Source organism: Hydra viridissima, unplaced genomic scaffold, assembly GCF_058129835.1.
Source record: "Hydra viridissima isolate aposymbiotic clone 2 unplaced genomic scaffold, HvirCarnegie_v1 scaffold_16, whole genome shotgun sequence".
In the NCBI taxonomy this organism is placed as follows: Eukaryota; Metazoa; Cnidaria; class Hydrozoa; order Anthoathecata; family Hydridae; genus Hydra; species Hydra viridissima.
This window is the reverse complement of record NW_028324315.1, coordinates 3,397,022-3,541,200: the sequence shown is the minus strand read 5'-3', so window position 1 is coordinate 3,541,200 and position 144,179 is coordinate 3,397,022. Positions and strand designations below refer to the sequence as shown.

Below are 144,179 nucleotides of genomic sequence, written 5' to 3'. Positions count from 1 at the left end.
TCTTCATTTTACATCAATTTTGTTATTTGCCAAAAGTGCTTAAGCGAACTCGCGAAAAACGCAAACTGGTCCTCTCCTCCATGGCGCTTAATATTTTAACATGCAACATACGCGGGTTGAACAACCCGACAAAACGCACCAATTTTTTCGGGTTTCTCCAAAATTCCTCCTATGATCTTATCCTCCTTCAGGAAACGGGCTCCGGACCCACCACAGCAAAACAGTGGAGTGACGAATGGTCGGGTGCGTCCATCTGGAACTCGGGTCCCAGCAGCTCGAGTTGTGGGGTGGCTATCCTCTGCAAGTCCAATATTCAACTAAACGAACTAAAAAGGGATAACCATGGTAGAATATTAAGCGCCATAATTTGCTTTGAAAAACACGACATGCATATCATCAACGTATACGCACCGAACATCCCAAGCGACCGTTACGATTTTTTTGACGGACTGCATGACTGTTCACAAAACACAGGACTCCCCATCATATTAGCAGGCGACTTTAATATGGTGGAAAACGTTACGCTAGACACACAAGACTCAAACTATGCAAACTATCACACCACCGGAACAGTACAACTAGACAAATTCAAAAACCGCTACAAACTAACAGACGTATGGCGCGCGAAACACAAGGACAAACGGGCTTACACTTGGACAAACAATAACGTCAAATGCAGACTGGACAGAATTTACTGCCGACATGACGACGCGACAAGAGCGACGCGCACAGACATATTGACAAACACTTTCTCCGATCACGACTTCATGACAACCACGCTCCATTTTAAAACGATAAGGAGAGGACCAGGGTACTGGAAGCTAAATTGTTCCCTTATTGAAATCGAGGAAGTCAAACAAAACATCAAAACTCTAATTCGCGACCTGCGCGCAAAGAAATCATCCTACTCTTCCACTCTGAGTTGGTGGGATGATTTCAAAGCGCTTATTGCGGCGGAACTGCAAAAGAACGCAGCGCAAGCAGGCCAAACCAAAATACGCGAAATCAGGCGCCTTCAACATCACCTTCACCACCTAGAAAAAAATATTTTGGCGAACGCGGATGATATCAGCGACACGCGAGAAAAACTTTTTGATTTGCAGTTCCCTGGCGTAAGCGTGCGCACAAAACAGAAACTGCTAGAAGAGGGCGAAAGGCCGTCAAATTTCCTTGTCAATCTTGAGAAGTCGCAGCAAAAACGTAAGACCATATCCGAAATACGGAAAAGCGACGGATCATTGACAAGTGAGCCTGGTGAAATTCTACACTCCCTCAAAACCTATTATCAAAACCTGTTCACGAAAACAGAACTCTGTAAAAACAGTCAAGACTACGTTCTGGCCCATATCAAGAACGCTCTAAGCGCTGAGGAGAACCAACTACTCAACGAGCGCCTAACAAAACAAGAGCTAAAGGCGGCGCTGAACAGGTTTGAAAACGGAAAGTCACCAGGCTATGACGGTCTTCCGGCCGAGTTCTATAAAACCTTCTGGCAGGATCTGGAAGACGATTTCGAAGAGCTCGCCAACCATATTTTATTCACAGAAAAACAAACCACACCATCCATGAGAAAATCCATCATATCGCTCATTCCAAAACAAGGTGACTTAACAGACCAGAAAAACTGGCGCCCCATTTCCCTCCTTGGCGCGGACTATAAGATAATAACAAAAGCTCTCGCGCTAAGGCTGTCAAAAGTGATGGGAAAAATCATAGAGCCAAACCAAACGTGCGGCATCCCGGGAAGAAACATCTTTTCAAACTTACACCTAGTCCGGGATTTAATAGAATACGCTGAGCTTAAACAAACTCCATGTTTCATCTTGTCCATCGACCAAGAAAAGGCTTTTGATAAAGTCGATCGCTCCTTTCTTATCAAAATTCTAGAAAAATACAATTTAGGCAAGAACTTCATCTCGTTCATAACCACTCTTTACTCTAACGTCTCAGCATCTATCATCAATGGCGGATTCTTATCACCTTTCTTCCATACAGAGCGCGGTGTCAGGCAGGGCGATCCGCTGTCGCTGCTGTTATACGTTTTCGTCGCGGAAACGCTAGCTCTGCTGGTCAGAGCGGATGACGGCATCGAAGGCTACCCTTTGCCTGGCACATCAAAACCTTTAAAAATCCAGCAGTATGCCGACGACTCTCTTCTTTTCGCCAGAAACGGCAAGTCTGTTCAAAATTTCTTCCGGAAGGTAAGTATTTTTCAAAAAGCCAGCGGTTCTATTATAAACGCTTCTAAAACGAGAGGTTTGGCTCTGGGCGGTTTCGAACCCGTTTCCGACGCTAGTCTAAAAGACATAGCTTGGACGAACGGGAACGGAATGAAAATTCTGGGAGTCACCTTTCATGCAAAACTATCGCAAACCATAAACTCAAACTGGACAACAACACTAAACAAGGTTGAAAAAACTTTAAACTTTCTGAGACTCCGCCTGGTATCATTGAGAGGAAAAGCCTTGCTTTATAATGCTTTGGGTCTGTCGAAGGTATGGTTTTTGGCAAACACACTCCCCATGCCTAAATGGGTTGAGACACGCCTACACGCCACCATCTTTGACAACCTTTGGCAAAAACAAAATTACAACCCTGTTAAAAGAAGCACTCTTTTCCTCCCTACCAAAAGCGGAGGTCTTGGTATTCTCTCACCAAAAGACCAATGTCTCGCGCTACACCTAAAAACTCTGTTTCAACTGAGACAGAGATGCGCTGGAGACACACATGACTGCCATCATCTCTATAAATACTGGTTGGCGAGCTCTTTGACAAAATTCACACACATACACCCTGACTGGACCTTTCTCAGACAAAACGACTTTCCAAAACACTGGGACGACAAAACGCCACAATACTACAAAACAACAGTACAATACTTGACCGAACACCCATTCATATTTGACATAACTAACAAAACATGCAAATCCATATACACACAAATAACAAAAAACAAAAAGACGGTTGTGACTGCAGAACGCTACTGGACTGGAGTGACGAAAACAAAACTGCCCTTTACATTAATTTGGAAAAGGAACTTTACTTCGCATGCACACGGAACGACCCAAAACATACTTTACAGATTCTTACACAACAGTCTACCGACAGCGACTTTACTAACGAGAAACTCACGACAAAAATCATTCAAAAACAAAAACTGCACAACATGCGGGCGCGTAGAAGACGCGATTCACATCTTCACCCTTTGTCCTCCCTCGGTTGAAATTTGGGAATATTTCAAACACATTTACAAATCCTTCGTGCCGAGCAGAATAATAAAACCGGCAAATTCTATTTTTCTTCTCGACATTGCGCATTTGTCGGAGAGGCACCCGGTGTCGCGTTTGCTTCTGACGCTCACTCAGATCATAATGGGTGAGATATGGAGCGGACGCTGCCACGCGGTGCTAAGAAAAGGAAAAGTAGATTCACAAAATATTATCCGAAAAATCGTTAATAAAATTAAAGATTTAATAAAGAGAAAGTATGACCATCACGCAGAAAGAAACACCTTAAACATCTTTTGTGATCATTTCTGTCATATGGACATTCTATGTTCCCTTAAAGATGGAAAACTTAAAATCAACATTTAAAATCTCTCAAACGGTAAAATTTAAAACATAAACGCCGTTCATAAAATCTCTTTAATAAATCCTTTTGATCCTATGATCTTATACTAAATCTAACTTAAACCAATATGATATGAGAAATCATATCATATTACTTTATCTATACCTCTTTCTATTCTCTAAAAACTATTTAACATCTCAAACACCATGTCCTTATTTTTGCTACTTTTCTCTCTTTCCCCAATCCTTTCTTTCTCTATATTTTCCTTCTAAAGAGAAAAAAAAAAAAAAAAAAAAAAAAAAAAAAAAAAACATAACAAATTTCCACTCCTCCACCAGACGGAAATATTTATTATCAAAAACGAAAAACTTTGTACAAATAACATTGTAAATAATATTTATGTATATATAAAACGGTAAAAAAAAATGTAAATAATTATATATTGTAAATATATCAAGAAAAAAAAAAAAAAAAAAAAAAAAAAAAAAAAAAAAAAAAAAAAAAAAATGCATCAAAAAAAAAAAAAAAAAAAAATGCATCAAATACTTGCCAATCGTATTTCGTTCATTTCGGGGTTTCGGGAAGGGGAACAATCAAATAAAAAAAAAAAAGCCTAAGATCGAATGATCGCGTACACTTTTCATCATTTAACTGACAGGTAAACTGAAGGAGTTACTACGCTCCACGAATTTAGTTTAACTTAGTTACTTAGTTACTACGATCTTAGTTTAACAACGGTGTAGTGGTTACGCGCAGTCCTACTAAAGTTATTGGTGTCGGCCTAGCGTCAAGGAGCCGTAAAGGTGCTTTTGGTTTGGTTTGTTTCGAATTAAAAAAAAAAAAAAAAAAAAAAATGGAAGAAAAGAGTATCTAAGACAAAACCAAGACAAGTGAGTTTAGAGGAGTTCCATTTAAGTTTTTATCATTTATCAAGAATGCTTTAAGTAACAAAAAGTACTGCGCTACTTATTTTCAATGTTTTCTACCTTATATTTTAAAACTTGAAGCAGTTTAGCCACTACTGTTTTGTACACTTTACTCTCTCAAGTCTTCAAAAATACTTAAAAATAGTTCCTGATTAAAAAAAAAAATAATGCTTAGAAATAAATTTGCATTTTTAGGGGTAGTCACAAGAGACTTTCAGAGTCCGTCTTGAGTTCCTGAAATATCTGTATTAAAATCTGCACTACCACTGCTACTACTCCTACTACTGCTACTCACAAGAGCATCCCAGTGAGCGAGGAAAAGTGAGGAGTTCTTCTCGCTCGTATCGGTGAGTGAAACAGAAGAAGCATCTTTCTGAGAATTTCTTCTTCTAGTTTGTTCACAGCTTTATTTCTTTTACAGTTAAACTGACACAAGGCCAACAAATGAATGGTCAATTAGGGATACTTTTCAATGGACAATCTGTCCACTTCTTTAAAACAATCCTTTAGTTTGATGAAAGATACGTGACAATTTTTTTTTTAAAAAATGGCATGTTCAATGCACTTTGAATCAAACCTTTTGTTTGGCTTTTTCATAACATGGCTTTTCAATGTTTTACAGAGTTTCTGTTAAAATTAACCCAGCCTCAGGTAGCAAGTCTAAGCATTGAAAATAAAATGTCGAAAGTACTGAATTTTGAGTGTACATATGGTTCTGGGGCAAGGTTGGTTAAGGGTTAAGTTAGGTTAGCATCAGACTTGGCTCAATTGTGGCTGTAACTTAATTGTAATTAAATGTATTTTCATGAAGTAATTGTTATTGTATTTTATAAGGTACAGTCACAAGTAATTGTAATAATATGACTTGTAAGTGAATTACAAGTGCAAGTCATTGTAATTCAGTTGCTATTAAAATTTCAAGTAATCGTAATTCAATTACATTTACAATTGAAATTGACCCAAGTCTGCTAGATAATATTTTTAACTTTGTTCTCCATCAATCCTGAGGTTCTATAATTTAAGCAAATACATTTTTAGGCTTGATTTAGGTTGGGCAATATGTAAAATTTTTTAAAAAAACTTTGCATTCTTCCATTCACCACACTCTGTGAGTTTGTGAAAAATCGAGATATGATGTGCAAGGCTTTTCATGATTTTCTTCGTTATCTCTGCCATAAATTCATTAGTTGGCCTGACAATCTACAATTGCTCGATTGCAAAGTTCCCTGCAGTTTTCTGTATGGCTCTGTGGCTATTAGCATGAATAGAAATCAATTTGTTGACATTCCACCTGATTATGATGAAGGCTAGCTAAATCTTCCAGTATGGTGCTATCTCTATCAGTCCCATGGTTATCTGTGGTCCAGGACTGAGAGCGCACTGTTTAAATGTCCTAAGGTATTGGCATGACGCATGGATGCATGAATATATGTATCAATGCATGCATGCATGCATGCATGCATGTATGTATGTATGTATGTATGTATGTATGTATGGAAGTTTGTTTGTATGTATGTATGTATGTATGTATGTATGTATGTATGTATGTATGGAAAATTGTATGTATGGAAGTATGTATGCACGTTTGTGTGTATGCATGCATTACTTTTGCTAACATGATGCTGTCAACTGTAATTTAGGGTCATAAGTTTGTCCTTTTCCATTTGTTGTTTGATGTTTTGAGTGTTTTAGGTCACTTTTTTAAATTGTTTTACCTTTTTGTCAGTAAACATTTAAGGAGTTCATTTCTTCCAATAAAATGCTTTGTTTAATTTATATGTAAACAGAAATATTTCAAAAATATTTCTTGCTACTCAGTTTAAAGTCTTAAATTAGTTTACACCGTCCAAATTTCTAAACTTCAACTTTGTTTTTTAGATTTTAGTTTGTGAGAAATTGCTATTTGAGGCTAATGACAAACAAATCTTCCTAAGCTCTGCTGTTTTGGTGATGGATTAAAGTACCATCGTTACAACAGATGAAAAGAACATTTAAATACAGAGGTTCTCCAAATGTTTTTTGACAGAAAAAATCTGTCGGGGCGCTAGTATTTTGAGTTGATTTTGGATTGTTCAACTTGGCTTTTGATCGCATTATGCATTTGAATCTGCTGCTGCCCAGTGTTATTTTTAAATCTTGGTTAGTTGGGTTATTTCTGAAAGAAGGTTAAAAAACCCAAATGTTTTAGAATGAAATTGTTGCAGTTTTAGTTTCATACAACGAGCCCATGTTTTCATTGTTCAAACTTACAGTTACCCATCGACTTATTCAAATGCCCACAAGTTTTTTCGTTCAAAGGGAGGGAGCCAGCACACAAATTCGTTGAAAAAGTATCGCTTCTCGGCCTAATGGCTAAGATCAAGTGTAGTATCTGTTCTTATCAGTTTAATATCTGGTACGCCGGCATAGTCCGGCTCATATATTAATCTGATTTTTGGCATTTGGTCAAGGGATCGTAGGTTTACCTCGCCCTGACCGCGGGTTGCCTCGGCGTTGCACTACTGCTGAGTGCGGCCCATTAAAAAGAGAAAAAAAAAAAAACGGAACGATGCGGTTAGGGTCCAATCAAAAAACCACAATTGCGAAGATTGGGGCACGTCCGAGGCTCCCCACACAACGGGAAAGGCATACTTACCTGACGGGGAAGTAAACCTGATCAACATGGGGCTTCTTCCAGGGTGAGGCTCTTGCATTGCACTTCGCCTGGGCTGACCCCTGCGATTACCGCTAACGTCGGTAACTCGACCGTACAATTTCTGGTAGTGGGGGCCTGCGTTCGCGCTCGCCCCCTTTAAAGATGCAAAAAAAAAAACCCTCACTCAGCCCTCTATGAGTTACTGGACGTAAACGAGTATTTGAGAAAAGGTATGTTTTATGTGTATTTATATGTTATGTATATATCCTCGAGTGAAGATTTGTCAGTGAGAAGGTAAACAAAGCCTCCTAAAAGTGTAAACACATTTTATTTCGTTCAAAAGTTCTTTGTTGTTGTTTTGTTTTTTTTCTTATAAAATCAATGAAAATCTAGTCGCAACCAGTAAGCGTGATCGAACGGCTGCAACACCAGAAATCATTCAATGAATGGCTGTAATAAAAAAACAATAATGGTAATAATTGTTGAAAGAAAAAAAAATAGTCGCAATAATAAAAATATGATAATAATAGTAAGATTGAAAATAATAACAATCGTAATAATGGTAATAAAAGATGATGATAGCAATAACAGACTAATAATAATACCAACAGCAATGATAATAACGATAATAACAATAGTAATAATCATAAAAAATAAGTAATGGCAATAACAAACTAACAGTAATGATAGTAACAACAATAGTAACAATTTCCATCCATTTTTGTATATTTCATATTGGATTCTGGTATATTTTTTGACTTGTAGTTTATGACTTGAAAACAGCTATTATTGCATGTTTTGATAAGTTGCAGCAAGTCTACAAATCAACTTCGCGTAAGTTTCCAATGCCTTAACAATAATCTTTGAACAGGTGTGTAGCTATGAAATTAGCCTTTGGTATTGTTTAGATTGCCGTTTTGGAACGATTGCAACATAGCCTGAATGTTTGGCAACACACCGCTGCTCGCGATTGTAACACCAAACAACAGCTTGTTTAACTTCTTCGTCGTTGCGAACAGCTAGCTGCAAACGACGAGGAATGATCCTGGCTCTCTGGTTATCGCGTGCAGCATTACCAGCTAGCTGTAAGATTTTCGGCGGAGAGGTTTTCAAAAACTCCAGCTAAGTAGATGGTGCGCCTAAACCGATGAGATTAGACACGACCAATAGGAAACTGAAGAAAGCCACTCTTAGCCTTAGCTTTTCCTCCTTTTCCACGTGCTAACATTTTGTTTTCTACTGAAAACAGACTGACAGACTAGAGATCTCGTGCGGCTTTTTGTTAAACAGAAAAGAGTTTTTTAACCAATAGTAAAAAAGAAATAAACAATGCTCAAATGACGTAATCTTTTAAAAACCAATAGAAGTGCGTAGAACGGAAAAGTTATCAAGTTGGAAACCACAAATCTACTTTAAATTAAATCCAGTTGCAATGCAATGAAAACAAAGAAGAAAAAACTTTCACTGCTAAGCTCGTCGAAATGATCTGACGCACCAAAAGCCGGAGGAAAACAAGCGCCAAAGGTGGCAAAAAAAGGCGAGAAGCGCGCTGGTAAGAAAGGCGGAAAAGTCGCTGGAACTGGTGACAAGAAGCGCAAGAGAAAGAGACGAGAGTCTTATGCCACACAAATTTTAAAAACATTATACGCATTAGAAAATGGGTTCAAATGAAAATATCTGTTGCAATCGTTATATTTTATGGAGCAAACATCGCCGAGAACAAATTAGCTGCTGAAATAAAATACTCGAGTTGTTCTAATCCGTCTTAGTCTATGAACAACTGAAAACCTATTTGTTTTTTGTTGTTGTTGTTTTTTTGTTTGACTTGTTTTTTTTCTTCATTTTTTTTTTTTTTTTCTTTTTTAGAAACGAAAACTATAAGAACTCTATTCCTGCAAAAAAAAAAAAAAAAAAAAAATTTTAGCAAATTACTATTGGCTCCTAGTATTGTTTGTTTGTCACCATGTTTGTGTGCGTCAAGAATGTATAAATTGCATTCAGAATTGTCAATCAAACCAGAGTCCGATTTTTCTTTTTCATTTCTTCGTTGATGATTATAGAAAGACAAACAGCAGCACATTTCTTCCTTCCAGGCGTTGTATACTTATTTAATTATATTCTTATTGGCGCTTACAAGACAGTTAATGTAGTCTTTTGTGGTAAATTTTAAAACTATTAAGCATTAATTGGATAGTTACGAAATAACGAATGTTGTTAATGCTGGTAAGAAAATACTAATAACGAGGAAGTGGATGCAATGTGCTACCGTTAGTACTAACCATAATTTGATCACAAATGGAAAAGAAAGAAAAGAAAACAAAAAACTGTTTGAATAATTTCTTTTGAATAACGAATGTTTTTCTTTAGGAAGGTTGCAGAAAATAAAAGATTGAGAGAGCTTAACTACTTCTTGATTAGAATATGACCATTTTATGTGCAACTGAGGCAGAACATGGTTTTTAAAAATCATTATTCAGATTTAATCATTAGATCTTGCTAAAATTTTTGTTTTTTTTGTCATTAAATGCAAAAAATCTAACTTCTGCTTTTTTTTAAAAAAGAATCACACAAAGGCTTGGGCACTAGTATGAAACCGCAAGCTCTAAGATATCTAAAAGCATGCACTATCTTCCGACCATTCGCTGGGCACGGAAAAAACACATACTACATTTTAGTCACTGTGTATTAAGGTATGCATCAAATACTTGCCAATCGTATTTCGTTCATTTCGGGGTTTCGGGAAGGGGAACAATCAAATAAAAAAAAAAAAGCCTAAGATCGAATGATCGCGTACACTTTTCATCATTTAACTGACAGGTAAACTGAAGGAGTTACTACGCTCCACGAATTTAGTTTAACTTAGTTACTTAGTTACTACGATCTTAGTTTAACAACGGTGTAGTGGTTACGCGCAGTCCTACTAAAGTTATTGGTGTCGGCCTAGCGTCAAGGAGCCGTAAAGGTGCTTTTGGTTTGGTTTGTTTCGAATTAAAAAAAAAAAAAAAAAAAAAAATGGAAGAAAAGAGTATCTAAGACAAAACCAAGACAAGTGAGTTTAGAGGAGTTCCATTTAAGTTTTTATCATTTATCAAGAATGCTTTAAGTAACAAAAAGTACTGCGCTACTTATTTTCAATGTTTTCTACCTTATATTTTAAAACTTGAAGCAGTTTAGCCACTACTGTTTTGTACACTTTACTCTCTCAAGTCTTCAAAAATACTTAAAAATAGTTCCTGATTAAAAAAAAAAATAATGCTTAGAAATAAATTTGCATTTTTAGGGGTAGTCACAAGAGACTTTCAGAGTCCGTCTTGAGTTCCTGAAATATCTGTATTAAAATCTGCACTACCACTGCTACTACTCCTACTACTGCTACTCACAAGAGCATCCCAGTGAGCGAGGAAAAGTGAGGAGTTCTTCTCGCTCGTATCGGTGAGTGAAACAGAAGAAGCATCTTTCTGAGAATTTCTTCTTCTAGTTTGTTCACAGCTTTATTTCTTTTACAGTTAAACTGACACAAGGCCAACAAATGAATGGTCAATTAGGGATACTTTTCAATGGACAATCTGTCCACTTCTTTAAAACAATCCTTTAGTTTGATGAAAGATACGTGACAATTTTTTTTTTAAAAAATGGCATGTTCAATGCACTTTGAATCAAACCTTTTGTTTGGCTTTTTCATAACATGGCTTTTCAATGTTTTACAGAGTTTCTGTTAAAATTAACCCAGCCTCAGGTAGCAAGTCTAAGCATTGAAAATAAAATGTCGAAAGTACTGAATTTTGAGTGTACATATGGTTCTGGGGCAAGGTTGGTTAAGGGTTAAGTTAGGTTAGCATCAGACTTGGCTCAATTGTGGCTGTAACTTAATTGTAATTAAATGTATTTTCATGAAGTAATTGTTATTGTATTTTATAAGGTACAGTCACAAGTAATTGTAATAATATGACTTGTAAGTGAATTACAAGTGCAAGTCATTGTAATTCAGTTGCTATTAAAATTTCAAGTAATCGTAATTCAATTACATTTACAATTGAAATTGACCCAAGTCTGCTAGATAATATTTTTAACTTTGTTCTCCATCAATCCTGAGGTTCTATAATTTAAGCAAATACATTTTTAGGCTTGATTTAGGTTGGGCAATATGTAAAATTTTTTAAAAAAACTTTGCATTCTTCCATTCACCACACTCTGTGAGTTTGTGAAAAATCGAGATATGATGTGCAAGGCTTTTCATGATTTTCTTCGTTATCTCTGCCATAAATTCATTAGTTGGCCTGACAATCTACAATTGCTCGATTGCAAAGTTCCCTGCAGTTTTCTGTATGGCTCTGTGGCTATTAGCATGAATAGAAATCAATTTGTTGACATTCCACCTGATTATGATGAAGGCTAGCTAAATCTTCCAGTATGGTGCTATCTCTATCAGTCCCATGGTTATCTGTGGTCCAGGACTGAGAGCGCACTGTTTAAATGTCCTAAGGTATTGGCATGACGCATGGATGCATGAATATATGTATCAATGCATGCATGCATGCATGCATGCATGTATGTATGTATGTATGTATGTATGTATGTATGTATGGAAGTTTGTTTGTATGTATGTATGTATGTATGTATGTATGTATGTATGTATGTATGGAAAATTGTATGTATGGAAGTATGTATGCACGTTTGTGTGTATGCATGCATTACTTTTGCTAACATGATGCTGTCAACTGTAATTTAGGGTCATAAGTTTGTCCTTTTCCATTTGTTGTTTGATGTTTTGAGTGTTTTAGGTCACTTTTTTAAATTGTTTTACCTTTTTGTCAGTAAACATTTAAGGAGTTCATTTCTTCCAATAAAATGCTTTGTTTAATTTATATGTAAACAGAAATATTTCAAAAATATTTCTTGCTACTCAGTTTAAAGTCTTAAATTAGTTTACACCGTCCAAATTTCTAAACTTCAACTTTGTTTTTTAGATTTTAGTTTGTGAGAAATTGCTATTTGAGGCTAATGACAAACAAATCTTCCTAAGCTCTGCTGTTTTGGTGATGGATTAAAGTACCATCGTTACAACAGATGAAAAGAACATTTAAATACAGAGGTTCTCCAAATGTTTTTTGACAGAAAAAATCTGTCGGGGCGCTAGTATTTTGAGTTGATTTTGGATTGTTCAACTTGGCTTTTGATCGCATTATGCATTTGAATCTGCTGCTGCCCAGTGTTATTTTTAAATCTTGGTTAGTTGGGTTATTTCTGAAAGAAGGTTAAAAAACCCAAATGTTTTAGAATGAAATTGTTGCAGTTTTAGTTTCATACAACGAGCCCATGTTTTCATTGTTCAAACTTACAGTTACCCATCGACTTATTCAAATGCCCACAAGTTTTTTCGTTCAAAGGGAGGGAGCCAGCACACAAATTCGTTGAAAAAGTATCGCTTCTCGGCCTAATGGCTAAGATCAAGTGTAGTATCTGTTCTTATCAGTTTAATATCTGGTACGCCGGCATAGTCCGGCTCATATATTAATCTGATTTTTGGCATTTGGTCAAGGGATCGTAGGTTTACCTCGCCCTGACCGCGGGTTGCCTCGGCGTTGCACTACTGCTGAGTGCGGCCCATTAAAAAGAGAAAAAAAAAAAAACGGAACGATGCGGTTAGGGTCCAATCAAAAAACCACAATTGCGAAGATTGGGGCACGTCCGAGGCTCCCCACACAACGGGAAAGGCATACTTACCTGACGGGGAAGTAAACCTGATCAACATTGGTCTTTTTTTCTTCTCCTCAGGCTGAAGATCACAGCAGTGAATTACTTATTAGCGACCATCAAGAAAAATCATCTCGAGAATGTCATCATACGCCGAAGCTACAAAGAAACATCAAGCCTCGCGAATGGAAAAAGTAGTCGACATCAACATATTTATGGACCCTTCTGAATCTCAAAACCGCAAATACATTGAAACTCGTGCGAAGGAAATTAATGATGAGATCCACCGAATAATTGGCAGAGGAAAGGTTTCGAGCCTTACCCACAGAAGCAAAGGCCACTGGATCATAGAGTTCTATCAGACGATCGACGCTGATGCTTTTATAAATTCAGATCTGAAAATTAGTAACCATAACAGGACCATATCGAAAAAAAGAAGAACCGAAATAGGATTTTTGATTACGTTTAAGTGTGATCCGCTAATCAACGATGAAGAGCTACTCGAAGCACTAGACCCATTCGTAGATGAAATATACACCATTACATACACAACCTACGACTTCGACAAAAGCCTTAGAGATGGCAGGAGACTTTTTCGAGTTAAACTCAAAGTACCGTTAAAAGACCTACCGCACTTCATAGAAATTGGGGGCGTGCGAATCGCGATGCACTTCGCTGGGAAATCTTTCCTGTGCGGAGTGTGCCAAAACTCGCATCCCCCAAATGTCAGATGTATCGAATCGAAGAAAAACGAACCTCAGATGAGTAAAAATATAGAATCAGCCGCCTTTAAGAAAAGCGACCAACATACGAGTAATAATATAGAATCAGTGATAGAAGAACCCGACTCATCTGAGGAAAATGATAACATCAATGAATCCAATAAATCCGAAACCCTAATCGACAGTACATTAGAACCTGAAAATATTACATTGAGCGCACCTATTAACACCGAAACAAATATCACTAAAATTGTGCCTACCATAGAGGAAATCATAGATGAGTTGGTTCATAGAACATTGACATCTGAGAATAGGGAACAAATTATTGAAGAAACAAATAAACTATCGAATTATAATTATAGATTATATCAAATAAAACTAAAAAATGCCATAACCAAAATGAAAGAGAGAAAAAGAAACGAAGAAAGAGAAAAACAAAAAGAAAAACATCAAAGCGAAATGCACAAAAAAGGGAAAAACGAAAGCTACGAAAAAACTACAAATAAAAGGAGCGGACCGCCTCCGACTCCAGCGGAAAAAAACACCAAGAGAAGTAACACTTCCTAATAAAAGAAAAATAATAACACTAAACATTTAATTTTAGTTAAACTTATTTCAATTTTTATTTTTTAAACGCTATATTGTAATTACATTATTTTCTATGTAACCAAAAGATGAAATTAAAACACGCGAACAACACTCCATATAAGGCAATAAATTCTCAATGAAATTCGAATTCTAAAAAATAAGCAAATTTGAGACGCTTTTTTGAAGTAATCAACTCTGCTCTCCTTTTGAAACTTTTAAACTTTTTCATTTCTTTTTTTGCATACTTTTTCTTTTGTTTTCTTTTTTCTGGCCTTTTTTATTTTTTATCTTATTTTTTGAGGCCACTTTTTGTTCGCGTCATGGTAGCCACGAGATTATTTTATTTTTTATTTCTGTAAACGGAAAACTCGTGTATATCATGACTAGGGTCCGCAAGGCAACTAGCTGGAGGACCCGAAATAAAAATCATAATATCTGATCAACATTGGTCTTTTTTTCTTCTCCTCAGGCTGAAGATCACAGCAGTGAATTACTTATTAGCGACCATCAAGAAAAATCATCTCGAGAATGTCATCATACGCCGAAGCTACAAAGAAACATCAAGCCTCGCGAATGGAAAAAGTAGTCGACATCAACATATTTATGGACCCTTCTGAATCTCAAAACCGCAAATACATTGAAACTCGTGCGAAGGAAATTAATGATGAGATCCACCGAATAATTGGCAGAGGAAAGGTTTCGAGCCTTACCCACAGAAGCAAAGGCCACTGGATCATAGAGTTCTATCAGACGATCGACGCTGATGCTTTTATAAATTCAGATCTGAAAATTAGTAACCATAACAGGACCATATCGAAAAAAAGAAGAACCGAAATAGGATTTTTGATTACGTTTAAGTGTGATCCGCTAATCAACGATGAAGAGCTACTCGAAGCACTAGACCCATTCGTAGATGAAATATACACCATTACATACACAACCTACGACTTCGACAAAAGCCTTAGAGATGGCAGGAGACTTTTTCGAGTTAAACTCAAAGTACCGTTAAAAGACCTACCGCACTTCATAGAAATTGGGGGCGTGCGAATCGCGATGCACTTCGCTGGGAAATCTTTCCTGTGCGGAGTGTGCCAAAACTCGCATCCCCCAAATGTCAGATGTATCGAATCGAAGAAAAACGAACCTCAGATGAGTAAAAATATAGAATCAGCCGCCTTTAAGAAAAGCGACCAACATACGAGTAATAATATAGAATCAGTGATAGAAGAACCCGACTCATCTGAGGAAAATGATAACATCAATGAATCCAATAAATCCGAAACCCTAATCGACAGTACATTAGAACCTGAAAATATTACATTGAGCGCACCTATTAACACCGAAACAAATATCACTAAAATTGTGCCTACCATAGAGGAAATCATAGATGAGTTGGTTCATAGAACATTGACATCTGAGAATAGGGAACAAATTATTGAAGAAACAAATAAACTATCGAATTATAATTATAGATTATATCAAATAAAACTAAAAAATGCCATAACCAAAATGAAAGAGAGAAAAAGAAACGAAGAAAGAGAAAAACAAAAAGAAAAACATCAAAGCGAAATGCACAAAAAAGGGAAAAACGAAAGCTACGAAAAAACTACAAATAAAAGGAGCGGACCGCCTCCGACTCCAGCGGAAAAAAACACCAAGAGAAGTAACACTTCCTAATAAAAGAAAAATAATAACACTAAACATTTAATTTTAGTTAAACTTATTTCAATTTTTATTTTTTAAACGCTATATTGTAATTACATTATTTTCTATGTAACCAAAAGATGAAATTAAAACACGCGAACAACACTCCATATAAGGCAATAAATTCTCAATGAAATTCGAATTCTAAAAAATAAGCAAATTTGAGACGCTTTTTTGAAGTAATCAACTCTGCTCTCCTTTTGAAACTTTTAAACTTTTTCATTTCTTTTTTTGCATACTTTTTCTTTTGTTTTCTTTTTTCTGGCCTTTTTTATTTTTTATCTTATTTTTTGAGGCCACTTTTTGTTCGCGTCATGGTAGCCACGAGATTATTTTATTTTTTATTTCTGTAAACGGAAAACTCGTGTATATCATGACTAGGGTCCGCAAGGCAACTAGCTGGAGGACCCGAAATAAAAATCATAATATCTGATCAACATGGGGCTTCTTCCAGGGTGAGGCTCTTGCATTGCACTTCGCCTGGGCTGACCCCTGCGATTACCGCTAACGTCGGTAACTCGACCGTACAATTTCTGGTAGTGGGGGCCTGCGTTCGCGCTCGCCCCCTTTAAAGATGCAAAAAAAAAAACCCTCACTCAGCCCTCTATGAGTTACTGGACGTAAACGAGTATTTGAGAAAAGGTATGTTTTATGTGTATTTATATGTTATGTATATATCCTCGAGTGAAGATTTGTCAGTGAGAAGGTAAACAAAGCCTCCTAAAAGTGTAAACACATTTTATTTCGTTCAAAAGTTCTTTGTTGTTGTTTTGTTTTTTTTCTTATAAAATCAATGAAAATCTAGTCGCAACCAGTAAGCGTGATCGAACGGCTGCAACACCAGAAATCATTCAATGAATGGCTGTAATAAAAAAACAATAATGGTAATAATTGTTGAAAGAAAAAAAAATAGTCGCAATAATAAAAATATGATAATAATAGTAAGATTGAAAATAATAACAATCGTAATAATGGTAATAAAAGATGATGATAGCAATAACAGACTAATAATAATACCAACAGCAATGATAATAACGATAATAACAATAGTAATAATCATAAAAAATAAGTAATGGCAATAACAAACTAACAGTAATGATAGTAACAACAATAGTAACAATTTCCATCCATTTTTGTATATTTCATATTGGATTCTGGTATATTTTTTGACTTGTAGTTTATGACTTGAAAACAGCTATTATTGCATGTTTTGATAAGTTGCAGCAAGTCTACAAATCAACTTCGCGTAAGTTTCCAATGCCTTAACAATAATCTTTGAACAGGTGTGTAGCTATGAAATTAGCCTTTGGTATTGTTTAGATTGCCGTTTTGGAACGATTGCAACATAGCCTGAATGTTTGGCAACACACCGCTGCTCGCGATTGTAACACCAAACAACAGCTTGTTTAACTTCTTCGTCGTTGCGAACAGCTAGCTGCAAACGACGAGGAATGATCCTGGCTCTCTGGTTATCGCGTGCAGCATTACCAGCTAGCTGTAAGATTTTCGGCGGAGAGGTTTTCAAAAACTCCAGCTAAGTAGATGGTGCGCCTAAACCGATGAGATTAGACACGACCAATAGGAAACTGAAGAAAGCCACTCTTAGCCTTAGCTTTTCCTCCTTTTCCACGTGCTAACATTTTGTTTTCTACTGAAAACAGACTGACAGACTAGAGATCTCGTGCGGCTTTTTGTTAAACAGAAAAGAGTTTTTTAACCAATAGTAAAAAAGAAATAAACAATGCTCAAATGACGTAATCTTTTAAAAACCAATAGAAGTGCGTAGAACGGAAAAGTTATCAAGTTGGAAACCACAAATCTACTTTAAATTAAATCCAGTTGCAATGCAATGAAAACAAAGAAGAAAAAACTTTCACTGCTAAGCTCGTCGAAATGATCTGACGCACCAAAAGCCGGAGGAAAACAAGCGCCAAAGGTGGCAAAAAAAGGCGAGAAGCGCGCTGGTAAGAAAGGCGGAAAAGTCGCTGGAACTGGTGACAAGAAGCGCAAGAGAAAGAGACGAGAGTCTTATGCCACACAAATTTTAAAAACATTATACGCATTAGAAAATGGGTTCAAATGAAAATATCTGTTGCAATCGTTATATTTTATGGAGCAAACATCGCCGAGAACAAATTAGCTGCTGAAATAAAATACTCGAGTTGTTCTAATCCGTCTTAGTCTATGAACAACTGAAAACCTATTTGTTTTTTGTTGTTGTTGTTTTTTTGTTTGACTTGTTTTTTTTCTTCATTTTTTTTTTTTTTTTCTTTTTTAGAAACGAAAACTATAAGAACTCTATTCCTGCAAAAAAAAAAAAAAAAAAAAAATTTTAGCAAATTACTATTGGCTCCTAGTATTGTTTGTTTGTCACCATGTTTGTGTGCGTCAAGAATGTATAAATTGCATTCAGAATTGTCAATCAAACCAGAGTCCGATTTTTCTTTTTCATTTCTTCGTTGATGATTATAGAAAGACAAACAGCAGCACATTTCTTCCTTCCAGGCGTTGTATACTTATTTAATTATATTCTTATTGGCGCTTACAAGACAGTTAATGTAGTCTTTTGTGGTAAATTTTAAAACTATTAAGCATTAATTGGATAGTTACGAAATAACGAATGTTGTTAATGCTGGTAAGAAAATACTAATAACGAGGAAGTGGATGCAATGTGCTACCGTTAGTACTAACCATAATTTGATCACAAATGGAAAAGAAAGAAAAGAAAACAAAAAACTGTTTGAATAATTTCTTTTGAATAACGAATGTTTTTCTTTAGGAAGGTTGCAGAAAATAAAAGATTGAGAGAGCTTAACTACTTCTTGATTAGAATATGACCATTTTATGTGCAACTGAGGCAGAACATGGTTTTTAAAAATCATTATTCAGATTTAATCATTAGATCTTGCTAAAATTTTTGTTTTTTTTGTCATTAAATGCAAAAAATCTAACTTCTGCTTTTTTTTAAAAAAGAATCACACAAAGGCTTGGGCACTAGTATGAAACCGCAAGCTCTAAGATATCTAAAAGCATGCACTATCTTCCGACCATTCGCTGGGCACGGAAAAAACACATACTACATTTTAGTCACTGTGTATTAAGGTATGCATCAAACGGAAAAAACACATACTACAATTTAGTCACTGTGTATTAAGGTATCGCATCGAGAATTATAGTGAATAGTGAAAACAGTTATTTTTATAACTATCTGGCTTACTTTGTTACTTGGCGTGTGGATATTTAGTTTTTGGCTTACTTATTTGGTTGGCTTTATTTACTTTATGGCTTCTGCAAGTATGGAAGTTGATATCGAAAAGACTCTTATCAAACCTCCCATCAGCTACGCAAGTGCTGTTGGCTCAAACGCTGTTTCTTCTCAACCCAAACTAAACAAGGTTAATCTTGGTGTTTTCAACACAAGAACTTCGTACAACGAAAATGCATCAGTTCTTGTTTGTTGCTATGGAGACCTTAACTGCAACATCCAAGACTTTATCATAGCTTTAAAAGCCAAAAACCTTCTTTCTTCTGTGTGGGGTATTACAAGGCACTTCTCACACCGCCAATTTGAGTTTGCCCTACACTGTAGTAATGATCTTACATATTTTCTTACAAGTGAAATTGTCATCAAAGGAGTTTCTCTTAAGTTCAAGCAGAAATACATCCCTAAGGTCCATGTATTGGTACAAAACATACCAATTGGAATCCTTAGGAACGGCTGCACGAGCGCTTTGTCTGCATTAGCAACTCACCTCGCAAAAGGAAGAGGAAATGTCGACTCCTTTTACTATCAAAAAGTTAAGGTGGAGGGCGAGGAAATATGCACCGGAAATGTCATAATAATTATATCAAATTGGAATAATCCAAACATAAACCCCTTGCCCAGATATGAGAACGTGGACGGTTTGACCCTGCGATATAAACACAGAGGTCAACCAGAAATGAAAACAACATCGGAATACATTGAAAAGACAAATGATACAAAAGTTTCCACCCCACCAACTCTCGAAATTCAACAAGTTCCAACAAAACGGGTGGAAGCCGAAGTTCCAGTCATTCCTCCCCCTACAGAGGCGGAATCCGAAAATGCTGAAACCAGTGATTTCCGACCTTCCTTCACGCGAAAGCGGCAGAGAGGAAGAAGGGAAAAGACGAACCCAAAGAAATCTATTCAAAGAAATACAACTCTACCTGCAGTAATTGACAGTGACATTGATTTTAATATTGAGGACGAGTCCAAAAATGCTAACTTTAAAAATCAAACCAGCGTTGCAGATCAAAATGTCGAAGAAGATGCTGACCTGAGTTTTGACGAAGAGGATATCACCACTTCAAGATGTGTGGAAGAAACTCAGTGAGTCCTTTTCCTTTTCTACTCCTTTTACTATTTTTTTTAACTCATGATCTTAATCTGCTATATCCTTTCTTCTCTTCTAAGTATTTTTTATCAGCTTTAGTTATGCCTTTCCAAAATATGAGTAATAATTTAAAACTTTGTTTAAAATGTCATATGAACTTTTCTTCATTTTACATCAATTTTGTTATTTGCCAAAAGTGCTTAAGCGAACTTGCGAAAAACGCAAACTGGTCCTCTCCTCCATGGCGCTTAATATTTTAACATGCAACATACGCGGGTTGAACAACCCGACAAAACGCACCAATTTTTTCGGGTTTCTCCAAAATTCCTCCTATGATCTTATCCTCCTTCAGGAAACGGGCTCCGGACCCACCACAGCAAAACAGTGGAGTGACGAATGGTCGGGTGCGTCCATCTGGAACTCGGGTCCCAGCAGCTCGAGTTGTGGGGTGGCTATCCTCTGCAAGTCCAATATTCAACTAAACGAACTAAAAAGGGATAACCATGGTAGAATATTAAGCGCCATAATTTGCTTTGAAAAACACGACATGCATATCATCAACGTATACGCACCGAACATCCCAAGCGACCGTTACGATTTTTTTGACGGACTGCATGACTATTCACAAAACACAGGACTCCCCATCATATTAGCAGGCGACTTTAATATGGTGGAAAACGTTACGCTAGACACACAAGACTCAAACTATGCAAACTATCACACCACCGGAACAGTACAACTAGACAACTTCAAAAACCGCTACAAACTAACAGACGTATGGCGCGCGAAACACAAGGACAAACGGGCTTACACTTGGACAAACAATAACGTCAAATGCAGACTGGACAGAATTTACTGCCGACATGACGACGCGACAAGAGCGACGCGCACAGACATATTGACAAACACTTTCTCCGATCACGACTTCATGACAACCACGCTCCATTTTAAAACGGTAAGGAGAGGACCAGGGTACTGGAAGCTAAATTGTTCCCTTATTGAAATCGAGGAAGTCAAACAAAACATCAAAACTCTAATTCGCGACCTGCGCGCAAAGAAATCATCCTACTCTTCCACTCTGAGTTGGTGGGATGATTTCAAAGCGCTTATTGCGGCGGAACTGCAAAAGAACGCAGCGCAAGCAGGCCAAACCAAAATACGCGAAATCAGGCGCCTTCAACATCACCTTCACCACCTAGAAAAAAATATTTTGGCGAACGCGGATGATATCAGCGACACGCGAGAAAAACTTTTTGATTTGCAGTTCCCTGGCGTAAGCGTGCGCACAAAACAGAAACTGCTAGAAGAGGGCGAAAGGCCGTCAAATTTCCTTGTCAATCTTGAGAAGTCGCAGCAAAAACGTAAGACCATATCCGAAATACGGAAAAGCGACGGATCATTGACAAGTGAGCCTGGTGAAATTCTACACTCCCTCAAAACCTATTATCAAAACCTGTTCACGAAAACAGAACTCTGTAAAAACAGTCAAGACTACGTTCTGGCCCATATCAAGAACGCTCTAAGCGCTGAGGAGAACCAACTACTCAACGAGCGCCTAACAAAACAAGAGCTAAAGGCGGCGCTGAACAGGTTTGAAAACGGAAAGTCACCAGGCTATGACGGTCTTCCGGCCGAGTTCTATAAAACCTTCTGGCAGGATCTGGAAGACGATTTCGAAGAGCTCGCCAACCATATTTTATTCACAGAAAAACAAACCACACCATCCATGAGAAAATCCATCATATCGCTCATTCCAAAACAAGGTGACTTAACAGACCAGAAAAACTGGCGCCCCATTTCCCTCCTTGGCGCGGACTATAAGATAATAACAAAAGCTCTCGCGCTAAGGCTGTCAAAAGTGATGGGAAAAATCATAGAGCCAAACCAAACGTGCGGCATCCCGGGAAGAAACATCTTTTCAAACTTACACCTAGTCCGGGATTTAATAGAATACGCTGAGCTTAAACAAACTCCATGTTTCATCTTGTCCATCGACCAAGAAAAGGCTTTTGATAAAGTCGATCGCTCCTTTCTTATCAAAATTCTAGAAAAATACAATTTAGGCAAGAACTTCATCTCGTTCATAACCACTCTTTACTCTAACGTCTCAGCATCTATCATCAATGGCGGATTCTTATCACCGTTCTTCCATACAGAGCGCGGTGTCAGGCAGGGCGATCCGCTGTCGCTGCTGTTATACGTTTTCGTCGCGGAAACGCTAGCTCTGCTGGTCAGAGCGGATGACGGCATCGAGGGCTATCCTTTGCCTGGCACATCAAAACCTTTAAAAATCCAGCAGTATGCCGACGACTCTCTTCTTTTCGCCAGAAACGGCAAGTCTGTTCAAAATTTCTTCCGGAAGGTAAGTATCTTTCAAAAAGCCAGCGGTTCTATTATAAACGCTTCTAAAACGAGAGGTTTGGCTCTGGGCGGTTTCGAACCCGTTTCCGACGCTAGTCTAAAAGACATAGCTTGGACGAACGGGAACGGAATGAAAATTCTGGGAGTCACCTTTCATGCAAAACTATCGCAAACCATAAACTCAAACTGGACAACAACACTAAACAAGGTTGAAAAAACTTTAAATTTTCTGAGACTCCGCCTGGTATCATTGAGAGGAAAAGCCTTGCTTTATAATGCTTTGGGTCTGTCGAAGGTATGGTTTTTGGCAAACACACTCCCCATGCCTAAATGGGTTGAGACACGCCTACACGCCACCATCTTTGACAACCTTTGGCAAAAACAAAATTACAACCCTGTTAAAAGAAGCACTCTTTTCCTCCCTACCAAAAGCGGAGGTCTTGGTATACTCTCACCAAAAGACCAATGTCTCGCGCTACACCTAAAAACTCTGTTTCAACTGAGACAGAGATGCGCTGGAGACACACATGACTGCCATCATCTCTATAAATACTGGTTGGCGAGCTCTTTGACAAAATTCACACACATACACCCTGACTGGACCTTTCTCAGACAAAACGACTTTCCAAAACACTGGGACGACAAAACGCCACAATACTACAAAACAACAGTACAATACTTGACCGAACACCCATTCATATTTGACATAACTAACAAAACATGCAAATCCATATACACACAAATAACAAAAAACAAAAAGACGGTTGTGACTGCAGAACGCTACTGGACTGGAGTGACGAAAACAAAACTGCCCTTTACATTAATTTGGAAAAGGAACTTTACTTCGCATGCACACGGTACGACCCAAAACATACTTTACAGATTCTTACACAACAGTCTACCGACAGCGACTTTACTAACGAGAAACTCACGACAAAAATCATTCAAAAACAAAAACTGCACAACATGCGGGCGCGTAGAAGACGCGATTCACATCTTCACCCTTTGTCCTCCCTCGGTTGAAATTTGGGAATATTTCAAACACATTTACAAATCCTTCGTGCCGAGCAGAATAATAAAACCGGCAAATTCTATTTTTCTTCTCGACATTGCGCATTTGTCGGAGAGGCACCCGGTGTCGCGTTTGCTTCTGACGCTCACTCAGATCATAATGGGTGAGATATGGAGCGGACGCTGCCACGCGGTGCTAAGAAAAGGAAAAGTAGATTCACAAAATATTATCCGAAAAATCGTTAATAAAATTAAAGATTTAATAAAGAGAAAGTATGACCATCACGCAGAAAGAAACACCTTAAACATCTTTTGTGATCATTTCTGTCATATGGACATTCTATGTTCCCTTAAAGATGGAAAACTTAAAATCAACATTTAAAATCTCTCAAACGGTAAAATTTAAAACATAAACGCCGTTCATAAAATCTCTTTAATAAATCCTTTTGATCCTATGATCTTATACTAAATCTAACTTAAACCAATATGATATGAGAAATCATATCATATTACTTTATCTATACCTCTTTCTATTCTCTAAAAACTATTTAACATCTCAAACACCATGTCCTTATTTTTGCTACTTTTCTCTCTTTCCCCAATCCTTTCTTTCTCTATATTTTCCTTCTAAAGAGAAAAAAAAAAAAAAAAAAAAAAAAAAAAAAACATAACAAATTTCCACTCCTCCACCAGACGGAAATATTTATTATCAAAAACGAAAAACTTTGTACAAATAACATTGTAAATAATATTTATGTATATATAAAACGGTAAAAAAAAATGTAAATAATTATATATTGTAAATATATCAAGAAAAAAAAAAAAAAAAAAAAAAAAATGCATCAAATACTTGCCAATCGTATTTCGTTCATTTCGGGGTTTCGGGAAGGGGAACAATCAAATAAAAAAAAAAAAGCCTAAGATCGAATGATCGCGTACACTTTTCATCATTTAACTGACAGGTAAACTGAAGGAGTTACTACGCTCCACGAATTTAGTTTAACTTAGTTACTTAGTTACTACGATCTTAGTTTAACAACGGTGTAGTGGTTACGCGCAGTCCTACTAAAGTTATTGGTGTCGGCCTAGCGTCAAGGAGCCGTAAAGGTGCTTTTGGTTTGGTTTGTTTCGAATTAAAAAAAAAAAAAAAAAAAAAAATGGAAGAAAAGAGTATCTAAGACAAAACCAAGACAAGTGAGTTTAGAGGAGTTCCATTTAAGTTTTTATCATTTATCAAGAATGCTTTAAGTAACAAAAAGTACTGCGCTACTTATTTTCAATGTTTTCTACCTTATATTTTAAAACTTGAAGCAGTTTAGCCACTACTGTTTTGTACACTTTACTCTCTCAAGTCTTCAAAAATACTTAAAAATAGTTCCTGATTAAAAAAAAAAATAATGCTTAGAAATAAATTTGCATTTTTAGGGGTAGTCACAAGAGACTTTCAGAGTCCGTCTTGAGTTCCTGAAATATCTGTATTAAAATCTGCACTACCACTGCTACTACTCCTACTACTGCTACTCACAAGAGCATCCCAGTGAGCGAGGAAAAGTGAGGAGTTCTTCTCGCTCGTATCGGTGAGTGAAACAGAAGAAGCATCTTTCTGAGAATTTCTTCTTCTAGTTTGTTCACAGCTTTATTTCTTTTACAGTTAAACTGACACAAGGCCAACAAATGAATGGTCAATTAGGGATACTTTTCAATGGACAATCTGTCCACTTCTTTAAAACAATCCTTTAGTTTGATGAAAGATACGTGACAATTTTTTTTTTAAAAAATGGCATGTTCAATGCACTTTGAATCAAACCTTTTGTTTGGCTTTTTCATAACATGGCTTTTCAATGTTTTACAGAGTTTCTGTTAAAATTAACCCAGCCTCAGGTAGCAAGTCTAAGCATTGAAAATAAAATGTCGAAAGTACTGAATTTTGAGTGTACATATGGTTCTGGGGCAAGGTTGGTTAAGGGTTAAGTTAGGTTAGCATCAGACTTGGCTCAATTGTGGCTGTAACTTAATTGTAATTAAATGTATTTTCATGAAGTAATTGTTATTGTATTTTATAAGGTACAGTCACAAGTAATTGTAATAATATGACTTGTAAGTGAATTACAAGTGCAAGTCATTGTAATTCAGTTGCTATTAAAATTTCAAGTAATCGTAATTCAATTACATTTACAATTGAAATTGACCCAAGTCTGCTAGATAATATTTTTAACTTTGTTCTCCATCAATCCTGAGGTTCTATAATTTAAGCAAATACATTTTTAGGCTTGATTTAGGTTGGGCAATATGTAAAATTTTTTAAAAAAACTTTGCATTCTTCCATTCACCACACTCTGTGAGTTTGTGAAAAATCGAGATATGATGTGCAAGGCTTTTCATGATTTTCTTCGTTATCTCTGCCATAAATTCATTAGTTGGCCTGACAATCTACAATTGCTCGATTGCAAAGTTCCCTGCAGTTTTCTGTATGGCTCTGTGGCTATTAGCATGAATAGAAATCAATTTGTTGACATTCCACCTGATTATGATGAAGGCTAGCTAAATCTTCCAGTATGGTGCTATCTCTATCAGTCCCATGGTTATCTGTGGTCCAGGACTGAGAGCGCACTGTTTAAATGTCCTAAGGTATTGGCATGACGCATGGATGCATGAATATATGTATCAATGCATGCATGCATGCATGCATGCATGTATGTATGTATGTATGTATGTATGTATGTATGGAAGTTTGTTTGTATGTATGTATGTATGTATGTATGTATGTATGTATGTATGTATGTATGGAAAATTGTATGTATGGAAGTATGTATGCACGTTTGTGTGTATGCATGCATTACTTTTGCTAACATGATGCTGTCAACTGTAATTTAGGGTCATAAGTTTGTCCTTTTCCATTTGTTGTTTGATGTTTTGAGTGTTTTAGGTCACTTTTTTAAATTGTTTTACCTTTTTGTCAGTAAACATTTAAGGAGTTCATTTCTTCCAATAAAATGCTTTGTTTAATTTATATGTAAACAGAAATATTTCAAAAATATTTCTTGCTACTCAGTTTAAAGTCTTAAATTAGTTTACACCGTCCAAATTTCTAAACTTCAACTTTGTTTTTTAGATTTTAGTTTGTGAGAAATTGCTATTTGAGGCTAATGACAAACAAATCTTCCTAAGCTCTGCTGTTTTGGTGATGGATTAAAGTACCATCGTTACAACAGATGAAAAGAACATTTAAATACAGAGGTTCTCCAAATGTTTTTTGACAGAAAAAATCTGTCGGGGCGCTAGTATTTTGAGTTGATTTTGGATTGTTCAACTTGGCTTTTGATCGCATTATGCATTTGAATCTGCTGCTGCCCAGTGTTATTTTTAAATCTTGGTTAGTTGGGTTATTTCTGAAAGAAGGTTAAAAAACCCAAATGTTTTAGAATGAAATTGTTGCAGTTTTAGTTTCATACAACGAGCCCATGTTTTCATTGTTCAAACTTACAGTTACCCATCGACTTATTCAAATGCCCACAAGTTTTTTCGTTCAAAGGGAGGGAGCCAGCACACAAATTCGTTGAAAAAGTATCGCTTCTCGGCCTAATGGCTAAGATCAAGTGTAGTATCTGTTCTTATCAGTTTAATATCTGGTACGCCGGCATAGTCCGGCTCATATATTAATCTGATTTTTGGCATTTGGTCAAGGGATCGTAGGTTTACCTCGCCCTGACCGCGGGTTGCCTCGGCGTTGCACTACTGCTGAGTGCGGCCCATTAAAAAGAGAAAAAAAAAAAAACGGAACGATGCGGTTAGGGTCCAATCAAAAAACCACAATTGCGAAGATTGGGGCACGTCCGAGGCTCCCCACACAACGGGAAAGGCATACTTACCTGACGGGGAAGTAAACCTGATCAACATGGGGCTTCTTCCAGGGTGAGGCTCTTGCATTGCACTTCGCCTGGGCTGACCCCTGCGATTACCGCTAACGTCGGTAACTCGACCGTACAATTTCTGGTAGTGGGGGCCTGCGTTCGCGCTCGCCCCCTTTAAAGATGCAAAAAAAAAAACCCTCACTCAGCCCTCTATGAGTTACTGGACGTAAACGAGTATTTGAGAAAAGGTATGTTTTATGTGTATTTATATGTTATGTATATATCCTCGAGTGAAGATTTGTCAGTGAGAAGGTAAACAAAGCCTCCTAAAAGTGTAAACACATTTTATTTCGTTCAAAAGTTCTTTGTTGTTGTTTTGTTTTTTTTCTTATAAAATCAATGAAAATCTAGTCGCAACCAGTAAGCGTGATCGAACGGCTGCAACACCAGAAATCATTCAATGAATGGCTGTAATAAAAAAACAATAATGGTAATAATTGTTGAAAGAAAAAAAAATAGTCGCAATAATAAAAATATGATAATAATAGTAAGATTGAAAATAATAACAATCGTAATAATGGTAATAAAAGATGATGATAGCAATAACAGACTAATAATAATACCAACAGCAATGATAATAACGATAATAACAATAGTAATAATCATAAAAAATAAGTAATGGCAATAACAAACTAACAGTAATGATAGTAACAACAATAGTAACAATTTCCATCCATTTTTGTATATTTCATATTGGATTCTGGTATATTTTTTGACTTGTAGTTTATGACTTGAAAACAGCTATTATTGCATGTTTTGATAAGTTGCAGCAAGTCTACAAATCAACTTCGCGTAAGTTTCCAATGCCTTAACAATAATCTTTGAACAGGTGTGTAGCTATGAAATTAGCCTTTGGTATTGTTTAGATTGCCGTTTTGGAACGATTGCAACATAGCCTGAATGTTTGGCAACACACCGCTGCTCGCGATTGTAACACCAAACAACAGCTTGTTTAACTTCTTCGTCGTTGCGAACAGCTAGCTGCAAACGACGAGGAATGATCCTGGCTCTCTGGTTATCGCGTGCAGCATTACCAGCTAGCTGTAAGATTTTCGGCGGAGAGGTTTTCAAAAACTCCAGCTAAGTAGATGGTGCGCCTAAACCGATGAGATTAGACACGACCAATAGGAAACTGAAGAAAGCCACTCTTAGCCTTAGCTTTTCCTCCTTTTCCACGTGCTAACATTTTGTTTTCTACTGAAAACAGACTGACAGACTAGAGATCTCGTGCGGCTTTTTGTTAAACAGAAAAGAGTTTTTTAACCAATAGTAAAAAAGAAATAAACAATGCTCAAATGACGTAATCTTTTAAAAACCAATAGAAGTGCGTAGAACGGAAAAGTTATCAAGTTGGAAACCACAAATCTACTTTAAATTAAATCCAGTTGCAATGCAATGAAAACAAAGAAGAAAAAACTTTCACTGCTAAGCTCGTCGAAATGATCTGACGCACCAAAAGCCGGAGGAAAACAAGCGCCAAAGGTGGCAAAAAAAGGCGAGAAGCGCGCTGGTAAGAAAGGCGGAAAAGTCGCTGGAACTGGTGACAAGAAGCGCAAGAGAAAGAGACGAGAGTCTTATGCCACACAAATTTTAAAAACATTATACGCATTAGAAAATGGGTTCAAATGAAAATATCTGTTGCAATCGTTATATTTTATGGAGCAAACATCGCCGAGAACAAATTAGCTGCTGAAATAAAATACTCGAGTTGTTCTAATCCGTCTTAGTCTATGAACAACTGAAAACCTATTTGTTTTTTGTTGTTGTTGTTTTTTTGTTTGACTTGTTTTTTTTCTTCATTTTTTTTTTTTTTTTCTTTTTTAGAAACGAAAACTATAAGAACTCTATTCCTGCAAAAAAAAAAAAAAAAAAAAAATTTTAGCAAATTACTATTGGCTCCTAGTATTGTTTGTTTGTCACCATGTTTGTGTGCGTCAAGAATGTATAAATTGCATTCAGAATTGTCAATCAAACCAGAGTCCGATTTTTCTTTTTCATTTCTTCGTTGATGATTATAGAAAGACAAACAGCAGCACATTTCTTCCTTCCAGGCGTTGTATACTTATTTAATTATATTCTTATTGGCGCTTACAAGACAGTTAATGTAGTCTTTTGTGGTAAATTTTAAAACTATTAAGCATTAATTGGATAGTTACGAAATAACGAATGTTGTTAATGCTGGTAAGAAAATACTAATAACGAGGAAGTGGATGCAATGTGCTACCGTTAGTACTAACCATAATTTGATCACAAATGGAAAAGAAAGAAAAGAAAACAAAAAACTGTTTGAATAATTTCTTTTGAATAACGAATGTTTTTCTTTAGGAAGGTTGCAGAAAATAAAAGATTGAGAGAGCTTAACTACTTCTTGATTAGAATATGACCATTTTATGTGCAACTGAGGCAGAACATGGTTTTTAAAAATCATTATTCAGATTTAATCATTAGATCTTGCTAAAATTTTTGTTTTTTTTGTCATTAAATGCAAAAAATCTAACTTCTGCTTTTTTTTAAAAAAGAATCACACAAAGGCTTGGGCACTAGTATGAAACCGCAAGCTCTAAGATATCTAAAAGCATGCACTATCTTCCGACCATTCGCTGGGCACGGAAAAAACACATACTACATTTTAGTCACTGTGTATTAAGGTATGCATCAAATACTTGCCAATCGTATTTCGTTCATTTCGGGGTTTCGGGAAGGGGAACAATCAAATAAAAAAAAAAAAGCCTAAGATCGAATGATCGCGTACACTTTTCATCATTTAACTGACAGGTAAACTGAAGGAGTTACTACGCTCCACGAATTTAGTTTAACTTAGTTACTTAGTTACTACGATCTTAGTTTAACAACGGTGTAGTGGTTACGCGCAGTCCTACTAAAGTTATTGGTGTCGGCCTAGCGTCAAGGAGCCGTAAAGGTGCTTTTGGTTTGGTTTGTTTCGAATTAAAAAAAAAAAAAAAAAAAAAAATGGAAGAAAAGAGTATCTAAGACAAAACCAAGACAAGTGAGTTTAGAGGAGTTCCATTTAAGTTTTTATCATTTATCAAGAATGCTTTAAGTAACAAAAAGTACTGCGCTACTTATTTTCAATGTTTTCTACCTTATATTTTAAAACTTGAAGCAGTTTAGCCACTACTGTTTTGTACACTTTACTCTCTCAAGTCTTCAAAAATACTTAAAAATAGTTCCTGATTAAAAAAAAAAATAATGCTTAGAAATAAATTTGCATTTTTAGGGGTAGTCACAAGAGACTTTCAGAGTCCGTCTTGAGTTCCTGAAATATCTGTATTAAAATCTGCACTACCACTGCTACTACTCCTACTACTGCTACTCACAAGAGCATCCCAGTGAGCGAGGAAAAGTGAGGAGTTCTTCTCGCTCGTATCGGTGAGTGAAACAGAAGAAGCATCTTTCTGAGAATTTCTTCTTCTAGTTTGTTCACAGCTTTATTTCTTTTACAGTTAAACTGACACAAGGCCAACAAATGAATGGTCAATTAGGGATACTTTTCAATGGACAATCTGTCCACTTCTTTAAAACAATCCTTTAGTTTGATGAAAGATACGTGACAATTTTTTTTTTAAAAAATGGCATGTTCAATGCACTTTGAATCAAACCTTTTGTTTGGCTTTTTCATAACATGGCTTTTCAATGTTTTACAGAGTTTCTGTTAAAATTAACCCAGCCTCAGGTAGCAAGTCTAAGCATTGAAAATAAAATGTCGAAAGTACTGAATTTTGAGTGTACATATGGTTCTGGGGCAAGGTTGGTTAAGGGTTAAGTTAGGTTAGCATCAGACTTGGCTCAATTGTGGCTGTAACTTAATTGTAATTAAATGTATTTTCATGAAGTAATTGTTATTGTATTTTATAAGGTACAGTCACAAGTAATTGTAATAATATGACTTGTAAGTGAATTACAAGTGCAAGTCATTGTAATTCAGTTGCTATTAAAATTTCAAGTAATCGTAATTCAATTACATTTACAATTGAAATTGACCCAAGTCTGCTAGATAATATTTTTAACTTTGTTCTCCATCAATCCTGAGGTTCTATAATTTAAGCAAATACATTTTTAGGCTTGATTTAGGTTGGGCAATATGTAAAATTTTTTAAAAAAACTTTGCATTCTTCCATTCACCACACTCTGTGAGTTTGTGAAAAATCGAGATATGATGTGCAAGGCTTTTCATGATTTTCTTCGTTATCTCTGCCATAAATTCATTAGTTGGCCTGACAATCTACAATTGCTCGATTGCAAAGTTCCCTGCAGTTTTCTGTATGGCTCTGTGGCTATTAGCATGAATAGAAATCAATTTGTTGACATTCCACCTGATTATGATGAAGGCTAGCTAAATCTTCCAGTATGGTGCTATCTCTATCAGTCCCATGGTTATCTGTGGTCCAGGACTGAGAGCGCACTGTTTAAATGTCCTAAGGTATTGGCATGACGCATGGATGCATGAATATATGTATCAATGCATGCATGCATGCATGCATGCATGTATGTATGTATGTATGTATGTATGTATGTATGGAAGTTTGTTTGTATGTATGTATGTATGTATGTATGTATGTATGTATGTATGTATGTATGGAAAATTGTATGTATGGAAGTATGTATGCACGTTTGTGTGTATGCATGCATTACTTTTGCTAACATGATGCTGTCAACTGTAATTTAGGGTCATAAGTTTGTCCTTTTCCATTTGTTGTTTGATGTTTTGAGTGTTTTAGGTCACTTTTTTAAATTGTTTTACCTTTTTGTCAGTAAACATTTAAGGAGTTCATTTCTTCCAATAAAATGCTTTGTTTAATTTATATGTAAACAGAAATATTTCAAAAATATTTCTTGCTACTCAGTTTAAAGTCTTAAATTAGTTTACACCGTCCAAATTTCTAAACTTCAACTTTGTTTTTTAGATTTTAGTTTGTGAGAAATTGCTATTTGAGGCTAATGACAAACAAATCTTCCTAAGCTCTGCTGTTTTGGTGATGGATTAAAGTACCATCGTTACAACAGATGAAAAGAACATTTAAATACAGAGGTTCTCCAAATGTTTTTTGACAGAAAAAATCTGTCGGGGCGCTAGTATTTTGAGTTGATTTTGGATTGTTCAACTTGGCTTTTGATCGCATTATGCATTTGAATCTGCTGCTGCCCAGTGTTATTTTTAAATCTTGGTTAGTTGGGTTATTTCTGAAAGAAGGTTAAAAAACCCAAATGTTTTAGAATGAAATTGTTGCAGTTTTAGTTTCATACAACGAGCCCATGTTTTCATTGTTCAAACTTACAGTTACCCATCGACTTATTCAAATGCCCACAAGTTTTTTCGTTCAAAGGGAGGGAGCCAGCACACAAATTCGTTGAAAAAGTATCGCTTCTCGGCCTAATGGCTAAGATCAAGTGTAGTATCTGTTCTTATCAGTTTAATATCTGGTACGCCGGCATAGTCCGGCTCATATATTAATCTGATTTTTGGCATTTGGTCAAGGGATCGTAGGTTTACCTCGCCCTGACCGCGGGTTGCCTCGGCGTTGCACTACTGCTGAGTGCGGCCCATTAAAAAGAGAAAAAAAAAAAAACGGAACGATGCGGTTAGGGTCCAATCAAAAAACCACAATTGCGAAGATTGGGGCACGTCCGAGGCTCCCCACACAACGGGAAAGGCATACTTACCTGACGGGGAAGTAAACCTGATCAACATTGGTCTTTTTTTCTTCTCCTCAGGCTGAAGATCACAGCAGTGAATTACAAATTAGCGACCATCAAAAAAACTCATCCCGAGAATGTCTTCATACGCCGAAGCTACAAAGAAACATCAAGCCTCGCGAATGGAAAAAGTAGTCGACATCAACATACATATGGACCCTTCTGAATCTCAAAACCGCAAATACATTGAAACTCGTGCGAAGGAAATTAATGATGAGATCCACCGAATAATTGGCAGAGGAAAGGTTTCGAGCCTTACCCATAGAAGCAAAGGCCACTGGATCATAGAGTTCTATCAGACGATCGACGCTGATGCTTTTATAAATTCAGATCTGAAAATTAGTAACCATAACAGGACCATATCGAAAAAAAGAAGAACCGAAATAGGATTTTTGATTACGTTTAAGTGTGATCCGCTAATCAACGATGAAGAGCTACTCGAAGCTCTAGACCCTTTCGTAGATGAAATATACACCATTACACATACAACCTACGACTTCGACAAAAGCCTTAGAGATGGCAGGAGACTTTTTCGAGTTAAACTCAAAGTACCGTTAAAAGACCTACCGCACTTCATAGAAATTGGGGGCGTGCGAATAGCGATGCACTTCGCTGGGAAATCTTTCCTGTGCGGAGTGTGCCAAAACTCGCATCCCCCAAATGTCAGATGTATCGAATCGAAGAAAAACGAACCTCAGATGAGTAAAAATATAGAATCAGTCGCCTTGAAGAAAAGCGACCAACATACGAGTAATAATATAGAATCAGTGATAGAAGAACCCGACTCATCTGAGGAAAATGATAACATCAATGAATCCACTGAATCCGAAAACCTAATCGACAGTACATTAGAACCTGAAAATATTACATTGAGCGCACCTATTAACACCGAAACAAATATCACTAAAATAGTGCCTACCATAGAGGAAATCATAGATGAGTTGGTTCATAGAACACTGACATCTGAGAATACGGAACAAATTTTTGATGAAACAAATAAACTATCGAATTATAATTATAGATTATATCAAATAAAACTAAAAGATGCCATAACCAAAATGAAAGAGAGAAAAAGAAAAGAAGAAAGAGAAAAACAAAAAAAAAAACATCAAAGCGAAATGCACAAAAAAGGGAAAAACGAAAGCTACGAAAAAACTACAAATAAAAGGAGCGGACCGCCTCCGACTCCCGCGGAAAAAAACATCAAGAGAAGTATAATTTCCTAATAAAAGAAAAATAATAACACTAAACATTTAACTTTAGTTAAATTTATTTCAATTTTTATCTTTTAAACGCTATATTGTAATTACATTATTTTCTATGTAACCAAAGGATGAAATTAAAACACGCGAACAACACTCCATATAAGGCAATAAATTCTCAATGAAATTCGAATTCTAAAAAATAAGCAAATTTGAGACGCTTTTTTTAAGTAATCAACTCTGCTCTCCTTTTGAAACTTTAAAACTTTTTCATTTCTTTTTTTTTGCATACTTTTTCTTTTGGTCCTTTTTTCTGGCCTTTTTTATTTTCTATTTTATTTTTGAGGCCACTTTTTGTTCGCGTCATGGTAGCCACGAGATTATTTATTTTTCATTTTTTTAATCTTGTTAACGGAAACTCGTGTATATCATGACTAGGGTCCGCAAGGCAACTAGCTGGAGGACCCGAAATAAAAAATCATAATATCTGATCAACATGGGGCTTCTTCCAGGGTGAGGCTCTTGCATTGCACTTCGCCTGGGCTGACCCCTGCGATTACCGCTAACGTCGGTAACTCGACCGTACAATTTCTGGTAGTGGGGGCCTGCGTTCGCGCTCGCCCCCTTTAAAGATGCAAAAAAAAAAACCCTCACTCAGCCCTCTATGAGTTACTGGACGTAAACGAGTATTTGAGAAAAGGTATGTTTTATGTGTATTTATATGTTATGTATATATCCTCGAGTGAAGATTTGTCAGTGAGAAGGTAAACAAAGCCTCCTAAAAGTGTAAACACATTTTATTTCGTTCAAAAGTTCTTTGTTGTTGTTTTGTTTTTTTTCTTATAAAATCAATGAAAATCTAGTCGCAACCAGTAAGCGTGATCGAACGGCTGCAACACCAGAAATCATTCAATGAATGGCTGTAATAAAAAAACAATAATGGTAATAATTGTTGAAAGAAAAAAAAATAGTCGCAATAATAAAAATATGATAATAATAGTAAGATTGAAAATAATAACAATCGTAATAATGGTAATAAAAGATGATGATAGCAATAACAGACTAATAATAATACCAACAGCAATGATAATAACGATAATAACAATAGTAATAATCATAAAAAATAAGTAATGGCAATAACAAACTAACAGTAATGATAGTAACAACAATAGTAACAATTTCCATCCATTTTTGTATATTTCATATTGGATTCTGGTATATTTTTTGACTTGTAGTTTATGACTTGAAAACAGCTATTATTGCATGTTTTGATAAGTTGCAGCAAGTCTACAAATCAACTTCGCGTAAGTTTCCAATGCCTTAACAATAATCTTTGAACAGGTGTGTAGCTATGAAATTAGCCTTTGGTATTGTTTAGATTGCCGTTTTGGAACGATTGCAACATAGCCTGAATGTTTGGCAACACACCGCTGCTCGCGATTGTAACACCAAACAACAGCTTGTTTAACTTCTTCGTCGTTGCGAACAGCTAGCTGCAAACGACGAGGAATGATCCTGGCTCTCTGGTTATCGCGTGCAGCATTACCAGCTAGCTGTAAGATTTTCGGCGGAGAGGTTTTCAAAAACTCCAGCTAAGTAGATGGTGCGCCTAAACCGATGAGATTAGACACGACCAATAGGAAACTGAAGAAAGCCACTCTTAGCCTTAGCTTTTCCTCCTTTTCCACGTGCTAACATTTTGTTTTCTACTGAAAACAGACTGACAGACTAGAGATCTCGTGCGGCTTTTTGTTAAACAGAAAAGAGTTTTTTAACCAATAGTAAAAAAGAAATAAACAATGCTCAAATGACGTAATCTTTTAAAAACCAATAGAAGTGCGTAGAACGGAAAAGTTATCAAGTTGGAAACCACAAATCTACTTTAAATTAAATCCAGTTGCAATGCAATGAAAACAAAGAAGAAAAAACTTTCACTGCTAAGCTCGTCGAAATGATCTGACGCACCAAAAGCCGGAGGAAAACAAGCGCCAAAGGTGGCAAAAAAAGGCGAGAAGCGCGCTGGTAAGAAAGGCGGAAAAGTCGCTGGAACTGGTGACAAGAAGCGCAAGAGAAAGAGACGAGAGTCTTATGCCACACAAATTTTAAAAACATTATACGCATTAGAAAATGGGTTCAAATGAAAATATCTGTTGCAATCGTTATATTTTATGGAGCAAACATCGCCGAGAACAAATTAGCTGCTGAAATAAAATACTCGAGTTGTTCTAATCCGTCTTAGTCTATGAACAACTGAAAACCTATTTGTTTTTTGTTGTTGTTGTTTTTTTGTTTGACTTGTTTTTTTTCTTCATTTTTTTTTTTTTTTTCTTTTTTAGAAACGAAAACTATAAGAACTCTATTCCTGCAAAAAAAAAAAAAAAAAAAAAATTTTAGCAAATTACTATTGGCTCCTAGTATTGTTTGTTTGTCACCATGTTTGTGTGCGTCAAGAATGTATAAATTGCATTCAGAATTGTCAATCAAACCAGAGTCCGATTTTTCTTTTTCATTTCTTCGTTGATGATTATAGAAAGACAAACAGCAGCACATTTCTTCCTTCCAGGCGTTGTATACTTATTTAATTATATTCTTATTGGCGCTTACAAGACAGTTAATGTAGTCTTTTGTGGTAAATTTTAAAACTATTAAGCATTAATTGGATAGTTACGAAATAACGAATGTTGTTAATGCTGGTAAGAAAATACTAATAACGAGGAAGTGGATGCAATGTGCTACCGTTAGTACTAACCATAATTTGATCACAAATGGAAAAGAAAGAAAAGAAAACAAAAAACTGTTTGAATAATTTCTTTTGAATAACGAATGTTTTTCTTTAGGAAGGTTGCAGAAAATAAAAGATTGAGAGAGCTTAACTACTTCTTGATTAGAATATGACCATTTTATGTGCAACTGAGGCAGAACATGGTTTTTAAAAATCATTATTCAGATTTAATCATTAGATCTTGCTAAAATTTTTGTTTTTTTTGTCATTAAATGCAAAAAATCTAACTTCTGCTTTTTTTTAAAAAAGAATCACACAAAGGCTTGGGCACTAGTATGAAACCGCAAGCTCTAAGATATCTAAAAGCATGCACTATCTTCCGACCATTCGCTGGGCACGGAAAAAACACATACTACATTTTAGTCACTGTGTATTAAGGTATGCATCAAATACTTGCCAATCGTATTTCGTTCATTTCGGGGTTTCGGGAAGGGGAACAATCAAATAAAAAAAAAAAAGCCTAAGATCGAATGATCGCGTACACTTTTCATCATTTAACTGACAGGTAAACTGAAGGAGTTACTACGCTCCACGAATTTAGTTTAACTTAGTTACTTAGTTACTACGATCTTAGTTTAACAACGGTGTAGTGGTTACGCGCAGTCCTACTAAAGTTATTGGTGTCGGCCTAGCGTCAAGGAGCCGTAAAGGTGCTTTTGGTTTGGTTTGTTTCGAATTAAAAAAAAAAAAAAAAAAAAAAATGGAAGAAAAGAGTATCTAAGACAAAACCAAGACAAGTGAGTTTAGAGGAGTTCCATTTAAGTTTTTATCATTTATCAAGAATGCTTTAAGTAACAAAAAGTACTGCGCTACTTATTTTCAATGTTTTCTACCTTATATTTTAAAACTTGAAGCAGTTTAGCCACTACTGTTTTGTACACTTTACTCTCTCAAGTCTTCAAAAATACTTAAAAATAGTTCCTGATTAAAAAAAAAAATAATGCTTAGAAATAAATTTGCATTTTTAGGGGTAGTCACAAGAGACTTTCAGAGTCCGTCTTGAGTTCCTGAAATATCTGTATTAAAATCTGCACTACCACTGCTACTACTCCTACTACTGCTACTCACAAGAGCATCCCAGTGAGCGAGGAAAAGTGAGGAGTTCTTCTCGCTCGTATCGGTGAGTGAAACAGAAGAAGCATCTTTCTGAGAATTTCTTCTTCTAGTTTGTTCACAGCTTTATTTCTTTTACAGTTAAACTGACACAAGGCCAACAAATGAATGGTCAATTAGGGATACTTTTCAATGGACAATCTGTCCACTTCTTTAAAACAATCCTTTAGTTTGATGAAAGATACGTGACAATTTTTTTTTTAAAAAATGGCATGTTCAATGCACTTTGAATCAAACCTTTTGTTTGGCTTTTTCATAACATGGCTTTTCAATGTTTTACAGAGTTTCTGTTAAAATTAACCCAGCCTCAGGTAGCAAGTCTAAGCATTGAAAATAAAATGTCGAAAGTACTGAATTTTGAGTGTACATATGGTTCTGGGGCAAGGTTGGTTAAGGGTTAAGTTAGGTTAGCATCAGACTTGGCTCAATTGTGGCTGTAACTTAATTGTAATTAAATGTATTTTCATGAAGTAATTGTTATTGTATTTTATAAGGTACAGTCACAAGTAATTGTAATAATATGACTTGTAAGTGAATTACAAGTGCAAGTCATTGTAATTCAGTTGCTATTAAAATTTCAAGTAATCGTAATTCAATTACATTTACAATTGAAATTGACCCAAGTCTGCTAGATAATATTTTTAACTTTGTTCTCCATCAATCCTGAGGTTCTATAATTTAAGCAAATACATTTTTAGGCTTGATTTAGGTTGGGCAATATGTAAAATTTTTTAAAAAAACTTTGCATTCTTCCATTCACCACACTCTGTGAGTTTGTGAAAAATCGAGATATGATGTGCAAGGCTTTTCATGATTTTCTTCGTTATCTCTGCCATAAATTCATTAGTTGGCCTGACAATCTACAATTGCTCGATTGCAAAGTTCCCTGCAGTTTTCTGTATGGCTCTGTGGCTATTAGCATGAATAGAAATCAATTTGTTGACATTCCACCTGATTATGATGAAGGCTAGCTAAATCTTCCAGTATGGTGCTATCTCTATCAGTCCCATGGTTATCTGTGGTCCAGGACTGAGAGCGCACTGTTTAAATGTCCTAAGGTATTGGCATGACGCATGGATGCATGAATATATGTATCAATGCATGCATGCATGCATGCATGCATGTATGTATGTATGTATGTATGTATGTATGTATGGAAGTTTGTTTGTATGTATGTATGTATGTATGTATGTATGTATGTATGTATGTATGGAAAATTGTATGTATGGAAGTATGTATGCACGTTTGTGTGTATGCATGCATTACTTTTGCTAACATGATGCTGTCAACTGTAATTTAGGGTCATAAGTTTGTCCTTTTCCATTTGTTGTTTGATGTTTTGAGTGTTTTAGGTCACTTTTTTAAATTGTTTTACCTTTTTGTCAGTAAACATTTAAGGAGTTCATTTCTTCCAATAAAATGCTTTGTTTAATTTATATGTAAACAGAAATATTTCAAAAATATTTCTTGCTACTCAGTTTAAAGTCTTAAATTAGTTTACACCGTCCAAATTTCTAAACTTCAACTTTGTTTTTTAGATTTTAGTTTGTGAGAAATTGCTATTTGAGGCTAATGACAAACAAATCTTCCTAAGCTCTGCTGTTTTGGTGATGGATTAAAGTACCATCGTTACAACAGATGAAAAGAACATTTAAATACAGAGGTTCTCCAAATGTTTTTTGACAGAAAAAATCTGTCGGGGCGCTAGTATTTTGAGTTGATTTTGGATTGTTCAACTTGGCTTTTGATCGCATTATGCATTTGAATCTGCTGCTGCCCAGTGTTATTTTTAAATCTTGGTTAGTTGGGTTATTTCTGAAAGAAGGTTAAAAAACCCAAATGTTTTAGAATGAAATTGTTGCAGTTTTAGTTTCATACAACGAGCCCATGTTTTCATTGTTCAAACTTACAGTTACCCATCGACTTATTCAAATGCCCACAAGTTTTTTCGTTCAAAGGGAGGGAGCCAGCACACAAATTCGTTGAAAAAGTATCGCTTCTCGGCCTAATGGCTAAGATCAAGTGTAGTATCTTTTGGTGAATTTTTAGCTCAATAGATTATTTAGTTATTCTACAAAGCTTCTTCGCCACTCTTAAAGAAAATCGACGTTTGTCATCGGCTGCTCCGTAACAAGAGTACAGACTTTGACGAACTTTTTTCGTTTTGTTTTTAAACTTTTTTTGCTTTTTTTTTTTTTACTTTTATTCTCCTGCAACATGGCATCCTACGCAAAAACCGTCGGAAGCAAGACTGAAAGACAGGAACGAATCATCGACCTCAACATCCACATGGACCCGAAAGAACACTTCAACCGAAGTTATCAAGAAATGCGAGCGAAAGAACTCGAACAGAAGATTGCGAAAGTTGTCGGACCGAATAAGCTGATCAGCCTCACCTACGCCAACCGAGGAAATTGGATCGCTGAACTCCGTACGAAAACCGATGCCCAGTTGCTTGCAGACTCGGAACTTACCATCTCCGGCTGCAACCGAAAAGTCACATCGAAAGTCCGAAGCGAAATCGGCTTCCTTATTACCATCAAGTGTGACCCTCTAGTTGAAGACGATGAAATACTAGAGCAAATTAAACCCTTCGCAGCTGAAGTGTACTCCATCACACACACCAGCTACCGATTCAACCCTATCCTGAAAGATGGGAGACGACTCTTCCGAATTCGTCCATCGGTAAAACTCAATGAAATACCACACCACATTGAGATCGAAGGGGTCAAAATCGCACTCTACTTTGCAGGGAAATCTTTTCTCTGTGAAAAATGTGGTGCTTCACATCCTCCACAACAAAGATGTGTTCAACAAACTCCTCAAACTTCTAATACTACACCTGAAGCGATCACCGTTGCAAAAGCTAGCAACGCTAAAAAACCTTCTGCGAAACCAACTGAGAAAGAAATCGAAATGAAGCAGACGGTAGAACAAGAAAAGTTCGTGAAAGAAATCCGAGTCCTCGTTGACGAAGAGAGTCAAAGCATCACCGCTCTTGAAACCACCAACATCGAGACGGAAAGAATGGTTCAGAAACTAATGGACCTGGATGCTGAAATCAACGAGGCAGGTAGCTCCAGAAGAAAAGAAGAGAAAGACACACGAGAAGAGGGGTGGAAAACTGTGGACGTAAAAACAATTAAAAAGGTCACGGACGATAACGAATCCCGTACCGAAAAAGCCACTGCCAAACGAATGGCGCCCCCACCGACGCCTCAGAAAAAAGACATTAAGAAAGTTCAAAGGTAAACTTCCTCCTTTTACTTTTTATTTTTTGGGAGACTTACCTTTGTTTATTTCTTCGCTATTTTGTGGTTATAAAATTGCGTGATTGTAAATCTTTAAGCACACACACTCATCTCATAAAGCGTCAAAACATTCACAAATTCATATTTCATTAAATGGCCGTTTATTTCGCTTCTTTTCTTTTTCTCCATCTTTTTCACTTCTCTTACTTTTTATTTTCTCGTTTCTGTTCTACTAGAAAATTCTCACCACGCTTTCTCATCAATTATTCATTACGAACCATCTGTGCTATGTCGCAATCATACCATGCGCACATTCCAAAATCGAATTCGAAGTTCCTTAAAAACTTTGGATTTCGAGAGCAAAATTTGTTTAAAATACTCTGTAAGAATGGAGTCAGTACGTATTTTTTCAGCAAATGTTTGTGGTCTTATTGATGTTAAAAAGCAGAAAATAATGATCCACAAACTCCAGAAAATGCGTCATGACTTCATTTTACTGCAAGAGACGCATCTAAATAACGACCAGGCGAAGGAGTTCCTAGCGAAATGGAAACACGCAGGATTTTTCTCCGCAGGTCGCAACCATTCAGGAGGCACTCTAATTTTACATCAGGGAAATAATATCAACTTTCAGCTAATAGAAAAATTTGAGGATGCGCACGGGCGTTTTAACTATATTATCATCGAAGTTAAGTCGCAGAAATTTTTAATAATTAATGTGTACGCTACGTCCGGACAATCGCGCGATCAAGAAAACGCACGAAAGCTCCTTTGGGAATGCCTCGCTGCGAAATTTAAAAACCTAAACGCTGAAAACTACGCGATAATTTTAGGGGGCGATTTTAACATGGTCTTAAACGAACTAGACAGACACCCTCAACTAACGCGTAAGAAATGCGCTTCGAGCGAAAAATTTAAAAAGCTCTTGAACCTCTTAAATGTAGAAGACCTTTGGAGAGTTTTTAACCCCCACGGACAAGAGTTTACATACAAAGCCACCAACAACATTTCGTATGCGAGACTGGACAGAATCTACACCAGCAAACATCTACGCCAGTTCACTGACATTAAGCACGAACCGATGACATTCTCTGACCATCAGAACGGAGTCGAGGTTACCATAAGCTTAAACTCACTGGACATCGGCAAGACTGTGTGGATACTGAACAGAAAACATCTCAAAAACCCGCAATACAACGAACAAGTCGTAAAACTAATCACCGACTTTAACGAAAAAACGGTAAACTCCACAAACAAGCGAGAAGAGTGGGACGAACTTAAAAACGCCTTAAAAACTCTTTCCCAAACTTTTAGCAGATCTGAGGCGAAGAGCAAACGCGTTGCTGAATTTAAACTAAAAAAGCAACTGCGAAACGCACTTAAAAAAGCGCATTGCAACACCAACATGCGTAACTTAAGCGCAGAACTGAAAATAAAATTAGAGCAATTTGAAATGAATAGAGCGCACGGTGCAGCTGTTCGTGCTAAAATCAAATGGCGCACTCTCGGCGAAAAATGCAACAACTTCTTTTTTCAGCTTGAGAAGACGAAAATTGCTAAGCAAGTCGTCACGCGCATTAAGGATAAGAACGGAATTGAAAAATCAACCACCGAGGAAATTATTAAGGAATTTGAAAGGTTTTACAAACACTTGTACAAGGAGAGCAAAAACAGCCCTATACACCAAAAGCGTCTTTTAGATCGCGTCGAGGTGAACAGGATAAGCGACTTTCAACAGCATGCGCTAAGCGAGCCCATCACGCTAAAGGAAGTCAATTCGGCCCTCCAAGGCATGACTAACAACAAATCTCCTGGACCCGACGGCCTAACCGTCGAGTTCTACAAGACCCACTTCAACGTCTTGGGAGATGCCATCGTTTCCATGTTAAACGAGGTTGTTAGCAAAAACGAAATGACGACCTCGCAAAAAGAGGCGCTCATATCCTGCATCTACAAAAAAGGCGACAAGTGCGACATTTCTAATTGGCGACCAATCTCCCTCCTGAATACAGATTATAAGATCCTAACTAAAATAATTGCAAATAGACTAAAACCTGTGCTGGCAACAATATTAAGCGAAGACCAAACCGCGTGCGTGCCGCACAGGACAATTTATCACAACCTAGCCTACACAAGGGATGTCATTCAAATAGCAAATGATTGCCATCTCGACGCGTCTATCATCTCAATAGATCAGGTGAAAGCGTTCGACAGAGTGGACAGAAACTTTCTGTTCGACTGTTTAGACAAATTCGGCTTTAGCGCTAAGTTCGTTAACATCATAAAAACCATCTATTACGACATTAACGCGCGCCTCAAAATAAACGGCTTCACGTCTGAAAAGTTTCAGATACTAAGAGGAGTCAGGCAAGGCTGTCCTTTATCAATGATCCTCTACGTCATACAGGCTGAGATATTCGCCTGCTACGTACGTCAGAATAATAACATCAGAGGCATTACCATAAATGGACATGAAACCAAGCTGCAGCAATACGCCGATGACACCGTCTTTTACATTACCGGCGACAAATCCATCACTGCGCTTGGCAAAGCTCTCAAACTTAACAAAAAAGCGACAGGCGCTAAACTCAACATCCCAAAGTGCCAAGGTCTGTGGCTCGGCCGCAATAGAAACGAGAGCAAACCTAACTATCTAAACTTCACGTGGGACGGCCACTCTCTTAAGAGCCTCGGAGTGGTCTTCACCAACTCGCCTCACGTTCGAAACACCCAGTGGAACGAGTGCATCGAGCAACTCGACAAAAAAATACTCCGCTGGAAGAAGCTCCATTTGTCTTTCAAAGGCAAAGCCATAGCCATTAACCAGACCATACTGAGCAACCTTTGGCACTTAGCGTTCACCATCCCGCTGCCAAGCAAGCGTAAGATCAAGCTGCTCGAAAGCAAAATTGAGAAGTTCCTATGGAACAACTCCTCCATAAAAACCAACAACTTAGTATCCAAACTTCCCATTCAGAAAGGCGGACTTAACATCGTAAACATCCGCGACAAACTCGTCTCCATCCAAGTGAGCTGGCTCTCCAAGTTCTTCAACCACGATCTCAATGGAGCTTGGAGAGACACAGCCACTTTCATCTTTGACAGATATAGAGACGCCTCCCAGGGTGAGCGCATCTTTCTCACCGCCCACTCGCACACTTCGCTCAAAACTTTGCCACCATACTACCGGCAAATGGCGAAGCACTGGGCCACCATCTATCAGAACTGCGCCATCACAAACCTAACCATCGAGGAAATTCTGAATCAGCCCATATACCATAACCCCCACATACGCCATCACAACAACGCTCTTAAAACAACACCACTCTCTAAACAGCGAAACATCCATCTCATTGCGGACGTAGCAAAAGTGTTTGTTCCTGGCTTTCTAAACTGCGAGCTCACTGGATTGACCGAAAAACATCTCAACAAAGTCATCATGTCGATCCCTCAGCAGTGGAGAGATAAAATAAACACCCAACATCAAAACTACGACCACCGCAGAGCCAAAATGCATCTCAGGATCAACGGCTCATCCGACATCTCTTTCCGCGAGCTCACGCCTAAAAACGTGTATCGTATTATATCCGCTAAGAAACATCACAGCGTTCCAACACACTACCACAAATGGAACCTTTATTTTACCGACAGCATGAGAGGCACAACTCAAAAAGAATGGGCTCGACTATTCTTAAACGTGCACAAAAACACCACCAACAACAAAGCTGACGAGGTAAAATACAAAATAATACACTTCGCTATTCCTACCAACTCCATCTTTAAGAAAAGAGGACATGCCCCGGATGACCTGTGTCCACAGTGCATGAAAGCGAAGGAAACATTAGCGCACATGATATACTCATGCGAAAAAGCTCAACCCCTCATAAAATACGCCATATCCATTCTAAACAAAATCTATACTCCGCAGCCTGCCTTCGAAAACACCTTTAAATTTTTCTTATTCTCACACGCAGAGAATGTAAATATTTTTAACCTTGGAAAAAGAATTTTAAACGAGTTGATTTATACCATATATTGTAATAGAATGAGGTCGTTCCATGACCGTTCGACTTTTACAAGACTGAAACTACTCATAGAGTTTCAGTGCAGGCTAAAAAATATTATTTATGAAGAAAAAGAATTCGCGAAACAAAATAACACACTGGACGACTTTCTCATAGAGTCTCGAAGTATCTGGGATACAGATCTCAAACTAAATTTAGACACGAATTTAAACATCTATCTGAGCTAAAAGAAATACCCAGATACTAATTGAATTAAAAAATTTTCTTTTTTTTCGTTTTTTTTTTCGTTTTTTCGTATTTCAGTGTTTGTAGCGTCTCTCTCGTTTTTCCGTTTTTTCGCTTTTTCGATTTTTTATGTTTTTATGTCCTAAGCCATATGGCATCGTACCTCGGCGTCCGTGTGTTTTGTTTCGTGATTTAGTCCTGCGCTTGTTCAGTCATGTAAAGTCCTATTCGTGTCCGGTCATGGAGCAGTGGACCATTATTTGTAAATAATATCCATTGTAACATTTTTCGGACACCTCTGCAAGGCATCTGCCGGAGGAGGCAATAAATACCCAATACCTCAAGTGTAGTATCTGTTCTTATCAGTTTAATATCTGGTACGCCGGCATAGTCCGGCTCATATATTAATCTGATTTTTGGCATTTGGTCAAGGGATCGTAGGTTTACCTCGCCCTGACCGCGGGTTGCCTCGGCGTTGCACTACTGCTGAGTGCGGCCCATTAAAAAGAGAAAAAAAAAAAAACGGAACGATGCGGTTAGGGTCCAATCAAAAAACCACAATTGCGAAGATTGGGGCACGTCCGAGGCTCCCCACACAACGGGAAAGGCATACTTACCTGACGGGGAAGTAAACCTGATCAACATGGGGCTTCTTCCAGGGTGAGGCTCTTGCATTGCACTTCGCCTGGGCTGACCCCTGCGATTACCGCTAACGTCGGTAACTCGACCGTACAATTTCTGGTAGTGGGGGCCTGCGTTCGCGCTCGCCCCCTTTAAAGATGCAAAAAAAAAAACCCTCACTCAGCCCTCTATGAGTTACTGGACGTAAACGAGTATTTGAGAAAAGGTATGTTTTATGTGTATTTATATGTTATGTATATATCCTCGAGTGAAGATTTGTCAGTGAGAAGGTAAACAAAGCCTCCTAAAAGTGTAAACACATTTTATTTCGTTCAAAAGTTCTTTGTTGTTGTTTTGTTTTTTTTCTTATAAAATCAATGAAAATCTAGTCGCAACCAGTAAGCGTGATCGAACGGCTGCAACACCAGAAATCATTCAATGAATGGCTGTAATAAAAAAACAATAATGGTAATAATTGTTGAAAGAAAAAAAAATAGTCGCAATAATAAAAATATGATAATAATAGTAAGATTGAAAATAATAACAATCGTAATAATGGTAATAAAAGATGATGATAGCAATAACAGACTAATAATAATACCAACAGCAATGATAATAACGATAATAACAATAGTAATAATCATAAAAAATAAGTAATGGCAATAACAAACTAACAGTAATGATAGTAACAACAATAGTAACAATTTCCATCCATTTTTGTATATTTCATATTGGATTCTGGTATATTTTTTGACTTGTAGTTTATGACTTGAAAACAGCTATTATTGCATGTTTTGATAAGTTGCAGCAAGTCTACAAATCAACTTCGCGTAAGTTTCCAATGCCTTAACAATAATCTTTGAACAGGTGTGTAGCTATGAAATTAGCCTTTGGTATTGTTTAGATTGCCGTTTTGGAACGATTGCAACATAGCCTGAATGTTTGGCAACACACCGCTGCTCGCGATTGTAACACCAAACAACAGCTTGTTTAACTTCTTCGTCGTTGCGAACAGCTAGCTGCAAACGACGAGGAATGATCCTGGCTCTCTGGTTATCGCGTGCAGCATTACCAGCTAGCTGTAAGATTTTCGGCGGAGAGGTTTTCAAAAACTCCAGCTAAGTAGATGGTGCGCCTAAACCGATGAGATTAGACACGACCAATAGGAAACTGAAGAAAGCCACTCTTAGCCTTAGCTTTTCCTCCTTTTCCACGTGCTAACATTTTGTTTTCTACTGAAAACAGACTGACAGACTAGAGATCTCGTGCGGCTTTTTGTTAAACAGAAAAGAGTTTTTTAACCAATAGTAAAAAAGAAATAAACAATGCTCAAATGACGTAATCTTTTAAAAACCAATAGAAGTGCGTAGAACGGAAAAGTTATCAAGTTGGAAACCACAAATCTACTTTAAATTAAATCCAGTTGCAATGCAATGAAAACAAAGAAGAAAAAACTTTCACTGCTAAGCTCGTCGAAATGATCTGACGCACCAAAAGCCGGAGGAAAACAAGCGCCAAAGGTGGCAAAAAAAGGCGAGAAGCGCGCTGGTAAGAAAGGCGGAAAAGTCGCTGGAACTGGTGACAAGAAGCGCAAGAGAAAGAGACGAGAGTCTTATGCCACACAAATTTTAAAAACATTATACGCATTAGAAAATGGGTTCAAATGAAAATATCTGTTGCAATCGTTATATTTTATGGAGCAAACATCGCCGAGAACAAATTAGCTGCTGAAATAAAATACTCGAGTTGTTCTAATCCGTCTTAGTCTATGAACAACTGAAAACCTATTTGTTTTTTGTTGTTGTTGTTTTTTTGTTTGACTTGTTTTTTTTCTTCATTTTTTTTTTTTTTTTCTTTTTTAGAAACGAAAACTATAAGAACTCTATTCCTGCAAAAAAAAAAAAAAAAAAAAAATTTTAGCAAATTACTATTGGCTCCTAGTATTGTTTGTTTGTCACCATGTTTGTGTGCGTCAAGAATGTATAAATTGCATTCAGAATTGTCAATCAAACCAGAGTCCGATTTTTCTTTTTCATTTCTTCGTTGATGATTATAGAAAGACAAACAGCAGCACATTTCTTCCTTCCAGGCGTTGTATACTTATTTAATTATATTCTTATTGGCGCTTACAAGACAGTTAATGTAGTCTTTTGTGGTAAATTTTAAAACTATTAAGCATTAATTGGATAGTTACGAAATAACGAATGTTGTTAATGCTGGTAAGAAAATACTAATAACGAGGAAGTGGATGCAATGTGCTACCGTTAGTACTAACCATAATTTGATCACAAATGGAAAAGAAAGAAAAGAAAACAAAAAACTGTTTGAATAATTTCTTTTGAATAACGAATGTTTTTCTTTAGGAAGGTTGCAGAAAATAAAAGATTGAGAGAGCTTAACTACTTCTTGATTAGAATATGACCATTTTATGTGCAACTGAGGCAGAACATGGTTTTTAAAAATCATTATTCAGATTTAATCATTAGATCTTGCTAAAATTTTTGTTTTTTTTGTCATTAAATGCAAAAAATCTAACTTCTGCTTTTTTTTAAAAAAGAATCACACAAAGGCTTGGGCACTAGTATGAAACCGCAAGCTCTAAGATATCTAAAAGCATGCACTATCTTCCGACCATTCGCTGGGCACGGAAAAAACACATACTACATTTTAGTCACTGTGTATTAAGGTATGCATCAAATACTTGCCAATCGTATTTCGTTCATTTCGGGGTTTCGGGAAGGGGAACAATCAAATAAAAAAAAAAAAGCCTAAGATCGAATGATCGCGTACACTTTTCATCATTTAACTGACAGGTAAACTGAAGGAGTTACTACGCTCCACGAATTTAGTTTAACTTAGTTACTTAGTTACTACGATCTTAGTTTAACAACGGTGTAGTGGTTACGCGCAGTCCTACTAAAGTTATTGGTGTCGGCCTAGCGTCAAGGAGCCGTAAAGGTGCTTTTGGTTTGGTTTGTTTCGAATTAAAAAAAAAAAAAAAAAAAAAAATGGAAGAAAAGAGTATCTAAGACAAAACCAAGACAAGTGAGTTTAGAGGAGTTCCATTTAAGTTTTTATCATTTATCAAGAATGCTTTAAGTAACAAAAAGTACTGCGCTACTTATTTTCAATGTTTTCTACCTTATATTTTAAAACTTGAAGCAGTTTAGCCACTACTGTTTTGTACACTTTACTCTCTCAAGTCTTCAAAAATACTTAAAAATAGTTCCTGATTAAAAAAAAAAATAATGCTTAGAAATAAATTTGCATTTTTAGGGGTAGTCACAAGAGACTTTCAGAGTCCGTCTTGAGTTCCTGAAATATCTGTATTAAAATCTGCACTACCACTGCTACTACTCCTACTACTGCTACTCACAAGAGCATCCCAGTGAGCGAGGAAAAGTGAGGAGTTCTTCTCGCTCGTATCGGTGAGTGAAACAGAAGAAGCATCTTTCTGAGAATTTCTTCTTCTAGTTTGTTCACAGCTTTATTTCTTTTACAGTTAAACTGACACAAGGCCAACAAATGAATGGTCAATTAGGGATACTTTTCAATGGACAATCTGTCCACTTCTTTAAAACAATCCTTTAGTTTGATGAAAGATACGTGACAATTTTTTTTTTAAAAAATGGCATGTTCAATGCACTTTGAATCAAACCTTTTGTTTGGCTTTTTCATAACATGGCTTTTCAATGTTTTACAGAGTTTCTGTTAAAATTAACCCAGCCTCAGGTAGCAAGTCTAAGCATTGAAAATAAAATGTCGAAAGTACTGAATTTTGAGTGTACATATGGTTCTGGGGCAAGGTTGGTTAAGGGTTAAGTTAGGTTAGCATCAGACTTGGCTCAATTGTGGCTGTAACTTAATTGTAATTAAATGTATTTTCATGAAGTAATTGTTATTGTATTTTATAAGGTACAGTCACAAGTAATTGTAATAATATGACTTGTAAGTGAATTACAAGTGCAAGTCATTGTAATTCAGTTGCTATTAAAATTTCAAGTAATCGTAATTCAATTACATTTACAATTGAAATTGACCCAAGTCTGCTAGATAATATTTTTAACTTTGTTCTCCATCAATCCTGAGGTTCTATAATTTAAGCAAATACATTTTTAGGCTTGATTTAGGTTGGGCAATATGTAAAATTTTTTAAAAAAACTTTGCATTCTTCCATTCACCACACTCTGTGAGTTTGTGAAAAATCGAGATATGATGTGCAAGGCTTTTCATGATTTTCTTCGTTATCTCTGCCATAAATTCATTAGTTGGCCTGACAATCTACAATTGCTCGATTGCAAAGTTCCCTGCAGTTTTCTGTATGGCTCTGTGGCTATTAGCATGAATAGAAATCAATTTGTTGACATTCCACCTGATTATGATGAAGGCTAGCTAAATCTTCCAGTATGGTGCTATCTCTATCAGTCCCATGGTTATCTGTGGTCCAGGACTGAGAGCGCACTGTTTAAATGTCCTAAGGTATTGGCATGACGCATGGATGCATGAATATATGTATCAATGCATGCATGCATGCATGCATGCATGTATGTATGTATGTATGTATGTATGTATGTATGGAAGTTTGTTTGTATGTATGTATGTATGTATGTATGTATGTATGTATGTATGTATGTATGGAAAATTGTATGTATGGAAGTATGTATGCACGTTTGTGTGTATGCATGCATTACTTTTGCTAACATGATGCTGTCAACTGTAATTTAGGGTCATAAGTTTGTCCTTTTCCATTTGTTGTTTGATGTTTTGAGTGTTTTAGGTCACTTTTTTAAATTGTTTTACCTTTTTGTCAGTAAACATTTAAGGAGTTCATTTCTTCCAATAAAATGCTTTGTTTAATTTATATGTAAACAGAAATATTTCAAAAATATTTCTTGCTACTCAGTTTAAAGTCTTAAATTAGTTTACACCGTCCAAATTTCTAAACTTCAACTTTGTTTTTTAGATTTTAGTTTGTGAGAAATTGCTATTTGAGGCTAATGACAAACAAATCTTCCTAAGCTCTGCTGTTTTGGTGATGGATTAAAGTACCATCGTTACAACAGATGAAAAGAACATTTAAATACAGAGGTTCTCCAAATGTTTTTTGACAGAAAAAATCTGTCGGGGCACTAGTATTTTGAGTTGATTTTGGATTGTTCAACTTGGCTTTTGATCGCATTATGCATTTGAATCTGCTGCTGCCCAGTGTTATTTTTAAATCTTGGTTAGTTGGGTTATTTCTGAAAGAAGGTTAAAAAACCCAAATGTTTTAGAATGAAATTGTTGCAGTTTTAGTTTCATACAACGAGCCCATGTTTTCATTGTTCAAACTTACAGTTACCCATCGACTTATTCAAATGCCCACAAGTTTTTTCGTTCAAAGGGAGGGAGCCAGCACACAAATTCGTTGAAAAAGTATCGCTTCTCGGCCTAATGGCTAAGATCAAGTGTAGTATCTTTTGGTGAATTTTTAGCTCAATAGATTATTTAGTTATTCTACAAAGCTTCTTCGCCACTCTTAAAGAAAATCGACGTTTGTCATCGGCTGCTCCGTAACAAGAGTACAGACTTTGACGAACTTTTTTCGTTTTGTTTTTAAACTTTTTTTGCTTTTTTTTTTTTTTACTTTTATTCTCCTGCAACATGGCATCCTACGCAAAAACCGTCGGAAGCAAGACTGAAAGACAGGAACGAATCATCGACCTCAACATCCACATGGACCCGAAAGAACACTTCAACCGAAGTTATCAAGAAATGCGAGCGAAAGAACTCGAACAGAAGATTGCGAAAGTTGTCGGACCGAATAAGCTGATCAGCCTCACCTACGCCAACCGAGGAAATTGGATCGCTGAACTCCGAACGAAAACCGATGCCCAGTTGCTTGCAGACTCGGAACTTACCATCTCCGGCTGCAACCGAAAAGTCACATCGAAAGTCCGAAGCGAAATCGGCTTCCTTATTACCATCAAGTGTGACCCTCTAGTTGAAGACGATGAAATACTAGAGCAAATTAAACCCTTCGCAGCTGAAGTGTACTCCATCACACACACCAGCTACCGATTCAACCCTATCCTGAAAGATGGGAGACGACTCTTCCGAATTCGTCCATCGGTAAAACTCAATGAAATACCACACCACATTGAGATCGAAGGGGTCAAAATCGCACTCTACTTTGCAGGGAAATCTTTTCTCTGTGAAAAATGTGGTGCTTCACATCCTCCACAACAAAGATGTGTTCAACAAACTCCTCAAACTTCTAATACTACACCTGAAGCGATCACCGTTGCAAAAGCTAGCAACGCTAAAAAACCTTCTGCGAAACCAACTGAGAAAGAAATCGAAATGAAGCAGACGGTAGAACAAGAAAAGTTCGTGAAAGAAATCCGAGTCCTCGTTGACGAAGAGAGTCAAAGCATCACCGCTCTTGAAACCACCAACATCGAGACGGAAAGAATGGTTCAGAAACTAATGGACCTGGATGCTGAAATCAACGAGGCAGGTAGCTCCAGAAGAAAAGAAGAGAAAGACACACGAGAAGAGGGGTGGAAAACTGTGGACGTAAAAACAATTAAAAAGGTCACGGACGATAACGAATCCCGTACCGAAAAAGCCACTGCCAAACGAATGGCGCCCCCACCGACGCCTCAGAAAAAAGACATTAAGAAAGTTCAAAGGTAAACTTCCTCCTTTTATTTTTTATTTTTTGGGAGACTTACCTTTGTTTATTTCTTCGCTATTTTGTGGTTATAAAATTGCGTGATTGTAAATCTTTAAGCACACACACTCATCTCATAAAGCGTCAAAACATTCACAAATTCATATTTCATTAAATGGCCGTTTATTTCGCTTCTTTTCTTTTTCTCCATCTTTTTCACTTCTCTTACTTTTTATTTTCTCGTTTCTGTTCTACTAGAAAATTCTCACCACGCTTTCTCATCAATTATTCATTACGAACCATCTGTGCTATGTCGCAATCATACCACGCGCACATTCCAAAATCGAATTCGAAGTTCCTTAAAAACTTTGGATTTCGAGAGCAAAATTTGTTTAAAATACTCTGTAAGAATGGAGTCAGTACGTATTTTTTCAGCAAATGTTTGTGGTCTTATTGATGTTAAAAAGCAGAAAATAATGATCCACAAACTCCAGAAAATGCGTCATGACTTCATTTTACTGCAAGAGACGCATCTAAATAACGACCAGGCGAAGGAGTTCCTAGCGAAATGGAAACACGCAGGATTTTTCTCCGCAGGTCGCAACCATTCAGGAGGCACTCTAATTTTACATCAGGGAAATAATATCAACTTTCAGCTAATAGAAAAATTTGAGGATGCGCACGGGCGTTTTAACTATATTATCATCGAAGTTAAGTCGCAGAAATTTTTAATAATTAATGTGTACGCTACGTCCGGACAATCGCGCGATCAAGAAAACGCACGAAAGCTCCTTTGGGAATGCCTCGCTGCGAAATTTAAAAACCTAAACGCTGAAAACTACGCGATAATTTTAGGGGGCGATTTTAACATGGTCTTAAACGAACTAGACAGACACCCTCAACTAACGCGTAAGAAATGCGCTTCGAGCGAAAAATTTAAAAAGCTCTTGAACCTCTTAAATGTAGAAGACCTTTGGAGAGTTTTTAACCCCCACGGACAAGAGTTTACATACAAAGCCACCAACAACATTTCGTATGCGAGACTGGACAGAATCTACACCAGCAAACATCTACGCCAGTTCACTGACATTAAGCACGAACCGATGACATTCTCTGACCATCAGAACGGAGTCGAGGTTACCATAAGCTTAAACTCACTGGACATCGGCAAGACTGTGTGGATACTGAACAGAAAACATCTCAAAAACCCGCAATACAACGAACAAGTCGTAAAACTAATCACCGACTTTAACGAAAAAACGGTAAACTCCACAAACAAGCGAGAAGAGTGGGACGAACTTAAAAACGCCTTAAAAACTCTTTCCCAAACTTTTAGCAGATCTGAGGCGAAGAGCAAACGCGTTGCTGAATTTAAACTAAAAAAGCAACTGCGAAACGCACTTAAAAAAGCGCATTGCAACACCAACATGCGTAACTTAAGCGCAGAACTGAAAATAAAATTAGAGCAATTTGAAATGAATAGAGCGCACGGTGCAGCTGTTCGTGCTAAAATCAAATGGCGCACTCTCGGCGAAAAATGCAACAACTTCTTTTTTCAGCTTGAGAAGACGAAAATTGCTAAGCAAGTCGTCACGCGCATTAAGGATAAGAACGGAATTGAAAAATCAACCACCGAGGAAATTATTAAGGAATTTGAAAGGTTTTACAAACACTTGTACAAGGAGAGCAAAAACAGCCCTATACACCAAAAGCGTCTTTTAGATCGCGTCGAGGTGAACAGGATAAGCGACTTTCAACAGCATGCGCTAAGCGAGCCCATCACGCTAAAGGAAGTCAATTCGGCCCTCCAAGGCATGACTAACAACAAATCTCCTGGACCCGACGGCCTAACCGTCGAGTTCTACAAGACCCACTTCAACGTCTTGGGAGATGCCATCGTTTCCATGTTAAACGAGGTTGTTAGCAAAAACGAAATGACGACCTCGCAAAAAGAGGCGCTCATATCCTGCATCTACAAAAAAGGCGACAAGTGCGACATTTCTAATTGGCGACCAATCTCCCTCCTGAATACAGATTATAAGATCCTAACTAAAATAATTGCAAATAGGCTAAAACCTGTGCTGGCAACAATATTAAGCGAAGACCAAACCGCGTGCGTGCCGCACAGGACAATTTATCACAACCTAGCCTACACAAGGGATGTCATTCAAATAGCAAATGATTGCCATCTCGACGCGTCTATCATCTCAATAGATCAGGTGAAAGCGTTCGACAGAGTGGACAGAAACTTTCTGTTCGACTGTTTAGACAAATTCGGCTTTAGCGCTAAGTTCGTTAACATCATAAAAACCATCTATTACGACATTAACGCGCGCCTCAAAATAAACGGCTTCACGTCTGAAAAGTTTCAGATACTAAGAGGAGTCAGGCAAGGCTGTCCTTTATCAATGATCCTCTACGTCATACAGGCTGAGATATTCGCCTGCTACGTACGTCAGAATAATAACATCAGAGGCATTACCATAAATGGACATGAAACCAAGCTGCAGCAATACGCCGATGACACCGTCTTTTACATTACCGGCGACAAATCCATCACTGCGCTTGGCAAAGCTCTCAAACTTAACAAAAAAGCGACAGGCGCTAAACTCAACATCCCAAAGTGCCAAGGTCTGTGGCTCGGCCGCAATAGAAACGAGAGCAAACCTAACTATCTAAACTTCACGTGGGACGGCCACTCTCTTAAGAGCCTCGGAGTGGTCTTCACCAACTCGCCTCACGTTCGAAACACCCAGTGGAACGAGTGCATCGAGCAACTCGACAAAAAAATACTCCGCTGGAAGAAGCTCCATTTGTCTTTCAAAGGCAAAGCCATAGCCATTAACCAGACCATACTGAGCAACCTTTGGCACTTAGCGTTCACCATCCCGCTGCCAAGCAAGCGTAAGATCAAGCTGCTCGAAAGCAAAATTGAGAAGTTCCTATGGAACAACTCCTCCATAAAAACCAACAACTTAGTATCCAAACTTCCCATTCAGAAAGGCGGACTTAACATCGTAAACATCCGCGACAAACTCGTCTCCATCCAAGTGAGCTGGCTCTCCAAGTTCTTCAACCACGATCTCAATGGAGCTTGGAGAGACACAGCCACTTTCATCTTTGACAGATATAGAGACGCCTCCCAGGGTGAGCGCATCTTTCTCACCGCCCACTCGCACACTTCGCTCAAAACTTTGCCACCATACTACCGGCAAATGGCGAAGCACTGGGCCACCATCTATCAGAACTGCGCCATCACAAACCTAACCATCGAGGAAATTCTGAATCAGCCCATATACCATAACCCCCACATACGCCATCACAACAACGCTCTTAAAACAACACCACTCTCTAAACAGCGAAACATCCATCTCATTGCGGACGTAGCAAAAGTGTTTGTTCCTGGCTTTCTAAACTGCGAGCTCACTGGATTGACCGAAAAACATCTCAACAAAGTCATCATGTCGATCCCTCAGCAGTGGAGAGATAAAATAAACACCCAACATCAAAACTACGACCACCGCAGAGCCAAAATGCATCTCAGGATCAACGGCTCATCCGACATCTCTTTCCGCGAGCTCACGCCTAAAAACGTGTATCGTATTATATCCGCTAAGAAACATCACAGCGTTCCAACACACTACCACAAATGGAACCTTTATTTTACCGACAGCATGAGAGGCACAACTCAAAAAGAATGGGCTCGACTATTCTTAAACGTGCACAAAAACACCACCAACAACAAAGCTGACGAGGTAAAATACAAAATAATACACTTCGCTATTCCTACCAACTCCATCTTTAAGAAAAGAGGACATGCCCCGGATGACCTGTGTCCACAGTGCATGAAAGCGAAGGAAACATTAGCGCACATGATATACTCATGCGAAAAAGCTCAACCCCTCATAAAATACGCCATATCCATTCTAAACAAAATCTATACTCCGCAGCCTGCCTTCGAAAACACCTTTAAATTTTTCTTATTCTCACACGCAGAGAATGTAAATATTTTTAACCTTGGAAAAAGAATTTTAAACGAGTTGATTTATACCATATATTGTAATAGAATGAGGTCGTTCCATGACCGTTCGACTTTTACAAGACTGAAACTACTCATAGAGTTTCAGTGCAGGCTAAAAAATATTATTTATGAAGAAAAAGAATTCGCGAAACAAAATAACACACTGGACGACTTTCTCATAGAGTCTCGAAGTATCTGGGATGCAGATCTCAAACTAAATTTAGACACGAATTTAAACATCTATCTGAGCTAAAAGAAATACCCAGATACTAATTGAATTAAAAAATTTTCTTTTTTTTCGTTTTTTTTTTCGTTTTTTCGTATTTCAGTGTTTGTAGCGTCTCTCTCGTTTTTCCGTTTTTTCGCTTTTTCGATTTTTTATGTTTTTATGTCCTAAGCCATATGGCATCGTACCTCGGCGTCCGTGTGTTTTGTTTCGTGATTTAGTCCTGCGCTTGTTCAGTCATGTAAAGTCCTATTCGTGTCCGGTCATGGAGCAGTGGACCATTATTTGTAAATAATATCCATTGTAACATTTTTCGGACACCTCTGCAAGGCATCTGCCGGAGGAGGCAATAAATACCCAATACCTCAAGTGTAGTATCTGTTCTTATCAGTTTAATATCTGGTACGCCGGCATAGTCCGGCTCATATATTAATCTGATTTTTGGCATTTGGTCAAGGGATCGTAGGTTTACCTCGCCCTGACCGCGGGTTGCCTCGGCGTTGCACTACTGCTGAGTGCGGCCCATTAAAAAGAGAAAAAAAAAAAAACGGAACGATGCGGTTAGGGTCCAATCAAAAAACCACAATTGCGAAGATTGGGGCACGTCCGAGGCTCCCCACACAACGGGAAAGGCATACTTACCTGACGGGGAAGTAAACCTGATCAACATGGGGCTTCTTCCAGGGTGAGGCTCTTGCATTGCACTTCGCCTGGGCTGACCCCTGCGATTACCGCTAACGTCGGTAACTCGACCGTACAATTTCTGGTAGTGGGGGCCTGCGTTCGCGCTCGCCCCCTTTAAAGATGCAAAAAAAAAAACCCTCACTCAGCCCTCTATGAGTTACTGGACGTAAACGAGTATTTGAGAAAAGGTATGTTTTATGTGTATTTATATGTTATGTATATATCCTCGAGTGAAGATTTGTCAGTGAGAAGGTAAACAAAGCCTCCTAAAAGTGTAAACACATTTTATTTCGTTCAAAAGTTCTTTGTTGTTGTTTTGTTTTTTTTCTTATAAAATCAATGAAAATCTAGTCGCAACCAGTAAGCGTGATCGAACGGCTGCAACACCAGAAATCATTCAATGAATGGCTGTAATAAAAAAACAATAATGGTAATAATTGTTGAAAGAAAAAAAAATAGTCGCAATAATAAAAATATGATAATAATAGTAAGATTGAAAATAATAACAATCGTAATAATGGTAATAAAAGATGATGATAGCAATAACAGACTAATAATAATACCAACAGCAATGATAATAACGATAATAACAATAGTAATAATCATAAAAAATAAGTAATGGCAATAACAAACTAACAGTAATGATAGTAACAACAATAGTAACAATTTCCATCCATTTTTGTATATTTCATATTGGATTCTGGTATATTTTTTGACTTGTAGTTTATGACTTGAAAACAGCTATTATTGCATGTTTTGATAAGTTGCAGCAAGTCTACAAATCAACTTCGCGTAAGTTTCCAATGCCTTAACAATAATCTTTGAACAGGTGTGTAGCTATGAAATTAGCCTTTGGTATTGTTTAGATTGCCGTTTTGGAACGATTGCAACATAGCCTGAATGTTTGGCAACACACCGCTGCTCGCGATTGTAACACCAAACAACAGCTTGTTTAACTTCTTCGTCGTTGCGAACAGCTAGCTGCAAACGACGAGGAATGATCCTGGCTCTCTGGTTATCGCGTGCAGCATTACCAGCTAGCTGTAAGATTTTCGGCGGAGAGGTTTTCAAAAACTCCAGCTAAGTAGATGGTGCGCCTAAACCGATGAGATTAGACACGACCAATAGGAAACTGAAGAAAGCCACTCTTAGCCTTAGCTTTTCCTCCTTTTCCACGTGCTAACATTTTGTTTTCTACTGAAAACAGACTGACAGACTAGAGATCTCGTGCGGCTTTTTGTTAAACAGAAAAGAGTTTTTTAACCAATAGTAAAAAAGAAATAAACAATGCTCAAATGACGTAATCTTTTAAAAACCAATAGAAGTGCGTAGAACGGAAAAGTTATCAAGTTGGAAACCACAAATCTACTTTAAATTAAATCCAGTTGCAATGCAATGAAAACAAAGAAGAAAAAACTTTCACTGCTAAGCTCGTCGAAATGATCTGACGCACCAAAAGCCGGAGGAAAACAAGCGCCAAAGGTGGCAAAAAAAGGCGAGAAGCGCGCTGGTAAGAAAGGCGGAAAAGTCGCTGGAACTGGTGACAAGAAGCGCAAGAGAAAGAGACGAGAGTCTTATGCCACACAAATTTTAAAAACATTATACGCATTAGAAAATGGGTTCAAATGAAAATATCTGTTGCAATCGTTATATTTTATGGAGCAAACATCGCCGAGAACAAATTAGCTGCTGAAATAAAATACTCGAGTTGTTCTAATCCGTCTTAGTCTATGAACAACTGAAAACCTATTTGTTTTTTGTTGTTGTTGTTTTTTTGTTTGACTTGTTTTTTTTCTTCATTTTTTTTTTTTTTTTCTTTTTTAGAAACGAAAACTATAAGAACTCTATTCCTGCAAAAAAAAAAAAAAAAAAAAAATTTTAGCAAATTACTATTGGCTCCTAGTATTGTTTGTTTGTCACCATGTTTGTGTGCGTCAAGAATGTATAAATTGCATTCAGAATTGTCAATCAAACCAGAGTCCGATTTTTCTTTTTCATTTCTTCGTTGATGATTATAGAAAGACAAACAGCAGCACATTTCTTCCTTCCAGGCGTTGTATACTTATTTAATTATATTCTTATTGGCGCTTACAAGACAGTTAATGTAGTCTTTTGTGGTAAATTTTAAAACTATTAAGCATTAATTGGATAGTTACGAAATAACGAATGTTGTTAATGCTGGTAAGAAAATACTAATAACGAGGAAGTGGATGCAATGTGCTACCGTTAGTACTAACCATAATTTGATCACAAATGGAAAAGAAAGAAAAGAAAACAAAAAACTGTTTGAATAATTTCTTTTGAATAACGAATGTTTTTCTTTAGGAAGGTTGCAGAAAATAAAAGATTGAGAGAGCTTAACTACTTCTTGATTAGAATATGACCATTTTATGTGCAACTGAGGCAGAACATGGTTTTTAAAAATCATTATTCAGATTTAATCATTAGATCTTGCTAAAATTTTTGTTTTTTTTGTCATTAAATGCAAAAAATCTAACTTCTGCTTTTTTTTAAAAAAGAATCACACAAAGGCTTGGGCACTAGTATGAAACCGCAAGCTCTAAGATATCTAAAAGCATGCACTATCTTCCGACCATTCGCTGGGCACGGAAAAAACACATACTACATTTTAGTCACTGTGTATTAAGGTATGCATCAAATACTTGCCAATCGTATTTCGTTCATTTCGGGGTTTCGGGAAGGGGAACAATCAAATAAAAAAAAAAAAGCCTAAGATCGAATGATCGCGTACACTTTTCATCATTTAACTGACAGGTAAACTGAAGGAGTTACTACGCTCCACGAATTTAGTTTAACTTAGTTACTTAGTTACTACGATCTTAGTTTAACAACGGTGTAGTGGTTACGCGCAGTCCTACTAAAGTTATTGGTGTCGGCCTAGCGTCAAGGAGCCGTAAAGGTGCTTTTGGTTTGGTTTGTTTCGAATTAAAAAAAAAAAAAAAAAAAAAAATGGAAGAAAAGAGTATCTAAGACAAAACCAAGACAAGTGAGTTTAGAGGAGTTCCATTTAAGTTTTTATCATTTATCAAGAATGCTTTAAGTAACAAAAAGTACTGCGCTACTTATTTTCAATGTTTTCTACCTTATATTTTAAAACTTGAAGCAGTTTAGCCACTACTGTTTTGTACACTTTACTCTCTCAAGTCTTCAAAAATACTTAAAAATAGTTCCTGATTAAAAAAAAAAATAATGCTTAGAAATAAATTTGCATTTTTAGGGGTAGTCACAAGAGACTTTCAGAGTCCGTCTTGAGTTCCTGAAATATCTGTATTAAAATCTGCACTACCACTGCTACTACTCCTACTACTGCTACTCACAAGAGCATCCCAGTGAGCGAGGAAAAGTGAGGAGTTCTTCTCGCTCGTATCGGTGAGTGAAACAGAAGAAGCATCTTTCTGAGAATTTCTTCTTCTAGTTTGTTCACAGCTTTATTTCTTTTACAGTTAAACTGACACAAGGCCAACAAATGAATGGTCAATTAGGGATACTTTTCAATGGACAATCTGTCCACTTCTTTAAAACAATCCTTTAGTTTGATGAAAGATACGTGACAATTTTTTTTTTAAAAAATGGCATGTTCAATGCACTTTGAATCAAACCTTTTGTTTGGCTTTTTCATAACATGGCTTTTCAATGTTTTACAGAGTTTCTGTTAAAATTAACCCAGCCTCAGGTAGCAAGTCTAAGCATTGAAAATAAAATGTCGAAAGTACTGAATTTTGAGTGTACATATGGTTCTGGGGCAAGGTTGGTTAAGGGTTAAGTTAGGTTAGCATCAGACTTGGCTCAATTGTGGCTGTAACTTAATTGTAATTAAATGTATTTTCATGAAGTAATTGTTATTGTATTTTATAAGGTACAGTCACAAGTAATTGTAATAATATGACTTGTAAGTGAATTACAAGTGCAAGTCATTGTAATTCAGTTGCTATTAAAATTTCAAGTAATCGTAATTCAATTACATTTACAATTGAAATTGACCCAAGTCTGCTAGATAATATTTTTAACTTTGTTCTCCATCAATCCTGAGGTTCTATAATTTAAGCAAATACATTTTTAGGCTTGATTTAGGTTGGGCAATATGTAAAATTTTTTAAAAAAACTTTGCATTCTTCCATTCACCACACTCTGTGAGTTTGTGAAAAATCGAGATATGATGTGCAAGGCTTTTCATGATTTTCTTCGTTATCTCTGCCATAAATTCATTAGTTGGCCTGACAATCTACAATTGCTCGATTGCAAAGTTCCCTGCAGTTTTCTGTATGGCTCTGTGGCTATTAGCATGAATAGAAATCAATTTGTTGACATTCCACCTGATTATGATGAAGGCTAGCTAAATCTTCCAGTATGGTGCTATCTCTATCAGTCCCATGGTTATCTGTGGTCCAGGACTGAGAGCGCACTGTTTAAATGTCCTAAGGTATTGGCATGACGCATGGATGCATGAATATATGTATCAATGCATGCATGCATGCATGCATGCATGTATGTATGTATGTATGTATGTATGTATGTATGGAAGTTTGTTTGTATGTATGTATGTATGTATGTATGTATGTATGTATGTATGTATGGAAAATTGTATGTATGGAAGTATGTATGCACGTTTGTGTGTATGCATGCATTACTTTTGCTAACATGATGCTGTCAACTGTAATTTAGGGTCATAAGTTTGTCCTTTTCCATTTGTTGTTTGATGTTTTGAGTGTTTTAGGTCACTTTTTTAAATTGTTTTACCTTTTTGTCAGTAAACATTTAAGGAGTTCATTTCTTCCAATAAAATGCTTTGTTTAATTTATATGTAAACAGAAATATTTCAAAAATATTTCTTGCTACTCAGTTTAAAGTCTTAAATTAGTTTACACCGTCCAAATTTCTAAACTTCAACTTTGTTTTTTAGATTTTAGTTTGTGAGAAATTGCTATTTGAGGCTAATGACAAACAAATCTTCCTAAGCTCTGCTGTTTTGGTGATGGATTAAAGTACCATCGTTACAACAGATGAAAAGAACATTTAAATACAGAGGTTCTCCAAATGTTTTTTGACAGAAAAAATCTGTCGGGGCGCTAGTATTTTGAGTTGATTTTGGATTGTTCAACTTGGCTTTTGATCGCATTATGCATTTGAATCTGCTGCTGCCCAGTGTTATTTTTAAATCTTGGTTAGTTGGGTTATTTCTGAAAGAAGGTTAAAAAACCCAAATGTTTTAGAATGAAATTGTTGCAGTTTTAGTTTCATACAACGAGCCCATGTTTTCATTGTTCAAACTTACAGTTACCCATCGACTTATTCAAATGCCCACAAGTTTTTTCGTTCAAAGGGAGGGAGCCAGCACACAAATTCGTTGAAAAAGTATCGCTTCTCGGCCTAATGGCTAAGATCAAGTGTAGTATCTGTTCTTATCAGTTTAATATCTGGTACGCCGGCATAGTCCGGCTCATATATTAATCTGATTTTTGGCATTTGGTCAAGGGATCGTAGGTTTACCTCGCCCTGACCGCGGGTTGCCTCGGCGTTGCACTACTGCTGAGTGCGGCCCATTAAAAAGAGAAAAAAAAAAAAACGGAACGATGCGGTTAGGGTCCAATCAAAAAACCACAATTGCGAAGATTGGGGCACGTCCGAGGCTCCCCACACAACGGGAAAGGCATACTTACCTGACGGGGAAGTAAACCTGATCAACATGGGGCTTCTTCCAGGGTGAGGCTCTTGCATTGCACTTCGCCTGGGCTGACCCCTGCGATTACCGCTAACGTCGGTAACTCGACCGTACAATTTCTGGTAGTGGGGGCCTGCGTTCGCGCTCGCCCCCTTTAAAGATGCAAAAAAAAAAACCCTCACTCAGCCCTCTATGAGTTACTGGACGTAAACGAGTATTTGAGAAAAGGTATGTTTTATGTGTATTTATATGTTATGTATATATCCTCGAGTGAAGATTTGTCAGTGAGAAGGTAAACAAAGCCTCCTAAAAGTGTAAACACATTTTATTTCGTTCAAAAGTTCTTTGTTGTTGTTTTGTTTTTTTTCTTATAAAATCAATGAAAATCTAGTCGCAACCAGTAAGCGTGATCGAACGGCTGCAACACCAGAAATCATTCAATGAATGGCTGTAATAAAAAAACAATAATGGTAATAATTGTTGAAAGAAAAAAAAATAGTCGCAATAATAAAAATATGATAATAATAGTAAGATTGAAAATAATAACAATCGTAATAATGGTAATAAAAGATGATGATAGCAATAACAGACTAATAATAATACCAACAGCAATGATAATAACGATAATAACAATAGTAATAATCATAAAAAATAAGTAATGGCAATAACAAACTAACAGTAATGATAGTAACAACAATAGTAACAATTTCCATCCATTTTTGTATATTTCATATTGGATTCTGGTATATTTTTTGACTTGTAGTTTATGACTTGAAAACAGCTATTATTGCATGTTTTGATAAGTTGCAGCAAGTCTACAAATCAACTTCGCGTAAGTTTCCAATGCCTTAACAATAATCTTTGAACAGGTGTGTAGCTATGAAATTAGCCTTTGGTATTGTTTAGATTGCCGTTTTGGAACGATTGCAACATAGCCTGAATGTTTGGCAACACACCGCTGCTCGCGATTGTAACACCAAACAACAGCTTGTTTAACTTCTTCGTCGTTGCGAACAGCTAGCTGCAAACGACGAGGAATGATCCTGGCTCTCTGGTTATCGCGTGCAGCATTACCAGCTAGCTGTAAGATTTTCGGCGGAGAGGTTTTCAAAAACTCCAGCTAAGTAGATGGTGCGCCTAAACCGATGAGATTAGACACGACCAATAGGAAACTGAAGAAAGCCACTCTTAGCCTTAGCTTTTCCTCCTTTTCCACGTGCTAACATTTTGTTTTCTACTGAAAACAGACTGACAGACTAGAGATCTCGTGCGGCTTTTTGTTAAACAGAAAAGAGTTTTTTAACCAATAGTAAAAAAGAAATAAACAATGCTCAAATGACGTAATCTTTTAAAAACCAATAGAAGTGCGTAGAACGGAAAAGTTATCAAGTTGGAAACCACAAATCTACTTTAAATTAAATCCAGTTGCAATGCAATGAAAACAAAGAAGAAAAAACTTTCACTGCTAAGCTCGTCGAAATGATCTGACGCACCAAAAGCCGGAGGAAAACAAGCGCCAAAGGTGGCAAAAAAAGGCGAGAAGCGCGCTGGTAAGAAAGGCGGAAAAGTCGCTGGAACTGGTGACAAGAAGCGCAAGAGAAAGAGACGAGAGTCTTATGCCACACAAATTTTAAAAACATTATACGCATTAGAAAATGGGTTCAAATGAAAATATCTGTTGCAATCGTTATATTTTATGGAGCAAACATCGCCGAGAACAAATTAGCTGCTGAAATAAAATACTCGAGTTGTTCTAATCCGTCTTAGTCTATGAACAACTGAAAACCTATTTGTTTTTTGTTGTTGTTGTTTTTTTGTTTGACTTGTTTTTTTTCTTCATTTTTTTTTTTTTTTTCTTTTTTAGAAACGAAAACTATAAGAACTCTATTCCTGCAAAAAAAAAAAAAAAAAAAAAATTTTAGCAAATTACTATTGGCTCCTAGTATTGTTTGTTTGTCACCATGTTTGTGTGCGTCAAGAATGTATAAATTGCATTCAGAATTGTCAATCAAACCAGAGTCCGATTTTTCTTTTTCATTTCTTCGTTGATGATTATAGAAAGACAAACAGCAGCACATTTCTTCCTTCCAGGCGTTGTATACTTATTTAATTATATTCTTATTGGCGCTTACAAGACAGTTAATGTAGTCTTTTGTGGTAAATTTTAAAACTATTAAGCATTAATTGGATAGTTACGAAATAACGAATGTTGTTAATGCTGGTAAGAAAATACTAATAACGAGGAAGTGGATGCAATGTGCTACCGTTAGTACTAACCATAATTTGATCACAAATGGAAAAGAAAGAAAAGAAAACAAAAAACTGTTTGAATAATTTCTTTTGAATAACGAATGTTTTTCTTTAGGAAGGTTGCAGAAAATAAAAGATTGAGAGAGCTTAACTACTTCTTGATTAGAATATGACCATTTTATGTGCAACTGAGGCAGAACATGGTTTTTAAAAATCATTATTCAGATTTAATCATTAGATCTTGCTAAAATTTTTGTTTTTTTTGTCATTAAATGCAAAAAATCTAACTTCTGCTTTTTTTTAAAAAAGAATCACACAAAGGCTTGGGCACTAGTATGAAACCGCAAGCTCTAAGATATCTAAAAGCATGCACTATCTTCCGACCATTCGCTGGGCACGGAAAAAACACATACTACATTTTAGTCACTGTGTATTAAGGTATGCATCAAATACTTGCCAATCGTATTTCGTTCATTTCGGGGTTTCGGGAAGGGGAACAATCAAATAAAAAAAAAAAAGCCTAAGATCGAATGATCGCGTACACTTTTCATCATTTAACTGACAGGTAAACTGAAGGAGTTACTACGCTCCACGAATTTAGTTTAACTTAGTTACTTAGTTACTACGATCTTAGTTTAACAACGGTGTAGTGGTTACGCGCAGTCCTACTAAAGTTATTGGTGTCGGCCTAGCGTCAAGGAGCCGTAAAGGTGCTTTTGGTTTGGTTTGTTTCGAATTAAAAAAAAAAAAAAAAAAAAAAATGGAAGAAAAGAGTATCTAAGACAAAACCAAGACAAGTGAGTTTAGAGGAGTTCCATTTAAGTTTTTATCATTTATCAAGAATGCTTTAAGTAACAAAAAGTACTGCGCTACTTATTTTCAATGTTTTCTACCTTATATTTTAAAACTTGAAGCAGTTTAGCCACTACTGTTTTGTACACTTTACTCTCTCAAGTCTTCAAAAATACTTAAAAATAGTTCCTGATTAAAAAAAAAAATAATGCTTAGAAATAAATTTGCATTTTTAGGGGTAGTCACAAGAGACTTTCAGAGTCCGTCTTGAGTTCCTGAAATATCTGTATTAAAATCTGCACTACCACTGCTACTACTCCTACTACTGCTACTCACAAGAGCATCCCAGTGAGCGAGGAAAAGTGAGGAGTTCTTCTCGCTCGTATCGGTGAGTGAAACAGAAGAAGCATCTTTCTGAGAATTTCTTCTTCTAGTTTGTTCACAGCTTTATTTCTTTTACAGTTAAACTGACACAAGGCCAACAAATGAATGGTCAATTAGGGATACTTTTCAATGGACAATCTGTCCACTTCTTTAAAACAATCCTTTAGTTTGATGAAAGATACGTGACAATTTTTTTTTTAAAAAATGGCATGTTCAATGCACTTTGAATCAAACCTTTTGTTTGGCTTTTTCATAACATGGCTTTTCAATGTTTTACAGAGTTTCTGTTAAAATTAACCCAGCCTCAGGTAGCAAGTCTAAGCATTGAAAATAAAATGTCGAAAGTACTGAATTTTGAGTGTACATATGGTTCTGGGGCAAGGTTGGTTAAGGGTTAAGTTAGGTTAGCATCAGACTTGGCTCAATTGTGGCTGTAACTTAATTGTAATTAAATGTATTTTCATGAAGTAATTGTTATTGTATTTTATAAGGTACAGTCACAAGTAATTGTAATAATATGACTTGTAAGTGAATTACAAGTGCAAGTCATTGTAATTCAGTTGCTATTAAAATTTCAAGTAATCGTAATTCAATTACATTTACAATTGAAATTGACCCAAGTCTGCTAGATAATATTTTTAACTTTGTTCTCCATCAATCCTGAGGTTCTATAATTTAAGCAAATACATTTTTAGGCTTGATTTAGGTTGGGCAATATGTAAAATTTTTTAAAAAAACTTTGCATTCTTCCATTCACCACACTCTGTGAGTTTGTGAAAAATCGAGATATGATGTGCAAGGCTTTTCATGATTTTCTTCGTTATCTCTGCCATAAATTCATTAGTTGGCCTGACAATCTACAATTGCTCGATTGCAAAGTTCCCTGCAGTTTTCTGTATGGCTCTGTGGCTATTAGCATGAATAGAAATCAATTTGTTGACATTCCACCTGATTATGATGAAGGCTAGCTAAATCTTCCAGTATGGTGCTATCTCTATCAGTCCCATGGTTATCTGTGGTCCAGGACTGAGAGCGCACTGTTTAAATGTCCTAAGGTATTGGCATGACGCATGGATGCATGAATATATGTATCAATGCATGCATGCATGCATGCATGCATGTATGTATGTATGTATGTATGTATGTATGTATGGAAGTTTGTTTGTATGTATGTATGTATGTATGTATGTATGTATGTATGTATGTATGGAAAATTGTATGTATGGAAGTATGTATGCACGTTTGTGTGTATGCATGCATTACTTTTGCTAACATGATGCTGTCAACTGTAATTTAGGGTCATAAGTTTGTCCTTTTCCATTTGTTGTTTGATGTTTTGAGTGTTTTAGGTCACTTTTTTAAATTGTTTTACCTTTTTGTCAGTAAACATTTAAGGAGTTCATTTCTTCCAATAAAATGCTTTGTTTAATTTATATGTAAACAGAAATATTTCAAAAATATTTCTTGCTACTCAGTTTAAAGTCTTAAATTAGTTTACACCGTCCAAATTTCTAAACTTCAACTTTGTTTTTTAGATTTTAGTTTGTGAGAAATTGCTATTTGAGGCTAATGACAAACAAATCTTCCTAAGCTCTGCTGTTTTGGTGATGGATTAAAGTACCATCGTTACAACAGATGAAAAGAACATTTAAATACAGAGGTTCTCCAAATGTTTTTTGACAGAAAAAATCTGTCGGGGCGCTAGTATTTTGAGTTGATTTTGGATTGTTCAACTTGGCTTTTGATCGCATTATGCATTTGAATCTGCTGCTGCCCAGTGTTATTTTTAAATCTTGGTTAGTTGGGTTATTTCTGAAAGAAGGTTAAAAAACCCAAATGTTTTAGAATGAAATTGTTGCAGTTTTAGTTTCATACAACGAGCCCATGTTTTCATTGTTCAAACTTACAGTTACCCATCGACTTATTCAAATGCCCACAAGTTTTTTCGTTCAAAGGGAGGGAGCCAGCACACAAATTCGTTGAAAAAGTATCGCTTCTCGGCCTAATGGCTAAGATCAAGTGTAGTATCTTTTGGTGAATTTTTAGCTCAATAGATTATTTAGTTATTCTACAAAGCTTCTTCGCCACTCTTAAAGAAAATCGACGTTTGTCATCGGCTGCTCCGTAACAAGAGTACAGACTTTGACGAACTTTTTTCGTTTTGTTTTTAAACTTTTTTTGCTTTTTTTTTTTTTTACTTTTATTCTCCTGCAACATGGCATCCTACGCAAAAACCGTCGGAAGCAAGACTGAAAGACAGGAACGAATCATCGACCTCAACATCCACATGGACCCGAAAGAACACTTCAACCGAAGTTATCAAGAAATGCGAGCGAAAGAACTCGAACAGAAGATTGCGAAAGTTGTCGGACCGAATAAGCTGATCAGCCTCACCTACGCCAACCGAGGAAATTGGATCGCTGAACTCCGAACGAAAACCGATGCCCAGTTGCTTGCAGACTCGGAACTTACCATCTCCGGCTGCAACCGAAAAGTCACATCGAAAGTCCGAAGCGAAATCGGCTTCCTTATTACCATCAAGTGTGACCCTCTAGTTGAAGACGATGAAATACTAGAGCAAATTAAACCCTTCGCAGCTGAAGTGTACTCCATCACACACACCAGCTACCGATTCAACCCTATCCTGAAAGATGGGAGACGACTCTTCCGAATTCGTCCATCGGTAAAACTCAATGAAATACCACACCACATTGAGATCGAAGGGGTCAAAATCGCACTCTACTTTGCAGGGAAATCTTTTCTCTGTGAAAAATGTGGTGCTTCACATCCTCCACAACAAAGATGTGTTCAACAAACTCCTCAAACTTCTAATACTACACCTGAAGCGATCACCGTTGCAAAAGCTAGCAACGCTAAAAAACCTTCTGCGAAACCAACTGAGAAAGAAATCGAAATGAAGCAGACGGTAGAACAAGAAAAGTTCGTGAAAGAAATCCGAGTCCTCGTTGACGAAGAGAGTCAAAGCATCACCGCTCTTGAAACCACCAACATCGAGACGGAAAGAATGGTTCAGAAACTAATGGACCTGGATGCTGAAATCAACGAGGCAGGTAGCTCCAGAAGAAAAGAAGAGAAAGACACACGAGAAGAGGGGTGGAAAACTGTGGACGTAAAAACAATTAAAAAGGTCACGGACGATAACGAATCCCGTACCGAAAAAGCCACTGCCAAACGAATGGCGCCCCCACCGACGCCTCAGAAAAAAGACATTAAGAAAGTTCAAAGGTAAACTTCCTCCTTTTATTTTTTATTTTTTGGGAGACTTACCTTTGTTTATTTCTTCGCTATTTTGTGGTTATAAAATTGCGTGATTGTAAATCTTTAAGCACACACACTCATCTCATAAAGCGTCAAAACATTCACAAATTCATATTTCATTAAATGGCCGTTTATTTCGCTTCTTTTCTTTTTCTCCATCTTTTTCACTTCTCTTACTTTTTATTTTCTCGTTTCTGTTCTACTAGAAAATTCTCACCACGCTTTCTCATCAATTATTCATTACGAACCATCTGTGCTATGTCGCAATCATACCACGCGCACATTCCAAAATCGAATTCGAAGTTCCTTAAAAACTTTGGATTTCGAGAGCAAAATTTGTTTAAAATACTCTGTAAGAATGGAGTCAGTACGTATTTTTTCAGCAAATGTTTGTGGTCTTATTGATGTTAAAAAGCAGAAAATAATGATCCACAAACTCCAGAAAATGCGTCATGACTTCATTTTACTGCAAGAGACGCATCTAAATAACGACCAGGCGAAGGAGTTCCTAGCGAAATGGAAACACGCAGGATTTTTCTCCGCAGGTCGCAACCATTCAGGAGGCACTCTAATTTTACATCAGGGAAATAATATCAACTTTCAGCTAATAGAAAAATTTGAGGATGCGCACGGGCGTTTTAACTATATTATCATCGAAGTTAAGTCGCAGAAATTTTTAATAATTAATGTGTACGCTACGTCCGGACAATCGCGCGATCAAGAAAACGCACGAAAGCTCCTTTGGGAATGCCTCGCTGCGAAATTTAAAAACCTAAACGCTGAAAACTACGCGATAATTTTAGGGGGCGATTTTAACATGGTCTTAAACGAACTAGACAGACACCCTCAACTAACGCGTAAGAAATGCGCTTCGAGCGAAAAATTTAAAAAGCTCTTGAACCTCTTAAATGTAGAAGACCTTTGGAGAGTTTTTAACCCCCACGGACAAGAGTTTACATACAAAGCCACCAACAACATTTCGTATGCGAGACTGGACAGAATCTACACCAGCAAACATCTACGCCAGTTCACTGACATTAAGCACGAACCGATGACATTCTCTGACCATCAGAACGGAGTCGAGGTTACCATAAGCTTAAACTCACTGGACATCGGCAAGACTGTGTGGATACTGAACAGAAAACATCTCAAAAACCCGCAATACAACGAACAAGTCGTAAAACTAATCACCGACTTTAACGAAAAAACGGTAAACTCCACAAACAAGCGAGAAGAGTGGGACGAACTTAAAAACGCCTTAAAAACTCTTTCCCAAACTTTTAGCAGATCTGAGGCGAAGAGCAAACGCGTTGCTGAATTTAAACTAAAAAAGCAACTGCGAAACGCACTTAAAAAAGCGCATTGCAACACCAACATGCGTAACTTAAGCGCAGAACTGAAAATAAAATTAGAGCAATTTGAAATGAATAGAGCGCACGGTGCAGCTGTTCGTGCTAAAATCAAATGGCGCACTCTCGGCGAAAAATGCAACAACTTCTTTTTTCAGCTTGAGAAGACGAAAATTGCTAAGCAAGTCGTCACGCGCATTAAGGATAAGAACGGAATTGAAAAATCAACCACCGAGGAAATTATTAAGGAATTTGAAAGGTTTTACAAACACTTGTACAAGGAGAGCAAAAACAGCCCTATACACCAAAAGCGTCTTTTAGATCGCGTCGAGGTGAACAGGATAAGCGACTTTCAACAGCATGCGCTAAGCGAGCCCATCACGCTAAAGGAAGTCAATTCGGCCCTCCAAGGCATGACTAACAACAAATCTCCTGGACCCGACGGCCTAACCGTCGAGTTCTACAAGACCCACTTCAACGTCTTGGGAGATGCCATCGTTTCCATGTTAAACGAGGTTGTTAGCAAAAACGAAATGACGACCTCGCAAAAAGAGGCGCTCATATCCTGCATCTACAAAAAAGGCGACAAGTGCGACATTTCTAATTGGCGACCAATCTCCCTCCTGAATACAGATTATAAGATCCTAACTAAAATAATTGCAAATAGGCTAAAACCTGTGCTGGCAACAATATTAAGCGAAGACCAAACCGCGTGCGTGCCGCACAGGACAATTTATCACAACCTAGCCTACACAAGGGATGTCATTCAAATAGCAAATGATTGCCATCTCGACGCGTCTATCATCTCAATAGATCAGGTGAAAGCGTTCGACAGAGTGGACAGAAACTTTCTGTTCGACTGTTTAGACAAATTCGGCTTTAGCGCTAAGTTCGTTAACATCATAAAAACCATCTATTACGACATTAACGCGCGCCTCAAAATAAACGGCTTCACGTCTGAAAAGTTTCAGATACTAAGAGGAGTCAGGCAAGGCTGTCCTTTATCAATGATCCTCTACGTCATACAGGCTGAGATATTCGCCTGCTACGTACGTCAGAATAATAACATCAGAGGCATTACCATAAATGGACATGAAACCAAGCTGCAGCAATACGCCGATGACACCGTCTTTTACATTACCGGCGACAAATCCATCACTGCGCTTGGCAAAGCTCTCAAACTTAACAAAAAAGCGACAGGCGCTAAACTCAACATCCCAAAGTGCCAAGGTCTGTGGCTCGGCCGCAATAGAAACGAGAGCAAACCTAACTATCTAAACTTCACGTGGGACGGCCACTCTCTTAAGAGCCTCGGAGTGGTCTTCACCAACTCGCCTCACGTTCGAAACACCCAGTGGAACGAGTGCATCGAGCAACTCGACAAAAAAATACTCCGCTGGAAGAAGCTCCATTTGTCTTTCAAAGGCAAAGCCATAGCCATTAACCAGACCATACTGAGCAACCTTTGGCACTTAGCGTTCACCATCCCGCTGCCAAGCAAGCGTAAGATCAAGCTGCTCGAAAGCAAAATTGAGAAGTTCCTATGGAACAACTCCTCCATAAAAACCAACAACTTAGTATCCAAACTTCCCATTCAGAAAGGCGGACTTAACATCGTAAACATCCGCGACAAACTCGTCTCCATCCAAGTGAGCTGGCTCTCCAAGTTCTTCAACCACGATCTCAATGGAGCTTGGAGAGACACAGCCACTTTCATCTTTGACAGATATAGAGACGCCTCCCAGGGTGAGCGCATCTTTCTCACCGCCCACTCGCACACTTCGCTCAAAACTTTGCCACCATACTACCGGCAAATGGCGAAACACTGGGCCACCATCTATCAGAACTGCGCCATCACAAACCTAACCATCGAGGAAATTCTGAATCAGCCCATATACCATAACCCCCACATACGCCATCACAACAACGCTCTTAAAACAACACCACTCTCTAAACAGCGAAACATCCATCTCATTGCGGACGTAGCAAAAGTGTTTGTTCCTGGCTTTCTAAACTGCGAGCTCACTGGATTGACCGAAAAACATCTCAACAAAGTCATCATGTCGATCCCTCAGCAGTGGAGAGATAAAATAAACACCCAACATCAAAACTACGACCACCGCAGAGCCAAAATGCATCTCAGGATCAACGGCTCATCCGACATCTCTTTCCGCGAGCTCACGCCTAAAAACGTGTATCGTATTATATCCGCTAAGAAACATCACAGCGTTCCAACACACTACCACAAATGGAACCTTTATTTTACCGACAGCATGAGAGGCACAACTCAAAAAGAATGGGCTCGACTATTCTTAAACGTGCACAAAAACACCACCAACAACAAAGCTGACGAGGTAAAATACAAAATAATACACTTCGCTATTCCTACCAACTCCATCTTTAAGAAAAGAGGACATGCCCCGGATGACCTGTGTCCACAGTGCATGAAAGCGAAGGAAACATTAGCGCACATGATATACTCATGCGAAAAAGCTCAACCCCTCATAAAATACGCCATATCCATTCTAAACAAAATCTATACTCCGCAGCCTGCCTTCGAAAACACCTTTAAATTTTTCTTATTCTCACACGCAGAGAATGTAAATATTTTTAACCTTGGAAAAAGAATTTTAAACGAGTTGATTTATACCATATATTGTAATAGAATGAGGTCGTTCCATGACCGTTCGACTTTTACAAGACTGAAACTACTCATAGAGTTTCAGTGCAGGCTAAAAAATATTATTTATGAAGAAAAAGAATTCGCGAAACAAAATAACACACTGGACGACTTTCTCATAGAGTCTCGAAGTATCTGGGATGCAGATCTCAAACTAAATTTAGACACGAATTTAAACATCTATCTGAGCTAAAAGAAATACCCAGATACTAATTGAATTAAAAAATTTTCTTTTTTTTCGTTTTTTTTTTCGTTTTTTCGTATTTCAGTGTTTGTAGCGTCTCTCTCGTTTTTCCGTTTTTTCGCTTTTTCGATTTTTTATGTTTTTATGTCCTAAGCCATATGGCATCGTACCTCGGCGTCCGTGTGTTTTGTTTCGTGATTTAGTCCTGCGCTTGTTCAGTCATGTAAAGTCCTATTCGTGTCCGGTCATGGAGCAGTGGACCATTATTTGTAAATAATATCCATTGTAACATTTTTCGGACACCTCTGCAAGGCATCTGCCGGAGGAGGCAATAAATACCCAATACCTCAAGTGTAGTATCTGTTCTTATCAGTTTAATATCTGGTACGCCGGCATAGTCCGGCTCATATATTAATCTGATTTTTGGCATTTGGTCAAGGGATCGTAGGTTTACCTCGCCCTGACCGCGGGTTGCCTCGGCGTTGCACTACTGCTGAGTGCGGCCCATTAAAAAGAGAAAAAAAAAAAAACGGAACGATGCGGTTAGGGTCCAATCAAAAAACCACAATTGCGAAGATTGGGGCACGTCCGAGGCTCCCCACACAACGGGAAAGGCATACTTACCTGACGGGGAAGTAAACCTGATCAACATGGGGCTTCTTCCAGGGTGAGGCTCTTGCATTGCACTTCGCCTGGGCTGACCCCTGCGATTACCGCTAACGTCGGTAACTCGACCGTACAATTTCTGGTAGTGGGGGCCTGCGTTCGCGCTCGCCCCCTTTAAAGATGCAAAAAAAAAAACCCTCACTCAGCCCTCTATGAGTTACTGGACGTAAACGAGTATTTGAGAAAAGGTATGTTTTATGTGTATTTATATGTTATGTATATATCCTCGAGTGAAGATTTGTCAGTGAGAAGGTAAACAAAGCCTCCTAAAAGTGTAAACACATTTTATTTCGTTCAAAAGTTCTTTGTTGTTGTTTTGTTTTTTTTCTTATAAAATCAATGAAAATCTAGTCGCAACCAGTAAGCGTGATCGAACGGCTGCAACACCAGAAATCATTCAATGAATGGCTGTAATAAAAAAACAATAATGGTAATAATTGTTGAAAGAAAAAAAAATAGTCGCAATAATAAAAATATGATAATAATAGTAAGATTGAAAATAATAACAATCGTAATAATGGTAATAAAAGATGATGATAGCAATAACAGACTAATAATAATACCAACAGCAATGATAATAACGATAATAACAATAGTAATAATCATAAAAAATAAGTAATGGCAATAACAAACTAACAGTAATGATAGTAACAACAATAGTAACAATTTCCATCCATTTTTGTATATTTCATATTGGATTCTGGTATATTTTTTGACTTGTAGTTTATGACTTGAAAACAGCTATTATTGCATGTTTTGATAAGTTGCAGCAAGTCTACAAATCAACTTCGCGTAAGTTTCCAATGCCTTAACAATAATCTTTGAACAGGTGTGTAGCTATGAAATTAGCCTTTGGTATTGTTTAGATTGCCGTTTTGGAACGATTGCAACATAGCCTGAATGTTTGGCAACACACCGCTGCTCGCGATTGTAACACCAAACAACAGCTTGTTTAACTTCTTCGTCGTTGCGAACAGCTAGCTGCAAACGACGAGGAATGATCCTGGCTCTCTGGTTATCGCGTGCAGCATTACCAGCTAGCTGTAAGATTTTCGGCGGAGAGGTTTTCAAAAACTCCAGCTAAGTAGATGGTGCGCCTAAACCGATGAGATTAGACACGACCAATAGGAAACTGAAGAAAGCCACTCTTAGCCTTAGCTTTTCCTCCTTTTCCACGTGCTAACATTTTGTTTTCTACTGAAAACAGACTGACAGACTAGAGATCTCGTGCGGCTTTTTGTTAAACAGAAAAGAGTTTTTTAACCAATAGTAAAAAAGAAATAAACAATGCTCAAATGACGTAATCTTTTAAAAACCAATAGAAGTGCGTAGAACGGAAAAGTTATCAAGTTGGAAACCACAAATCTACTTTAAATTAAATCCAGTTGCAATGCAATGAAAACAAAGAAGAAAAAACTTTCACTGCTAAGCTCGTCGAAATGATCTGACGCACCAAAAGCCGGAGGAAAACAAGCGCCAAAGGTGGCAAAAAAAGGCGAGAAGCGCGCTGGTAAGAAAGGCGGAAAAGTCGCTGGAACTGGTGACAAGAAGCGCAAGAGAAAGAGACGAGAGTCTTATGCCACACAAATTTTAAAAACATTATACGCATTAGAAAATGGGTTCAAATGAAAATATCTGTTGCAATCGTTATATTTTATGGAGCAAACATCGCCGAGAACAAATTAGCTGCTGAAATAAAATACTCGAGTTGTTCTAATCCGTCTTAGTCTATGAACAACTGAAAACCTATTTGTTTTTTGTTGTTGTTGTTTTTTTGTTTGACTTGTTTTTTTTCTTCATTTTTTTTTTTTTTTTCTTTTTTAGAAACGAAAACTATAAGAACTCTATTCCTGCAAAAAAAAAAAAAAAAAAAAAATTTTAGCAAATTACTATTGGCTCCTAGTATTGTTTGTTTGTCACCATGTTTGTGTGCGTCAAGAATGTATAAATTGCATTCAGAATTGTCAATCAAACCAGAGTCCGATTTTTCTTTTTCATTTCTTCGTTGATGATTATAGAAAGACAAACAGCAGCACATTTCTTCCTTCCAGGCGTTGTATACTTATTTAATTATATTCTTATTGGCGCTTACAAGACAGTTAATGTAGTCTTTTGTGGTAAATTTTAAAACTATTAAGCATTAATTGGATAGTTACGAAATAACGAATGTTGTTAATGCTGGTAAGAAAATACTAATAACGAGGAAGTGGATGCAATGTGCTACCGTTAGTACTAACCATAATTTGATCACAAATGGAAAAGAAAGAAAAGAAAACAAAAAACTGTTTGAATAATTTCTTTTGAATAACGAATGTTTTTCTTTAGGAAGGTTGCAGAAAATAAAAGATTGAGAGAGCTTAACTACTTCTTGATTAGAATATGACCATTTTATGTGCAACTGAGGCAGAACATGGTTTTTAAAAATCATTATTCAGATTTAATCATTAGATCTTGCTAAAATTTTTGTTTTTTTTGTCATTAAATGCAAAAAATCTAACTTCTGCTTTTTTTTAAAAAAGAATCACACAAAGGCTTGGGCACTAGTATGAAACCGCAAGCTCTAAGATATCTAAAAGCATGCACTATCTTCCGACCATTCGCTGGGCACGGAAAAAACACATACTACATTTTAGTCACTGTGTATTAAGGTATGCATCAAATACTTGCCAATCGTATTTCGTTCATTTCGGGGTTTCGGGAAGGGGAACAATCAAATAAAAAAAAAAAAGCCTAAGATCGAATGATCGCGTACACTTTTCATCATTTAACTGACAGGTAAACTGAAGGAGTTACTACGCTCCACGAATTTAGTTTAACTTAGTTACTTAGTTACTACGATCTTAGTTTAACAACGGTGTAGTGGTTACGCGCAGTCCTACTAAAGTTATTGGTGTCGGCCTAGCGTCAAGGAGCCGTAAAGGTGCTTTTGGTTTGGTTTGTTTCGAATTAAAAAAAAAAAAAAAAAAAAAAATGGAAGAAAAGAGTATCTAAGACAAAACCAAGACAAGTGAGTTTAGAGGAGTTCCATTTAAGTTTTTATCATTTATCAAGAATGCTTTAAGTAACAAAAAGTACTGCGCTACTTATTTTCAATGTTTTCTACCTTATATTTTAAAACTTGAAGCAGTTTAGCCACTACTGTTTTGTACACTTTACTCTCTCAAGTCTTCAAAAATACTTAAAAATAGTTCCTGATTAAAAAAAAAAATAATGCTTAGAAATAAATTTGCATTTTTAGGGGTAGTCACAAGAGACTTTCAGAGTCCGTCTTGAGTTCCTGAAATATCTGTATTAAAATCTGCACTACCACTGCTACTACTCCTACTACTGCTACTCACAAGAGCATCCCAGTGAGCGAGGAAAAGTGAGGAGTTCTTCTCGCTCGTATCGGTGAGTGAAACAGAAGAAGCATCTTTCTGAGAATTTCTTCTTCTAGTTTGTTCACAGCTTTATTTCTTTTACAGTTAAACTGACACAAGGCCAACAAATGAATGGTCAATTAGGGATACTTTTCAATGGACAATCTGTCCACTTCTTTAAAACAATCCTTTAGTTTGATGAAAGATACGTGACAATTTTTTTTTTAAAAAATGGCATGTTCAATGCACTTTGAATCAAACCTTTTGTTTGGCTTTTTCATAACATGGCTTTTCAATGTTTTACAGAGTTTCTGTTAAAATTAACCCAGCCTCAGGTAGCAAGTCTAAGCATTGAAAATAAAATGTCGAAAGTACTGAATTTTGAGTGTACATATGGTTCTGGGGCAAGGTTGGTTAAGGGTTAAGTTAGGTTAGCATCAGACTTGGCTCAATTGTGGCTGTAACTTAATTGTAATTAAATGTATTTTCATGAAGTAATTGTTATTGTATTTTATAAGGTACAGTCACAAGTAATTGTAATAATATGACTTGTAAGTGAATTACAAGTGCAAGTCATTGTAATTCAGTTGCTATTAAAATTTCAAGTAATCGTAATTCAATTACATTTACAATTGAAATTGACCCAAGTCTGCTAGATAATATTTTTAACTTTGTTCTCCATCAATCCTGAGGTTCTATAATTTAAGCAAATACATTTTTAGGCTTGATTTAGGTTGGGCAATATGTAAAATTTTTTAAAAAAACTTTGCATTCTTCCATTCACCACACTCTGTGAGTTTGTGAAAAATCGAGATATGATGTGCAAGGCTTTTCATGATTTTCTTCGTTATCTCTGCCATAAATTCATTAGTTGGCCTGACAATCTACAATTGCTCGATTGCAAAGTTCCCTGCAGTTTTCTGTATGGCTCTGTGGCTATTAGCATGAATAGAAATCAATTTGTTGACATTCCACCTGATTATGATGAAGGCTAGCTAAATCTTCCAGTATGGTGCTATCTCTATCAGTCCCATGGTTATCTGTGGTCCAGGACTGAGAGCGCACTGTTTAAATGTCCTAAGGTATTGGCATGACGCATGGATGCATGAATATATGTATCAATGCATGCATGCATGCATGCATGCATGTATGTATGTATGTATGTATGTATGTATGTATGGAAGTTTGTTTGTATGTATGTATGTATGTATGTATGTATGTATGTATGTATGTATGGAAAATTGTATGTATGGAAGTATGTATGCACGTTTGTGTGTATGCATGCATTACTTTTGCTAACATGATGCTGTCAACTGTAATTTAGGGTCATAAGTTTGTCCTTTTCCATTTGTTGTTTGATGTTTTGAGTGTTTTAGGTCACTTTTTTAAATTGTTTTACCTTTTTGTCAGTAAACATTTAAGGAGTTCATTTCTTCCAATAAAATGCTTTGTTTAATTTATATGTAAACAGAAATATTTCAAAAATATTTCTTGCTACTCAGTTTAAAGTCTTAAATTAGTTTACACCGTCCAAATTTCTAAACTTCAACTTTGTTTTTTAGATTTTAGTTTGTGAGAAATTGCTATTTGAGGCTAATGACAAACAAATCTTCCTAAGCTCTGCTGTTTTGGTGATGGATTAAAGTACCATCGTTACAACAGATGAAAAGAACATTTAAATACAGAGGTTCTCCAAATGTTTTTTGACAGAAAAAATCTGTCGGGGCGCTAGTATTTTGAGTTGATTTTGGATTGTTCAACTTGGCTTTTGATCGCATTATGCATTTGAATCTGCTGCTGCCCAGTGTTATTTTTAAATCTTGGTTAGTTGGGTTATTTCTGAAAGAAGGTTAAAAAACCCAAATGTTTTAGAATGAAATTGTTGCAGTTTTAGTTTCATACAACGAGCCCATGTTTTCATTGTTCAAACTTACAGTTACCCATCGACTTATTCAAATGCCCACAAGTTTTTTCGTTCAAAGGGAGGGAGCCAGCACACAAATTCGTTGAAAAAGTATCGCTTCTCGGCCTAATGGCTAAGATCAAGTGTAGTATCTGTTCTTATCAGTTTAATATCTGGTACGCCGGCATAGTCCGGCTCATATATTAATCTGATTTTTGGCATTTGGTCAAGGGATCGTAGGTTTACCTCGCCCTGACCGCGGGTTGCCTCGGCGTTGCACTACTGCTGAGTGCGGCCCATTAAAAAGAGAAAAAAAAAAAAACGGAACGATGCGGTTAGGGTCCAATCAAAAAACCACAATTGCGAAGATTGGGGCACGTCCGAGGCTCCCCACACAACGGGAAAGGCATACTTACCTGACGGGGAAGTAAACCTGATCAACATGGGGCTTCTTCCAGGGTGAGGCTCTTGCATTGCACTTCGCCTGGGCTGACCCCTGCGATTACCGCTAACGTCGGTAACTCGACCGTACAATTTCTGGTAGTGGGGGCCTGCGTTCGCGCTCGCCCCCTTTAAAGATGCAAAAAAAAAAACCCTCACTCAGCCCTCTATGAGTTACTGGACGTAAACGAGTATTTGAGAAAAGGTATGTTTTATGTGTATTTATATGTTATGTATATATCCTCGAGTGAAGATTTGTCAGTGAGAAGGTAAACAAAGCCTCCTAAAAGTGTAAACACATTTTATTTCGTTCAAAAGTTCTTTGTTGTTGTTTTGTTTTTTTTCTTATAAAATCAATGAAAATCTAGTCGCAACCAGTAAGCGTGATCGAACGGCTGCAACACCAGAAATCATTCAATGAATGGCTGTAATAAAAAAACAATAATGGTAATAATTGTTGAAAGAAAAAAAAATAGTCGCAATAATAAAAATATGATAATAATAGTAAGATTGAAAATAATAACAATCGTAATAATGGTAATAAAAGATGATGATAGCAATAACAGACTAATAATAATACCAACAGCAATGATAATAACGATAATAACAATAGTAATAATCATAAAAAATAAGTAATGGCAATAACAAACTAACAGTAATGATAGTAACAACAATAGTAACAATTTCCATCCATTTTTGTATATTTCATATTGGATTCTGGTATATTTTTTGACTTGTAGTTTATGACTTGAAAACAGCTATTATTGCATGTTTTGATAAGTTGCAGCAAGTCTACAAATCAACTTCGCGTAAGTTTCCAATGCCTTAACAATAATCTTTGAACAGGTGTGTAGCTATGAAATTAGCCTTTGGTATTGTTTAGATTGCCGTTTTGGAACGATTGCAACATAGCCTGAATGTTTGGCAACACACCGCTGCTCGCGATTGTAACACCAAACAACAGCTTGTTTAACTTCTTCGTCGTTGCGAACAGCTAGCTGCAAACGACGAGGAATGATCCTGGCTCTCTGGTTATCGCGTGCAGCATTACCAGCTAGCTGTAAGATTTTCGGCGGAGAGGTTTTCAAAAACTCCAGCTAAGTAGATGGTGCGCCTAAACCGATGAGATTAGACACGACCAATAGGAAACTGAAGAAAGCCACTCTTAGCCTTAGCTTTTCCTCCTTTTCCACGTGCTAACATTTTGTTTTCTACTGAAAACAGACTGACAGACTAGAGATCTCGTGCGGCTTTTTGTTAAACAGAAAAGAGTTTTTTAACCAATAGTAAAAAAGAAATAAACAATGCTCAAATGACGTAATCTTTTAAAAACCAATAGAAGTGCGTAGAACGGAAAAGTTATCAAGTTGGAAACCACAAATCTACTTTAAATTAAATCCAGTTGCAATGCAATGAAAACAAAGAAGAAAAAACTTTCACTGCTAAGCTCGTCGAAATGATCTGACGCACCAAAAGCCGGAGGAAAACAAGCGCCAAAGGTGGCAAAAAAAGGCGAGAAGCGCGCTGGTAAGAAAGGCGGAAAAGTCGCTGGAACTGGTGACAAGAAGCGCAAGAGAAAGAGACGAGAGTCTTATGCCACACAAATTTTAAAAACATTATACGCATTAGAAAATGGGTTCAAATGAAAATATCTGTTGCAATCGTTATATTTTATGGAGCAAACATCGCCGAGAACAAATTAGCTGCTGAAATAAAATACTCGAGTTGTTCTAATCCGTCTTAGTCTATGAACAACTGAAAACCTATTTGTTTTTTGTTGTTGTTGTTTTTTTGTTTGACTTGTTTTTTTTCTTCATTTTTTTTTTTTTTTTCTTTTTTAGAAACGAAAACTATAAGAACTCTATTCCTGCAAAAAAAAAAAAAAAAAAAAAATTTTAGCAAATTACTATTGGCTCCTAGTATTGTTTGTTTGTCACCATGTTTGTGTGCGTCAAGAATGTATAAATTGCATTCAGAATTGTCAATCAAACCAGAGTCCGATTTTTCTTTTTCATTTCTTCGTTGATGATTATAGAAAGACAAACAGCAGCACATTTCTTCCTTCCAGGCGTTGTATACTTATTTAATTATATTCTTATTGGCGCTTACAAGACAGTTAATGTAGTCTTTTGTGGTAAATTTTAAAACTATTAAGCATTAATTGGATAGTTACGAAATAACGAATGTTGTTAATGCTGGTAAGAAAATACTAATAACGAGGAAGTGGATGCAATGTGCTACCGTTAGTACTAACCATAATTTGATCACAAATGGAAAAGAAAGAAAAGAAAACAAAAAACTGTTTGAATAATTTCTTTTGAATAACGAATGTTTTTCTTTAGGAAGGTTGCAGAAAATAAAAGATTGAGAGAGCTTAACTACTTCTTGATTAGAATATGACCATTTTATGTGCAACTGAGGCAGAACATGGTTTTTAAAAATCATTATTCAGATTTAATCATTAGATCTTGCTAAAATTTTTGTTTTTTTTGTCATTAAATGCAAAAAATCTAACTTCTGCTTTTTTTTAAAAAAGAATCACACAAAGGCTTGGGCACTAGTATGAAACCGCAAGCTCTAAGATATCTAAAAGCATGCACTATCTTCCGACCATTCGCTGGGCACGGAAAAAACACATACTACATTTTAGTCACTGTGTATTAAGGTATGCATCAAATACTTGCCAATCGTATTTCGTTCATTTCGGGGTTTCGGGAAGGGGAACAATCAAATAAAAAAAAAAAAGCCTAAGATCGAATGATCGCGTACACTTTTCATCATTTAACTGACAGGTAAACTGAAGGAGTTACTACGCTCCACGAATTTAGTTTAACTTAGTTACTTAGTTACTACGATCTTAGTTTAACAACGGTGTAGTGGTTACGCGCAGTCCTACTAAAGTTATTGGTGTCGGCCTAGCGTCAAGGAGCCGTAAAGGTGCTTTTGGTTTGGTTTGTTTCGAATTAAAAAAAAAAAAAAAAAAAAAAATGGAAGAAAAGAGTATCTAAGACAAAACCAAGACAAGTGAGTTTAGAGGAGTTCCATTTAAGTTTTTATCATTTATCAAGAATGCTTTAAGTAACAAAAAGTACTGCGCTACTTATTTTCAATGTTTTCTACCTTATATTTTAAAACTTGAAGCAGTTTAGCCACTACTGTTTTGTACACTTTACTCTCTCAAGTCTTCAAAAATACTTAAAAATAGTTCCTGATTAAAAAAAAAAATAATGCTTAGAAATAAATTTGCATTTTTAGGGGTAGTCACAAGAGACTTTCAGAGTCCGTCTTGAGTTCCTGAAATATCTGTATTAAAATCTGCACTACCACTGCTACTACTCCTACTACTGCTACTCACAAGAGCATCCCAGTGAGCGAGGAAAAGTGAGGAGTTCTTCTCGCTCGTATCGGTGAGTGAAACAGAAGAAGCATCTTTCTGAGAATTTCTTCTTCTAGTTTGTTCACAGCTTTATTTCTTTTACAGTTAAACTGACACAAGGCCAACAAATGAATGGTCAATTAGGGATACTTTTCAATGGACAATCTGTCCACTTCTTTAAAACAATCCTTTAGTTTGATGAAAGATACGTGACAATTTTTTTTTTAAAAAATGGCATGTTCAATGCACTTTGAATCAAACCTTTTGTTTGGCTTTTTCATAACATGGCTTTTCAATGTTTTACAGAGTTTCTGTTAAAATTAACCCAGCCTCAGGTAGCAAGTCTAAGCATTGAAAATAAAATGTCGAAAGTACTGAATTTTGAGTGTACATATGGTTCTGGGGCAAGGTTGGTTAAGGGTTAAGTTAGGTTAGCATCAGACTTGGCTCAATTGTGGCTGTAACTTAATTGTAATTAAATGTATTTTCATGAAGTAATTGTTATTGTATTTTATAAGGTACAGTCACAAGTAATTGTAATAATATGACTTGTAAGTGAATTACAAGTGCAAGTCATTGTAATTCAGTTGCTATTAAAATTTCAAGTAATCGTAATTCAATTACATTTACAATTGAAATTGACCCAAGTCTGCTAGATAATATTTTTAACTTTGTTCTCCATCAATCCTGAGGTTCTATAATTTAAGCAAATACATTTTTAGGCTTGATTTAGGTTGGGCAATATGTAAAATTTTTTAAAAAAACTTTGCATTCTTCCATTCACCACACTCTGTGAGTTTGTGAAAAATCGAGATATGATGTGCAAGGCTTTTCATGATTTTCTTCGTTATCTCTGCCATAAATTCATTAGTTGGCCTGACAATCTACAATTGCTCGATTGCAAAGTTCCCTGCAGTTTTCTGTATGGCTCTGTGGCTATTAGCATGAATAGAAATCAATTTGTTGACATTCCACCTGATTATGATGAAGGCTAGCTAAATCTTCCAGTATGGTGCTATCTCTATCAGTCCCATGGTTATCTGTGGTCCAGGACTGAGAGCGCACTGTTTAAATGTCCTAAGGTATTGGCATGACGCATGGATGCATGAATATATGTATCAATGCATGCATGCATGCATGCATGCATGTATGTATGTATGTATGTATGTATGTATGTATGGAAGTTTGTTTGTATGTATGTATGTATGTATGTATGTATGTATGTATGTATGTATGGAAAATTGTATGTATGGAAGTATGTATGCACGTTTGTGTGTATGCATGCATTACTTTTGCTAACATGATGCTGTCAACTGTAATTTAGGGTCATAAGTTTGTCCTTTTCCATTTGTTGTTTGATGTTTTGAGTGTTTTAGGTCACTTTTTTAAATTGTTTTACCTTTTTGTCAGTAAACATTTAAGGAGTTCATTTCTTCCAATAAAATGCTTTGTTTAATTTATATGTAAACAGAAATATTTCAAAAATATTTCTTGCTACTCAGTTTAAAGTCTTAAATTAGTTTACACCGTCCAAATTTCTAAACTTCAACTTTGTTTTTTAGATTTTAGTTTGTGAGAAATTGCTATTTGAGGCTAATGACAAACAAATCTTCCTAAGCTCTGCTGTTTTGGTGATGGATTAAAGTACCATCGTTACAACAGATGAAAAGAACATTTAAATACAGAGGTTCTCCAAATGTTTTTTGACAGAAAAAATCTGTCGGGGCGCTAGTATTTTGAGTTGATTTTGGATTGTTCAACTTGGCTTTTGATCGCATTATGCATTTGAATCTGCTGCTGCCCAGTGTTATTTTTAAATCTTGGTTAGTTGGGTTATTTCTGAAAGAAGGTTAAAAAACCCAAATGTTTTAGAATGAAATTGTTGCAGTTTTAGTTTCATACAACGAGCCCATGTTTTCATTGTTCAAACTTACAGTTACCCATCGACTTATTCAAATGCCCACAAGTTTTTTCGTTCAAAGGGAGGGAGCCAGCACACAAATTCGTTGAAAAAGTATCGCTTCTCGGCCTAATGGCTAAGATCAAGTGTAGTATCTGTTCTTGATTTTTAGGTCGGGCTAGCGACTCTTTTCTATTTTAGAGCGATTTTTTTGTGGTTGCAGTTATGGAGATTCACGACGGCGAGATGAGCGACAGCGAAATCGCCAACACAGCCGAAATGCTTCTCGAGAAAATGAGAGATTGCGCTGAGAATCCGGAGTCCACTATCGAAGCGATGCAATATAGCAGTGAAGAGAGTGAATCCGATGGAGAGGATGGAGAGAGGATTTCAACAACCTCTTCGAAACCACGTACGAGTTATGCGCAAGCCGCTCGTTCTTCACATTCCGCGGTCGATTATAAAGCACCGCTGAGAAACACGGTTATTAGCAAACTACAACTTCGAGTGAGCCTCTTAGATGTTTTAATTGCTTTTGAAGAAAAAGATCTCGACAAGGAGTTGGACGGGGTACAGATGATCAGAGGAAATAGCGTTTTGGAGGTGGTGATGAAGAATGACAAATCTAAAAACCTTTTGATCGAACAAGGACTTAACATTAGAGGTCTTCACCATCGGTTCCAAAACTCCACTCCAAATAGGATGCCAAGCCGAAGGACCCACATATCAATAATCGGACTTCCCCTGGAAGCGAAAAACTATCAAGTGGGTAAAACCCTTGAGGAAATGGGCTTCGGCAGACACGTCTATACCCGACCAGTCATGAGGAAAACACCTACAAGAGGAACGCCATATTACTCAGGCATCTTGGTGGCAGTAATGGAGGACTTGCCAGCACCGATGCCAAACTATATCTCTGTAAAGGGGTATAGGGTGAGGGCGATCCACACTGGGCAAGGTGCGGGCAGGCCCACCATGGTCTTGGTAGAGGAAACAACAGCCGACTCTCGACCACCTGAGATAGAACCAGTATCCATCGCAAAAGAACTTTCGGAAAAAGTAATTGAAGAAGAACTCACAAAAATAGCTGAGGATTTAAAAAACGAAGAAACGAACGAAATGGCGAAAGAGGCACAACAGATACAGACGATAGGAGAGGAAGAGACAACCGAAAACGAAGAGAAGAAGGACGAGCAGACGAAAGAGACGAAGGAAATGAACGAAACGAACGAAACGAACGGAACGAACGACATCGAAATGGCAGAAGAGAAGCTAAAGAAAAAAACCAAACGAAAGACGACGCAAAATAAAAAGAACAAGGAAGAAACGAGAAGAGCGGTGAAAGAAAAGTGTAAAGAGAACCAACTTGACGATGGGTAAGTACGTTTCAGTGTTTATTCCTTTTTTTTATAAAGCGCAGAATTTATAAGCCATATTGAGTCTCCACACTTTACTCAATAACACTAAAAAATGCTTTTTTTGACGCAAATAATCTAAATTTTACTCTAAAGAATGCTCTATAGGTTTTGAATAAATTAATAAATTTGCTGTGGTTTTTCTAAATGGCTGCAAAAATTCTCACGCTCAACGTAAACGGTCTGAATGACGTGACCAAAAGGCATAGCATAATGAAATTCTGCGTAGGCGAAAACTGCGACGCTTTTTTATTACAAGAAACTCATGGATGCGAAGAAGTTACAAAAAAATGGGCAACAGAATGGCAAAACATGACGCAAGGAAAGTCCTTATGGAATAATTTTACCCATAAGGAACGAGGAGTCGCGCTGCTGATAAAAAAAGACATCGAAATAAACGAAGTTACAAACGATAAGTGCGGGAGAATTCTTGCCGCTAACCTTATTTTTCATGAAACAATCTTTCGCATAATAAATATCTACGGACCTAACAACCCGCAGAAAAAAGAAAATTTTTTTAAGTCACTAGAACAACACACGCGTAAGTGCGATACTTTAATCTTGTCTGGAGACTTCAACATGGTTGAAAATCCTTCCCTAGACCGACAAGGTGGTGACCTTTTTAATAAAAACAACACCCTAGGCCAAAATCACCTAAAAAACTTTATAGAAAAATACGATTTAGTAGACGTTTATCGAAAACTATATCCTCTAAAGCAAGAATTTACCTACGTAAAGCCTGATAATAGCTATAAGAGCAGAATAGACAGGATTTATGTCTCTGGAAGCGCTGCGGAGGAGAGCGAATGCGGCGTGATTGCAAACGGCTTAAGCGACCACAGCGCTTTTTACTGCAAAATTAAAATTCCAAACAAAACCGCAAAAGGACCAGGATATTGGCATTTAAACACCACAATTCTAAAAGATACTAAATTTAAGCAAAATATTACGCGAGACTTTGTTGAAAACAAAAAATACAAAAATTTGTACGAAAACAATAACCAATGGTGGGACTTAATGAAAAACAATATAAAAGAAAGAGCGATTGAGCGCGCTAAGGAAATTAAAGCAGAAAAGCGAAAACTAATCGAGAGCCTAGAACGTGAAATTGAATCGGAAAAATTAAAACCAAACAAAAACAGCGCAAAAATTAAGTCTCTGAAAAAAGAAGCGTGCGATTTGAAATACGACGGCGGAGTTTTTATAAGAACGAAACAAATCATAGTGGAAGAGGGCGAAATTCCATCAAAAGCTCTCTTCCAAATGGAAAAGAACAATCAAAGCAAAAAAACAATAAAAGAAATAATAAGCGGGAACAATGTCTTCAGCGACACCGCGAATATCCAAAACACTATAAGGAGTTACTATAAAAATCTTTACAAAGTCAGAAAACACTGCCAAGAAAAACAAGAACCATTTCTCAATAAAATTTCTAAAAGTCTTACCAACGATGAAAACGCGTTTCTAAACATAAAATTTAGCAGCGAAGAACTGCGCAAAGCCGCAAACTCCCTAAGCAGAGGGAAAACACCAGGGATAGACGGAATTCCAGTGGAGTTCTATCAAGATTACTGGGATGTCTACGGGGAGGAACTCACTACCCTTGCGAACGAAAACCTTTTCGACAATAAAAACCAACTGTCGTGGTCCCAGCGAACGGCCCTTATCAGTCTCCTTCCGAAAGACGGAGACCCCAAAATGATACAAAACTGGAGGCCGATATCTCTGCTGTGCGCCGACTATAAAATCTTGACGAAAGCGCTTGCGCTAAGGCTGGCAAAAATCCTCCACAAAATATTGGAACCGTCTCAGACGTGTTCCGTTCCAGAGAGACAAATCTTCTCTAACATCTTCCTGACTAGAGAAATAATAGAGTACACTAACAACAAAAACGTCGAAAGCTTTCTCTTGACCATAGATCAAGAGAAGGCTTTCGACAAATTAGACCGAAAATTCCTTTTTAAAGTCCTCGAAAGATTCAATCTTGGTAAAAACTTTGTAACAGCAATAAAACAAACAATGAAAAACACCCAGTCTCTAATTCTTAACAACGGTTACATGGGAAAACCCTTTAACATAAAGAGAGGCGTGAGGCAAGGAGACCCGATCTCCCTCATGTTGTATTGCATAGCGGTAGAATCTTTGTCACTAGAGATTAAAAGCAACAAAAACATTGAAGGCATTCCCATACCAGGCACCAAAAACAACCTTAAGGTAATGCAGTATGCGGACGATACCACTTTATTCGCTAGGAGCCCCGAATCAATAGAAGAACTTTTTAAGATATTAAACGATTTCGAACAGGCGACCGGTTCCAACATTAACAAATCAAAAACCAAAGGACTTGCGCTCGGCGGCTTTGATTACACTGATTATGAACGCCTTATAAAACAAAGCAACAAAAAAAACCACAACATAAACTGGTGTAATCAGAGCGGGATAAAAATACTAGGCATTACCTTTTACACGGACCTTGACGTGACTGCTGCCGTCAATTGGAAAAAAGCCGTGGAAAAATTTAAAACAAAGCTAAAATCTTTTAAATACAGAAATGTCTCGCTTCGTTGCAAAGGCATATACGTCAACACGCTCGCTTTGTCAAAGGTTTGGTTTGTAGCCAACTTTTTCCCGGCAAACAAATCCACGGAAAAAGAAATAAAAAAAGAAACATCCGTGTACCTCTGGCAAAGCGACTACGCGGAGCCGATCAAAAGAAAAATCTTCAATCTGCCCGCGTCAAGAGGAGGACTGGGTATCCTCGATGTAACACAACAGTGCTTAGCGCTAAGGTCAAAACACATCCTAAAACTACAAGAAATAGAGCCCCCCCACGAGAGTGTCTTTTTTCAAAAATACATTTTGGCTATGTCTTTATCTGGCCTAGCAAACAGCAAATACCCGCAATGGTGCTTTTTAACAAAAAATGATTTCCCAAAAACGCTAAACAGCCCGCCTTTTTACTACAAAGATGTAATAGCAAATTTAAAAGAAAACCTTACCATTTTCGATCTCAAACTAAAAACGACAAAAAATATTTACCTCCTTCTAGCAAACGCGCAAAACAACAGCGACCTTGAACACACGGAAAGAACATGGAACGCCACTTTTCAGAAAGTCCTACCGTGGACGCGCATCTGGGAGCGCAGCTTTAACTCCTACGCGCAAGGACCTAGCCAAAACACGTCGTGGAGACTGCTTCACAACAGTCTCCCGACCCTTGAAAAAATCAAAAATTGGAAAAAGAACCGCGGCAGGGGTAGCACTTTGTGCAAAACTTGCAACCTCACCGAGAATACCCTACACCCCTTCTTGCTTTGCAAAAAAGCGAGAACGGTATGGAAATCCTTCAAAACAATCTATGAGACACTTCTACCACAAAAAAAATTCAATATTGTGCATGCGATTTTTTTCATGAACATTGAAGAACGCACAAAAATCGATCTCACCGCAAAACTAGTGACAACGATTACTAACATAATAATAACAGAGCTATGGAGATCAAGGAACATGAGGGAAAAAGAAAACAAAACCGAAACTGCTACGGCGGTAGTAGAAAAGATAAAATCAGAAATAAAATACATTTGCAAATCAAAATACAACAAATACGCTAGGGAAAATAATGTGGAAAAATTCCACAGCATGATATCAATAAATAATGCCTTATGTGACGCAAAAGACAAAACCCTTAAATTTACATTCTAAATAATAACACCACTTCCCCACGGATATGTCCAATGGATCCCCGTGGGACCGGAGGATGTATGTTTTTATTTTAAGGGCGTGGTGTAATAACCACGCTTTTATATTTTAAACTACGACATCCCCACGAATATGTCCAAAAGATCCCGGTGGATCTGGAGGATGTATGTATATATTTTAAGGGCGTGGTGTAATACCCACGCTTATATATTATAAACTACGCCAAAATCTCTTAAACTCTTCTTCTTATAAAAAGGCGAGCTGTTAAATATATAAAATATATCAACTGAGAAAAATAAATAAATAAATAAAAAATCCTGTACATATCAAATAGTCCACGGATATGTCCAAGGGATCCCAGTGGATCCTGAGGATGTATGTATTTTTTATAAGGGCGTGGGGTAATAGCCACGCTTATATATTATAAACTGGAATTAACAATGTAAATTCTTATTTGTAAATAAATAATGACGTAAGGAAAAAAAAAAAAAAAAAAAAAAAAAAAAAAAAAAAAAAAAAAAAAAAAAAAAAAAAAAAAAAAAAAAAAAAAAAAGTATCTGTTCTTATCAGTTTAATATCTGGTACGCCGGCATAGTCCGGCTCATATATTAATCTGATTTTTGGCATTTGGTCAAGGGATCGTAGGTTTACCTCGCCCTGACCGCGGGTTGCCTCGGCGTTGCACTACTGCTGAGTGCGGCCCATTAAAAAGAGAAAAAAAAAAAAACGGAACGATGCGGTTAGGGTCCAATCAAAAAACCACAATTGCGAAGATTGGGGCACGTCCGAGGCTCCCCACACAACGGGAAAGGCATACTTACCTGACGGGGAAGTAAACCTGATCAACATGGGGCTTCTTCCAGGGTGAGGCTCTTGCATTGCACTTCGCCTGGGCTGACCCCTGCGATTACCGCTAACGTCGGTAACTCGACCGTACAATTTCTGGTAGTGGGGGCCTGCGTTCGCGCTCGCCCCCTTTAAAGATGCAAAAAAAAAAACCCTCACTCAGCCCTCTATGAGTTACTGGACGTAAACGAGTATTTGAGAAAAGGTATGTTTTATGTGTATTTATATGTTATGTATATATCCTCGAGTGAAGATTTGTCAGTGAGAAGGTAAACAAAGCCTCCTAAAAGTGTAAACACATTTTATTTCGTTCAAAAGTTCTTTGTTGTTGTTTTGTTTTTTTTCTTATAAAATCAATGAAAATCTAGTCGCAACCAGTAAGCGTGATCGAACGGCTGCAACACCAGAAATCATTCAATGAATGGCTGTAATAAAAAAACAATAATGGTAATAATTGTTGAAAGAAAAAAAAATAGTCGCAATAATAAAAATATGATAATAATAGTAAGATTGAAAATAATAACAATCGTAATAATGGTAATAAAAGATGATGATAGCAATAACAGACTAATAATAATACCAACAGCAATGATAATAACGATAATAACAATAGTAATAATCATAAAAAATAAGTAATGGCAATAACAAACTAACAGTAATGATAGTAACAACAATAGTAACAATTTCCATCCATTTTTGTATATTTCATATTGGATTCTGGTATATTTTTTGACTTGTAGTTTATGACTTGAAAACAGCTATTATTGCATGTTTTGATAAGTTGCAGCAAGTCTACAAATCAACTTCGCGTAAGTTTCCAATGCCTTAACAATAATCTTTGAACAGGTGTGTAGCTATGAAATTAGCCTTTGGTATTGTTTAGATTGCCGTTTTGGAACGATTGCAACATAGCCTGAATGTTTGGCAACACACCGCTGCTCGCGATTGTAACACCAAACAACAGCTTGTTTAACTTCTTCGTCGTTGCGAACAGCTAGCTGCAAACGACGAGGAATGATCCTGGCTCTCTGGTTATCGCGTGCAGCATTACCAGCTAGCTGTAAGATTTTCGGCGGAGAGGTTTTCAAAAACTCCAGCTAAGTAGATGGTGCGCCTAAACCGATGAGATTAGACACGACCAATAGGAAACTGAAGAAAGCCACTCTTAGCCTTAGCTTTTCCTCCTTTTCCACGTGCTAACATTTTGTTTTCTACTGAAAACAGACTGACAGACTAGAGATCTCGTGCGGCTTTTTGTTAAACAGAAAAGAGTTTTTTAACCAATAGTAAAAAAGAAATAAACAATGCTCAAATGACGTAATCTTTTAAAAACCAATAGAAGTGCGTAGAACGGAAAAGTTATCAAGTTGGAAACCACAAATCTACTTTAAATTAAATCCAGTTGCAATGCAATGAAAACAAAGAAGAAAAAACTTTCACTGCTAAGCTCGTCGAAATGATCTGACGCACCAAAAGCCGGAGGAAAACAAGCGCCAAAGGTGGCAAAAAAAGGCGAGAAGCGCGCTGGTAAGAAAGGCGGAAAAGTCGCTGGAACTGGTGACAAGAAGCGCAAGAGAAAGAGACGAGAGTCTTATGCCACACAAATTTTAAAAACATTATACGCATTAGAAAATGGGTTCAAATGAAAATATCTGTTGCAATCGTTATATTTTATGGAGCAAACATCGCCGAGAACAAATTAGCTGCTGAAATAAAATACTCGAGTTGTTCTAATCCGTCTTAGTCTATGAACAACTGAAAACCTATTTGTTTTTTGTTGTTGTTGTTTTTTTGTTTGACTTGTTTTTTTTCTTCATTTTTTTTTTTTTTTTTCTTTTTTAGAAACGAAAACTATAAGAACTCTATTCCTGCAAAAAAAAAAAAAAAAAAAAAATTTTAGCAAATTACTATTGGCTCCTAGTATTGTTTGTTTGTCACCATGTTTGTGTGCGTCAAGAATGTATAAATTGCATTCAGAATTGTCAATCAAACCAGAGTCCGATTTTTCTTTTTCATTTCTTCGTTGATGATTATAGAAAGACAAACAGCAGCACATTTCTTCCTTCCAGGCGTTGTATACTTATTTAATTATATTCTTATTGGCGCTTACAAGACAGTTAATGTAGTCTTTTGTGGTAAATTTTAAAACTATTAAGCATTAATTGGATAGTTACGAAATAACGAATGTTGTTAATGCTGGTAAGAAAATACTAATAACGAGGAAGTGGATGCAATGTGCTACCGTTAGTACTAACCATAATTTGATCACAAATGGAAAAGAAAGAAAAGAAAACAAAAAACTGTTTGAATAATTTCTTTTGAATAACGAATGTTTTTCTTTAGGAAGGTTGCAGAAAATAAAAGATTGAGAGAGCTTAACTACTTCTTGATTAGAATATGACCATTTTATGTGCAACTGAGGCAGAACATGGTTTTTAAAAATCATTATTCAGATTTAATCATTAGATCTTGCTAAAATTTTTGTTTTTTTTGTCATTAAATGCAAAAAATCTAACTTCTGCTTTTTTTTAAAAAAGAATCACACAAAGGCTTGGGCACTAGTATGAAACCGCAAGCTCTAAGATATCTAAAAGCATGCACTATCTTCCGACCATTCGCTGGGCACGGAAAAAACACATACTACATTTTAGTCACTGTGTATTAAGGTATTGCATCGAGAATTATAGTGAATAGTGAAAACAGTTATTTTTATAACTATCTGGCTTACTTTGTTACTTGGCGTGTGGATATTTAGTTTTTGGCTTACTTATTTGGTTGGCTATATTTACTTTATGGCTTCTGCAAGTATGGAAGTTGATATCGAAAAGACTCTTATCAAACCTCCCATCAGCTACGCAAGTGCTGTTGGCTCAAACGCTGTTTCTTCTCAACCCAAACTAAACAAGGTTAATCTTGGTGTTTTCAACACAAGAACTTCGTACAACGAAAATGCATCAGTTCTTGTTTGTTGCTATGGAGACCTTAACTGCAACATCCAAGACTTTATCATAGCTTTAAAAGCCAAAAACCTTCTTTCTTCTGTGTGGGGTATTACAAGGCACTTCTCACACCGCCAATTTGAGTTTGCCCTACACTGTAGTAATGATCTTACATATTTTCTTACAAGTGAAATTGTCATCAAAGGAGTTTCTCTTAAGTTCAAGCAGAAATACATCCCTAAGGTCCATGTATTGGTACAAAACATACCAATTGGAATCCTTAGGAACGGCTGCACGAGCGCTTTGTCTGCATTAGCAACTCACCTCGCAAAAGGAAGAGGAAATGTCGACTCATTTTACTATCAAAAAGTTAAGGTGGAGGGCGAGGAAATATGCACCGGAAATGTCATAATAATTATATCAAATTGGAATAATCCAAACATAAACCCCTTGCCCAGATATGAGAACGTGGACGGTTTGACCCTGCGATATAAACACAGAGGTCAACCAGAAATAAAAACAACATCGGAATACATTGAAAAGACAAATGATACAAAAGTTTCCACCCCACCAACTCTCGAAATTCAACAAGTTCCAACAAAACGGGTGGAAGCCGAAGTTCCAGTCATTCCTCCCCCTGCAGAGGCGGAATCCGAAAATGCTGAAACCAGTGATTTCCGACATTCCTTCACGCGAATGCGGCAGAGAGGAAGAAGGGAAAAGACGAACCCAAAGAAATCTATTCAAAGAAATACAACTCTACCTGCAGTAATTGACAGTGACATTGATTTTAATATTGAGGACGAGTCCAAAATTGCTAACTTTAAAAATCAAACCAGCGTTACAGATCAAAATGTCGAAGAAGATGCTGACCTGAGTTTTGACGAAGAGGATATCACCACTTCAAGATGTGTGGAAGAAACTCAGTGAGTCCTTTTCTTTTTCTACTCCTTTTACTATTTTTTTTAACTCATGATCTTAATCTGCTATATCCTTTCTTCTCTTCTAAGTATTTTTTATCAGCTTTAGTTATGCCTTTCCAAAAAATGAGTAATATTTTAAAACTTTGTTTAAAATGTCATATGAACTTTTCTTCATTTTACATCAATTTTGTTATTTGCCAAAAGTGCTTAAGCGAACTCGCGAAAAACGCAAACTGGTCCTCTCCTCCATGGCGCTTAATATTTTAACATGCAACATACGCGGGTTGAACAACCCGACAAAACGCACCAATTTTTTCGGGTTTCTCCAAAATTCCTCCTATGATCTTATCCTCCTTCAGGAAACGGGCTCCGGACCCACCACAGCAAAACAGTGGAGTGACGAATGGTCGGGTGCGTCCATCTGGAACTCGGGTCCCAGCAGCTCGAGTTGTGGGGTGGCTATCCTCTGCAAGTCCAATATTCAACTAAACGAACTAAAAAGGGATAACCATGGTAGAATATTAAGCGCCATAATTTGCTTTGAAAAACACGACATGCATATCATCAACGTATACGCACCGAACATCCCAAGCGACCGTTACGATTTTTTTGACGGACTGCATGACTATTCACAAAACACAGGACTCCCCATCATATTAGCAGGCGACTTTAATATGGTGGAAAACGTTACGCTAGACACACAAGACTCAAACTATGCAAACTATCACACCACCGGAACAGTACAACTAGACAAATTCAAAAACCGCTACAAACTAACAGACGTATGGCGCGCGAAACACAAGGACAAACGGGCTTACACTTGGACAAACAATAACGTCAAATGCAGACTGGACAGAATTTACTGCCGACATGACGACGCGACAAGAGCGACGCGCACAGACATATTGACAAACACTTTCTCCGATCACGACTTCATGACAACCACGCTCCATTTTAAAACGATAAGGAGAGGACCAGGGTACTGGAAGCTAAATTGTTCCCTTATTGAAATCGAGGAAGTCAAACAAAACATCAAAACTCTAATTCGCGACCTGCGCGCAAAGAAATCATCCTACTCTTCCACTCTGAGTTGGTGGGATGATTTCAAAGCGCTTATTGCGGCGGAACTGCAAAAGAACGCAGCGCAAGCAGGCCAAACCAAAATACGCGAAATCAGGCGCCTTCAACATCACCTTCACCACCTAGAAAAAAATATTTTGGCGAACGCGGATGATATCAGCGACACGCGAGAAAAACTTTTTGATTTGCAGTTCCCTGGCGTAAGCGTGCGCACAAAACAGAAACTGCTAGAAGAGGGCGAAAGGCCGTCAAATTTCCTTGTCAATCTTGAGAAGTCGCAGCAAAAACGTAAGACCATATCCGAAATACGGAAAAGCGACGGATCATTGACAAGTGAGCCTGGTGAAATTCTACACTCCCTCAAAACCTATTATCAAAACCTGTTCACGAAAACAGAACTCTGTAAAAACAGTCAAGACTACGTTCTGGCCCATATCAAGAACGCTCTAAGCGCTGAGGAGAACCAACTACTCAACGAGCGCCTAACAAAACAAGAGCTAAAGGCGGCGCTGAACAGGTTTGAAAACGGAAAGTCACCAGGCTATGACGGTCTTCCGGCCGAGTTCTATAAAACCTTCTGGCAGGATCTGGAAGACGATTTCGAAGAGCTCGCCAACCATATTTTATTCACAGAAAAACAAACCACACCATCCATGAGAAAATCCATCATATCGCTCATTCCAAAACAAGGTGACTTAACAGACCAGAAAAACTGGCGCCCCATTTCCCTCCTTGGCGCGGACTATAAGATAATAACAAAAGCTCTCGCGCTAAGGCTGTCAAAAGTGATGGGAAAAATCATAGAGCCAAACCAAACGTGCGGCATCCCGGGAAGAAACATCTTTTCAAACTTACACCTAGTCCGGGATTTAATAGAATACGCTGAGCTTAAACAAACTCCATGTTTCATCTTGTCCATCGACCAAGAAAAGGCTTTTGATAAAGTCGATCGCTCCTTTCTTATCAAAATTCTAGAAAAATACAATTTAGGCAAGAACTTCATCTCGTTCATAACCACTCTTTACTCTAACGTCTCAGCATCTATCATCAATGGCGGATTCTTATCACCTTTCTTCCATACAGAGCGCGGTGTCAGGCAGGGCGATCCGCTGTCGCTGCTGTTATACGTTTTCGTCGCGGAAACGCTAGCTCTGCTGGTCAGAGCGGATGACGGCATCGAAGGCTACCCTTTGCCTGGCACATCAAAACCTTTAAAAATCCAGCAGTATGCCGACGACTCTCTTCTTTTCGCCAGAAACGGCAAGTCTGTTCAAAATTTCTTCCGGAAGGTAAGTATCTTTCAAAAAGCCAGCGGTTCTATTATAAACGCTTCTAAAACGAGAGGTTTGGCTCTGGGCGGTTTCGAACCCGTTTCCGACGCTAATCTACAAGACATAGCTTGGACGAACGGGAACGGAATGAAAATTCTGGGAGTCACCTTTCATGCAAAACTATCGCAAACCATAAACTCAAACTGGACAACAACACTAAACAAGGTTGAAAAAACTTTAAACTTTCTGAGACTCCGCCTGGTATCATTGAGAGGAAAAGCCTTGCTTTATAATGCTTTGGGTCTGTCGAAGGTATGGTTTTTGGCAAACACACTCCCCATGCCTAAATGGGTTGAGACACGCCTACACGCCACCATCTTTGACAACCTTTGGCAAAAACAAAATTACAACCCTGTTAAAAGAAGCACTCTTTTCCTCCCTACCAAAAGCGGAGGTCTTGGTATACTCTCACCAAAAGACCAATGTCTCGCGCTACACCTAAAAACTCTGTTTCAACTGAGACAGAGATGCGCTGGAGACACACATGACTGCCATCATCTCTATAAATACTGGTTGGCGAGCTCTTTGACAAAATTCACACACATACACCCTGACTGGACCTTTCTCAGACAAAACGACTTTCCAAAACACTGGGACGACAAAACGCCACAATACTACAAAACAACAGTACAATACTTGACCGAACACCCATTCATATTTGACATAACTAACAAAACATGCAAATCCATATACACACAAATAACAAAAAACAAAAAGACGGTTGTGACTGCAGAACGCTACTGGACTGGAGTGACGAAAACAAAACTGCCCTTTACATTAATTTGGAAAAGGAACTTTACTTCGCATGCACACGGTACGACCCAAAACATACTTTACAGATTCTTACACAACAGTCTACCGACAGCGACTTTACTAACGAGAAACTCACGACAAAAATCATTCAAAAACAAAAACTGCACAACATGCGGGCGCGTAGAAGACGCGATTCACATCTTCACCCTTTGTCCTCCCTCGGTTGAAATTTGGGAATATTTCAAACACATTTACAAATCCTTCGTGCCGAGCAGAATAATAAAACCGGCAAATTCTATTTTTCTTCTCGACATTGCGCATTTGTCGGAGAGGCACCCGGTGTCGCGTTTGCTTCTGACGCTCACTCAGATCATAATGGGTGAGATATGGAGCGGACGCTGCCACGCGGTGCTAAGAAAAGGAAAAGTAGATTCACAAAATATTATCCGAAAAATCGTTAATAAAATTAAAGATTTAATAAAGAGAAAGTATGACCATCACGCAGAAAGAAACACCTTAAACATCTTTTGTGATCATTTCTGTCATATGGACATTCTATGTTCCCTTAAAGATGGAAAATTTAAAATCAACATTTAAAATCTCTCAAACGGTAAAATTTAAAACATAAACGCCGTTCATAAAATCTCTTTAATAAATCCTTTTGATCCTATGATCTTATACTAAATCTAACTTAAACCAATATGATATGAGAAATCATATCATATTACTTTATCTATACCTCTTTCTATTCTCTAAAAACTATTTAACATCTCAAACACCATGTCCTTATTTTTGCTACTTTTCTCTCTTTCCCCAATCCTTTCTTTCTCTATATTTTCCTTCTAAAGAGAAAAAAAAAAAAAAAAAAAAAACATAACAAATTTCCACTCCTCCACCAGACGGAAATATTTATTATCAAAAACGAAAAACTTTGTACAAATAACATTGTAAATAATATTTATGTATATATAAAACGGTAAAAAAAAATGTAAATAATTATATATTGTAAATATATCAAGAAAAAAAAAAAAAAAAAAAAAAAAAAAAAAAAAAAAAAAAAAAAAAAAATGCATCAAAAAAAAAAAAAAAAAAAAATGCATCAAATACTTGCCAATCGTATTTCGTTCATTTCGGGGTTTCGGGAAGGGGAACAATCAAATAAAAAAAAAAAAGCCTAAGATCGAATGATCGCGTACACTTTTCATCATTTAACTGACAGGTAAACTGAAGGAGTTACTACGCTCCACGAATTTAGTTTAACTTAGTTACTTAGTTACTACGATCTTAGTTTAACAACGGTGTAGTGGTTACGCGCAGTCCTACTAAAGTTATTGGTGTCGGCCTAGCGTCAAGGAGCCGTAAAGGTGCTTTTGGTTTGGTTTGTTTCGAATTAAAAAAAAAAAAAAAAAAAAAAATGGAAGAAAAGAGTATCTAAGACAAAACCAAGACAAGTGAGTTTAGAGGAGTTCCATTTAAGTTTTTATCATTTATCAAGAATGCTTTAAGTAACAAAAAGTACTGCGCTACTTATTTTCAATGTTTTCTACCTTATATTTTAAAACTTGAAGCAGTTTAGCCACTACTGTTTTGTACACTTTACTCTCTCAAGTCTTCAAAAATACTTAAAAATAGTTCCTGATTAAAAAAAAAAATAATGCTTAGAAATAAATTTGCATTTTTAGGGGTAGTCACAAGAGACTTTCAGAGTCCGTCTTGAGTTCCTGAAATATCTGTATTAAAATCTGCACTACCACTGCTACTACTCCTACTACTGCTACTCACAAGAGCATCCCAGTGAGCGAGGAAAAGTGAGGAGTTCTTCTCGCTCGTATCGGTGAGTGAAACAGAAGAAGCATCTTTCTGAGAATTTCTTCTTCTAGTTTGTTCACAGCTTTATTTCTTTTACAGTTAAACTGACACAAGGCCAACAAATGAATGGTCAATTAGGGATACTTTTCAATGGACAATCTGTCCACTTCTTTAAAACAATCCTTTAGTTTGATGAAAGATACGTGACAATTTTTTTTTTAAAAAATGGCATGTTCAATGCACTTTGAATCAAACCTTTTGTTTGGCTTTTTCATAACATGGCTTTTCAATGTTTTACAGAGTTTCTGTTAAAATTAACCCAGCCTCAGGTAGCAAGTCTAAGCATTGAAAATAAAATGTCGAAAGTACTGAATTTTGAGTGTACATATGGTTCTGGGGCAAGGTTGGTTAAGGGTTAAGTTAGGTTAGCATCAGACTTGGCTCAATTGTGGCTGTAACTTAATTGTAATTAAATGTATTTTCATGAAGTAATTGTTATTGTATTTTATAAGGTACAGTCACAAGTAATTGTAATAATATGACTTGTAAGTGAATTACAAGTGCAAGTCATTGTAATTCAGTTGCTATTAAAATTTCAAGTAATCGTAATTCAATTACATTTACAATTGAAATTGACCCAAGTCTGCTAGATAATATTTTTAACTTTGTTCTCCATCAATCCTGAGGTTCTATAATTTAAGCAAATACATTTTTAGGCTTGATTTAGGTTGGGCAATATGTAAAATTTTTTAAAAAAACTTTGCATTCTTCCATTCACCACACTCTGTGAGTTTGTGAAAAATCGAGATATGATGTGCAAGGCTTTTCATGATTTTCTTCGTTATCTCTGCCATAAATTCATTAGTTGGCCTGACAATCTACAATTGCTCGATTGCAAAGTTCCCTGCAGTTTTCTGTATGGCTCTGTGGCTATTAGCATGAATAGAAATCAATTTGTTGACATTCCACCTGATTATGATGAAGGCTAGCTAAATCTTCCAGTATGGTGCTATCTCTATCAGTCCCATGGTTATCTGTGGTCCAGGACTGAGAGCGCACTGTTTAAATGTCCTAAGGTATTGGCATGACGCATGGATGCATGAATATATGTATCAATGCATGCATGCATGCATGCATGCATGTATGTATGTATGTATGTATGTATGTATGTATGGAAGTTTGTTTGTATGTATGTATGTATGTATGTATGTATGTATGTATGTATGTATGGAAAATTGTATGTATGGAAGTATGTATGCACGTTTGTGTGTATGCATGCATTACTTTTGCTAACATGATGCTGTCAACTGTAATTTAGGGTCATAAGTTTGTCCTTTTCCATTTGTTGTTTGATGTTTTGAGTGTTTTAGGTCACTTTTTTAAATTGTTTTACCTTTTTGTCAGTAAACATTTAAGGAGTTCATTTCTTCCAATAAAATGCTTTGTTTAATTTATATGTAAACAGAAATATTTCAAAAATATTTCTTGCTACTCAGTTTAAAGTCTTAAATTAGTTTACACCGTCCAAATTTCTAAACTTCAACTTTGTTTTTTAGATTTTAGTTTGTGAGAAATTGCTATTTGAGGCTAATGACAAACAAATCTTCCTAAGCTCTGCTGTTTTGGTGATGGATTAAAGTACCATCGTTACAACAGATGAAAAGAACATTTAAATACAGAGGTTCTCCAAATGTTTTTTGACAGAAAAAATCTGTCGGGGCGCTAGTATTTTGAGTTGATTTTGGATTGTTCAACTTGGCTTTTGATCGCATTATGCATTTGAATCTGCTGCTGCCCAGTGTTATTTTTAAATCTTGGTTAGTTGGGTTATTTCTGAAAGAAGGTTAAAAAACCCAAATGTTTTAGAATGAAATTGTTGCAGTTTTAGTTTCATACAACGAGCCCATGTTTTCATTGTTCAAACTTACAGTTACCCATCGACTTATTCAAATGCCCACAAGTTTTTTCGTTCAAAGGGAGGGAGCCAGCACACAAATTCGTTGAAAAAGTATCGCTTCTCGGCCTAATGGCTAAGATCAAGTGTAGTATCTGTTCTTATCAGTTTAATATCTGGTACGCCGGCATAGTCCGGCTCATATATTAATCTGATTTTTGGCATTTGGTCAAGGGATCGTAGGTTTACCTCGCCCTGACCGCGGGTTGCCTCGGCGTTGCACTACTGCTGAGTGCGGCCCATTAAAAAGAGAAAAAAAAAAAAACGGAACGATGCGGTTAGGGTCCAATCAAAAAACCACAATTGCGAAGATTGGGGCACGTCCGAGGCTCCCCACACAACGGGAAAGGCATACTTACCTGACGGGGAAGTAAACCTGATCAACATTGGTCTTTCTTCTCCTCAGGCAAAAGATAAGAGCTTCAACTTATTGCGAAAAGTGAACGTTTCAACTCTCCTACTTTCTACTGTCGTCAGACATGGCAAGTTACGCATCTGTCGCTAAAGCCGACCACAACAAACGCTTGGAACTGGTGGTTGATCTAAATGTGTATATGGACCCGAGGCAAACATTCAACCGCTCATACCATGAAGAGAGAGCAAAAGAAATTTCTTCAAAAATTGTGTCCATTGTTGGTAAAGGCAAACTAGCTTCCCTCACTTATGCAAACAGAGGGAACTGGGTTGCTGAATTTTATAAAGCAGAAGATGCTGAAAAAGTAAACAACACGGCCATCTCGATTAGCGGAAGTGATAGAAACATTATTACAAAAAAGAGGACAGACTATGGTTTCCTCATTACCATCAGATGCGATCCGCTGATCGAAGATGACCAAATAGAAGAGCAGTTCAAACCCTTTGTAAGCGAAATATTTTCCAAGAAACACACTACATACTCCTTTGACCCCAATCTCAGAGACGGAAGAAGGCTCTTTCGCGTTAAGCTTGGCGTCAAACTAGAACAAGTTCCTCATCACATTGAGATAGAGGGAGTTCGAATAGCATTACACTTTGCTGGTAAATCGTTCTTCTGCAAAACATGCGGCAACACACATCAACCTCAACTTAGATGCCCGAGCCCTCCCCAACACAATGAAACACAAAAGAAACAGCAAACTACTGATATCAGCATTGCAGCCTCACAAGCTGCAGATCCCACTGGTCAACCAGCACAAAACTCAAACAAGAAAATACCAGAAAACCTAGATGATATCCAAAAGGCTCACGAAAACTATATACAGCACGTAAGAGAAGGAATCGAGATAGAAAAAAAGAAATATGAACAAAAAGAAATATACGTGAACCTTCAAACACAATCCATAGAGGAACTTGTAGATCTTTACAAAGCGATAAGCGAAAGCATAAAAGAAAAGGGGAGAGACAAAGAAGCCGAAGAAAGCGGCAAACGAGTTGATGAAAACAAAAAGCGAGAAGAGGCGATGGAAAACGAAAATACCAACAGTTGGAAGAAAGTCGAAAAATCAACGAAAAGAAGCGCCCCACCGCAAACACCGCAAAAAACTGACCTAAAAAAGAAACAAAATGTTCCAAAAACACTCAACCAGTCGATCGGGTGAGAAAAGTTATATATTACATATATGCGCTTTATATTTTGCGCGCTTTTTCTTTTATTCTTTCCTTTAAAATTTTTTTTTTTTTTTTTTTTTTTTTTTTTTTTTTTTTTTTTTTTTTTTTATTTTTTATATATATTTATATATACAAATCAAGTAATAGAGATGGGCGACCCATCAGGTCGACGGTCCTCACCTGTTTAAAATGAGCAGCGTAAAAATTTACTCAGCAAACGTTTCTGGTCTAAAAAACGAAATTAAAAGAAAAACTGTACTGAGAAACTTTAAAAAACTTAAAAGCGATTTTATTTTCATCCAAGAAACTCACCTTAATCAAAAAGAAAATTTACATATGGCAAAAGAATGGAACGCATCTGCGTTCTTTTCTGCTGGTGGCGAGAGAACACGCGGCACCGCAATTCTATGCGCTAATTACCTCAATGAAATTTTCTTTGAGCATGCTGATGTAAATGGCAATTTCAACATTCTGGCTACTAGAACAAAGGAACAAAAATTCCTCTTAATAAATATTTACGCCACATCTGGTCATACGAAACTGCAACAAAACGAAAGAAAAAATATTTTTCAAAAAATAATAAAAATATTACAAAGTTTTGATCTGAGCGAGTATTTAGTCGTCTGTGGAGGAGATTTTAACATGGTTCTTGACGAGGCCGATAGATATCCCAAACTCTATAGAAAAACGTGCGGCTCGTCACTGAGCCTAAAAAATCTCCTAAACAGATTCGACCTCGAAGATATGTGGCGTACCTTTAACATCACCAAAGAGGAATTTACTTACAGATCTACTAACAACGTAACGCATTCTAGGCTAGACAGAATTTACATCAGCAAAAGCGCTAGGCAATATGTAACAACAAGCCACGTGCCAGCGACGTTCTCTGATCACTACAATGCCATAACTGCGAAAATAAAACTTCAAAAAATTGACTTCGGTAAAGATATTTGGATTTTAAATAACAAGCATTTAAAAAATGAAAACTACCAGTCACAACTTAAAAACTTTCTCTCAAAAGAAATCGAACAAATACACAACTTTGAAAAAATCACCGACTGGTGGGAAGCGCTTAAAAATGCAATTAAAAACCACGCTAAAACGTACAGTAAAATAGAAGCAAAAACAAAAAGAAAAGAGGAATACAAACTAAGAAAAAAATTAAAAAACGCACAAAAAAAGATACACAAAAACTCCAACATGGTGATTCTTTGTAGAGAACTAAAAAACAAAATAGAGTATTTTGAAAAAAATAGAGCGATAGGAGCGGCGATACGCGCAAGAATTAAATGGAGATATCAAGGCGAAAAATGCAACAAATTTTTCTTAAACCTTGAAAAGAACAAACTGGCAAAATCCGTCGTTACCGAAATAAATTCGGAAACCGGAGAAACAAAAACACACTCCGGCGACATTATCGCTGAATTTGAGAATTTCTATAAAAAACTTTATAATACCGAAGAGAGAGACCTCTCAAGCCAAAAGTATCTCTTCCAAAACACAGAACCCAAAAAAATTTCAAAAAACAACAAAAAAGTCCTCCAAAAACCGATAGAACTTTTTGAAATAAAAAAAGCGATAATGGAACTGGAGAACAATAAATCTCCGGGATCCGACGGACTTACCGCGGAGTTTTACAAAGCCAGCTTTCCCCTTTTGGGGGAATCTATGCTTGCTTTGTACAACTTCGTGCTGAGACACGGCGAAATGACGGGTTCTCAAAAACAAGCCATAATTATATGCCTCTACAAAAAAGGAGAAAAAAAAGATATTAATAACTGGAGACCGATATCTCTCCTGAACACTGATTACAAAATACTGTCGAAGGTCCTGGCCAACAGGTTGAAACATGTCCTCCCGCAAGTAATTAGCGAATGCCAGACGGCATGTATCCCGGACAGGACCATCTACGACAACCTCAGTTACACGAGAGATATCATAAAAATAGCCCATGAAAATAAAATGAACGCCTCGATAATCTCCATAGACCAGGTGAAGGCCTTCGACAGGGTGGATCGTATTTTTTTATTTGATAGCCTACGTTTTTTCGGCTTTGGTGTTTTATTTACAAATTTTATTAAAACGCTTTATTACGACATATCCGCGCGCGTTAAAATAAACGGTTTTCTTTCTAATAACATTAAAATAATCAGAGGAGTAAGACAAGGTTGTCCCCTTTCAATGATGCTTTACAACATCCAAGCTGAAATTTTTGCGGGGTATATAAGGAAAAACCCAAAAATTAAAGGCATTATAATTAACAAAAATGAAACAAAAATACTCCAATATGCCGACGACACCAACTTCTACTTGACAGGAGACGAATCAATTACCGAACTTGGACACGCACTAGACATTCATTACAGAGCTACCGGAACAAAACTGAACCGCGACAAATGCCAAGGACTGTGGCTAGGTACCAACATCACTCAAAACAAGGAGGACTACCTAGGCTTCGAGTGGGGAGATCCCTGCTTCAAGAGCTTAGGAGTTCTCTTTTCTAACAACAATGAGTACAGTGCCCACAAACAGTGGAGGGAGGAGGTAGGCAAAGTCCGAGAGAAAATCCTCAAATGGTCGAGGGTTAAACTCTCCTTTAAGGGCAAGGCGCTAATTATAAACCAGTCGCTACTCAGCGGCATATGGCACCTTGCCTTTACCCTACCTCTACCCTGCCAAAAACTGATTACCAACCTCGAAAACATCATTCAGAACTATTTGTGGGACAACAAAAATATCAAAACAAACAAAAACATCTCAAAACTGCCGATTGAAAAGGGTGGACTCAAAATAATAAACATCAGCGAAAAGCTTAAATCCATCCAAGCGAGCTGGGTGTCCAAACTTTTCAACGGCAAAAACACAGGACCTTGGCGCGACACAGCCGAACATATACTAAACAAATACAGAAACGCCGGTCAAGGAAACTTAGTTTTCCTGACCGCACACTCAGACGCGACCCTCAAGACCTTACCACTATACTACAGACAAATGATCAATAACTGGACTGAACTGACAAAATACCAAACGCACAAACACCTCACCATAGAACAAATACTGAGACAACCCATCTTCTACAACCCACATATACGCAAACAAAACAAAACTCTAACACCGACAAACAACACAAAACGAAACGAACTGATAAAACTGGCAGACATTTCCAACGTATTCAGACCGGGCTTCCTCGACAACAGACTGATAAACCTAACCAAAAACGAACTCGACCATATCACATCCTCCCTCCCCCCCGACTGGAAACACAAAATCGAAAACGAACATCAAAACTACGACCACAACAAAGCTGACCTGACTTTAACGGTGTCGAAAAACTTAAAAATAAGCATTCAAAATTTAAAACCCAAAACCATCTATAAAATTCTAATGGAAAAGCAAATTGCAAAAACAAAAACGCATTTTTTAAAATGGAATAAGATTTTCAAAGAAAGCATGCTCAACACTACCGATAAGGAGTGGGAAAAACTTTTTTATAAAATACACAAAAGCCAAAATAACAATAAAGCGAGCGAAATTAAATATAAAGCTATTCATTTTGCATTGCCCACAAACGCAATTTTTAAAAAAAGAGGTTACGTCAGTGACGACCTATGCCCGCAATGCATGAAAGAAAGCGAGAATCTACCGCACATGTTGTTCAACTGTGAAAAGGTGCAACCTTTGATAAAATACGCAGTCTCTTTTTTAAACATTTTGTATCCCAAAACCGAACCTTTTAAAAATACTTTTAAACTCCTTTTATTTGGACCTGATGAAAGCGCGCATAAATATAACTTTGGAAACTTTATGTTTAACGAACTTTTCTTTCACATATATTGTAACAGAACGAGAGCACATCATGAGCGAACCATGTTCTCGAAAGAGAACCTTCTAAAAGAATTTGAAGGAAAACTTAAAAAAATAATAAATACCGAATACCAAATAGCAAAAGAAAACAACACTTTAGATGATTTTCTTAGAGAAACTAAAAACATTTGGAACAAGGAAAATAAACTCGAAATAAATTTGAAACTAAGTAGTTTTTTGCGATAACAATAAAAAGCTCTTATTCGTTGAAATTTTTTCTTTTTTTTTCTCTTTTTTTCTTTTTTTCCTTTTCACGTTTGTTTTTGGCCTTTTATTTTTTATTTTTGATTTTACTTTTTTGGCCCTGTTCTGTTCGCCGTCATGATTGCCACGAGTTTATTTATTTTTAATTTCTTTAACTTTGTTAACGGACACTCGTGTAAATCATGACTAGGGTCCGCAAGGCAACTAGCTGGAGGACCCGAAATAAAAATCATAATATCTGATCAAAATGGGGCCCCATGTTGATCAGGTTTACTTCCCCGTCAGGTAAGTATGCCTTTCCCGTTGTGTGGGGAGCCTCGGACGTGCCCCAATCTTCGCAATTGTGGTTTTTTGATTGGACCCTAACCGCATCGTTCCGTTTTTTTTTTTTTCTCTTTTTAATGGGCCGCACTCAGCAGTAGTGCAACGCCGAGGCAACCCGCGGTCAGGGCGAGGTAAACCTACGATCCCTTGACCAAATGCCAAAAATCAGATTAATATATGAGCCGGACTATGCCGGCGTACCAGATATTAAACTGATAAGAACAGATACTACACTTGATCTTAGCCATTAGGCCGAGAAGCGATACTTTTTCAACGAATTTGTGTGCTGGCTCCCTCCCTTTGAACGAAAAAACTTGTGGGCATTTGAATAAGTCGATGGGTAACTGTAAGTTTGAACAATGAAAACATGGGCTCGTTGTATGAAACTAAAACTGCAACAATTTCATTCTAAAACATTTGGGTTTTTTAACCTTCTTTCAGAAATAACCCAACTAACCAAGATTTAAAAATAACACTGGGCAGCAGCAGATTCAAATGCATAATGCGATCAAAAGCCAAGTTGAACAATCCAAAATCAACTCAAAATACTAGCGCCCCGACAGATTTTTTCTGTCAAAAAACATTTGGAGAACCTCTGTATTTAAATGTTCTTTTCATCTGTTGTAACGATGGTACTTTAATCCATCACCAAAACAGCAGAGCTTAGGAAGATTTGTTTGTCATTAGCCTCAAATAGCAATTTCTCACAAACTAAAATCTAAAAAACAAAGTTGAAGTTTAGAAATTTGGACGGTGTAAACTAATTTAAGACTTTAAACTGAGTAGCAAGAAATATTTTTGAAATATTTCTGTTTACATATAAATTAAACAAAGCATTTTATTGGAAGAAATGAACTCCTTAAATGTTTACTGACAAAAAGGTAAAACAATTTAAAAAAGTGACCTAAAACACTCAAAACATCAAACAACAAATGGAAAAGGACAAACTTATGACCCTAAATTACAGTTGACAGCATCATGTTAGCAAAAGTAATGCATGCATACACACAAACGTGCATACATACTTCCATACATACAATTTTCCATACATACATACATACATACATACATACATACATACATACATACAAACAAACTTCCATACATACATACATACATACATACATACATACATGCATGCATGCATGCATGCATGCATTGATACATATATTCATGCATCCATGCGTCATGCCAATACCTTAGGACATTTAAACAGTGCGCTCTCAGTCCTGGACCACAGATAACCATGGGACTGATAGAGATAGCACCATACTGGAAGATTTAGCTAGCCTTCATCATAATCAGGTGGAATGTCAACAAATTGATTTCTATTCATGCTAATAGCCACAGAGCCATACAGAAAACTGCAGGGAACTTTGCAATCGAGCAATTGTAGATTGTCAGGCCAACTAATGAATTTATGGCAGAGATAACGAAGAAAATCATGAAAAGCCTTGCACATCATATCTCGATTTTTCACAAACTCACAGAGTGTGGTGAATGGAAGAATGCAAAGTTTTTTTAAAAAATTTTACATATTGCCCAACCTAAATCAAGCCTAAAAATGTATTTGCTTAAATTATAGAACCTCAGGATTGATGGAGAACAAAGTTAAAAATATTATCTAGCAGACTTGGGTCAATTTCAATTGTAAATGTAATTGAATTACGATTACTTGAAATTTTAATAGCAACTGAATTACAATGACTTGCACTTGTAATTCACTTACAAGTCATATTATTACAATTACTTGTGACTGTACCTTATAAAATACAATAACAATTACTTCATGAAAATACATTTAATTACAATTAAGTTACAGCCACAATTGAGCCAAGTCTGATGCTAACCTAACTTAACCCTTAACCAACCTTGCCCCAGAACCATATGTACACTCAAAATTCAGTACTTTCGACATTTTATTTTCAATGCTTAGACTTGCTACCTGAGGCTGGGTTAATTTTAACAGAAACTCTGTAAAACATTGAAAAGCCATGTTATGAAAAAGCCAAACAAAAGGTTTGATTCAAAGTGCATTGAACATGCCATTTTTTAAAAAAAAAATTGTCACGTATCTTTCATCAAACTAAAGGATTGTTTTAAAGAAGTGGACAGATTGTCCATTGAAAAGTATCCCTAATTGACCATTCATTTGTTGGCCTTGTGTCAGTTTAACTGTAAAAGAAATAAAGCTGTGAACAAACTAGAAGAAGAAATTCTCAGAAAGATGCTTCTTCTGTTTCACTCACCGATACGAGCGAGAAGAACTCCTCACTTTTCCTCGCTCACTGGGATGCTCTTGTGAGTAGCAGTAGTAGGAGTAGTAGCAGTGGTAGTGCAGATTTTAATACAGATATTTCAGGAACTCAAGACGGACTCTGAAAGTCTCTTGTGACTACCCCTAAAAATGCAAATTTATTTCTAAGCATTATTTTTTTTTTTAATCAGGAACTATTTTTAAGTATTTTTGAAGACTTGAGAGAGTAAAGTGTACAAAACAGTAGTGGCTAAACTGCTTCAAGTTTTAAAATATAAGGTAGAAAACATTGAAAATAAGTAGCGCAGTACTTTTTGTTACTTAAAGCATTCTTGATAAATGATAAAAACTTAAATGGAACTCCTCTAAACTCACTTGTCTTGGTTTTGTCTTAGATACTCTTTTCTTCCATTTTTTTTTTTTTTTTTTTTTTTAATTCGAAACAAACCAAACCAAAAGCACCTTTACGGCTCCTTGACGCTAGGCCGACACCAATAACTTTAGTAGGACTGCGCGTAACCACTACACCGTTGTTAAACTAAGATCGTAGTAACTAAGTAACTAAGTTAAACTAAATTCGTGGAGCGTAGTAACTCCTTCAGTTTACCTGTCAGTTAAATGATGAAAAGTGTACGCGATCATTCGATCTTAGGCTTTTTTTTTTTTATTTGATTGTTCCCCTTCCCGAAACCCCGAAATGAACGAAATACGATTGGCAAGTATTTGATGCATACCTTAATACACAGTGACTAAAATGTAGTATGTGTTTTTTCCGTGCCCAGCGAATGGTCGGAAGATAGTGCATGCTTTTAGATATCTTAGAGCTTGCGGTTTCATACTAGTGCCCAAGCCTTTGTGTGATTCTTTTTTAAAAAAAAGCAGAAGTTAGATTTTTTGCATTTAATGACAAAAAAAACAAAAATTTTAGCAAGATCTAATGATTAAATCTGAATAATGATTTTTAAAAACCATGTTCTGCCTCAGTTGCACATAAAATGGTCATATTCTAATCAAGAAGTAGTTAAGCTCTCTCAATCTTTTATTTTCTGCAACCTTCCTAAAGAAAAACATTCGTTATTCAAAAGAAATTATTCAAACAGTTTTTTGTTTTCTTTTCTTTCTTTTCCATTTGTGATCAAATTATGGTTAGTACTAACGGTAGCACATTGCATCCACTTCCTCGTTATTAGTATTTTCTTACCAGCATTAACAACATTCGTTATTTCGTAACTATCCAATTAATGCTTAATAGTTTTAAAATTTACCACAAAAGACTACATTAACTGTCTTGTAAGCGCCAATAAGAATATAATTAAATAAGTATACAACGCCTGGAAGGAAGAAATGTGCTGCTGTTTGTCTTTCTATAATCATCAACGAAGAAATGAAAAAGAAAAATCGGACTCTGGTTTGATTGACAATTCTGAATGCAATTTATACATTCTTGACGCACACAAACATGGTGACAAACAAACAATACTAGGAGCCAATAGTAATTTGCTAAAATTTTTTTTTTTTTTTTTTTTTTGCAGGAATAGAGTTCTTATAGTTTTCGTTTCTAAAAAAGAAAAAAAAAAAAAAAATGAAGAAAAAAAACAAGTCAAACAAAAAAACAACAACAACAAAAAACAAATAGGTTTTCAGTTGTTCATAGACTAAGACGGATTAGAACAACTCGAGTATTTTATTTCAGCAGCTAATTTGTTCTCGGCGATGTTTGCTCCATAAAATATAACGATTGCAACAGATATTTTCATTTGAACCCATTTTCTAATGCGTATAATGTTTTTAAAATTTGTGTGGCATAAGACTCTCGTCTCTTTCTCTTGCGCTTCTTGTCACCAGTTCCAGCGACTTTTCCGCCTTTCTTACCAGCGCGCTTCTCGCCTTTTTTTGCCACCTTTGGCGCTTGTTTTCCTCCGGCTTTTGGTGCGTCAGATCATTTCGACGAGCTTAGCAGTGAAAGTTTTTTCTTCTTTGTTTTCATTGCATTGCAACTGGATTTAATTTAAAGTAGATTTGTGGTTTCCAACTTGATAACTTTTCCGTTCTACGCACTTCTATTGGTTTTTAAAAGATTACGTCATTTGAGCATTGTTTATTTCTTTTTTACTATTGGTTAAAAAACTCTTTTCTGTTTAACAAAAAGCCGCACGAGATCTCTAGTCTGTCAGTCTGTTTTCAGTAGAAAACAAAATGTTAGCACGTGGAAAAGGAGGAAAAGCTAAGGCTAAGAGTGGCTTTCTTCAGTTTCCTATTGGTCGTGTCTAATCTCATCGGTTTAGGCGCACCATCTACTTAGCTGGAGTTTTTGAAAACCTCTCCGCCGAAAATCTTACAGCTAGCTGGTAATGCTGCACGCGATAACCAGAGAGCCAGGATCATTCCTCGTCGTTTGCAGCTAGCTGTTCGCAACGACGAAGAAGTTAAACAAGCTGTTGTTTGGTGTTACAATCGCGAGCAGCGGTGTGTTGCCAAACATTCAGGCTATGTTGCAATCGTTCCAAAACGGCAATCTAAACAATACCAAAGGCTAATTTCATAGCTACACACCTGTTCAAAGATTATTGTTAAGGCATTGGAAACTTACGCGAAGTTGATTTGTAGACTTGCTGCAACTTATCAAAACATGCAATAATAGCTGTTTTCAAGTCATAAACTACAAGTCAAAAAATATACCAGAATCCAATATGAAATATACAAAAATGGATGGAAATTGTTACTATTGTTGTTACTATCATTACTGTTAGTTTGTTATTGCCATTACTTATTTTTTATGATTATTACTATTGTTATTATCGTTATTATCATTGCTGTTGGTATTATTATTAGTCTGTTATTGCTATCATCATCTTTTATTACCATTATTACGATTGTTATTATTTTCAATCTTACTATTATTATCATATTTTTATTATTGCGACTATTTTTTTTTCTTTCAACAATTATTACCATTATTGTTTTTTTATTACAGCCATTCATTGAATGATTTCTGGTGTTGCAGCCGTTCGATCACGCTTACTGGTTGCGACTAGATTTTCATTGATTTTATAAGAAAAAAAACAAAACAACAACAAAGAACTTTTGAACGAAATAAAATGTGTTTACACTTTTAGGAGGCTTTGTTTACCTTCTCACTGACAAATCTTCACTCGAGGATATATACATAACATATAAATACACATAAAACATACCTTTTCTCAAATACTCGTTTACGTCCAGTAACTCATAGAGGGCTGAGTGAGGGTTTTTTTTTTTGCATCTTTAAAGGGGGCGAGCGCGAACGCAGGCCCCCACTACCAGAAATTGTACGGTCGAGTTACCGACGTTAGCGGTAATCGCAGGGGTCAGCCCAGGCGAAGTGCAATGCAAGAGCCTCACCCTGGAAGAAGCCCCATGTTGATCAGGTTTACTTCCCCGTCAGGTAAGTATGCCTTTCCCGTTGTGTGGGGAGCCTCGGACGTGCCCCAATCTTCGCAATTGTGGTTTTTTGATTGGACCCTAACCGCATCGTTCCGTTTTTTTTTTTTTCTCTTTTTAATGGGCCGCACTCAGCAGTAGTGCAACGCCGAGGCAACCCGCGGTCAGGGCGAGGTAAACCTACGATCCCTTGACCAAATGCCAAAAATCAGATTAATATATGAGCCGGACTATGCCGGCGTACCAGATATTAAACTGATAAGAACAGATACTACACTTGAGGTATTGGGTATTTATTGCCTCCTCCGGCAGATGCCTTGCAGAGGTGTCCGAAAAATGTTACAATGGATATTATTTACAAATAATGGTCCACTGCTCCATGACCGGACACGAATAGGACTTTACAAGACTGAACAAGCGCAGGACTAAATCACGAAACAAAACACACGGACGCCGAGGTACGATGCCATATGGCTTAGGACATAAAAACATAAAAAATCGAAAAAGCGAAAAAACGAAAAAACGAGAGAGACGCTACAAACACTGAAATACGAAAAAACGAAAAAAAAAAACGAAAAAAAAGAAAATTTTTTTTATTCAATTAGTATCTGGGTATTTCTTTTAGCTCAGATAGATGTTTAAATTCGTGTCTAAATTTAGTTTGAGATCTGCATCCCAGATACTTTGAGACTCTATGAGAAAGTCGTCCAGTGTGTTATTTTGTTTCGCGAATTCTTTTTCTTCAAAAATAATATTTTTTAGCCTGCACTGAAACTCTATGAGTAGTTTCAGTCTTGTAAAAGTCGAACGGTCATGGAACGACCTCATTCTATTACAATATATGGTATAAATCAACTCGTTTAAAATTCTTTTTCCAAGGTTAAAAATATTTACATTCTCTGCGTGTGAGAATAAGAAAAATTTAAAGGTGTTTTCGAAGGCAGGCTGCGGAGTATAGATTTTGTTTAGAATGGATATGGCGTATTTTATGAGGGGTTGAACTTTTTCGCATGAGTATATCATGTGCGCTAATGTTTCCTTCGCTTTCATGCACTGCGGACATAGGTCATCCGGGGCATGTCCTCTTTTTTTAAAGATGGAGTTGGTAGGAATAGCGAAGTGTATTATTTTGTATTTTACCTCGTCAGCTTTGTTGTTGGTGGTGTTTTTGTGCACGTTTAAGAATAGTCGAGCCCATTCTTTTTGAGTTGTGCCTCTCATGCTGTCGGTAAAATAAAGGTTCCATTTGTGGTAGTGTGTTGGAACGCTATGATGTTTCTTAGCGGAAATAATACGATACACGTTTTTGGGCGTGAGCTCGCGGAAAGAGATGTCGGATGAGCCGTTGATCCTGAGATGCATTTTGGCTCTGCGGTGGTCGTAGTTTTGATGTTGGGTGTTTATTTTCTCTCTCCACTGCTGAGGGATCGACATGATGACTTTGTTGAGATGTTTTTCGGTCAATCCAGTGAGCTCGCAGTTTAGAAAGCCAGGAACAAACACTTTTGCTACGTCCGCAATGAGATGGATGTTTCGCTGTTTAGAGAGTGGTGTTGTTTTAAGAGCGTTGTTGTGATGGCGTATGTGGGGGTTATGGTATATGGGCTGATTCAGAATTTCCTCGATGGTTAGGTTTGTGATGGCGCAGTTCTGATAGATGGTGGCCCAGTGCTTCGCCATTTGCCGGTAGTATGGTGGCAAAGTTTTGAGCGAAGTGTGCGAGTGGGCGGTGAGAAAGATGCGCTCACCCTGGGAGGCGTCTCTATATCTGTCAAAGATGAAAGTGGCTGTGTCTCTCCAAGCTCCATTGAGATCGTGGTTGAAGAACTTGGAGAGCCAGCTCACTTGGATGGAGACGAGTTTGTCGCGGATGTTTACGATGTTAAGTCCGCCTTTCTGAATGGGAAGTTTGGATACTAAGTTGTTGGTTTTTATGGAGGAGTTGTTCCATAGGAACTTCTCAATTTTGCTTTCGAGCAGTTTGATCTTACGCTTGCTTGGCAGCGGGATGGTGAACGCTAAGTGCCATAGGTTGCTCAGTATGGTCTGGTTAATGGCTATGGCTTTGCCTTTGAAAGACAAATGGAGCTTCTTCCAGCGGAGTATTTTTTTGTCGAGTTGCTCGATGCACTCGTTCCACTGGGTGTTTCGAACGTGAGGCGAGTTGGTGAAGACCACTCCGAGGCTCTTAAGAGAGTGGCCGTCCCACGTGAAGTTTAGATAGTTAGGTTTGCTCTCGTTTCTATTGCGGCCGAGCCACAGACCTTGGCACTTTGGGATGTTGAGTTTAGCGCCTGTCGCCTTTTTGTTAAGTTTGAGAGCTTTGCCAAGCGCAGTGATGGATTTGTCGCCGGTAATGTAAAAGACGGTGTCATCGGCGTATTGCTGCAGCTTGGTTTCATGTCCATTTATGGTAATGCCTCTGATGTTATTATTCTGACGTACGTAGCAGGCGAATATCTCAGCCTGTATGACGTAGAGGATCATTGATAAAGGACAGCCTTGCCTGACTCCTCTTAGTATCTGAAACTTTTCAGACGTGAAGCCGTTTATTTTGAGGCGCGCGTTAATGTCGTAATAGATGGTTTTTATGATGTTAACGAACTTAGCGCTAAAGCCGAATTTGTCTAAACAGTCGAACAGAAAGTTTCTGTCCACTCTGTCGAACGCTTTCACCTGATCTATTGAGATGATAGACGCGTCGAGATGGCAATCATTTGCTATTTGAATGACATCCCTTGTGTAGGCTAGGTTGTGATAAATTGTCCTGTGCGGCACGCACGCGGTTTGGTCTTCGCTTAATATTGTTGCCAGCACAGGTTTTAGCCTATTTGCAATTATTTTAGTTAGGATCTTATAATCTGTATTCAGGAGGGAGATTGGTCGCCAATTAGAAATGTCGCACTTGTCGCCTTTTTTGTAGATGCAGGATATGAGCGCCTCTTTTTGCGAGGTCGTCATTTCGTTTTTGCTAACAACCTCGTTTAACATGGAAACGATGGCATCTCCCAAGACGTTGAAGTGGGTCTTGTAGAACTCGACGGTTAGGCCGTCGGGTCCAGGAGATTTGTTGTTAGTCATGCCTTGGAGGGCCGAATTGACTTCCTTTAGCGTGATGGGCTCGCTTAGCGCATGCTGTTGAAAGTCGCTTATCCTGTTCACCTCGACGCGATCTAAAAGACGCTTTTGGTGTACAGGGCTGTTTTTGCTCTCCTTGTACAAGTGTTTGTAAAACCTTTCAAATTCCTTAATAATTTCCTCGGTGGTTGATTTTTCGATTCCGTTCTTATCCTTAATGCGCGTGACGACTTGCTTAGCAATTTTCGTCTTCTCAAGCTGAAAAAAGAAGTTGTTGCATTTTTCGCCGAGAGTGCGCCATTTGATTTTAGCACGAACAGCTGCACCGTGCGCTCTATTCATTTCAAATTGCTCTAATTTTATTTTCAGTTCAGCGCTTAAGTTACGCATGTTGATGTTGCAATGCGCTTTTTTAAGTGCGTTTCGCAGTTGCTTTTTTAGTTTAAATTCAGCAACGCGTTTGCTCTTCGCCTCAGATCTGCTAAAAGTTTTTGAAAGAGTTTTTAAGGCGTTTTTTAGTTCGTCCCACTCTTCTCGCTTGTTTGTGGAGTTTACCGTTTTTTCGTTAAAGTCGGTGATTAGTTTTACGACTTGTTCGTTGTATTGCGGGTTTTTGAGATGTTTTCTGTTCAGTATCCACACAGTCTTGCCGATGTCCAGTGAGTTTAAGCTTATGGTAACCTCGACTCCGTTCTGATGGTCAGAGAATGTCATCGGTTCGTGCTTAATGTCAGTGAACTGGCGTAGATGTTTGCTGGTGTAGATTCTGTCCAGTCTCGCATACGAAATGTTGTTGGTGGCTTTGTATGTAAACTCTTGTCCGTGGGGGTTAAAAACTCTCCAAAGGTCTTCTACATTTAAGAGGTTCAAGAGCTTTTTAAATTTTTCGCTCGAAGCGCATTTCTTACGCGTTAGTTGAGGGTGTCTGTCTAGTTCGTTTAAGACCATGTTAAAATCGCCCCCTAAAATTATCGCGTAGTTTTCAGCGTTTAGGTTTTTAAATTTCGCAGCGAGGCATTCCCAAAGGAGCTTTCGTGCGTTTTCTTGATCGCGCGATTGTCCGGACGTAGCGTACACATTAATTATTAAAAATTTCTGCGACTTAACTTCGATGATAATATAGTTAAAACGCCCGTGCGCATCCTCAAATTTTTCTATTAGCTGAAAGTTGATATTATTTCCCTGATGTAAAATTAGAGTGCCTCCTGAATGGTTGCGACCTGCGGAGAAAAATCCTGCGTGTTTCCATTTCGCTAGGAACTCCTTCGCCTGGTCGTTATTTAGATGCGTCTCTTGCAGTAAAATGAAGTCATGACGCATTTTCCGGAGTTTGTGGATAATTATTTTCTGCTTTTTAACATCAATAAGACCACAAACATTTGCTGAAAAAATACGTACTGACTCCATTCTTACAGAGTATTTTAAACAAATTTTGCTCTCGAAATCCAAAGTTTTTAAGGAACTTCGAATTCGATTTTGGAATGTGCGCATGGTATGATTGCGACATAGCACAGATGGTTCGTAATGAATAATTGATGAGAAAGCGTGGTGAGAATTTTCTAGTAGAACAGAAACGAGAAAATAAAAAGTAAGAGAAGTGAAAAAGATGGAGAAAAAGAAAAGAAACGATATAAACGGCCATTTAATGAAATATGAATTTGTGAATGTTTTGACGCTTTATGAGATGAGTGTGTGTGCTTAAAGATTTACAATCACGCAATTTTATAACCACAAAATAGCGAAGAAATAAACAAAGGTAAGTCTCCCAAAAAATAAAAAAATAAAAGGAGGAAGTTTACCTTTGAACTTTCTTAATGTCTTTTTTCTGAGGCGTCGGTGGGGGCGCCATTCGTTTGGCAGTGGCTTTTTCGGCACGGGATTCGTTTTCGTCCGTGACCTTTTTAGTTGTTTTTAAGTCCACAGTTTTCCACCCCTCTTCTCGTGTGTCCTTCTCTTCTTTTCTTCTGTAGCTACCTGCCTCGTTAATTTCAGCATCGAGGTCCATTAGTTTTTGAACCATTTTCTCCGTCTCGATGTTGGTTGTTTCAAGAGCGGTGATGCTTTGGCTTTCTTCATTAACGAGGACTCGGATTTCTTTCACAGCATTTTCTATTTCTTTCGTTTGCTGAGGTTCTATTTCTTTCTCGATTGGTTTTGATATTGGTTTTTTAGCGTTGCCAGCTTTTGCAACGGTGATCGCTTCGGGTGTAGTATTTATTGTCGTTTGTTGGACACATCTCTGTTGTGGAGGATGTGATGCACCACATTTGTCGCAAAGGAAAGATTTCCCAGCGAAGTAGAGGGCGATTTTAACTCCTTCAATCTCAATGTTGTGTGGTATTTCATTGAGCTTCACTGAGGGTCGGATTCGGAACAGTCTTCGTCCGTCCTTCAGGAGAGGGTTAAATCTGTAGCTGGTGTGTTGGATGGAATACACTTCAGCTGCGAACGGTTTTAATTGTTCGAGAATTTCTTCATCCTCTACCAATGGGTCGCACTTTATGGTGATGAGAAAGCCGATTTCGCTTCGGACTTTCGATGAAACTTTTCGGTTGCAGCCGGAGATGGTAAGTTCCGAATCTGCAAGCAGTTGAGCGTCGATTTTAGAGCGGAACTCGACGATCCAGTTGCCTCGGTTGGAATAGGTGAGGCCGATCATCTTGTTCGCGCCGACGATTTTCGTAATTTTTGTTTCGAGTTCTTTCGCTCGTTGCTCTTGGTAGCTTCGGTTGAAGTGCTCTTTTGGATCCATGTAGATGTTGAGATCGATTATACGCTCTTGTCGTTCGGTCTTGTTTCCGACGGTTTTCGCGTAGGAAGCCATGACGTTCGATGAATACGTAAAAAAAGAAAAAAGAAAGTTCAGAAAAAAAAAAATAAAAAATTAAAAGGTTCGTCAAAGTCTGTACTCTTGTTACGGAGCAGCCGATGACAAACGCCGATTTTCACTAGTAGGGCGAAAGAAGCTTCGTAGAATATCGCAATAATAATCTATCCAAGCTAAAAATTCACCAAAAGATACTACACTTGATCTTAGCCATTAGGCCGAGAAGCGATACTTTTTCAACGAATTTGTGTGCTGGCTCCCTCCCTTTGAACGAAAAAACTTGTGGGCATTTGAATAAGTCGATGGGTAACTGTAAGTTTGAACAATGAAAACATGGGCTCGTTGTATGAAACTAAAACTGCAACAATTTCATTCTAAAACATTTGGGTTTTTTAACCTTCTTTCAGAAATAACCCAACTAACCAAGATTTAAAAATAACACTGGGCAGCAGCAGATTCAAATGCATAATGCGATCAAAAGCCAAGTTGAACAATCCAAAATCAACTCAAAATACTAGCGCCCCGACAGATTTTTTCTGTCAAAAAACATTTGGAGAACCTCTGTATTTAAATGTTCTTTTCATCTGTTGTAACGATGGTACTTTAATCCATCACCAAAACAGCAGAGCTTAGGAAGATTTGTTTGTCATTAGCCTCAAATAGCAATTTCTCACAAACTAAAATCTAAAAAACAAAGTTGAAGTTTAGAAATTTGGACGGTGTAAACTAATTTAAGACTTTAAACTGAGTAGCAAGAAATATTTTTGAAATATTTCTGTTTACATATAAATTAAACAAAGCATTTTATTGGAAGAAATGAACTCCTTAAATGTTTACTGACAAAAAGGTAAAACAATTTAAAAAAGTGACCTAAAACACTCAAAACATCAAACAACAAATGGAAAAGGACAAACTTATGACCCTAAATTACAGTTGACAGCATCATGTTAGCAAAAGTAATGCATGCATACACACAAACGTGCATACATACTTCCATACATACAATTTTCCATACATACATACATACATACATACATACATACATACATACATACATACATACAAACAAACTTCCATACATACATACATACATACATACATACATACATGCATGCATGCATGCATGCATGCATTGATACATATATTCATGCATCCATGCGTCATGCCAATACCTTAGGACATTTAAACAGTGCGCTCTCAGTCCTGGACCACAGATAACCATGGGACTGATAGAGATAGCACCATACTGGAAGATTTAGCTAGCCTTCATCATAATCAGGTGGAATGTCAACAAATTGATTTCTATTCATGCTAATAGCCACAGAGCCATACAGAAAACTGCAGGGAACTTTGCAATCGAGCAATTGTAGATTGTCAGGCCAACTAATGAATTTATGGCAGAGATAACGAAGAAAATCATGAAAAGCCTTGCACATCATATCTCGATTTTTCACAAACTCACAGAGTGTGGTGAATGGAAGAATGCAAAGTTTTTTTAAAAAATTTTACATATTGCCCAACCTAAATCAAGCCTAAAAATGTATTTGCTTAAATTATAGAACCTCAGGATTGATGGAGAACAAAGTTAAAAATATTATCTAGCAGACTTGGGTCAATTTCAATTGTAAATGTAATTGAATTACGATTACTTGAAATTTTAATAGCAACTGAATTACAATGACTTGCACTTGTAATTCACTTACAAGTCATATTATTACAATTACTTGTGACTGTACCTTATAAAATACAATAACAATTACTTCATGAAAATACATTTAATTACAATTAAGTTACAGCCACAATTGAGCCAAGTCTGATGCTAACCTAACTTAACCCTTAACCAACCTTGCCCCAGAACCATATGTACACTCAAAATTCAGTACTTTCGACATTTTATTTTCAATGCTTAGACTTGCTACCTGAGGCTGGGTTAATTTTAACAGAAACTCTGTAAAACATTGAAAAGCCATGTTATGAAAAAGCCAAACAAAAGGTTTGATTCAAAGTGCATTGAACATGCCATTTTTTAAAAAAAAAATTGTCACGTATCTTTCATCAAACTAAAGGATTGTTTTAAAGAAGTGGACAGATTGTCCATTGAAAAGTATCCCTAATTGACCATTCATTTGTTGGCCTTGTGTCAGTTTAACTGTAAAAGAAATAAAGCTGTGAACAAACTAGAAGAAGAAATTCTCAGAAAGATGCTTCTTCTGTTTCACTCACCGATACGAGCGAGAAGAACTCCTCACTTTTCCTCGCTCACTGGGATGCTCTTGTGAGTAGCAGTAGTAGGAGTAGTAGCAGTGGTAGTGCAGATTTTAATACAGATATTTCAGGAACTCAAGACGGACTCTGAAAGTCTCTTGTGACTACCCCTAAAAATGCAAATTTATTTCTAAGCATTATTTTTTTTTTTAATCAGGAACTATTTTTAAGTATTTTTGAAGACTTGAGAGAGTAAAGTGTACAAAACAGTAGTGGCTAAACTGCTTCAAGTTTTAAAATATAAGGTAGAAAACATTGAAAATAAGTAGCGCAGTACTTTTTGTTACTTAAAGCATTCTTGATAAATGATAAAAACTTAAATGGAACTCCTCTAAACTCACTTGTCTTGGTTTTGTCTTAGATACTCTTTTCTTCCATTTTTTTTTTTTTTTTTTTTTTTAATTCGAAACAAACCAAACCAAAAGCACCTTTACGGCTCCTTGACGCTAGGCCGACACCAATAACTTTAGTAGGACTGCGCGTAACCACTACACCGTTGTTAAACTAAGATCGTAGTAACTAAGTAACTAAGTTAAACTAAATTCGTGGAGCGTAGTAACTCCTTCAGTTTACCTGTCAGTTAAATGATGAAAAGTGTACGCGATCATTCGATCTTAGGCTTTTTTTTTTTTATTTGATTGTTCCCCTTCCCGAAACCCCGAAATGAACGAAATACGATTGGCAAGTATTTGATGCATACCTTAATACACAGTGACTAAAATGTAGTATGTGTTTTTTCCGTGCCCAGCGAATGGTCGGAAGATAGTGCATGCTTTTAGATATCTTAGAGCTTGCGGTTTCATACTAGTGCCCAAGCCTTTGTGTGATTCTTTTTTAAAAAAAAGCAGAAGTTAGATTTTTTGCATTTAATGACAAAAAAAACAAAAATTTTAGCAAGATCTAATGATTAAATCTGAATAATGATTTTTAAAAACCATGTTCTGCCTCAGTTGCACATAAAATGGTCATATTCTAATCAAGAAGTAGTTAAGCTCTCTCAATCTTTTATTTTCTGCAACCTTCCTAAAGAAAAACATTCGTTATTCAAAAGAAATTATTCAAACAGTTTTTTGTTTTCTTTTCTTTCTTTTCCATTTGTGATCAAATTATGGTTAGTACTAACGGTAGCACATTGCATCCACTTCCTCGTTATTAGTATTTTCTTACCAGCATTAACAACATTCGTTATTTCGTAACTATCCAATTAATGCTTAATAGTTTTAAAATTTACCACAAAAGACTACATTAACTGTCTTGTAAGCGCCAATAAGAATATAATTAAATAAGTATACAACGCCTGGAAGGAAGAAATGTGCTGCTGTTTGTCTTTCTATAATCATCAACGAAGAAATGAAAAAGAAAAATCGGACTCTGGTTTGATTGACAATTCTGAATGCAATTTATACATTCTTGACGCACACAAACATGGTGACAAACAAACAATACTAGGAGCCAATAGTAATTTGCTAAAATTTTTTTTTTTTTTTTTTTTTTGCAGGAATAGAGTTCTTATAGTTTTCGTTTCTAAAAAAGAAAAAAAAAAAAAAAATGAAGAAAAAAAACAAGTCAAACAAAAAAACAACAACAACAAAAAACAAATAGGTTTTCAGTTGTTCATAGACTAAGACGGATTAGAACAACTCGAGTATTTTATTTCAGCAGCTAATTTGTTCTCGGCGATGTTTGCTCCATAAAATATAACGATTGCAACAGATATTTTCATTTGAACCCATTTTCTAATGCGTATAATGTTTTTAAAATTTGTGTGGCATAAGACTCTCGTCTCTTTCTCTTGCGCTTCTTGTCACCAGTTCCAGCGACTTTTCCGCCTTTCTTACCAGCGCGCTTCTCGCCTTTTTTTGCCACCTTTGGCGCTTGTTTTCCTCCGGCTTTTGGTGCGTCAGATCATTTCGACGAGCTTAGCAGTGAAAGTTTTTTCTTCTTTGTTTTCATTGCATTGCAACTGGATTTAATTTAAAGTAGATTTGTGGTTTCCAACTTGATAACTTTTCCGTTCTACGCACTTCTATTGGTTTTTAAAAGATTACGTCATTTGAGCATTGTTTATTTCTTTTTTACTATTGGTTAAAAAACTCTTTTCTGTTTAACAAAAAGCCGCACGAGATCTCTAGTCTGTCAGTCTGTTTTCAGTAGAAAACAAAATGTTAGCACGTGGAAAAGGAGGAAAAGCTAAGGCTAAGAGTGGCTTTCTTCAGTTTCCTATTGGTCGTGTCTAATCTCATCGGTTTAGGCGCACCATCTACTTAGCTGGAGTTTTTGAAAACCTCTCCGCCGAAAATCTTACAGCTAGCTGGTAATGCTGCACGCGATAACCAGAGAGCCAGGATCATTCCTCGTCGTTTGCAGCTAGCTGTTCGCAACGACGAAGAAGTTAAACAAGCTGTTGTTTGGTGTTACAATCGCGAGCAGCGGTGTGTTGCCAAACATTCAGGCTATGTTGCAATCGTTCCAAAACGGCAATCTAAACAATACCAAAGGCTAATTTCATAGCTACACACCTGTTCAAAGATTATTGTTAAGGCATTGGAAACTTACGCGAAGTTGATTTGTAGACTTGCTGCAACTTATCAAAACATGCAATAATAGCTGTTTTCAAGTCATAAACTACAAGTCAAAAAATATACCAGAATCCAATATGAAATATACAAAAATGGATGGAAATTGTTACTATTGTTGTTACTATCATTACTGTTAGTTTGTTATTGCCATTACTTATTTTTTATGATTATTACTATTGTTATTATCGTTATTATCATTGCTGTTGGTATTATTATTAGTCTGTTATTGCTATCATCATCTTTTATTACCATTATTACGATTGTTATTATTTTCAATCTTACTATTATTATCATATTTTTATTATTGCGACTATTTTTTTTTCTTTCAACAATTATTACCATTATTGTTTTTTTATTACAGCCATTCATTGAATGATTTCTGGTGTTGCAGCCGTTCGATCACGCTTACTGGTTGCGACTAGATTTTCATTGATTTTATAAGAAAAAAAACAAAACAACAACAAAGAACTTTTGAACGAAATAAAATGTGTTTACACTTTTAGGAGGCTTTGTTTACCTTCTCACTGACAAATCTTCACTCGAGGATATATACATAACATATAAATACACATAAAACATACCTTTTCTCAAATACTCGTTTACGTCCAGTAACTCATAGAGGGCTGAGTGAGGGTTTTTTTTTTTGCATCTTTAAAGGGGGCGAGCGCGAACGCAGGCCCCCACTACCAGAAATTGTACGGTCGAGTTACCGACGTTAGCGGTAATCGCAGGGGTCAGCCCAGGCGAAGTGCAATGCAAGAGCCTCACCCTGGAAGAAGCCCCATGTTGATCAGGTTTACTTCCCCGTCAGGTAAGTATGCCTTTCCCGTTGTGTGGGGAGCCTCGGACGTGCCCCAATCTTCGCAATTGTGGTTTTTTGATTGGACCCTAACCGCATCGTTCCGTTTTTTTTTTTTTCTCTTTTTAATGGGCCGCACTCAGCAGTAGTGCAACGCCGAGGCAACCCGCGGTCAGGGCGAGGTAAACCTACGATCCCTTGACCAAATGCCAAAAATCAGATTAATATATGAGCCGGACTATGCCGGCGTACCAGATATTAAACTGATAAGAACAGATACTACACTTGATCTTAGCCATTAGGCCGAGAAGCGATACTTTTTCAACGAATTTGTGTGCTGGCTCCCTCCCTTTGAACGAAAAAACTTGTGGGCATTTGAATAAGTCGATGGGTAACTGTAAGTTTGAACAATGAAAACATGGGCTCGTTGTATGAAACTAAAACTGCAACAATTTCATTCTAAAACATTTGGGTTTTTTAACCTTCTTTCAGAAATAACCCAACTAACCAAGATTTAAAAATAACACTGGGCAGCAGCAGATTCAAATGCATAATGCGATCAAAAGCCAAGTTGAACAATCCAAAATCAACTCAAAATACTAGCGCCCCGACAGATTTTTTCTGTCAAAAAACATTTGGAGAACCTCTGTATTTAAATGTTCTTTTCATCTGTTGTAACGATGGTACTTTAATCCATCACCAAAACAGCAGAGCTTAGGAAGATTTGTTTGTCATTAGCCTCAAATAGCAATTTCTCACAAACTAAAATCTAAAAAACAAAGTTGAAGTTTAGAAATTTGGACGGTGTAAACTAATTTAAGACTTTAAACTGAGTAGCAAGAAATATTTTTGAAATATTTCTGTTTACATATAAATTAAACAAAGCATTTTATTGGAAGAAATGAACTCCTTAAATGTTTACTGACAAAAAGGTAAAACAATTTAAAAAAGTGACCTAAAACACTCAAAACATCAAACAACAAATGGAAAAGGACAAACTTATGACCCTAAATTACAGTTGACAGCATCATGTTAGCAAAAGTAATGCATGCATACACACAAACGTGCATACATACTTCCATACATACAATTTTCCATACATACATACATACATACATACATACATACATACATACATACAAACAAACTTCCATACATACATACATACATACATACATACATACATGCATGCATGCATGCATGCATGCATTGATACATATATTCATGCATCCATGCGTCATGCCAATACCTTAGGACATTTAAACAGTGCGCTCTCAGTCCTGGACCACAGATAACCATGGGACTGATAGAGATAGCACCATACTGGAAGATTTAGCTAGCCTTCATCATAATCAGGTGGAATGTCAACAAATTGATTTCTATTCATGCTAATAGCCACAGAGCCATACAGAAAACTGCAGGGAACTTTGCAATCGAGCAATTGTAGATTGTCAGGCCAACTAATGAATTTATGGCAGAGATAACGAAGAAAATCATGAAAAGCCTTGCACATCATATCTCGATTTTTCACAAACTCACAGAGTGTGGTGAATGGAAGAATGCAAAGTTTTTTTAAAAAATTTTACATATTGCCCAACCTAAATCAAGCCTAAAAATGTATTTGCTTAAATTATAGAACCTCAGGATTGATGGAGAACAAAGTTAAAAATATTATCTAGCAGACTTGGGTCAATTTCAATTGTAAATGTAATTGAATTACGATTACTTGAAATTTTAATAGCAACTGAATTACAATGACTTGCACTTGTAATTCACTTACAAGTCATATTATTACAATTACTTGTGACTGTACCTTATAAAATACAATAACAATTACTTCATGAAAATACATTTAATTACAATTAAGTTACAGCCACAATTGAGCCAAGTCTGATGCTAACCTAACTTAACCCTTAACCAACCTTGCCCCAGAACCATATGTACACTCAAAATTCAGTACTTTCGACATTTTATTTTCAATGCTTAGACTTGCTACCTGAGGCTGGGTTAATTTTAACAGAAACTCTGTAAAACATTGAAAAGCCATGTTATGAAAAAGCCAAACAAAAGGTTTGATTCAAAGTGCATTGAACATGCCATTTTTTAAAAAAAAAATTGTCACGTATCTTTCATCAAACTAAAGGATTGTTTTAAAGAAGTGGACAGATTGTCCATTGAAAAGTATCCCTAATTGACCATTCATTTGTTGGCCTTGTGTCAGTTTAACTGTAAAAGAAATAAAGCTGTGAACAAACTAGAAGAAGAAATTCTCAGAAAGATGCTTCTTCTGTTTCACTCACCGATACGAGCGAGAAGAACTCCTCACTTTTCCTCGCTCACTGGGATGCTCTTGTGAGTAGCAGTAGTAGGAGTAGTAGCAGTGGTAGTGCAGATTTTAATACAGATATTTCAGGAACTCAAGACGGACTCTGAAAGTCTCTTGTGACTACCCCTAAAAATGCAAATTTATTTCTAAGCATTATTTTTTTTTTTAATCAGGAACTATTTTTAAGTATTTTTGAAGACTTGAGAGAGTAAAGTGTACAAAACAGTAGTGGCTAAACTGCTTCAAGTTTTAAAATATAAGGTAGAAAACATTGAAAATAAGTAGCGCAGTACTTTTTGTTACTTAAAGCATTCTTGATAAATGATAAAAACTTAAATGGAACTCCTCTAAACTCACTTGTCTTGGTTTTGTCTTAGATACTCTTTTCTTCCATTTTTTTTTTTTTTTTTTTTTTTAATTCGAAACAAACCAAACCAAAAGCACCTTTACGGCTCCTTGACGCTAGGCCGACACCAATAACTTTAGTAGGACTGCGCGTAACCACTACACCGTTGTTAAACTAAGATCGTAGTAACTAAGTAACTAAGTTAAACTAAATTCGTGGAGCGTAGTAACTCCTTCAGTTTACCTGTCAGTTAAATGATGAAAAGTGTACGCGATCATTCGATCTTAGGCTTTTTTTTTTTTATTTGATTGTTCCCCTTCCCGAAACCCCGAAATGAACGAAATACGATTGGCAAGTATTTGATGCATACCTTAATACACAGTGACTAAAATGTAGTATGTGTTTTTTCCGTGCCCAGCGAATGGTCGGAAGATAGTGCATGCTTTTAGATATCTTAGAGCTTGCGGTTTCATACTAGTGCCCAAGCCTTTGTGTGATTCTTTTTTAAAAAAAAGCAGAAGTTAGATTTTTTGCATTTAATGACAAAAAAAACAAAAATTTTAGCAAGATCTAATGATTAAATCTGAATAATGATTTTTAAAAACCATGTTCTGCCTCAGTTGCACATAAAATGGTCATATTCTAATCAAGAAGTAGTTAAGCTCTCTCAATCTTTTATTTTCTGCAACCTTCCTAAAGAAAAACATTCGTTATTCAAAAGAAATTATTCAAACAGTTTTTTGTTTTCTTTTCTTTCTTTTCCATTTGTGATCAAATTATGGTTAGTACTAACGGTAGCACATTGCATCCACTTCCTCGTTATTAGTATTTTCTTACCAGCATTAACAACATTCGTTATTTCGTAACTATCCAATTAATGCTTAATAGTTTTAAAATTTACCACAAAAGACTACATTAACTGTCTTGTAAGCGCCAATAAGAATATAATTAAATAAGTATACAACGCCTGGAAGGAAGAAATGTGCTGCTGTTTGTCTTTCTATAATCATCAACGAAGAAATGAAAAAGAAAAATCGGACTCTGGTTTGATTGACAATTCTGAATGCAATTTATACATTCTTGACGCACACAAACATGGTGACAAACAAACAATACTAGGAGCCAATAGTAATTTGCTAAAATTTTTTTTTTTTTTTTTTTTTTGCAGGAATAGAGTTCTTATAGTTTTCGTTTCTAAAAAAGAAAAAAAAAAAAAAAATGAAGAAAAAAAACAAGTCAAACAAAAAAACAACAACAACAAAAAACAAATAGGTTTTCAGTTGTTCATAGACTAAGACGGATTAGAACAACTCGAGTATTTTATTTCAGCAGCTAATTTGTTCTCGGCGATGTTTGCTCCATAAAATATAACGATTGCAACAGATATTTTCATTTGAACCCATTTTCTAATGCGTATAATGTTTTTAAAATTTGTGTGGCATAAGACTCTCGTCTCTTTCTCTTGCGCTTCTTGTCACCAGTTCCAGCGACTTTTCCGCCTTTCTTACCAGCGCGCTTCTCGCCTTTTTTTGCCACCTTTGGCGCTTGTTTTCCTCCGGCTTTTGGTGCGTCAGATCATTTCGACGAGCTTAGCAGTGAAAGTTTTTTCTTCTTTGTTTTCATTGCATTGCAACTGGATTTAATTTAAAGTAGATTTGTGGTTTCCAACTTGATAACTTTTCCGTTCTACGCACTTCTATTGGTTTTTAAAAGATTACGTCATTTGAGCATTGTTTATTTCTTTTTTACTATTGGTTAAAAAACTCTTTTCTGTTTAACAAAAAGCCGCACGAGATCTCTAGTCTGTCAGTCTGTTTTCAGTAGAAAACAAAATGTTAGCACGTGGAAAAGGAGGAAAAGCTAAGGCTAAGAGTGGCTTTCTTCAGTTTCCTATTGGTCGTGTCTAATCTCATCGGTTTAGGCGCACCATCTACTTAGCTGGAGTTTTTGAAAACCTCTCCGCCGAAAATCTTACAGCTAGCTGGTAATGCTGCACGCGATAACCAGAGAGCCAGGATCATTCCTCGTCGTTTGCAGCTAGCTGTTCGCAACGACGAAGAAGTTAAACAAGCTGTTGTTTGGTGTTACAATCGCGAGCAGCGGTGTGTTGCCAAACATTCAGGCTATGTTGCAATCGTTCCAAAACGGCAATCTAAACAATACCAAAGGCTAATTTCATAGCTACACACCTGTTCAAAGATTATTGTTAAGGCATTGGAAACTTACGCGAAGTTGATTTGTAGACTTGCTGCAACTTATCAAAACATGCAATAATAGCTGTTTTCAAGTCATAAACTACAAGTCAAAAAATATACCAGAATCCAATATGAAATATACAAAAATGGATGGAAATTGTTACTATTGTTGTTACTATCATTACTGTTAGTTTGTTATTGCCATTACTTATTTTTTATGATTATTACTATTGTTATTATCGTTATTATCATTGCTGTTGGTATTATTATTAGTCTGTTATTGCTATCATCATCTTTTATTACCATTATTACGATTGTTATTATTTTCAATCTTACTATTATTATCATATTTTTATTATTGCGACTATTTTTTTTTCTTTCAACAATTATTACCATTATTGTTTTTTTATTACAGCCATTCATTGAATGATTTCTGGTGTTGCAGCCGTTCGATCACGCTTACTGGTTGCGACTAGATTTTCATTGATTTTATAAGAAAAAAAACAAAACAACAACAAAGAACTTTTGAACGAAATAAAATGTGTTTACACTTTTAGGAGGCTTTGTTTACCTTCTCACTGACAAATCTTCACTCGAGGATATATACATAACATATAAATACACATAAAACATACCTTTTCTCAAATACTCGTTTACGTCCAGTAACTCATAGAGGGCTGAGTGAGGGTTTTTTTTTTTGCATCTTTAAAGGGGGCGAGCGCGAACGCAGGCCCCCACTACCAGAAATTGTACGGTCGAGTTACCGACGTTAGCGGTAATCGCAGGGGTCAGCCCAGGCGAAGTGCAATGCAAGAGCCTCACCCTGGAAGAAGCCCCATGTTGATCAGGTTTACTTCCCCGTCAGGTAAGTATGCCTTTCCCGTTGTGTGGGGAGCCTCGGACGTGCCCCAATCTTCGCAATTGTGGTTTTTTGATTGGACCCTAACCGCATCGTTCCGTTTTTTTTTTTTTCTCTTTTTAATGGGCCGCACTCAGCAGTAGTGCAACGCCGAGGCAACCCGCGGTCAGGGCGAGGTAAACCTACGATCCCTTGACCAAATGCCAAAAATCAGATTAATATATGAGCCGGACTATGCCGGCGTACCAGATATTAAACTGATAAGAACAGATACTACACTTGATCTTAGCCATTAGGCCGAGAAGCGATACTTTTTCAACGAATTTGTGTGCTGGCTCCCTCCCTTTGAACGAAAAAACTTGTGGGCATTTGAATAAGTCGATGGGTAACTGTAAGTTTGAACAATGAAAACATGGGCTCGTTGTATGAAACTAAAACTGCAACAATTTCATTCTAAAACATTTGGGTTTTTTAACCTTCTTTCAGAAATAACCCAACTAACCAAGATTTAAAAATAACACTGGGCAGCAGCAGATTCAAATGCATAATGCGATCAAAAGCCAAGTTGAACAATCCAAAATCAACTCAAAATACTAGCGCCCCGACAGATTTTTTCTGTCAAAAAACATTTGGAGAACCTCTGTATTTAAATGTTCTTTTCATCTGTTGTAACGATGGTACTTTAATCCATCACCAAAACAGCAGAGCTTAGGAAGATTTGTTTGTCATTAGCCTCAAATAGCAATTTCTCACAAACTAAAATCTAAAAAACAAAGTTGAAGTTTAGAAATTTGGACGGTGTAAACTAATTTAAGACTTTAAACTGAGTAGCAAGAAATATTTTTGAAATATTTCTGTTTACATATAAATTAAACAAAGCATTTTATTGGAAGAAATGAACTCCTTAAATGTTTACTGACAAAAAGGTAAAACAATTTAAAAAAGTGACCTAAAACACTCAAAACATCAAACAACAAATGGAAAAGGACAAACTTATGACCCTAAATTACAGTTGACAGCATCATGTTAGCAAAAGTAATGCATGCATACACACAAACGTGCATACATACTTCCATACATACAATTTTCCATACATACATACATACATACATACATACATACATACATACATACAAACAAACTTCCATACATACATACATACATACATACATACATACATGCATGCATGCATGCATGCATGCATTGATACATATATTCATGCATCCATGCGTCATGCCAATACCTTAGGACATTTAAACAGTGCGCTCTCAGTCCTGGACCACAGATAACCATGGGACTGATAGAGATAGCACCATACTGGAAGATTTAGCTAGCCTTCATCATAATCAGGTGGAATGTCAACAAATTGATTTCTATTCATGCTAATAGCCACAGAGCCATACAGAAAACTGCAGGGAACTTTGCAATCGAGCAATTGTAGATTGTCAGGCCAACTAATGAATTTATGGCAGAGATAACGAAGAAAATCATGAAAAGCCTTGCACATCATATCTCGATTTTTCACAAACTCACAGAGTGTGGTGAATGGAAGAATGCAAAGTTTTTTTAAAAAATTTTACATATTGCCCAACCTAAATCAAGCCTAAAAATGTATTTGCTTAAATTATAGAACCTCAGGATTGATGGAGAACAAAGTTAAAAATATTATCTAGCAGACTTGGGTCAATTTCAATTGTAAATGTAATTGAATTACGATTACTTGAAATTTTAATAGCAACTGAATTACAATGACTTGCACTTGTAATTCACTTACAAGTCATATTATTACAATTACTTGTGACTGTACCTTATAAAATACAATAACAATTACTTCATGAAAATACATTTAATTACAATTAAGTTACAGCCACAATTGAGCCAAGTCTGATGCTAACCTAACTTAACCCTTAACCAACCTTGCCCCAGAACCATATGTACACTCAAAATTCAGTACTTTCGACATTTTATTTTCAATGCTTAGACTTGCTACCTGAGGCTGGGTTAATTTTAACAGAAACTCTGTAAAACATTGAAAAGCCATGTTATGAAAAAGCCAAACAAAAGGTTTGATTCAAAGTGCATTGAACATGCCATTTTTTAAAAAAAAAATTGTCACGTATCTTTCATCAAACTAAAGGATTGTTTTAAAGAAGTGGACAGATTGTCCATTGAAAAGTATCCCTAATTGACCATTCATTTGTTGGCCTTGTGTCAGTTTAACTGTAAAAGAAATAAAGCTGTGAACAAACTAGAAGAAGAAATTCTCAGAAAGATGCTTCTTCTGTTTCACTCACCGATACGAGCGAGAAGAACTCCTCACTTTTCCTCGCTCACTGGGATGCTCTTGTGAGTAGCAGTAGTAGGAGTAGTAGCAGTGGTAGTGCAGATTTTAATACAGATATTTCAGGAACTCAAGACGGACTCTGAAAGTCTCTTGTGACTACCCCTAAAAATGCAAATTTATTTCTAAGCATTATTTTTTTTTTTAATCAGGAACTATTTTTAAGTATTTTTGAAGACTTGAGAGAGTAAAGTGTACAAAACAGTAGTGGCTAAACTGCTTCAAGTTTTAAAATATAAGGTAGAAAACATTGAAAATAAGTAGCGCAGTACTTTTTGTTACTTAAAGCATTCTTGATAAATGATAAAAACTTAAATGGAACTCCTCTAAACTCACTTGTCTTGGTTTTGTCTTAGATACTCTTTTCTTCCATTTTTTTTTTTTTTTTTTTTTTTAATTCGAAACAAACCAAACCAAAAGCACCTTTACGGCTCCTTGACGCTAGGCCGACACCAATAACTTTAGTAGGACTGCGCGTAACCACTACACCGTTGTTAAACTAAGATCGTAGTAACTAAGTAACTAAGTTAAACTAAATTCGTGGAGCGTAGTAACTCCTTCAGTTTACCTGTCAGTTAAATGATGAAAAGTGTACGCGATCATTCGATCTTAGGCTTTTTTTTTTTTATTTGATTGTTCCCCTTCCCGAAACCCCGAAATGAACGAAATACGATTGGCAAGTATTTGATGCATACCTTAATACACAGTGACTAAAATGTAGTATGTGTTTTTTCCGTGCCCAGCGAATGGTCGGAAGATAGTGCATGCTTTTAGATATCTTAGAGCTTGCGGTTTCATACTAGTGCCCAAGCCTTTGTGTGATTCTTTTTTAAAAAAAAGCAGAAGTTAGATTTTTTGCATTTAATGACAAAAAAAACAAAAATTTTAGCAAGATCTAATGATTAAATCTGAATAATGATTTTTAAAAACCATGTTCTGCCTCAGTTGCACATAAAATGGTCATATTCTAATCAAGAAGTAGTTAAGCTCTCTCAATCTTTTATTTTCTGCAACCTTCCTAAAGAAAAACATTCGTTATTCAAAAGAAATTATTCAAACAGTTTTTTGTTTTCTTTTCTTTCTTTTCCATTTGTGATCAAATTATGGTTAGTACTAACGGTAGCACATTGCATCCACTTCCTCGTTATTAGTATTTTCTTACCAGCATTAACAACATTCGTTATTTCGTAACTATCCAATTAATGCTTAATAGTTTTAAAATTTACCACAAAAGACTACATTAACTGTCTTGTAAGCGCCAATAAGAATATAATTAAATAAGTATACAACGCCTGGAAGGAAGAAATGTGCTGCTGTTTGTCTTTCTATAATCATCAACGAAGAAATGAAAAAGAAAAATCGGACTCTGGTTTGATTGACAATTCTGAATGCAATTTATACATTCTTGACGCACACAAACATGGTGACAAACAAACAATACTAGGAGCCAATAGTAATTTGCTAAAATTTTTTTTTTTTTTTTTTTTTTGCAGGAATAGAGTTCTTATAGTTTTCGTTTCTAAAAAAGAAAAAAAAAAAAAAAATGAAGAAAAAAAACAAGTCAAACAAAAAAACAACAACAACAAAAAACAAATAGGTTTTCAGTTGTTCATAGACTAAGACGGATTAGAACAACTCGAGTATTTTATTTCAGCAGCTAATTTGTTCTCGGCGATGTTTGCTCCATAAAATATAACGATTGCAACAGATATTTTCATTTGAACCCATTTTCTAATGCGTATAATGTTTTTAAAATTTGTGTGGCATAAGACTCTCGTCTCTTTCTCTTGCGCTTCTTGTCACCAGTTCCAGCGACTTTTCCGCCTTTCTTACCAGCGCGCTTCTCGCCTTTTTTTGCCACCTTTGGCGCTTGTTTTCCTCCGGCTTTTGGTGCGTCAGATCATTTCGACGAGCTTAGCAGTGAAAGTTTTTTCTTCTTTGTTTTCATTGCATTGCAACTGGATTTAATTTAAAGTAGATTTGTGGTTTCCAACTTGATAACTTTTCCGTTCTACGCACTTCTATTGGTTTTTAAAAGATTACGTCATTTGAGCATTGTTTATTTCTTTTTTACTATTGGTTAAAAAACTCTTTTCTGTTTAACAAAAAGCCGCACGAGATCTCTAGTCTGTCAGTCTGTTTTCAGTAGAAAACAAAATGTTAGCACGTGGAAAAGGAGGAAAAGCTAAGGCTAAGAGTGGCTTTCTTCAGTTTCCTATTGGTCGTGTCTAATCTCATCGGTTTAGGCGCACCATCTACTTAGCTGGAGTTTTTGAAAACCTCTCCGCCGAAAATCTTACAGCTAGCTGGTAATGCTGCACGCGATAACCAGAGAGCCAGGATCATTCCTCGTCGTTTGCAGCTAGCTGTTCGCAACGACGAAGAAGTTAAACAAGCTGTTGTTTGGTGTTACAATCGCGAGCAGCGGTGTGTTGCCAAACATTCAGGCTATGTTGCAATCGTTCCAAAACGGCAATCTAAACAATACCAAAGGCTAATTTCATAGCTACACACCTGTTCAAAGATTATTGTTAAGGCATTGGAAACTTACGCGAAGTTGATTTGTAGACTTGCTGCAACTTATCAAAACATGCAATAATAGCTGTTTTCAAGTCATAAACTACAAGTCAAAAAATATACCAGAATCCAATATGAAATATACAAAAATGGATGGAAATTGTTACTATTGTTGTTACTATCATTACTGTTAGTTTGTTATTGCCATTACTTATTTTTTATGATTATTACTATTGTTATTATCGTTATTATCATTGCTGTTGGTATTATTATTAGTCTGTTATTGCTATCATCATCTTTTATTACCATTATTACGATTGTTATTATTTTCAATCTTACTATTATTATCATATTTTTATTATTGCGACTATTTTTTTTTCTTTCAACAATTATTACCATTATTGTTTTTTTATTACAGCCATTCATTGAATGATTTCTGGTGTTGCAGCCGTTCGATCACGCTTACTGGTTGCGACTAGATTTTCATTGATTTTATAAGAAAAAAAACAAAACAACAACAAAGAACTTTTGAACGAAATAAAATGTGTTTACACTTTTAGGAGGCTTTGTTTACCTTCTCACTGACAAATCTTCACTCGAGGATATATACATAACATATAAATACACATAAAACATACCTTTTCTCAAATACTCGTTTACGTCCAGTAACTCATAGAGGGCTGAGTGAGGGTTTTTTTTTTTGCATCTTTAAAGGGGGCGAGCGCGAACGCAGGCCCCCACTACCAGAAATTGTACGGTCGAGTTACCGACGTTAGCGGTAATCGCAGGGGTCAGCCCAGGCGAAGTGCAATGCAAGAGCCTCACCCTGGAAGAAGCCCCATGTTGATCAGATATTATGATTTTTATTTCGGGTCCTCCAGCTAGTTGCCTTGCGGACCCTAGTCATGATTTACACGAGTGTCCGTTAACAAAGTTAAAGAAATTAAAAATAAATAAACTCGTGGCAATCATGACGGCGAACAGAACAGGGCCAAAAAAGTAAAATCAAAAATAAAAAATAAAAGGCCAAAAACAAACGTGAAAAGGAAAAAAAGAAAAAAGAGAAAAAAAAAGAAAAAATTTCAACGAATAAGAGCTTTTTATTGTTATCGCAAAAAACTACTTAGTTTCAAATTTATTTCGAGTTTATTTTCCTTGTTCCAAATGTTTTTAGTTTCTCTAAGAAAATCATCTAAAGTGTTGTTTTCTTTTGCTATTTGGTATTCGGTATTTATTATTTTTTTAAGTTTTCCTTCAAATTCTTTTAGAAGGTTCTCTTTCGAGAACATGGTTCGCTCATGATGTGCTCTCGTTCTGTTACAATATATGTGAAAGAAAAGTTCGTTAAACATAAAGTTTCCAAAGTTATATTTATGCGCGCTTTCATCAGGTCCAAATAAAAGGAGTTTAAAAGTATTTTTAAAAGGTTCGGTTTTGGGATACAAAATGTTTAAAAAAGAGACTGCGTATTTTATCAAAGGTTGCACCTTTTCACAGTTGAACAACATGTGCGGTAGATTCTCGCTTTCTTTCATGCATTGCGGGCATAGGTCGTCACTGACGTAACCTCTTTTTTTAAAAATTGCGTTTGTGGGCAATGCAAAATGAATAGCTTTATATTTAATTTCGCTCGCTTTATTGTTATTTTGGCTTTTGTGTATTTTATAAAAAAGTTTTTCCCACTCCTTATCGGTAGTGTTGAGCATGCTTTCTTTGAAAATCTTATTCCATTTTAAAAAATGCGTTTTTGTTTTTGCAATTTGCTTTTCCATTAGAATTTTATAGATGGTTTTGGGTTTTAAATTTTGAATGCTTATTTTTAAGTTTTTCGACACCGTTAAAGTCAGGTCAGCTTTGTTGTGGTCGTAGTTTTGATGTTCGTTTTCGATTTTGTGTTTCCAGTCGGGGGGGAGGGAGGATGTGATATGGTCGAGTTCGTTTTTGGTTAGGTTTATCAGTCTGTTGTCGAGGAAGCCCGGTCTGAATACGTTGGAAATGTCTGCCAGTTTTATCAGTTCGTTTCGTTTTGTGTTGTTTGTCGGTGTTAGAGTTTTGTTTTGTTTGCGTATATGTGGGTTGTAGAAGATGGGTTGTCTCAGTATTTGTTCTATGGTGAGGTGTTTGTGCGTTTGGTATTTTGTCAGTTCAGTCCAGTTATTGATCATTTGTCTGTAGTATAGTGGTAAGGTCTTGAGGGTCGCGTCTGAGTGTGCGGTCAGGAAAACTAAGTTTCCTTGACCGGCGTTTCTGTATTTGTTTAGTATATGTTCGGCTGTGTCGCGCCAAGGTCCTGTGTTTTTGCCGTTGAAAAGTTTGGACACCCAGCTCGCTTGGATGGATTTAAGCTTTTCGCTGATGTTTATTATTTTGAGTCCACCCTTTTCAATCGGCAGTTTTGAGATGTTTTTGTTTGTTTTGATATTTTTGTTGTCCCACAAATAGTTCTGAATGATGTTTTCGAGGTTGGTAATCAGTTTTTGGCAGGGTAGAGGTAGGGTAAAGGCAAGGTGCCATATGCCGCTGAGTAGCGACTGGTTTATAATTAGCGCCTTGCCCTTAAAGGAGAGTTTAACCCTCGACCATTTGAGGATTTTCTCTCGGACTTTGCCTACCTCCTCCCTCCACTGTTTGTGGGCACTGTACTCATTGTTGTTAGAAAAGAGAACTCCTAAGCTCTTGAAGCAGGGATCTCCCCACTCGAAGCCTAGGTAGTCCTCCTTGTTTTGAGTGATGTTGGTACCTAGCCACAGTCCTTGGCATTTGTCGCGGTTCAGTTTTGTTCCGGTAGCTCTGTAATGAATGTCTAGTGCGTGTCCAAGTTCGGTAATTGATTCGTCTCCTGTCAAGTAGAAGTTGGTGTCGTCGGCATATTGGAGTATTTTTGTTTCATTTTTGTTAATTATAATGCCTTTAATTTTTGGGTTTTTCCTTATATACCCCGCAAAAATTTCAGCTTGGATGTTGTAAAGCATCATTGAAAGGGGACAACCTTGTCTTACTCCTCTGATTATTTTAATGTTATTAGAAAGAAAACCGTTTATTTTAACGCGCGCGGATATGTCGTAATAAAGCGTTTTAATAAAATTTGTAAATAAAACACCAAAGCCGAAAAAACGTAGGCTATCAAATAAAAAAATACGATCCACCCTGTCGAAGGCCTTCACCTGGTCTATGGAGATTATCGAGGCGTTCATTTTATTTTCATGGGCTATTTTTATGATATCTCTCGTGTAACTGAGGTTGTCGTAGATGGTCCTGTCCGGGATACATGCCGTCTGGCATTCGCTAATTACTTGCGGGAGGACATGTTTCAACCTGTTGGCCAGGACCTTCGACAGTATTTTGTAATCAGTGTTCAGGAGAGATATCGGTCTCCAGTTATTAATATCTTTTTTTTCTCCTTTTTTGTAGAGGCATATAATTATGGCTTGTTTTTGAGAACCCGTCATTTCGCCGTGTCTCAGCACGAAGTTGTACAAAGCAAGCATAGATTCCCCCAAAAGGGGAAAGCTGGCTTTGTAAAACTCCGCGGTAAGTCCGTCGGATCCCGGAGATTTATTGTTCTCCAGTTCCATTATCGCTTTTTTTATTTCAAAAAGTTCTATCGGTTTTTGGAGGACTTTTTTGTTGTTTTTTGAAATTTTTTTGGGTTCTGTGTTTTGGAAGAGATACTTTTGGCTTGAGAGGTCTCTCTCTTCGGTATTATAAAGTTTTTTATAGAAATTCTCAAATTCAGCGATAATGTCGCCGGAGTGTGTTTTTGTTTCTCCGGTTTCCGAATTTATTTCGGTAACGACGGATTTTGCCAGTTTGTTCTTTTCAAGGTTTAAGAAAAATTTGTTGCATTTTTCGCCTTGATATCTCCATTTAATTCTTGCGCGTATCGCCGCTCCTATCGCTCTATTTTTTTCAAAATACTCTATTTTGTTTTTTAGTTCTCTACAAAGAATCACCATGTTGGAGTTTTTGTGTATCTTTTTTTGTGCGTTTTTTAATTTTTTTCTTAGTTTGTATTCCTCTTTTCTTTTTGTTTTTGCTTCTATTTTACTGTACGTTTTAGCGTGGTTTTTAATTGCATTTTTAAGCGCTTCCCACCAGTCGGTGATTTTTTCAAAGTTGTGTATTTGTTCGATTTCTTTTGAGAGAAAGTTTTTAAGTTGTGACTGGTAGTTTTCATTTTTTAAATGCTTGTTATTTAAAATCCAAATATCTTTACCGAAGTCAATTTTTTGAAGTTTTATTTTCGCAGTTATGGCATTGTAGTGATCAGAGAACGTCGCTGGCACGTGGCTTGTTGTTACATATTGCCTAGCGCTTTTGCTGATGTAAATTCTGTCTAGCCTAGAATGCGTTACGTTGTTAGTAGATCTGTAAGTAAATTCCTCTTTGGTGATGTTAAAGGTACGCCACATATCTTCGAGGTCGAATCTGTTTAGGAGATTTTTTAGGCTCAGTGACGAGCCGCACGTTTTTCTATAGAGTTTGGGATATCTATCGGCCTCGTCAAGAACCATGTTAAAATCTCCTCCACAGACGACTAAATACTCGCTCAGATCAAAACTTTGTAATATTTTTATTATTTTTTGAAAAATATTTTTTCTTTCGTTTTGTTGCAGTTTCGTATGACCAGATGTGGCGTAAATATTTATTAAGAGGAATTTTTGTTCCTTTGTTCTAGTAGCCAGAATGTTGAAATTGCCATTTACATCAGCATGCTCAAAGAAAATTTCATTGAGGTAATTAGCGCATAGAATTGCGGTGCCGCGTGTTCTCTCGCCACCAGCAGAAAAGAACGCAGATGCGTTCCATTCTTTTGCCATATGTAAATTTTCTTTTTGATTAAGGTGAGTTTCTTGGATGAAAATAAAATCGCTTTTAAGTTTTTTAAAGTTTCTCAGTACAGTTTTTCTTTTAATTTCGTTTTTTAGACCAGAAACGTTTGCTGAGTAAATTTTTACGCTGCTCATTTTAAACAGGTGAGTACCGTCGACCTGATGGGTCGCCCATCTCTATTACTTGATTTGTATATATAAATATATATAAAAAATAAAAAAAAAAAAAAAAAAAAAAAAAAAAAAAAAAAAAAAAAAATTTTAAAGGAAAGAATAAAAGAAAAAGCGCGCAAAATATAAAGCGCATATATGTAATATATAACTTTTCTCACCCGATCGACTGGTTGAGTGTTTTTGGAACATTTTGTTTCTTTTTTAGGTCAGTTTTTTGCGGTGTTTGCGGTGGGGCGCTTCTTTTCGTTGATTTTTCGACTTTCTTCCAACTGTTGGTATTTTCGTTTTCCATCGCCTCTTCTCGCTTTTTGTTTTCATCAACTCGTTTGCCGCTTTCTTCGGCTTCTTTGTCTCTCCCCTTTTCTTTTATGCTTTCGCTTATCGCTTTGTAAAGATCTACAAGTTCCTCTATGGATTGTGTTTGAAGGTTCACGTATATTTCTTTTTGTTCATATTTCTTTTTTTCTATCTCGATTCCTTCTCTTACGTGCTGTATATAGTTTTCGTGAGCCTTTTGGATATCATCTAGGTTTTCTGGTATTTTCTTGTTTGAGTTTTGTGCTGGTTGACCAGTGGGATCTGCAGCTTGTGAGGCTGCAATGCTGATATCAGTAGTTTGCTGTTTCTTTTGTGTTTCATTGTGTTGGGGAGGGCTCGGGCATCTAAGTTGAGGTTGATGTGTGTTGCCGCATGTTTTGCAGAAGAACGATTTACCAGCAAAGTGTAATGCTATTCGAACTCCCTCTATCTCAATGTGATGAGGAACTTGTTCTAGTTTGACGCCAAGCTTAACGCGAAAGAGCCTTCTTCCGTCTCTGAGATTGGGGTCAAAGGAGTATGTAGTGTGTTTCTTGGAAAATATTTCGCTTACAAAGGGTTTGAACTGCTCTTCTATTTGGTCATCTTCGATCAGCGGATCGCATCTGATGGTAATGAGGAAACCATAGTCTGTCCTCTTTTTTGTAATAATGTTTCTATCACTTCCGCTAATCGAGATGGCCGTGTTGTTTACTTTTTCAGCATCTTCTGCTTTATAAAATTCAGCAACCCAGTTCCCTCTGTTTGCATAAGTGAGGGAAGCTAGTTTGCCTTTACCAACAATGGACACAATTTTTGAAGAAATTTCTTTTGCTCTCTCTTCATGGTATGAGCGGTTGAATGTTTGCCTCGGGTCCATATACACATTTAGATCAACCACCAGTTCCAAGCGTTTGTTGTGGTCGGCTTTAGCGACAGATGCGTAACTTGCCATGTCTGACGACAGTAGAAAGTAGGAGAGTTGAAACGTTCACTTTTCGCAATAAGTTGAAGCTCTTATCTTTTGCCTGAGGAGAAGAAAGACCAATGTTGATCAGGTTTACTTCCCCGTCAGGTAAGTATGCCTTTCCCGTTGTGTGGGGAGCCTCGGACGTGCCCCAATCTTCGCAATTGTGGTTTTTTGATTGGACCCTAACCGCATCGTTCCGTTTTTTTTTTTTTCTCTTTTTAATGGGCCGCACTCAGCAGTAGTGCAACGCCGAGGCAACCCGCGGTCAGGGCGAGGTAAACCTACGATCCCTTGACCAAATGCCAAAAATCAGATTAATATATGAGCCGGACTATGCCGGCGTACCAGATATTAAACTGATAAGAACAGATACTACACTTGATCTTAGCCATTAGGCCGAGAAGCGATACTTTTTCAACGAATTTGTGTGCTGGCTCCCTCCCTTTGAACGAAAAAACTTGTGGGCATTTGAATAAGTCGATGGGTAACTGTAAGTTTGAACAATGAAAACATGGGCTCGTTGTATGAAACTAAAACTGCAACAATTTCATTCTAAAACATTTGGGTTTTTTAACCTTCTTTCAGAAATAACCCAACTAACCAAGATTTAAAAATAACACTGGGCAGCAGCAGATTCAAATGCATAATGCGATCAAAAGCCAAGTTGAACAATCCAAAATCAACTCAAAATACTAGCGCCCCGACAGATTTTTTCTGTCAAAAAACATTTGGAGAACCTCTGTATTTAAATGTTCTTTTCATCTGTTGTAACGATGGTACTTTAATCCATCACCAAAACAGCAGAGCTTAGGAAGATTTGTTTGTCATTAGCCTCAAATAGCAATTTCTCACAAACTAAAATCTAAAAAACAAAGTTGAAGTTTAGAAATTTGGACGGTGTAAACTAATTTAAGACTTTAAACTGAGTAGCAAGAAATATTTTTGAAATATTTCTGTTTACATATAAATTAAACAAAGCATTTTATTGGAAGAAATGAACTCCTTAAATGTTTACTGACAAAAAGGTAAAACAATTTAAAAAAGTGACCTAAAACACTCAAAACATCAAACAACAAATGGAAAAGGACAAACTTATGACCCTAAATTACAGTTGACAGCATCATGT

At 36.9% G+C, this 144,179-nt stretch overlaps 22 non-coding genes and 13 pseudogenes across 22 annotated transcripts; 25 read left to right on the top strand and 10 right to left on the bottom strand.

Annotated features, from left to right (window-relative positions):
- The first annotated feature begins 6,828 nt into the window (after positions 1 to 6,828).
- On the top strand, positions 6,829 to 7,020 carry LOC149877434 (U2 spliceosomal RNA). The gene has a single exon (XR_016448195.1). It is a non-coding gene; the product is annotated as a U2 spliceosomal RNA (small nuclear RNA).
- A 103-nt stretch (positions 7,021 to 7,123) lies between these two features.
- On the top strand, positions 7,124 to 7,287 carry LOC149877433 (U1 spliceosomal RNA). Its single transcript, XR_016448249.1, has one exon. It is a non-coding gene; the product is annotated as a U1 spliceosomal RNA (small nuclear RNA).
- Positions 7,288 to 12,552: 5,265 nt separating this feature from the next.
- Positions 12,553 to 12,744, top strand: LOC149877432 (U2 spliceosomal RNA). Its single transcript, XR_016448194.1, has one exon. It is a non-coding gene; the product is annotated as a U2 spliceosomal RNA (small nuclear RNA).
- A 3,525-nt stretch (positions 12,745 to 16,269) lies between these two features.
- Positions 16,270 to 16,407, top strand: LOC149877431 (U1 spliceosomal RNA; annotated as a pseudogene).
- A 10,728-nt stretch (positions 16,408 to 27,135) lies between these two features.
- On the top strand, positions 27,136 to 27,327 carry LOC149877430 (U2 spliceosomal RNA). Its single transcript, XR_016448193.1, has one exon. It is a non-coding gene; the product is annotated as a U2 spliceosomal RNA (small nuclear RNA).
- A 103-nt stretch (positions 27,328 to 27,430) lies between these two features.
- On the top strand, positions 27,431 to 27,594 carry LOC149877429 (U1 spliceosomal RNA). Its single transcript, XR_016448248.1, has one exon. It is a non-coding gene; the product is annotated as a U1 spliceosomal RNA (small nuclear RNA).
- Positions 27,595 to 32,859: 5,265 nt separating this feature from the next.
- Positions 32,860 to 33,051, top strand: LOC149877428 (U2 spliceosomal RNA). Its single transcript, XR_016448192.1, has one exon. It is a non-coding gene; the product is annotated as a U2 spliceosomal RNA (small nuclear RNA).
- A 1,834-nt stretch (positions 33,052 to 34,885) lies between these two features.
- On the top strand, positions 34,886 to 35,023 carry LOC149877427 (U1 spliceosomal RNA; annotated as a pseudogene).
- Positions 35,024 to 40,284: 5,261 nt separating this feature from the next.
- LOC149877426 (U2 spliceosomal RNA) lies at positions 40,285 to 40,388 on the top strand (annotated as a pseudogene).
- Positions 40,389 to 46,121: 5,733 nt separating this feature from the next.
- LOC149877425 (U2 spliceosomal RNA) lies at positions 46,122 to 46,299 on the top strand (annotated as a pseudogene).
- A 103-nt stretch (positions 46,300 to 46,402) lies between these two features.
- On the top strand, positions 46,403 to 46,566 carry LOC149877424 (U1 spliceosomal RNA). The gene has a single exon (XR_016448247.1). It is a non-coding gene; the product is annotated as a U1 spliceosomal RNA (small nuclear RNA).
- A 5,265-nt stretch (positions 46,567 to 51,831) lies between these two features.
- On the top strand, positions 51,832 to 51,935 carry LOC145201412 (U2 spliceosomal RNA; annotated as a pseudogene).
- Positions 51,936 to 57,669: 5,734 nt separating this feature from the next.
- On the top strand, positions 57,670 to 57,847 carry LOC149877423 (U2 spliceosomal RNA; annotated as a pseudogene).
- A 103-nt stretch (positions 57,848 to 57,950) lies between these two features.
- Positions 57,951 to 58,114, top strand: LOC149877422 (U1 spliceosomal RNA). The gene has a single exon (XR_016448246.1). It is a non-coding gene; the product is annotated as a U1 spliceosomal RNA (small nuclear RNA).
- A 5,261-nt stretch (positions 58,115 to 63,375) lies between these two features.
- Positions 63,376 to 63,567, top strand: LOC149877421 (U2 spliceosomal RNA). The gene has a single exon (XR_016448191.1). It is a non-coding gene; the product is annotated as a U2 spliceosomal RNA (small nuclear RNA).
- A 103-nt stretch (positions 63,568 to 63,670) lies between these two features.
- On the top strand, positions 63,671 to 63,834 carry LOC149877420 (U1 spliceosomal RNA). The gene has a single exon (XR_016448242.1). It is a non-coding gene; the product is annotated as a U1 spliceosomal RNA (small nuclear RNA).
- A 5,261-nt stretch (positions 63,835 to 69,095) lies between these two features.
- On the top strand, positions 69,096 to 69,199 carry LOC145195951 (U2 spliceosomal RNA; annotated as a pseudogene).
- A 5,734-nt stretch (positions 69,200 to 74,933) lies between these two features.
- Positions 74,934 to 75,111, top strand: LOC145195950 (U2 spliceosomal RNA; annotated as a pseudogene).
- A 103-nt stretch (positions 75,112 to 75,214) lies between these two features.
- On the top strand, positions 75,215 to 75,378 carry LOC145195947 (U1 spliceosomal RNA). The gene has a single exon (XR_013848548.2). It is a non-coding gene; the product is annotated as a U1 spliceosomal RNA (small nuclear RNA).
- Positions 75,379 to 80,639: 5,261 nt separating this feature from the next.
- LOC149877419 (U2 spliceosomal RNA) lies at positions 80,640 to 80,831 on the top strand. Its single transcript, XR_016448190.1, has one exon. It is a non-coding gene; the product is annotated as a U2 spliceosomal RNA (small nuclear RNA).
- A 103-nt stretch (positions 80,832 to 80,934) lies between these two features.
- LOC149877418 (U1 spliceosomal RNA) lies at positions 80,935 to 81,098 on the top strand. Its single transcript, XR_016448219.1, has one exon. It is a non-coding gene; the product is annotated as a U1 spliceosomal RNA (small nuclear RNA).
- Positions 81,099 to 86,359: 5,261 nt separating this feature from the next.
- Positions 86,360 to 86,479, top strand: LOC149877417 (U2 spliceosomal RNA; annotated as a pseudogene).
- A 5,415-nt stretch (positions 86,480 to 91,894) lies between these two features.
- LOC149877416 (U2 spliceosomal RNA) lies at positions 91,895 to 92,067 on the top strand (annotated as a pseudogene).
- A 103-nt stretch (positions 92,068 to 92,170) lies between these two features.
- On the top strand, positions 92,171 to 92,334 carry LOC149877415 (U1 spliceosomal RNA). The gene has a single exon (XR_016448208.1). It is a non-coding gene; the product is annotated as a U1 spliceosomal RNA (small nuclear RNA).
- A 10,714-nt stretch (positions 92,335 to 103,048) lies between these two features.
- LOC149877414 (U2 spliceosomal RNA) lies at positions 103,049 to 103,240 on the top strand. The gene has a single exon (XR_016448189.1). It is a non-coding gene; the product is annotated as a U2 spliceosomal RNA (small nuclear RNA).
- Positions 103,241 to 109,043: 5,803 nt separating this feature from the next.
- On the bottom strand, positions 109,044 to 109,235 carry LOC149877413 (U2 spliceosomal RNA). The gene has a single exon (XR_016448188.1). It is a non-coding gene; the product is annotated as a U2 spliceosomal RNA (small nuclear RNA).
- Positions 109,236 to 114,496: 5,261 nt separating this feature from the next.
- LOC145201397 (U1 spliceosomal RNA) lies at positions 114,497 to 114,660 on the bottom strand. Its single transcript, XR_013852786.2, has one exon. It is a non-coding gene; the product is annotated as a U1 spliceosomal RNA (small nuclear RNA).
- Positions 114,661 to 114,763: 103 nt separating this feature from the next.
- LOC145201410 (U2 spliceosomal RNA) lies at positions 114,764 to 114,941 on the bottom strand (annotated as a pseudogene).
- Positions 114,942 to 120,696: 5,755 nt separating this feature from the next.
- On the bottom strand, positions 120,697 to 120,783 carry LOC149877412 (U2 spliceosomal RNA; annotated as a pseudogene).
- Positions 120,784 to 126,052: 5,269 nt separating this feature from the next.
- LOC149877411 (U1 spliceosomal RNA) lies at positions 126,053 to 126,216 on the bottom strand. Its single transcript, XR_016448187.1, has one exon. It is a non-coding gene; the product is annotated as a U1 spliceosomal RNA (small nuclear RNA).
- A 103-nt stretch (positions 126,217 to 126,319) lies between these two features.
- LOC149877410 (U2 spliceosomal RNA) lies at positions 126,320 to 126,511 on the bottom strand. The gene has a single exon (XR_016448186.1). It is a non-coding gene; the product is annotated as a U2 spliceosomal RNA (small nuclear RNA).
- A 5,261-nt stretch (positions 126,512 to 131,772) lies between these two features.
- Positions 131,773 to 131,936, bottom strand: LOC149877409 (U1 spliceosomal RNA). Its single transcript, XR_016448179.1, has one exon. It is a non-coding gene; the product is annotated as a U1 spliceosomal RNA (small nuclear RNA).
- A 103-nt stretch (positions 131,937 to 132,039) lies between these two features.
- On the bottom strand, positions 132,040 to 132,231 carry LOC149877408 (U2 spliceosomal RNA). Its single transcript, XR_016448185.1, has one exon. It is a non-coding gene; the product is annotated as a U2 spliceosomal RNA (small nuclear RNA).
- Positions 132,232 to 137,492: 5,261 nt separating this feature from the next.
- LOC149877407 (U1 spliceosomal RNA) lies at positions 137,493 to 137,630 on the bottom strand (annotated as a pseudogene).
- A 5,639-nt stretch (positions 137,631 to 143,269) lies between these two features.
- On the bottom strand, positions 143,270 to 143,461 carry LOC145180816 (U2 spliceosomal RNA). The gene has a single exon (XR_013845757.2). It is a non-coding gene; the product is annotated as a U2 spliceosomal RNA (small nuclear RNA).
- Between the last annotated feature and the right edge of the window lie 718 nt (positions 143,462 to 144,179).